The sequence below is a fragment of the Eupeodes corollae genome, chromosome 3 (assembly GCF_945859685.1).
Source record: "Eupeodes corollae chromosome 3, idEupCoro1.1, whole genome shotgun sequence".
Classification (NCBI taxonomy): Eukaryota; Metazoa; Arthropoda; class Insecta; order Diptera; family Syrphidae; genus Eupeodes; species Eupeodes corollae.
This window is the reverse complement of record NC_079149.1, coordinates 77,727,015-77,846,607: the sequence shown is the minus strand read 5'-3', so window position 1 is coordinate 77,846,607 and position 119,593 is coordinate 77,727,015. Positions and strand designations below refer to the sequence as shown.

The 119,593-nt window shown below is 33.9% G+C and overlaps 10 protein-coding genes across 14 annotated transcripts; 3 read left to right on the top strand and 7 right to left on the bottom strand.

The window, feature by feature from the left end:
• Nucleotides 1-3,582: 3,582 nt before the first annotated feature.
• LOC129949102 (Golgi-specific brefeldin A-resistance guanine nucleotide exchange factor 1) lies at nucleotides 3,583-14,537 on the bottom strand. Its single transcript, XM_056060349.1, has 9 exons — nucleotides 14,266-14,537; nucleotides 13,994-14,192; nucleotides 12,852-13,897; nucleotides 8,108-9,073; nucleotides 7,831-8,039; nucleotides 7,545-7,771; nucleotides 5,268-7,475; nucleotides 4,975-5,195; nucleotides 3,583-4,905 (listed from the first exon to the last, which is right to left on the bottom strand). Exons 1-9 carry the CDS (start codon nucleotides 14,365-14,367, stop codon nucleotides 4,072-4,074), a joined length of 6,012 nt encoding a protein of 2,003 aa, XP_055916324.1. The 5' UTR covers nucleotides 14,368-14,537; the 3' UTR covers nucleotides 3,583-4,071.
• Nucleotides 14,538-16,693: 2,156 nt separating this feature from the next.
• LOC129949976 (protein HID1) lies at nucleotides 16,694-20,977 on the top strand. Its single transcript, XM_056061728.1, has one exon. The coding sequence runs from the start codon at nucleotides 16,864-16,866 to the stop codon at nucleotides 19,318-19,320; it is 2,457 nt and encodes an 818-aa protein (XP_055917703.1). The 5' UTR covers nucleotides 16,694-16,863; the 3' UTR covers nucleotides 19,321-20,977.
• Nucleotides 20,978-35,514: 14,537 nt separating this feature from the next.
• On the top strand, nucleotides 35,515-36,619 carry LOC129951982 (protein crossbronx). Its single transcript, XM_056064385.1, has 4 exons — nucleotides 35,515-35,739; nucleotides 35,796-35,860; nucleotides 35,924-36,027; nucleotides 36,092-36,619. The coding sequence occupies exons 1-4, from the start codon at nucleotides 35,663-35,665 to the stop codon at nucleotides 36,545-36,547; spliced, it is 702 nt and encodes a 233-aa protein (XP_055920360.1). The 5' UTR covers nucleotides 35,515-35,662; the 3' UTR covers nucleotides 36,548-36,619.
• Nucleotides 36,534-37,572, bottom strand: LOC129951983 (UPF0598 protein CG30010). The gene is made up of 3 exons (XM_056064386.1): nucleotides 37,233-37,572; nucleotides 36,963-37,173; nucleotides 36,534-36,898 (listed from the first exon to the last, which is right to left on the bottom strand). The coding sequence occupies exons 1-3, from the start codon at nucleotides 37,383-37,385 to the stop codon at nucleotides 36,609-36,611; spliced, it is 654 nt and encodes a 217-aa protein (XP_055920361.1). The 5' UTR covers nucleotides 37,386-37,572; the 3' UTR covers nucleotides 36,534-36,608.
• Nucleotides 37,573-47,704: 10,132 nt separating this feature from the next.
• LOC129948824 (uncharacterized) lies at nucleotides 47,705-72,181 on the bottom strand. 3 transcript variants are annotated; one of them, XM_056059899.1, is made up of 8 exons: nucleotides 71,896-72,181; nucleotides 71,641-71,754; nucleotides 57,184-57,977; nucleotides 56,037-56,163; nucleotides 52,491-52,611; nucleotides 52,009-52,085; nucleotides 50,194-50,575; nucleotides 47,705-50,118 (listed from the first exon to the last, which is right to left on the bottom strand). In XM_056059899.1, exons 3-8 carry the CDS (start codon nucleotides 57,811-57,813, stop codon nucleotides 48,453-48,455), a joined length of 3,003 nt encoding a protein of 1,000 aa, XP_055915874.1. In that variant the 5' UTR covers nucleotides 57,814-57,977; nucleotides 71,641-71,754; nucleotides 71,896-72,181; the 3' UTR covers nucleotides 47,705-48,452. The 3 variants fall into 3 exon arrangements, with proteins under 3 accessions (XP_055915874.1, XP_055915873.1, XP_055915872.1); XM_056059898.1 differs by having other exon boundaries at nucleotides 71,944-72,181; XM_056059897.1 differs by having other exon boundaries at nucleotides 71,956-72,181.
• A 2,457-nt stretch (nucleotides 72,182-74,638) lies between these two features.
• LOC129950629 (uncharacterized) lies at nucleotides 74,639-75,724 on the bottom strand. Its single transcript, XM_056062557.1, has one exon. The coding sequence runs from the start codon at nucleotides 75,722-75,724 to the stop codon at nucleotides 74,639-74,641; it is 1,086 nt and encodes a 361-aa protein (XP_055918532.1).
• Nucleotides 75,725-75,814: 90 nt separating this feature from the next.
• LOC129950628 (uncharacterized) lies at nucleotides 75,815-77,899 on the bottom strand. Its single transcript, XM_056062556.1, has one exon. The coding sequence runs from the start codon at nucleotides 77,897-77,899 to the stop codon at nucleotides 75,815-75,817; it is 2,085 nt and encodes a 694-aa protein (XP_055918531.1).
• A 6,278-nt stretch (nucleotides 77,900-84,177) lies between these two features.
• On the top strand, nucleotides 84,178-85,660 carry LOC129951461 (NADH dehydrogenase [ubiquinone] 1 beta subcomplex subunit 3). Of its 3 annotated transcripts, none has more exons than XM_056063607.1 (3): nucleotides 84,178-84,335; nucleotides 84,544-84,694; nucleotides 85,395-85,660. In XM_056063607.1, exons 2-3 carry the CDS (start codon nucleotides 84,561-84,563, stop codon nucleotides 85,564-85,566), a joined length of 306 nt encoding a protein of 101 aa, XP_055919582.1. In that variant the 5' UTR covers nucleotides 84,178-84,335; nucleotides 84,544-84,560; the 3' UTR covers nucleotides 85,567-85,660. The 3 variants fall into 3 exon arrangements, with proteins under 3 accessions (XP_055919582.1, XP_055919583.1, XP_055919584.1); XM_056063608.1 differs by lacking the exon at nucleotides 84,178-84,335 and adding an exon at nucleotides 84,342-84,482; XM_056063609.1 differs by lacking the exon at nucleotides 84,178-84,335 and adding an exon at nucleotides 84,342-84,493.
• LOC129951460 (protein Rae1) lies at nucleotides 85,587-88,828 on the bottom strand. Its single transcript, XM_056063606.1, has 4 exons — nucleotides 88,433-88,828; nucleotides 88,106-88,372; nucleotides 87,828-88,053; nucleotides 85,587-86,063 (listed from the first exon to the last, which is right to left on the bottom strand). Exons 1-4 carry the CDS (start codon nucleotides 88,613-88,615, stop codon nucleotides 85,657-85,659), a joined length of 1,083 nt encoding a protein of 360 aa, XP_055919581.1. The 5' UTR covers nucleotides 88,616-88,828; the 3' UTR covers nucleotides 85,587-85,656.
• A 4,121-nt stretch (nucleotides 88,829-92,949) lies between these two features.
• Nucleotides 92,950-94,305, bottom strand: LOC129952272 (uncharacterized). Its single transcript, XM_056064781.1, has one exon. It carries the CDS (start codon nucleotides 94,002-94,004, stop codon nucleotides 93,336-93,338), a length of 669 nt encoding a protein of 222 aa, XP_055920756.1. The 5' UTR covers nucleotides 94,005-94,305; the 3' UTR covers nucleotides 92,950-93,335.
• Nucleotides 94,306-119,593: the final 25,288 nt, after the last annotated feature.

Below are 119,593 nucleotides of genomic sequence, written 5' to 3'. Positions count from 1 at the left end.
GAAGATTCGACGTTAGACGGCTACAATCGCAAGAGACTGCCATGTCCTTTTCCGATCGAGTCTCTAATAACCTCTATGCTTCCTACATTAAGCATTGAAAACCAGTGGCAACATTGCCTTGCAGCTATCAGAGATGCCCTCTCTGAAGTGCTAGGTTTCACACGGCCACCACAGTTAAACCCCTGGTTTGACGACGAATGCCGGCAAGCGCACTCAGCGAAACAAGAGGCATAAAAAACGGCGCTGCACAAAAGGACTAGAGCTGCTTCCGAGCTCTACGAGCAGAAGAGGAGAGAGGAACACCGGCTTCTTAGATGGAAAAAAAGAGCGCATGAGATGAACATGAGCGCGCGATCGAGGAGATAGAGGGACGTCACAACAGGAATGAGGTTCGTAAATTTTACTAAAAGGTTAAAAAAAATCTCCCAAGGGTACCAGCCACGAACCGAAGCCTGTAAAGACGATCAAGGGAACATCGTAGTAGAACCACAGTCGATGCAGAGAATATGGAAAGATCACTTCTCCAAATTCTATAACGGCGACGACGAACCAAATTCCACTGTAAGGGAGATAGAACCACTCAACCTCGGCGACGCAGATCAACAATTCCGCCTACCCGACCTTGACGAAGTGAAGATAGCTATATCTAAACTTAAGTCAAACAAAGCTGCTGGAGCTGACGGCATCACCGCCGAACTATTCAAAGCAGCAGGCGATGACTTGTTACGGAGCATGCACCAACTCATCTGCAAAATATGGTCGGAAGAAAGCATGCCCGATGAGTGGAATCTCAGCATAGTGTGCCCGATACATAAGAAAGGAGACCCTCTAAACTGCGCCAACTACAGAGGCATCAGTCTCCTTAACATTGCGTATAAGATCCTCTCTGCCGTGTTATGTGAACGTCTGAAGCCATTCGTCAACAACCTGATTGGTCCATATCAGTGTGGCTTCAGACCAGGAAAGTCCACTATCGACCAAATATTCACACTACGGCAGATCTTGGAAAAAACCCAGGAGCTTCAAATCGATACCCACCATCTCTTTATCGATTTTAAAGCCGCGTATGACAGCATCTATAGGGAAGAGCTTTACCGAGCAATGTCTAGTTTTGGCATCCCTGTCAAACTTATCCGTTTGTGCAGAATGACGATGGAGAATGCATGCTGCTCTATCAAGGTCGGAAAAGATCTTACCGATGCATTTGATGTCAAAAAAGGTTTTAGACAAGGCGATGCACTGTCATGCGACTTCTTCAACATCGTTCTGGAAAGAATTGTGCAAAACTCAACTGTCAACACTAGAGGCACAATCTTCCAAATATCCATCCAATTACTCGGATACGCAGATGATATTGACATAATTGAAAGATCAAAGCGTGATGTCAGTGGAGCGTTTTTGAGCATTGCGACGGAAGCGAAGAAGATGGGTTTAGTGGTCAATGAGGGCAAGACCAAGTATATGCTGTCATCAAAAAAGGACACTGAACGACGACGTATTGGACAAAACGTCACCATGGACAGCTATAACTTTGAGGTAGTTAAGGACTTTGTCTACCTAGGCACCGCTATTAATGCAGACAACGACACCAGCGCTGAAATCAAACGAAGAATAACTCTTGCAAATCGCTGGTTCTTTGGACTTAGAAGGCTTAGATGGCTAGGTCATGTAGAGCGGATGGACATAAACGCTCCAGCCCGGAAGGTCTTCGAATCCAATCCCGAGGGACGGCGCAGTAGAGGAAGACCGCGACTCAGGTGGCGCACCCAGGTGGGAGAGGACATCAACCAACTTGGCGTGCGAAACTGGAGACAGCTAGCTAGGGACCGAGCTGGCTGGAGACGCTTGTTGGTTGAGGCCTAGGTCCGCCCCGGACTGTAGCGCCACCTTAAGTAAGTAAGTAAGTATCTTGTGATACATGATCCTTTCTAACAGTAATTTATTCCGTGTTTAATATCAAGATTTTCGGTCAAAATGGCGAGGAACTTAATGCTTAACCTTGTGAAACGTATTGATGGATGCAAAACTACTTGTGTTTCTGCAATCTCGCAAGTTTAGATCTTTCAAAAAGTTTTTTGTGCGATTTGCCACTTTAATGTTCAATAAGGCTTACTTTAATTTGGATCTTCCCAAAGTCCAAGTTCCATATTCCTTTACTCCATGTTGATCGAAATAGGCTTTCGTATCTGATTTGAAAAAATACATATATGTTACCAGAAATGTATGTAACCCCTCTTTATATACAATTCCTAGTAAATGTTTACAATGTCAAAAATCGTCAAGTGTGAATTTATTTTTTCTATACACATTGCCAAGGAATTCTATGCATCTTATAAGCAGCAATAGGAATTGTATATATGTAAATGCTAGGTTTTATACTTCATTTTTGGTTGTAAAATTGATTTAGCTCTACAGTTACCAAATTATTTCTCGCGAAACATCGAAACCGAAAAAGATTAAGAGAAAATAATTGAACAACTTCAACAGAATGGTGAAGAAGATCCCAACTTAATGTAAATATGATAGAACCAATCCCAGTCTGTAATAATTTAGAATAGTTTAAGACCAGCACTGTAGCTTCAGCTAGTGCATATGATAAGGAATGCATTGTCTGATCAAAAGAAACGACCGAAGATCATACTTGTAGACAATGCGGATGTGTACTCCACGCAATTTGTTCTGCAGCAGAAGAGGCAAAAAATGTAGTAGTGCCTTTTTTGTCCATAGGAACTTCTGGAAGGGTTTCCGTAAAAGAAGTCGACCGCGGACGTGGTCCCGAAATATTATAAGTGTAATCTTCAATAAAACAGATAACGAGCTTTATTAGATTGGAGCAAAGAATGGAATCATAAAACAATTGTAACCTAGATCTGAATTTAGCGTGTGCCCAAATTAATATTAATTTAACGCATTTCCTAGCGTTGTTAAGCAGTTGAATACAATTCCTATGAAATATATACATCTCCTACGAAATATGTGTTTTAAATAATGTTTTGTAAATCTTTGTATACATTTCCTTAATAGACTCCACACTGTATACATTTCGTATGAATTTTATATACGAGTATCTCCTAGGTTTCATACATTTACGTATACAAAGGTTTGAGAGTCAACATATGCATTAGTTGCTAGGTTACTACAAAGAAAAGATGAGTTTTAATTCTTCACCTCGTAGAAATAAATTTTTGAATATACGATATATTTATAGCGCTCCTGAATTTCCCACCAAAGCTTTCACTCTTTTTACTTTACCTTAAGCATTTCTTCATCAACTATAAACTGAACATGAGAAATTGAAATCCCATCCTATACTTCCCAGAACGTCACCTGTCCTCAAATATTGTCGAATTAGAAACTTCCATGTGAGCCAGTTCTAGCCAAATCTACGTAAATTAAAATTTAGGAACGAATAAATTGTATTACTCCGTAAAAGTATTCACCGATTAAAATATGTATATTTTTATATTGGAAGAATTTATTTGTATAGTTTATTCATCGGTATTAAGCTCCTGGATCCTGAATAGTCATTTCAACAAAATTCACTACAGTGGAAATAATAATTAATTTCACTAATTCCTACAATTTACTTTTATATAATTGTTTTATTTTTTATATCGTTTTGTTTATATATATAACATCATTTATGCAATTAAATTGTATAATCGTTTTTAAATAAAATTGACCGAACATATTTATATGCTTCTCGTTTTGTTGTGATTTGTATAGATTTTTTACTTTTTCCAATTGAATACTATTTACAGGGATAATCGTCGTTAAAAAAAAGCGGTTCTGAGGACAAGAAATGTGAAACAGAAACTACAAATATGTGGAAAATAAATCAACAAAAAAGACAATCGAATTTAACATATAAAACTATTTAACAGCTAAACAATTTAAGTTAATCATAAAACAATAATATTAATAGATGTCAAATTTTTGTTTGGTGTTAGCTCACACTGATTGGAATGTTTCACTGCAGAATAAAGCAACACCAAATATTTAAGAATTGAAATTTGACTTAAACTAAATGGTCAGCAACAGGGACGACCAATAATCAGTTTTGTTTTACTCCTAGGGGTTGCCAAAGAGCATTTCGGATCCAGGTGGTATTGAATTGGGGTCTACATTTGCTCCGAAGTAGTTCACCGATTGGAACACATTTGTAACTGCCGGCAGTTCTCCGGAAGATATCTGGTCAGTCTGCTCTATATTAACGTCACTTGTCGCTAATTGTTGCTGTTGATGTTGCAAGGTAAGGTTATATGGATTCTTAACGTAATCCGTATATATGTCGGATCCTGAAACCGGTGGCTGCGATTTAACAAACACAGGTGAGAAACTTTGCACAATTGACGATGTGGGCAACTTGTTAAGGCTGGGATATTCATTCCCTCCTAGCACATGACTCATTGGCACATTTGGTACTGTTTCTGGAGGCGGGGAACTCGCATTAAATGTGTCATAATTTTGAAGTTCTTGTTGCCTTTGGAAGTGTTGATAGTACTCCGCATATTGTTCTTGCATAATCATCTGAGACGAATAAGCTTGACTATTAGCAATTGCCGATGGTGGCGGAGTTTCCGGCAATTCTATTGAGAATTCATATCCTTTGCTTTCACACGCTAAAGGTTGTTGCGGTGTAGCATCTGATTGAGCAACAGCCGATTCATGTTCATTTTGCTCCGTATTTGGAATTGAGTCAATAGACTGTACAGTATCCGATTTGTTCTCTACGGGCGACATTATTGAAATTGACCCTGAACTTATGGTGTTTGTTGGACTAACAAGAACTGTAGAAGCAGCAATTGGAATGGGCTGAACTATCGGTGGTGTTGGTTGCTGCAGAAGTGGGCTGCCTGTGGTCGTGGTAGACGGCCGTTGTGGAATTATTATTGGAGTGTTTACCTTACAAATGCAATGTAATTATATAATGTTTGAACGTTAATTATATTTTGAATGTATATTTTCAATTACCTGTGTCAATATGAAGGATTTATCTTGCACAACATTTGTTGGCGGCCGTAAAATAATACTCGATTTGGGTGATTCTAATGGCACTGTTGAAACTGCACCTGGTAATTTCATTTCTATATTATTGAAAGATTTGTCCGTGCCTATCTGTGGAAGTACAGCTACCTGCGGTATACTAGCGATATTTTGATCATTTATTTGTGACATCATCTGAGGACGATTTCCTTTAAAATTTAAATTAAATTCAATATACATATATTATACAATTTTTCAAGAAAAAATGTTTTCAAACTCACTTTCATCACTGAAAAGTTCTTCTAATAAATTGGGTAAGAACTCCCCAATTCGTTTCCAGGTCAATTCCCACAAGGGAACGTGAAGAGTACCATCATTACAATGGAATACCCTAACCGAATGCATTACTAGGAGCATATTTTTTAAAATCTCTAACATCTGTTCATACAACATGTCTGATCCAACTTTCATAAACTTTTCAATGTAATCCAAGATCTCCAGCCACAGATCATTGAAGCTTTCATGTTCAATTAATGGTGTTAAATGATGCAGAAACACTTTGGACATAATGGTGGCTGTTCTGATGCGAGATTCCTCTAATAAAACTTTATCAATTGTGTTTATAGAATTACTCTCTGGCAAAAGTTCATTTAGGAGCGGAAAAAGTACTTGTTTAAAGCAGCTTGCCCATTCCGCTCCACTCAGAGTCTGTAAATCATGAACGAGCAAAGCTCTCTGTTGTAAACACGAAATAGCATACGTTCTCACTTCCCTCCGACGATCCATAGCTAAACGTGCGATTCCCTGTAATAATGGACACCAACCTTGTGCCCAAAGCGCCGAACACTGTGGTACAGCGCATCCTTCTTCTGCCCACCAACGGAAGATTTGGGCAGTTCGTGTATAAAGAGTATACATTAGATCTAAAAGTTGAATGGATAAGGTCTCATAGCGATGACTTAGCTCGCCATCTTCGCTGTCACTACTTTGATCAGCTGATTTTTTTTCCTTCTTAGTTGACTTCTTTTTAAGGTGATCTGATCTAACGTTGAGTTTTTTTCGGGCTCTTAATCCACCATCTCTACATGCTTCTACAAAGGTACGAATACATCGCACACATGATTCGAAATTATAAGGAGTAATATGAGCAACATTACGAACAATAAAAGCTAAGCTATCCCAACACTTGAAAAGGGCAAATGGTGAATGTTCCATTAGCTTACACGGGTACACCAAAGTGTTTGCTGGTGGAGGTGATTGTGGTCTCGAACTCATTGTTAATTCTGTATCCTTGTTTACTAATATCCAATTTTCGGTTGAGGGACTTGGAAATGGAGAAGTAGTAGTAGAATTAACTTGCTGTATCTGGTGCTTTACTGAAGTTACTTCTGTGTCTGATATGTAACCACGGTCTGGGAGACCCGAATCTTCTTCACTACTAAGAGCTCCATCAGATTTTGTTCCAGACGTTGGTAGGGCATCTTCAAATTCTGGAGGAATAGCTCCAGCTCCAACGCACTCCAGAATTGTAAATATAATTTGCCAGTCCAACTCTGAATGTATATTCTGAGCGCTCGTTTTAAGCAACTCATAAATTCCAATTGAAATTTGCTTGGATATTTTAAATATCATAATTGGTTTGAGCATGAGAAGCATTTTCAAACTCTGTAGTACCACAGGGCACAGTTCCTCGTTACGCATCAAATAAATTGCCAACTTTAAGATGGCTACTATGCTTCTATTCAGAAGATACTCGTACCCATAAGATGATCCACCCATAAGAAGGAGATACATCTGATCTCTTATAGTTGACCAAAGTGTAATCATGCGATCCCTATTGTGAATAACTATTTTAACCATGAACTCCATCCAGAATACCACAATATCTTCAGAATATGGCAAACCAGCTGATTTGTGAGCATTTGGTGGTTTAATTAAGGCCAACACGCACTTGAGTAACTCTTGTAGCGATTCAAATTGTACGAATTTGGATTCTTGAATCATTTGATCAAGTTGACACTCTCTTATGCATTTTTTCCCAATTTTGATAAACTCTTGTTCCTCATATGTCGGTTCTCGTTGACCTTCCGAGCTGAGATATGAGTATAAGCTGCTAAATAAGCCTGATTCAGGTTTTTGACTCGGTTTTTCTAAAATTAAAGTGCACATGCCGTTCGGTTCGCAAAAGTCTTCCACCTCTACCAAAGATTTGGGAAGCAATTTCAAGCGAAAGAGTTGAATAAACACTTCGAGAATGTTTTTCCAGCTTTCTCGCAAACAATCGCCGTAATCATGAATCAAACTGAATACGGCTTTCATTGCCGCCTGGGCTTTGGGATTCAAACCAAAGTTCACAGCGAGAGCAATATCATTTGTTCCATCCATTTGTATATTGAGCAATGTGGTGAATTTACACAAAGTAAGGATAAGTGCATCGAAGTCTTGGTGCAGGTTGTAAAAGGCTGCTATTCCAGCACACTTTGTAAATCCTTTAACAATGTAAAAATGTCATTACTATAAACAATTTTAATAACAACAAAATAACACAAACAATTTACCCAATATAGTACGTTGATAGCCATTTTCGCTGCTTTTGTCGAACATAAAGCTCAGAGCACTAAGCGATGCACCCCAAATAATATGAAAAAGTTCCTTGTCGTAAGCGGAGTCTTGAACATGATTAAAAATACCATCTGAACCAACACCACGTCGTAAAAGCACTTTCCATTGATAATTTTCCTTAACGATGCCCGTTTGTTCAGCTGGCATAACAATTTCTTCATTTCTAAAAAAAAAACATAACAAACTTAAAGTAGGGGTTAAGTTTTTAATTGAAAGACTTACTTTATTGAACTAAAAACTTTGGCCAACATTTCCTGATCGAAATCCTTACCACCATCCAGGCCACGCAAATTCTTAAAAAAATCATCCGGTGTCATTGGAACATTAAGCCGCTTTGCATTTAAGTTATGTTGATCCATGTTCAACATTATGATAGCATAAGCTAAACTAAATGCGGCATCAGTGTTAGCAAATGGTTCGTTATTTTGTTTCTAAAAATTTATAGAGATATGGTTAGTCAAAAAAATTCGTTTATGCTTGCCTTTTATCATAATCTCACATGCCAATGATCTGCAAAATGTTCTAAGACCAAGAAAATTAATGGAGCTTCACCAGGCAAACGGAATGTTTCCAAATACAAACGTAACGCTTGATCAACTCGAAGCCCAGTAAAATCGAAACTTTCTACGAAGTTCTCTAAAATCTTGCTTTCTACATTTTTCTTTTTGCTGATGTATTCACCGATCATTTTCTTATCCAAGCCAGGGTTCTCGCGCAAAAATAGCACAACCTCCTTTGGATCGAGAACAATATTTAATATTCCGTTTTCTTGTAAAAACTGAATACCCTTCTCAGGACGTTGATTGAAAAGTTCAGTTCCTTGGGTAAGAACTCTCTTTTTATTCTTCACATCGGCAAGTTGTTCTCTGGATATTTGTTGAGCTCTTGAATGTGTTCTAATACGATTAGAATTGCTTATAAATTTAGAAATATTCTCCACTACCGTAGACGATTCAGCTGCATTAGATTCGTTTAAATCTGACTCAACTACTATTCCCTCCAGTCCAGAATTCTGACGCGAATGTCGATTGGAGGATACTTTAGGCGCGTTCGCATCTCCTCCACTTTTGGCAGCAACGCAATTCCTTTCTATTATCTCAATTACTGAAATAAGGGTATCCATTGAGAGCAAATGCGTGCTGTAAACAGCATTTGTAGCCGATAATGTATATTTTGAGAGCAAATTTGTAATATTTTCAAATACATCGCTGCAGTATAAATCGCAATCATAGTTAATATAAAGTTCAGCAACAAAACCAGGAATACGCCACAGTTGCAGAAGATTGTCAAGCGCAAGCTCACGCATCTCATAAGGTGTTTTCGGATTATCACTGACAATTATATCGGAGAGTTTTTTTAAGTAGCATTCTAGTTGAAACTTTAAATGATCACGAAGCGATTCAAAGAGTAAAAAACAAACTTGTAAATCGGAAGCAAAAATTGAAAGGCGCTCGGAATTCAGAAGCTGAAATAATCAAAAATGTTTGGAAAAATATATTTTTTTGTTTAAGCTTAATGCAAGCTAATAAAAAAGAACCTGAAACCAGACTTAAATCTATTTTGTATTTGTATTTCATGTGTTATTAGTTTGATACTGATAACTAAATACTTTAAAAAAAACCTAGATCGACTTATGGTAATTGTTTTTTAGCGAGGAAAGACTAATATTGAATAGTCAATTGTGGTATGTACGTTAGCTATGCGCAGTATTCTTGAGATAGGTTCAAAAAGGCCGCAATTTGTTTGGTGATGAGCAAAGAGAGGGAATATGTCTGAGGTTCCGAGGTTTAGTACAAATACATATATTTTGTTCAGAAGACATGGTCAATCTATGGTACCTGCTAAAAGGTGGTATAGACTAGCGACTTCGCAGCGTTTTTGGAGATTTTGTAAATTAATAAGTTGAGTGAATAATGAGTGGTGAATATAGATGAAACTTAGGGATGAGTTGGCATTGGTAATAGGCTCGAAAGTCCTTAGTCCCAAATAGAACAGACAAAATTTCTGTTAACTTCGTGCAGACTGTAACTTCGGTGGGGAATATGTGATGGCTTGCGGGTCAATGTTATCATAACAAAATTGAGTTCTAAGAAATGTTGCACCAAGTCAGAAATGAATCAAGATCATTCTGGAGTAAGGTTCAATCATATGAGGGTAGAAATAACCTTCATCAGCGTAAATATGTCCAGTTAAATTATCAACTTTGTTGATAGTTAAGACCAATGTGCCTCCCTTGAGAAAATCCTGAGTTTGCACCCTTTAGAGTTTTAGACACAAATTCAGTAAGATCCTGAGTTTGCACCCTTTAGAGTTTTAGACACAAATTCAGTAAGATTGGTTGTAGTACATCTGACTTTTAAGAAGCCATGTTGTTGTGAAGAGTCTATAATGAAAATAAAGAGAGTAGTAGACAATAGTTTTTTGGAAAGGTTGTGAATTCAAAATAGCTTGGCTATGGGCTTGTAGGCCATAAGACTAGTTCCAAAGTTTTAGGAAAATGGCTTAAGAAAAAGAAACACGAAACTTTGCTGAAAGAGGCTTATACAGAGAGATAGCACAATTTTTAGTTATATTGCAGGCAAATCACCCGGACCAGGAGAGAAATAATCTATAAGCAGACTAAATTGTTTGTCGACAAAGTCATCACTTATTTCAGGTTCTTGAAGATGACTACTGTACTATTGGCTGAAGAATAAGGCAATTTCTTTTACCTTAACGTCGACGAATTTCATATCGAGTAATTTTAATATTGAGTGGAGGCCATCAGATTTACGTTTAATGTTAAGAATTTGATAGAAACGTCTGGGATCTATAATTGGGGTATCTTACATTTTGACAATGTATTCCGGATGTAGAACTTGGTGGTAATGCTACTAACTTGAAATAATGAATTAATAAATCCTTTCATCAGACATAATTGGAATATCCTCTTTACCAATGGCTCAAAGTGTAAGGAAGGTACCTTTCGCAATTGTTGACTCAAACAACAATATAATTTCTTCAGAAAAGCTACCACCATTTTTCTCTGTATTCTCGGCCGGACCTTAGCGGTTTTAAAAGCCACGCAATACGCGTGCAAATCTAAGAAAAAAACAGTGATATGCACAATGCACGGACAGTCTTTCACCTTTAGCCGCTATCGAAAACGTATACAATCGATCGTCCTATATCGGAAAAATCAGAGACAACGTCATCAACTGCATCAAGGCTAAATTCGGCAACATTAGACTGATATGCGCAGACAACACCAAAAATATGTTCTTCGAGCTCCTAGACAAAACATATGAGCAGTGACCTAGCTACGATATTAAAATAGTCCTGGGTGATTTTAATGCCAAGCTAGGAAGGGAAGACATCTTTGGTGGAATAATCGGGAAGAACAGCCTGCACGACAACACTTTCGACAACGGATTCAGGCTCATGGTAGCCAGTACGCGTTTTCCACACCTCAACATCCACAAAAGGTACTAGGACTTCTCCAGAAAAAAAAAACAGTGGCAACATTGCCAAGATGCAATCAAAGAAGCCGGCTCTGATCTGCTGGGTTTGAAACAGCCACCAACAAGGAACCCCTGGTTTCATGAGGAATGTCGGCAGGCAAATGCAGCCAACCAAAAGGCACGCAAAGCAGCGCTGCATAAAAGGACGAGAGCTGCTCATGAGCTCTATGAGCAGAAGAAGCGAGAGGAACGCTGATTTCTCAGAAGAGAAAAGAGAGGGCATGAGAAGCGTACGGTCGAAGATGTTGAGAGGTTTAAAAGCAGGAATGAAGTTCGAAAGTTTTATGAACAGGTGAAACGAAATTCACAGGTACATAAACCTAGAACCGAAGGCTACAAAGACGAAAGTGAAAACATCATAGTGGAACCGCAGTCAATGCTGAGGATATGGAAGGACCACTTCTGCAGACTGTATAACGGCGACGACGAACTGGATTCCGCTGTCAGGCAGGATGACCCATTCAATATAGACGACGAAAGCCAACAATCCCGTCCTCCCGACTTAGACGAAGTAAAGATTGCTATATCTAAGTTGAAGTCTAAAAAAGCCGCTGAAGCGGATGGCTTGAATGCCGAGCTCTTTAAAGCAGCTGGAGATAATTTGGTTAGGAGCATGCACCAACTTATCTGTAAGATATGGTCGGAAGAAAGCATGCCCGATGAATGGAACTTCAGTATTGTTTGCCCGATCCTGAAAAAAAGGCGACCCTCTAAACTGCACCAACTATAGAGGAATCAGTCTACTTAACATCACCTATAAAATCTTATGTGCCGTAATATGTGAACGTCTAAAGCCCATCGTCAACAACCTCATAGGTCCTTATCAGTGTAGTTTTAGACCAGGAAAGTCTACAGTTGATCAAATATTCACATTACGGCAGATCCTGGAAAAAACTCAAGAACACCAAATCGACACCCACTATATTTTCATCGATTTCAAGACCGCATATGACAGCATCTACCATGACGAGCTGTAAAGAGCCATGTCTACTTTTGGCATCCCTGCCAAACTCGTCCGTTTGTGCAGGATGACAATGGAGAATTCACACTGCTCCATAAAGGTTGGAAACAACTTAACAGAACCTTTCGATGTCAAAAAAGGTTTTAGACAAGGTGATGCGCTGTAATGTGATTTTTTTAACATCGTGCCTGAAAGAATAGTGCAGAGCTCACACGTCAACACTAGAGGCAATATATTTCAAGTCTGTCCAATAACTAGCATTTGCTGATGACATTGACATAATCGGAAGAACACATCGTGATGTCAATCGGGCTTTTGTGAGTATTGAGGCAGAGGCGGCAAAAATGGGTTTAACGGCTAATGAGGGCAAAACAAAGTACATGCTGTCGTAAAGCTATACGATGCAGAAGCATGGACTATGACAAAAGCGTATGAAGGCACCTTGGGTCGTACGGGTTGTACAGCGACGTAGACTTAGCCAGAAGAGTAAAAGTCCAACGACTAAGATGGGTGGGTCACGTGAAAACTAATTCTCACAGAACTATAGCGCCACCTAAAGTAAGTAAGTTGTACGAATTCATTGGATAATTTTTTTAAAAACTTTTAAACTTAAAGCAAATCTGTTATGAAAAAAAGCATCAAATACTTATTTTGAAAATGTCGAATTTTTATACACACGCAAAATTATTTAAATAAAAAAAAAGATTTTTCTCAATTCGAGTTTTAAAAATTAATACGTAAAAAACAAAGAACAATAAAAAATAAAATATTTTACAACTTACCGCAAATAGATTTCTACACAAATCGTCTTTTACTAATTCCATGAGAGTTTCATATTTTCCGATATTATCGGCACCCACTTCAAATGCAACCGTCAAAAGACTCAAACCCATATGCACCATTATGTCTGTATTTTGCTTGTCCAAAGGATTGCAAAGCAAAATTAAAAACCTAAGCAACTCCTGTATGCATGGTAGACCGTAAGGCAGTAGAGGATTCACTCCATCATTTTCAATAGAATGTTGTTGAGTAAATCTCACTCCAACAGAGTTAACATATTCGCTATCTTCTGGTTTCCCCTTCTCGTCCACATCGACTAAGTGGTTAGTAGTTACTTCAGTGTTATTATCATCTCCACTGCTTTGTACGATAGTTTCACTTTCACGCTCTATATTATTCTCACTTGATGTTGTTGAATTATCCTCTTGGACACTCACCAGAATTGTGGTTGGAGTTTGTGTGAGTTTTCCTTGCATATCTAGAATATTTCCAATTGGCGAAGCAGGAGTCGTTGATAATGGAGGCACCTTGAGTGCTGCACTCAAAGTGGAAGGACTTTGAGGATCTTCTACATTTATTTGTGGCACTTCTTTTTGTTCTTCATTCTTGGGTGCATTTATACTAGGAATCTGAGTTGATTTTTGAACCTGAATCTGTTTGCTCTTAGTTTTCTTGTTATTTTCATCTATTGATGCAGCCATCATTTTGAACTTTTTCAGCAAACCAGCATCGCTACAATCTTCAGAAAACTGCGGCAGTCTCATAAACAGTAAAAGCACCATATCTTTGAGGGCTTGTTCTGCGAAGCGTCTTAGAAGTTCGTTCAAGCGCGGCTCGAAGCAGATCTTAAAACAACTTAACATCATTTCACATACACTTTCATTGGTCAGTGCACTTCCTTCTGGACTACGCATAAGAGTATGCAGAACTTCAATTACTCTAAAAAGGGCTACACCATCTGATGACTGATCAGTTCCAAGGAACCTTGCATGAGTTACAGCATCTGCTATGCTTTCTACAGTCACTGCCAGATTCGAGTGTGTTGGATCTGAAAAGAAAATGAAAGTGCATTAAATCAAGATCAATTTGTCAATAATTCGTTGTTAGACACAATAGATCTGATAGCTATAAGAGTTTTACTCACCAATTAATCCATACGACAAAAATTTGTTGATCGCCACAAGGGCCAAGCTGGTTACAGCCCCTGTTGTTTCTTCTGACCGAATAACTTCTAAAAAGGGTGTCAGAAAGATATTTGGATCGATTAGTCGTAAGTCTTCAATGCGATTTAACACTTGTTTCAGATCAACAAATAGTTTCATTAGACCATCTTTTTCTTCGTCCTATAGAAAAAAAATCGTATTCCTCAAGAGAATGAAAATATTGTTTCTATTGAAAAGTGTAATAAAATTATACCACGTATGATGTGGAGCTCCAGCGGGTTCCTCTTCGCATAGCCGTCATCAATGTGGACATTTCGCCACGCACAACGAATATTCCATTACCCGGAAGAGACATTTTTCTGTTCTTTATTTTATTTTATTCAATTCTTTATTCTGTTTTGGGATATAAACTTGAAAGTTTAAACAATATCTTTAAAAATTAATGCTCTCCATCTTATTATTTTTTTGATGAAATATTGTTCCCGTTTTTCTTTTTTGACAAATGAACTTGACGACGAGACTTTTTGCGTATGATGGGAGATACGGTATTACTTTTGCTTTGACATACGATCTTAAGGCGAAGCACATATTAAAGTCGTTTTTTTTACTCGGGGGCTACATGGGCGTTTAAATTAACAATTAATTTTCGATTCATATTTTGTGCCCAGTTTTTCCCAAATACCAATTTAAGTCGTTAAATCCATATTTACTATTTAAATGATAGTTAACAAATTATATCAGCTGCCAATTTTAATATGTACACAAGCTTACATATATCATCCCTTTTACAAATTTGAATTCAATCATTGTTGGATTTTCGTTTGAACTTATTTTTTAATAAATAATAAAATTTGGCAAAATAAACGCACAATAAGACGTAAAACATGTGTCGAAAGTTGTCCTATATTTCTGGTAAACCTACAAAATTTCGTTAATGAGCAGATGAAATCAATGAAAAGCTGTCCCTGAGTTAAAAGTGTTAAAAAAAGTACTATTAATTTCAATGTTTTAATGCAATTCAATTAAAATTTTATATTATAGCTTACACAGTTACATTCAATATCTCATTTGATAGCTTCAACGATAATTACGTGTGTAATATTTAAGTGTAATAAATAAGTAAATGTTAAATGATTAATTTGACAAACATTTATCCCTTTAAAATAGTAAGTATAACATTGCCTTCAGAAGCTAAACAAAAAAAAAGAAAATTAGTAAAAGATAGAAAGGTTAAAAAAGACAAGGAAGCTTAACTCCGAATACGGTTATACTACTCACTACCCAATGGCTAAAGAAAGGGAATTCCATAGACTCATCAGGTGGAAAATGAATCATCGGTCAGAAATCAAACAACTATATCATAATGCTATAAAATTGAGAGTTCTCTATGATTGGGTGAAACAGACCCTGTTATATAGGAACATTGATTTTAAAGTTTTTATGACGTAAGTTGTTTTAAATGACGTAAGTTGTTTAAAATTTTAAGACAACATCTTTCAGCCAAAATACAAATATGTATATATAAAAAAAATTAACAACGTTAATTGCTACCGGTTAATTTAAAGTTGTAACTAGTTTCTTTTACCATTTTTCACTGGGTTTAGGTGGGTAATCTTGGCTGTAAACAGGTCGGTATGCAAAAACTCTATATATATATATATTACTCATACTTTTTCCTCTGGCTTTGAGAGTCCGTTTTTCTGAAAAATTTTGTTATCTAGCTTCTTAGGTCCATCCACGTTTTCCACTATTATGTTAACACCCTAAGCTTATTACATTGTGCTTAATAGCGATTCTCTCATTGCAGCCAATGTATATATAATTAAATGATAATCAATTTTCTCTAATCAATATTTATAAAATCAATGGCGCGTATTCATAGAGAATTACTAAAGTTGAGATTTCTTAATCTATAGTTTAAGGCTTGTTGATTAAATAAACACACCTCTTGTTCATAGTCAATTCTCCTGATGTGTTTAGTAAAACCCCAGTTTAAGGTTGTATTCGACTACAATTATACTTCAAATGACAGGTCAAAGCAAAACAATACTGTTGTATTTTCAGACTTGTTATTTTGTGCTGTCACTTCTCGAATTGGAGGTTCAAAAAAGTAAGCAAAGTAAAACTTGTTTATATAAAATCAAACAAAAAAAAAACTCTCAACATTCAATAATGTTTTAGATGAACGACAAGGAAAATATAAAACGCGAACGGCAGAAAAACTTATTGCTGTCAGACAAAGGACTTTCTAGCGAAAATTGCCAAAAAGAAGACCTACATCAACAAGTTCACGTACAATTTATTTGATGTGATTTACCTTTTCAGCTTTTTAATTCACAAACAAAAATGAAATATGACATTTGGCTGTAATGATAACTACTTAAACATCAGATTTCCTATGTATATAGTTAAACCACTGGTTAAGTTCTAAACTTAGGTTTAAATTTATATTTATAAATAGCATAAACTCTAGATTTGCTTAATAACAACTTAGCAAACATCTATGAATATGCCCAATTTTTTTTCAAAAAATCATCTTCCAACATTCACTGCAAACATATGCCAGAAATTAAGCTCATGTCGCCCCTCAGTTATCTCAAATAAATCTGGCCAATGAAAACATTTAAATTTCAATATGCGTTGATCGCAATTGATGTCAAAAACGTCATATGCCAAAAATGCAAAAAACACAATCTGTCTGTCACTAAATTTTCATCGAGTAATTTTTGAAGTCGTATCAGAATCAGAACAGAAGTATAGAAAAGAAAAAATATAATTTGTGGAAAGTAAAAAATAAATCGATTGAGAGTGAGACCATATTACACAAATAAAATCTTACGACAAAGCAATTATGGGCAATACAGATTCGAAATTAAATTTCCGAAAAGCAATAGTTCAACTTACAACGAAAAATCAAACTATCGATTCCAATGATGATGTTTTCTGGGATCAGTTTTGGAATGGCCACACTACTAACTTGGAGGACGTATTTGCTTTGGTAACAGCTGCCGAAATACGAAATTTGCGCACTGAAAATCCTTCGAACTTGGCCACTCTATGCTACAAAGCTGTTGAGAAACTAGCAGCTGCGGTTGATAGCAGCTGCCGTACTCAAGCCGAGCAACAGTGCGTTCTTAATTGCGTTCGTTTGCTTATACGCATTTTGCCATACATATTTGAGGATGCAGAATGGAAACACTTTTTCTGGTCATCATTGCCGGGCCCCAATGATAACCAGAAAGAAAACACCTCGGAAACTCCACTCGCACAGAGTTTGCTCAATGCTATTTGTGATTTACTCTTCTGTCCGGATTTCACTGTTGTTGTAACAAGGAAGTCAGGTCCCGAAAAGGCCGATGAATTAGCAAACATTGATTCGTGCGAGTACATCTGGGAAGCAGGTGTAGGATTCGCTCATTCTCCACCGAAAAATGCACATTTGGAACGACGGCGATCAGAACTTCTTAAACTATTGTTGACTTGCTTTAGCGAACCAATTTACAGATTGCCAAATCAAACAGAAGAACCTAACAAATGGATAGCGTATTTTACGAGCGCCGATAATCGTCATGCGTTGCCTTTGTTTACATCGTTTTTAAATACAGTATGTGCGTATGACCCTGTGGGCTTTGGTGTTCCATACAATCATTTGCTTTTCTCAGACACCACAGAACCTCTGGTGGAAGCGTGTCTTCAAATTCTTATTGTTACCCTTGATCATGATATGATCATGCACTCGGGAGGAAACTTCGATGAAGGGTTCGGAGATAATTTGTTTATTAATTATTTATCTCGGGTACATCGCGATGAGGATTTCTTGTTTATTCTTAAAGGAATCACAAGACTTCTTAATAATCCACTTGTTCAAAATTATCTTCCAAACTCTACTAAGCGCCTACACTGTCATCAGGAGTTGCTGATTCTCTTTTGGAAGATTTGCGACTATAACAAAAAGTTCCTGTATTTTGTTTTGAAAAGCAGCGATGTACTTGATATCCTCATACCTATTCTCTACCATTTAAATTATTCCCGTGCCGACCAGTCTCGTGTGGGATTGATGCATATTGGAGTCTTCATTCTCCTGCTACTTTCTGGAGAGAGGAACTTTGGAGTCCGCTTAAATAAACCATATACCGCTACAGTACCGATGGATATTCCTGTTTTCACAGGAACTCATGCTGATCTTCTTATCACGGTGTTCCATAAGATTATCGCTACTGGCCATCAAAGACTACAACCTCTCTTCGACTGTCTACTAACTATTCTCGTGAACGTATCACCTTATTTGAAAACCTTATCAATGGTTGCCAGTGTAAAGCTGTTGCATCTTTTAGAAGCTTTTAGCACACCATGGTTTTTATTATCGGCGCCATCAAATCATCATTTGGTATTTTTCCTTCTCGAAATTTTCAATAACATTATTCAATATCAATTCGATGGAAATTCTAATTTAGTCTATACTATAATCAGGAAGAGACATGTTTTTCATGCTATGGCTAACCTTCCCTCAGACATGGCGGGAATTGCTAAATGCTTGAGTACAAGGAAGTTCGGTAAATTTAACCTGCCCCCAGTGCCCGAGGCAATGGTTAAGCAAATTGCATCCACAATACCAGTTCCACCAGAGGATCCGCTAACTGAAGAAGAATCTGAAGTTGAATCGATTGATAATAAAGATGAATCAACTATGGAAGGTTCCCGACCAGCTCTCCCAGCAGAACCGGGCACCCTTAAAACCTCTCTGCTCGATACCCCAGGCATAAATCAAATGACCGAACGTGAAACTGCCCATCCAAGCAGTCCACCTGAAGGAAGTATGTCAATTGAAGGGTCAGCAGCAGTTATTGCTGTGCAAGGGTCAGGCTCACCATCTGAGTCTAGGTCAAATACGCCACCTCCAAAAGAACTCACATCGAAACTTTCCATAAATACGCGTGGAAGCATTCGTATGGTGCCATCGAATCAAGATCGATGGACTCCTACACCTGAATGGATCGTGTCTTGGCGTTCCAAATTACCACTTCAGACAATTATGAGATTACTACAGGTCTTGGTACCACAAGTCGAAAAAATATGCATCGACAAAGGTCTCACTGATGAATCGGAAATTTTGAAGTTCCTTCAGCATGGAACACTGGTGGGTTTATTGCCAGTGCCGCATCCAATTTTAATCAGAAAATACCAAGCGAATAGCGGCACCACTGCATGGTTTAGAACATACATTTGGGGTGTCATATATTTAAGGAACGTCGAACCAGCGATATGGTATGATACAGAAGTTAAGCTATTTGAAATTCAAAGGGTATAGGAATAATTCTTAAATTATATTATATTAATGATGTGTGTTTGCATAAGACATAGACACGTATCTACACATAAGTATTTTATAATAAGCATTTATAAGCAGTTATTTTTATTTTGAAGATTTGTTTTACTATCGTATACATATATCATTTATCTGTATTTGCAAACAGGGCACAGATGTATAAATACCAAACTGAATGTTTAAAAAAAATTGTTATTGCTTGAGTAAATATTAGTCTTCGATAATGCAGAAACAGATTTATTTGTTTAAATGTTGTTATTGTTATTATTTATGTACGTATTTTGTGTTCCTTTATCTGACAAAATATTCCCTTTTAATTATTTTGTGCTTTAAATTTCTGTAAACGAGAGCTTACACATTTTGCCGACATATCTGATAATTTCCTTTTTTAATTTTAGGCGTGCGACTGAAAGCGCATTGGTTTCTTTTATAGAAGTTTTTTTTTTTTATTGAATATATACATCTTTAAAATGTTCGAACAATATTTTCAAACACAAGATATTGTGAGAAATATTACGATTTTTGAAATATTAATTTTCCTGTCTATCTTAAGTTAAAACACTTTAAATAATTTGTCAAGATAATAGTTATATTTTTTGTAGCAAAGAATAATTAACGAAATATATTTTAAAATTCCATTAATTCAGCATTTTTTAAGTTATTTATCAACCTTTCTTTACTACTCCATATACTCTAAACGTTCGATTCACGTGAATCTTTGATTTAACTTAAGATTACTTTCAAAATATTTTTTTATATTTTTGAAATTATGTTTGTTATGAAACCTTCACTTTTGGTATTTTAAGAAGATTTCAGATGCAGAAATTTAATGTTTATCTCTTCGCCTTCGAATTTTGAACCAATCCATTTTCGGCAAATAACAGAAGAGATTTACGTGAAAACTTATCCAATAATGGTTGATCCTTACGGTCAGATATCAGTTTTTATAGATATAGAAGCAGTGTGTATATGTGTAAGGAAATATCTGGTGTTGTGAACTCGACACGTCATTTAACTAAGAATTGACTTTTGTTTTAATTTGAATAAAATTATTATAATGAAATAAGAACTTCAATTAAATATTGCCACCATTAGTAAATGTCGAAAAAATTAATTTCAATATGTATATTTCCTCTTTCATAATAATAATGACTAATATTAGATTAAATTATAATATAGTCTAATTTTTGTGTTCTACTTCATATCCTTTAAAAGTTTATTTATATTTTTAAGTCTGATTCCGCATTGTCTAGTTTAAGATACACCGTTTTTCTATATTATTCCAAATTATTTATAAAGACTATTAGTTTAAAGTGTAAAAATCAAAAAAATCCTTTTTAAAAAAATGTCCTATTATTGCTTATCTCTTCTAAGTTTATATGAATATGCATATGTATGACAAAAATATAAATTTATTGGTGAAATATTCTTTTTATCCATCAATTATTTTTCATAGAGATATTCACAAAATTGATAACTATCATCTCACAAGTTATACAAAATACATATATTATTCGTGAACCTATTCTTAATCTTGTAAATTTATAATTATATGCTGTCAACATTTTATTGATAATCATAAAATCTGTATTCCAAAACATTAATAAAAAATATTAATACTTAAAAACTTAAAATATAAGCATGTTTCTTTTTTTTATTCAATTTTATAATAGTACAATTATGGGTCTTATACATAGTTCAGGCGCTTTTATCAGTTGATGGTGAGTTCTTTTAACTTCGAATACGATTTTGTTCTGCAAAAAAATGTCTGTAAAGTTTCGTTTATTTAATTCAATCAAAACATTGATCAGTTAGTAATTTATTAAAGCGTTATGGAATTTAAGACTATTTTTAATTTTTGTACTTCATAAAGGATACGCAAACAAAGAATGGGATACAGATTGATTAGGTGTTTGGATGCTAAACGTATAGTCCATTCAATATAATTAATAAAACCTAGTACTAAATGTCCCGATGTAGACATTAATTCAATATTAATTTAATCAAGAAACCATAATTAACTTTCCATTGGAAGTAATTGTAATTGGTCCGATTTGTCGAATTGTAAATTTTGACATTTATCGGCGTTTCAAGGTCCCTAGAGTCGAGATAAAAGAATTTTTAAGAGATGTCAGAGTGTACGTACGTTTGTACATACATACTAGGGTTGTTGCGGATGTATAAATGTTGACATCCGCGGAAGCGGATGCGGACTTTTTGAGACTCACATCCGCGGATGCGGATTTTAGAATTTAAGCATAAAAACAATTTTAAGTCCGTAAATAAAGGAAAATTGTATTGATTATCTTTGCGTTTAATAATTAAATTAAATAATGGATGAGTTACATTTAATAAAAAGCAAGATTGCAGCCTTCTCAGACTGTAATCTGTTTCTTAGTGGATCGTATAATTATCCAGCTCCGCTAAATAGTTGTTCGCTGAGAACACTGGCTTTTGGAAGTGATAAATACCTCAGTGCAACTTTGAAGAGCCTTTTAAAGACTGTTTGATGGCCTTTCGACCAATCAAGTGGATTATCATCCAATTCTAGTCTTTTTTTATTTCGGTAACATGCTAACTCCCTTCGGGGAAGTGCTTCGTGACTATCGTTATCGACATATTTTGGATTCGGACATTTTTATTTAAATTAAAATAGATCCAGATGCTGCTTGTTGTTGGTGACGGCATTTATGTTCTGTATTGGATCAATTTTTCTCTAATATATAAAAATAAACTGTGGCCTCTGGCCACTTAGCGACAGCTTTTATATCCTTAAATCTGAAAAAAGCGTTAAAAAACATCCGCATTCCCAACAAACTCCGCATCAGTTTATGCGGATGCTGATGTTGAAATTATTGCGAATAATCCGCAATTGCGGATGCGCACATTCGCAACATCCCTAATACATACGTCCGTACGCTCGGGAAGCTTTTCTCGTGGTCCATATATCAAGAACCAGTAGAGATACCGGCTTTAAATAAATGTTGGTATCTTTATAAAGATGAAGGAAGGACTTCCAAGCAAATTGAGTGTGTGTTTTTTTTACCATACCAATTTAAAGAAAAAGTAAAACTGTTGGTTAAAACGAATAAATACGCTAGCTACTTGAATTGATTTTTCTATTATACAGGTTGGAGTGATCTTATATAAAAAAAATAAGAATATGAAAAAAATTAATAACTTTAATTTTTGTTTTGAGTTTCCGCTAGGGGTCACGCATCGCAATTTGAATCGAGCAATAATTGGAAAAAAAATATTTGAAAAACATACCCCCAACAAAAAATTTGTTTCATCATTTTATGAACTAAAAAAAATATTTTTAGTTTTGAAAACAAACGCTAGGGGTCACGCATCGCAATTTAAAACTAAAAAAGGACATAAAGTCTAACAAAAACATATCTCGCGCAAGCTTTGCAAAAGTTTTGTTGGGTAGTTTTATTAGATGTTATTTTTAGTTTTATTATTTTTTTTGTTTTAAAAATGACCACAAGGGGTCGAGCAATCCCTTTAAAAATTCACGTACTACTGGGTACTTTTTTATTTGTTTTAATTTTTAAAAAAAGGTCGTTTTCATCTTATTATATAAAAAAATTATAGTATTTATATATATATATATATATATATATATTTTTTTTAACTTTTATTTTTTATAATTTTTGTTTGTTGCTATATATGGCAGGTCTTTTCGAGACATCAAAGTGTTTTTAATAAGTCCATCTCTATTTTTAAACCCACAAACAGTCTGGGAAGCCTCGTTCACCAACTTAACCGCTCTTTCAACTGCTTGGCTGTGGCATGGAGGTTTGCTGGAAGATCTTGAAGCTGAAGAACTCGTCAACTTTCTTGCAAGGAATTTTTGAAGCTTACTGGTTTCAATAACATCGACTGTGCCAATGGCCATTATTCTTCGAGTCCTTTGATCTTCAAGAAAGGAACGCTCTTTTACTGGAACTTTTTTTTCTTTTGAACAGGAGCAGCACTTCAATTCAATGCACTTACAAGCTGATATGTCAAAAAGTTTTTTACCATCGTTCTTAAAATCGCTTAACTGCAGCTCAAATGCACCTGACCTTCTGTTTTTTGGTGTTTTAAGAATTTTTTTTTTTTAACGCTGAACTTACCGACCGTTGGAATTGAAAACATAATGTAGACTTGCATGATTTTCGAAGCTGTGAGTGATATTCTCTTCATCAAGGAGATTTCTCCAGTCTCCTTCTTCGCGGAAGAAAATGTGGCAACAAACATCTTCGTTAGTTGGCAACAGACGCATCGATAACATTTTCACTAAAATATAATAAAATATTGTTTTCAAACTTCAAGGCAATCGTACGACGTACATCTCAAAAACTTACGTTTTTTAAACAATAATGTTTGTAGAAAATAATTAAAAGGAACACTTAAGTATTTGTAAATCAAATTTTCTTTTGTAATACACGAGTCACGAGTGAAAAACAGTTAGCTTTATTTTGAATTATTAAAATGACACCTAATGCCGGCAACTAAGTTTTTGATTTTAAATTTTATTTCAAGCAACGGTGCAAGGAAACAAGGATTATTTTTCAAATAAAATTTTGTAATACTGTAGAAGTTCAGATTCAGAAATAAAATATACCCATCAAAATCTATTATGAAATAAAATATAAGTGCCTAATAAATAGAAAATTGCTAAAAAGAAAACCGAATAACAAAGGTCTGTTTTATAAAAATAGGGCATTCTTAAACTCGTTCATACATTTAAAAGTTGTAGGAAACCCCATGCACTAAATAAAAAAAAGAGGCTGGGATGCGACCCACACTGATAAATTCCCATCCCGTCTGCCGATTTGTCTTGCTTAAAAGTTTGTCTATATGTACTCGTATCAATTTTTACCGAATTTGCGTACTATTTTTTGTAGATTTTATTTTTTATGAAAAAACGGACTGTTGGATTTTTATATAAAAATTACTGAATATCGAAAACAATATTTTCTGTGAAATAAAAAAAGTTTGAAGACAATATTTTTAATTTATGGAAAGCTATTTGAGTCGTAAGTAAATTTTTGTCAAGTTTTTTTTTAGAGTTTTATATTTTGTAAAAAAATGTCAACTCGAATTTTTTTAAAAAATTAACCAAATGTTGAAAACAATATTTCTTATAAGATAAAATTAGTTTGAAGCCAATATTTAAAATTTTTGAAGAGATATTTGAGTCGAAAATCAATTTTTAACAACTTTTATACATTTTTTTTAGGTTTTTATTTTTTGTAAAAAAAACTGTCAATTCGATTTTTCTCAAAATTTGTCCTAATGTTGAAATTAATATTCTTTATAAGAAAAAATTAGTTACAAGCTATTATCTCAAAAATTTTTTAAAGATATTTGAGTCGAAAATCAATTTTTACCAACGTTTGTTAATTTCTTTTTCGGTTTTTAAAAACTGTCAGTTCGATTTTTTCAAACTTTAGCTGAATGTTGACAACAAGATTTTTTGAAAGATAAAAGTAAATTAAAGCCAATATCTCAAAGTTTTGAAAAGATATTTCAGTCGAAAATCAATTTTTAACAACTTTTATACATTTTTTTTAGGTTTTTTATTTTTTGTAAGAAAACTGTCAATTCGATTTAATATTTCTTATAAGATAAAATAAGATTAAAGCCCAAATTTCAAGTTTTTGAAAAGATATTTGAATAGATATTCACTTTTTACGAACTTTAAGTAATGTTTTTTTTGATTTTTATTTAAAAAAAAAAAAACTGTCAAATTAGATTTTTCTCAAAATTTTATCAGATGTCAAAAACATTATTCTTCGTTGCACGAAATTGTTTTAGAGATGAAATCATATTTCAGTCGTAAAATTTTAGAGGTGACAAATTTTTTTTTCAGTTTTATTGATTTATAAAAAAAACGTTATATTGATTTTTTTCAAAATATATACCTGTTTGGTATCACGTTACAGTTTATTATATAAAATTTAATTCAAGTCTCTAGCGTTTTTGGTTCGTAAGATATTTGAGGTTAACCAAAATGTTCACCTTTTTTTCAAACTGCTATGGTAAAAAAAACCACCCACGCAATTTTGTTAAGAGCCCTTTCTGCATCTTTCTGCCTTATTATCTGTATAACAAAATTTATTTGAAGTCGATATCTCTTCTGGTTCTTGAGCTATGGAGGACGAAAAAAACGTCGCGAACGTACGGACGTACAAACGTACGTACACACGCACGCACAGACATCTTTCTAAAAATCTTTTATTTCGACTCTAAGGACCTTAAAACGTCGAGAAATGTCAAAATTTTCAATTTGACAAATCGGACCCATTACAATAACTTCCTATGGGAAGTTAATAAAACTGTTTTTATTTTAAATACATTTTTTTTCTTTGCTTTGTGCAACCAATAGTGGTGAAAATAAAAAAAAATAAAAATTCTTAAAATTGGTTTTATAACATTTGCGGGGATATTTTTTAGAATTTCAAAGAAAAAAATGTTCACTCCACCCTAAAACAGTGCGACATGGTATCAAACTAATTTTGAACAAAAAACTCAATTAACGTTTCTCTTTATAACTAATAAAACAGAAAAAAAAATAACTGCAAACTCGAATATTTTACGAACAAAAAATAATTGAAAATTTATTTATTCACAGAAAATATTGTTATGAATATTTGTTTAAGTTTTCAAGCAAGGCAAATCGACAGACGGGATGGGAAGTTATTTGTATGGGTCGCATATCAGCCTCCTGTTTGAACTGCTTGAACTTCAAATGCTAATCATGATCACTTCATATAAAGAAAATAGTTAGCTTTGTATACTCCCTTTTTATTTTAGCACCGTTGACATTAAAATTTTAGACTTATAGGTACATATAATTTTAGTTTCATCAATTTTAGAAAATTAACTCATTTTCCAATACATATTAAATATAAAAAAAAACAACAATACGATCTCGATATTATATCCCAATTCAATTAGAAATTTCGCTAAGGAAAATTTCCAATACTGATGAAAATTTCTACAGATCTGTGACGAGACGTGCAAAACAAAATTATTAAGAAACTATTGGAAGTTTTTCAAAATACCATGTTATTCATATTTTTTACATTTTAATTTATTGAACCCTAAAAAATTTATATACATTTGGCTTAATTCTAACATAAATAATATTTAACAATAACTCAAATTAAAACATTTGTTGGCACAAAGGGGGCCTAACTTTATAAATTGATGAATTACAAAAATTAACATGTGTTTAATATGAAGTCGATGGCTAAAAAAAGAGTGTTGTTGGAGAGGTTCATCTTGGGTTGTTCAGCCCCGGTTGTCCTGATGGAGGTTGGTCGGGTGTGGCGGCGTTCATCCGCTGTAGTATGCTGACTCCAGGCCAGCATAGAAGGAGACGTGCGTCATCGTCATTGTCAGTGGGGTTAGGTTAGGTTATAGTGGCTGTCCAAGATGGAAACGGACACACTTAGGCCAGTTTAATGGCCCATAGTGATGCCACATGAATCTTGAGGCTTCCTCCTAAGCTCAATGGAACCAGCTTGAGTCCCTTACGAAACGTGAGAGGCTGATTATACCGATATGATTTAGATCATTAAAGAAGAATTCTCTTAGGTAATTCTTGCGTTTTCGAGCTAGAGCAGGGCATGTGCAGAGAAGATGAAGAACCGTTTCTTCCTCTTCCTAGCCCATACAGCTTCTGCGAAAGTCATTTGAGAATACTCCTAGTCTCGTGGCGTGCTTTCCTATTAACAGTGTCCGGTTATGACACCTATTATCGAGCTTATATGCGATCTGCTTAGAGAGAGCAAGCACCTTGAACGTTTTATATCCAGTGTTGGCCAGATGTTTTTTGTGACTTGACACGTGGTGATGTTGTTCCACCTGGTGCCTGCCCTCCTCACAGCGTCTTGCATTAGCAGCAGTTTACAAGTAGCGATTGGTATGCCAGTATTTGCTAAACGTGGTAGGATGGGCTGTACTGCCTGCGAATTCATCTGCCTTACAGTTACCTTGAATGTCTCCGGCACCCAGCAAAGGTGTATATAAAACTGTTGCGCCATCTCCATTAGAGATGATCGACAGTTATGGACTGTTATAGAGCTTGTAGGAGTCCAGAGATTTGATAGCGGCCCGGCTATCAGACAAAATACGGATATCAGATGTTGATATCACGTTTTCTTTGAGCCAGGACAAGACTTCCGTCAGTGGGGAGTTTGTCCAAGATATCCATACCACAAAGGTATCTTGGGTCCGGGTGTCGTTCCTGATTGGTCATTTTTCTCATTAATTGGTTAGGGTGGCTGGCGACTTTTGTGATTATCTTTCTTGTTGCCTGTGCAAGGAACTGGTCAAGTGGCTTGATTTTAGCGTCTTCGTAGACTCTACGATTACTATAGTGCTTCTGTCGTTGACGGTCGAATTGTAGATCGGTGCATATCCTTAGTATCTTCCTCTCAAAGACTTCAAGTTTTTCCATCGCAGTTTTTGATATAACCATATCGGAAAACTGTAGGTGATAACCAGCAGTTGTTTGTATATCAACATTTCCGTTGGTTTACTCAATCCAGTTTTCTTCTTCAAGAGAGGATGAACTCGATGGAGTGTGATGTTGGCTTCTGTTATCACAGCCTTAGAGTGAGGGTTGAAGCGCAGCAGCTCATTGAAGTGTATTCCCAGCTATTTAGCGTTCTTCTTGGATTTAATCCTTGATAAATCCGGGAACGTCAGAACAAGGTTTCGGGCCACTGCCACCGATCTACAGCGGCTGTTTGTTAGTGACGGGTCTCCGAAAGCATACCAGTTCCGATTTGGAGGTATTTATCCTTATTCCCCACTTCTGGTAGCTCTAGTAAAGTCTGCTTATGTGTGCTTCTAATCTTAGGGCTGCGATCGTAGGAAACATGGAGGACTAATAGGTGAGTGAGTCATCCGCAAACAGCAGGTTCTCACAATCCGATCAGATGTTATCAGGCTGTAGAGGAATGGTCCAAGTTTCGATCCTTGGGCGACTCCAGCCCAATTTCTGAAAGAAAGAAAACAATTTTTTTATTATTAGCTGTGGGATATTAAAAATTCGGAGCTTATGGATGAGGGCTTCAATCCAAACGCTGCCGCAAGCTTTCTCGACATCCAGAAAGCATCCAACTGTGGCTCGATGGCTATTGAGTGCAGCGGTGACGTCGGACTGAAACTTTAGAAGTGGATGGATCGTTGAGTGAGCTTGTCGGAATCCAAACTGCATTTCAGGGATGATGCTATGCACGTTGCAGAATTTCTTCAGTCTCCTTAAAATGACTTCTTCCAGAATTTTGCTGATGTTGTTGAGGAGTGAGACAGGCCTGTAGTTGGAGATCATATTGGTACCGCCTTTCTTCGGAATTACCACTACTTTGGCTGTGTTCCACTTTTTTGGAAAGTAGCCGTTGTTGATGCAGTTATTTATGATAATAATCAAGATTATCATAAAAACTTGCGGAAGTCTTTTCAGGATATAGTTAGAAATCCCGTCCATTCCAGTTGACTTCTTCGGCTTCAAGTTGTTAATGATCTCAGCTATCTCCTCAGGATTGCAGAATTTATGTATGGGTATTAGCTGGTTCATCGGCTTTGCAGTTGTCGTCAAATTGAACTTCACTGTTTGGCTGTTGAATTAACTGCATGGAGGTTTCTACTTTGTTCAGGAAGGCTTGGTCCGTTGATGGTTTTGGAGTGAAACTCTGTTCAAAGTATTTGGCAAAAGCTTCCACTTTGTCATAGGTTGAAGTTAGCTCGATGTTGTTGCTCATCATGACTTCCAGCAGTGGTTTTCTCCTACCGATGAGGTGGTGCCGTTTTTGGGATCTACAAATCCATTTCCAAGAAAAAATAGGGTTTTTAACTTTCTTAGCTTAAAAAAAAATGAAAGAGAAAAAACTACAGTTGTTACCTGGAGATATCTTAGATTCAAATTACATTTTATGCACAATATCCAAAAAAAAAGATATTTCAACATTGGACTTTTTGAAAACCGCTTATACTTCAAAACGCTTTGTCGTAGAAATAAAAATGATTTATTTTGTAGGACATCGCATGATCTAGAAAGTCTAGCTTAATATTTGTGTTTCATTTTGAGCCAATTTATTGAACCCTCAAATTTGGGGTGTAAGATATTAGAACTCAGTTTAGCGATTGTTTTACTTATTCCAAAGATGTTTAGATTCAAATCAGTTTTTTTTTTTCACTGGTAGTGCCTCTAATAAGTAATAATTCTTGTCATGAAAAGCGCTTTCTTAAATTAGCATTTCTTTCGGCATAAAACTGTAGTTCCCCTCTATCCTTGACATGACTACCCAGGAATGGTTAAGAGTGGTAAGTCACTAAGCCCTAGGTTTAAACGGACTGTTGAGCCATCTTACTTATTATTTATTTATTATGGACGGTTTTCGAAACAGTCATAAAAAGGGCCTGTATATAATAACGCTGTATATACACGGAGCGTTCTATTTAACACAATATCACAAACAATACCATCTGGGATATGATAATTACGTAATACAAAATCTTAAATGTATACATAACGAGACTGTCCAAATTTTCAATTTGGATTTAACTCATGTTGATTGAAAAATTTGAAAAATATTGATCTATTCTTCTTCCACACCACCAAGAGGTAAATAAGCTTTAATTTTCTTACCAACAATTTAATTAAAAAAAGCGTTGTCTTTTTGTTGCCCTTTGTCTTTGAAACGGGCAAGAGTACGATAACTCAGGCGACAAGATTTTTTAAGGACAGTTAAAAACAAATATTTTTTATTATGTGGGGGAAGTCTACTCAAAATTTGAGTAAAAGTTAAAAAAAGGTTTGAAGTGTAATTTTTCAATACTTCAGGATTATCTTCTATTGTTTTATTTTAGAATGTATTGCTCTTATTTGTTTTGATCAAAAACTGAAAACTAGATGATTTTATGTCTTTTATGTTGTTTTTGAGAAAACTGAAAAACCACAACTACTATTTTAATTTAATTATTGTTTGCTCTGCAATGCGATGAGAAGTTTCCGATAATAAATATATATAGCTTAGGAAAAACTTTAGTGTCGAAGCTTATATTTTGAATGTGTCAAATTTTAAAAGAACAGAAAAATCATTTTTAATGCTCAACTACAAAGTAGAGGCTTTAACTTCTCACGAATTAAGTGCATTACGTAAAGAAGTTGAGGTTTATTTCCCATAAGTGAAAATACTATTGCTTTTAAACAATTTTCAATTCACAAGGATTTCTGTATTTTACGAAATATAAACCAAATTTTTTACTTTAACTGTCAGAAATCAGGGAATATGATTCGATTTATCAATCCCACAATTCAAACAGGAAGAAAATAAATACAAACTAATTTGACTGCTAGGTGAAAATGAATAGGGAGTTCTGTTTAAATAAGTTTAATTCTGCTGCTTCTTCAATCTGGTTAAGAATATTCTCAGAAATGTTGGAAATATAAACTGGCCAAATAACTTACAGTGAATTCGTGAAAAGATATAAAGTTGTGAAAGAGTTTGTTTTAAGATTAAAATACAATCCAACTTCTCCTCAGCAATCCAGTTTTTTTTTACTGGTCATATTATGTTTTACCATGAGCAACCCCAAATGTCACATTTGACACAACGGTTAATCTGTTGTTTACTTACTTACTTAACTTTAATTACACTACATACAACACAAATTTGATGACAGGATTTGGATCCGGTCGACAAATCCAAACTGCGATGACCGGAGCATGGACTGGATATTGGATTGTTGGTGTCTATTGGATTATCTGATGACAGACCGATAGTCCTGTCATCGGAAATGTTCAAGGTAGATCCCAACTTATATTTCGTGGCAAAGACACTCCATATTCCCCACTGCTAAAGTCAATAGATATTGATATAAGATAAGATATTGCATTTTTTGGGAAGAGTACGATAATTCAAGTGACAAAGTTTAATGACGGATTTGTGTAGCACAGTTAAAAACAAGCATTTTTTTCTATGGGAGGGGGTCTATTTCCCCCCTTTAGGCGCTGGGGGCAATTTAATAAAATATGTTGAGTAAGTGCGGCAAATGTGGCCTACATGGTTAATATGGAATATAACTGTCTTTAGCAAACCGGAAGCCGGACCCTGTTCCATATTTAACACCAGGTGGACCACATTGGCTGCAATTTTGTTTAATATGATTTACGAAGATCCTTTATGTTTTTGTTTTTAACTTTTCAATATGTTTCTTTTTTTAGTTAAAGCTTTTAAATGCTGAATTAAAAATGTTTTGTTAGACTATTTAAAAAAAAATGAATTAAAATTAAATGTATGGTTTTATTTAAAAAAAATGTTAAGGGTGGGCCATATTTGCCGCATTTACTCTACGTTAAATGGACACAAATAATGGTAATACTTACAACTAAGTTTTATATATTTTTTTAAAGCCAACACTTTTGTCTATTAGCTTGCTTTTAGATCAAGTCAAAACTATGCAATTTAAAATAGTCCGTTGAGATATTATATTTAAAAAAAAAAATGTATTAATCCGATCATTTCAGATGCCAACTTAAGATTAACCTCGAACAACATTTTGGCTGTAAACTGTCATCAAATATGGACTTTCTAGATTAACAATGAACTTAAGGTTTCTTATATATTACTTATTAGGAAAACAACATGCTCCTACGTGATTATATTGAAATGTTACATAATAATTTATATCATATTTTATGATCGAGACGATTGTGCTTATTGGTAAATATTTTTTAACCACTAATGGAACAGACGTACGTTAATTTGCATAGTTTTTGAAAAAAAATTGTTTTAAACTCAAAATTTAGGCAAAAAAGTTAAAAAAGGTTTAAAGTGTAGTTTTTAAAACTTAAGATTATCTACTACTTAATTATAAGAATAAGAATTCATTGCCACATAAACAAGGCATACCAGCCTACGCTTATGTCACCAACTCCCATCCCACCTCCCACGTTTATAATGGCGAAAAAGCTAGCAAAGGTCCTATCTCCTATACTCCTTCTCACTCTAGGCAACCTAGCTGAATTGCTGTTACCGAATCCCAATCTTTTCCTTACACGTCAGAATGATGAATTAACATCAACAGACTCCTCACCCTCTTTCTCTTCCTCCCCAACCACCTCTCATTATTATTGGGCTGGATCTAAGGTGTTTAACGACCCGTTCCGATGATCAGCCTGGCTGGGGGACCAATTCAAAAATAGCCCAGTCTCTAACGGAGTATCCGGATACCTGGTGACCTCCGGATTACCTAGCCTTATCTGTACATGCGAATCTCTGTGCAGATGGACCTTTTTTCTTCGTGTCTCTTGGGACCAAAAATGAACAAAACAAACAACAAAAACAAAAATAAAAACACATGTGAGACCGGTGTCTCTTCAGGTTGGTGTCAAAACCTGCTGTCGTATCCCTTGCGGCCAACACAGAGAAGGGAGTAATGGCTAACCATGGACCCTCCTCTGCTGTAGCAACGAGAATAAAAAGGTAGCGATACCTAATTTCAGTAGTGGCAGGGTTGTGAAAAATGGCCCTACCACTACTAATGAGAATACTTCCAGAAATGGAAAACTCTCAAAAGGCCTTTATAGACAAAGGCGACAAGCCGCGAAAATCTTGAAGGCCTCTGGTGCATCATTGAGGGCTGAAAAGACACCGCAGCAAACCGCTAGCGTCGAATGGGCCAAAAGCATACTTGCTACAGCAAGATCCAATAAGGACTGTACGTCCAAAAGAAAAGAAAGGTCTCTTGAAGGGGCCCCACCGACACCAAAACGGCCTCTGGTGCATAACACCAGCACCCCCTCAATCCCATCAGGAAACAATCCAGTTTCAGTGACGTCGCGAAGGGCAAAGTCGTGGTTGCGGTCATTCACAGGAGCGATGATGATGGCACAATATCGGCTGATCGTTGGCAGTTGGTCAAGGTTAAGCTCTCGGGTGGCTTTTTGAGCATTTTGAGAGAGCTTCCAGGACCACTTCCTTCCATAAGCGATGGAGGTTGTCATCAAGGCCATGTCAAACTCATGGTTTGTGGCGACCAGAGATCTTGTGACCTTTGCAAGCTTGCTGTCAGCTGGTTAGGTGAAGTTTGGTCAGGTGCGAAGCTCGAGGTTGTCGCTGTGGAAGACATTCCTAGCAGACCTAGAGCCCGCATCTGGATACCGATCGAACCTGCTGGAATCGAGGACATTCTCGAGATGGTCAAAGTGTGCAACCCGTCCCTTCCGACGCATAACTGGAAAAAAGCCAAGCTAGAGGAAGCGAAGGGTCTTTATAGGAACGCCATTGTGGTACTCAATAAAGAATCCTTGGCTCCTCTAGGCCTAAACGAGGGCTCCATAAACTATGGCTTTGAATCCATTAAAATTCGAATTTATAAAAAAAGATGAGGTTAACGCGGAAAGTGGGTCTCCAAAAACTACCGAAGGTGAAGCGGTTGGTGAACCTGAGACGTCGTCTTCTCTATTTACAGAGGGTGACGATGCATCCTTGTCCTCTCCAATCGCGACTGCACCCTCTTCAAAAGTCGTAGACAGTCGATTCTTAATGGAGACTGAGGACGACCTTAACATAATCCTTCTGAGCGAGGACGAACTGTTGAATTCATCCTCAAGCTCAGAGGATCAGAACAAAACCGTGGTGGAGGTTGATCTGCCTAATTGTAGCCAAAATGCTGCAGTTAGTACAGATAAATCTCCAACACTCCATAAAGGCCTCGGCCTCACTTCTTCTCCGTCTGGCGAGTAACGGGGAAGACATTGTCCTGATCCAAAAGCCATGGATTGTAGGATCCGTTGTTCGAGGACTCAGGACTCCTGGATACTACACACTTTGTGTGACAGATAAAGGTGAACCTAGGTTTTGCATACTAGTGAAACGTAGCATTAATGTATTTTTACTCCATCGTTTTAGTGACAGAGATACCACCGTAGCTAGGCTGGAAACAACCAAAGGAAGTTTCTGGCTAGTGTCGGCGTATCTTGGCCATGACAACCTTGGCCCTCTCCCTGGAGAAAGTCGTCGCTGAAGCGGAAAGGCAAAGGATCCGCCTAATTATTGGGAGCGATGCTAACGCTCATCATACTGTATGGGGCAGTACGAATATCAACGACAGAGGTGAGTCTCTTTTTGATTATATTCTTCTCTAACGCTAACGAACTTGACAACAAAGTCAATGACCTTACCTCAGCTATGAACAGATCGCTAGAAATTGCTTGTCCACTTATACCCATAAGAGGAAAGAAGAAACCACAATGGTGGGCCTCAGAGCTTGACTCGCTCAGGAAGGAATGCAGGAAACTTTTCAACCGGGCCAAATCTTCAAAACTAGCCTCTCATTGGGACTTCTACAAAGAATCCCTAAGAATCTACAAGAAGGCACTGAGGAAACCAAGCGATCTTCTTGGCGATCCTTCTGTGGCATGATAGAAGAAACTTTTGAAGCCTCTAGGTTACGGAAAATTCTTTCAACTAATCCAACTATGCCAGCCAAGCTGCTTGAAAAATACAGACGGCTCCTGGACAAATTCAAGTAATGAATCGCTGAACTTACTATTCTGGTAGTTCTCTTACCAAAACTTGCAACAGTTTTATACGTTCAAGTTCAAATACAATATATCCACAAGTTCTGATCACAAAGGATAAGCTACAATGGGCACTCAACACTGTTTTTTTTTATTTTAAATGAAATATAAAGAGTTATGATCTATTTAAAATTATACGTTCCAAAAATTATTTATATGAATGTTCTAATAATTTTTTTTTTTGAATTTAAAAACTATGACTATTTCATACAAATATTTTTTTAATTATAAAAAAGTGAAAAAGTTTTAACAATTTCACTATAATTTAAGTTTTTCAAAATAAAAAAAAACACATCAAGTGTCACATCCCCTTAATTGAGAAAATCTAAAAGCCTCACCACTCAACTTATTAAAAACAACAACAGAATCTGTCAAAATAAGTAAATACACCGCATCGAATTGTTGTTGGATTTTCTAATGTCAAATTACAAATTACCTAATGTCAAAATTACAAATACACCATTGTAAACAAATGTGTTTTGGAGGGTGAAACGTATGAAAGATTCCATTAGTCATATGGTGCCTTTATTTCCTGATTTTAAACATACCATCTCACTTTGCTACTGCATTGTACATATATACAATGTCAACAGCAAAAACACTCTACACACACCAGTCTTTACTCTATGCCTGTAGAATATTTTTGTTTTTAATTTCTATTAGACGGGTAGAGTGACAGTGACAATCCAATTTAGTATTTGGAATTTGAGTTTATATCAAAATAATAACAAAATGACTTTAGATTCAACAAAATCGGAAGAACAAATCTTTTCTACCATTACCCAAGAATATAAAACTCTTGCTGAATAGTAATAAAATGCAAACTTCATCTTTTTCAGTTTACTTAATAAAACATTTTTTTTAGCAAAATGGTAGCAGCAGAGAAAATATCTGGAGTTTATGTTATTCCATCTTTTGGAAACTCTCTTTGTACATTAGACGATGAGCAATAAATATATTTAAGAAGGTTAAAAAATAGTTCTATATTTTCAGCTTGGTTTGGAGTAATTTTTGTCCGTACTGGTTTCTATGCAGGAGCAGTATTCCGCTTCAACATTTTGCTTCCCGAAAAATTTCCTCAAGATTCTGCTGCACCAGTAAGTTATACTTAACATAACATCGTAAGCTGGATTTGTTAAGCATCGTAAGGATTTTTTTCAGACGATTATATTTGAGAATGAAGTGTTTCATCCTCTTGTCTGTCCATTTACTAGAGCTTTGGATCTTTCGGCAGACTTTCCAGTCTGGAAAGTGGGCGAGGACCATGTTTGGCATGTGCTGAAATTCATGCAGTTTGTATTTTTAGATCCGTATGAGTCAATGAGAGCAAGTCCTTCTGTATTAAACAAGGAAGCAGCTGATCTGTTTGGCCAAAACCGTGCTGAATTTATTGCACGTGCCAAAAAATGTGCGGAAGACAGTAAAAACCGCGTCTATGATGCCCCAACATCAGATGACCCACATTATATTGTTTTTGAAAAATTTAATGAAGAAACGCATGGTCCAGTCATTGAAAATATAAAATTCAAGAATTATGAAAGTGATTCATCTCCATCTGGATCTATGGGTCTTTCATGGGTAAAGGAAGGCGAATTCAAAGCACTTAGCATAGAGTAGTTTTAATATAGATAGATGAGATATTATTTATGTACAAAATATCACAGTAAAAGTAAAAGTATTATTGTGCAACCCTTTCTTTGATTATTGTGTCGTTAATCCACTCGTTGTCTAAATGTAGTCGTTGGCCATTCCACGTAAAGTGTGTTGGTGGATTATCTTCTCCTTTATCAAATTCAAAGTATTTACAAATTTCTATAGCCAATTTGGACCGAACAAGTCCAATGCCACCGACTTCTGGCCACGCTGGATGATAAACCCTGCCAGAATCGGGTTTCATAAATATTTTATCTGGGTGAAACTGAGTTATCAGCTCCTTACCTGCGTGGGCATACGCAAGCATATCGTTCCCTTTAAGATAAAAATAAATAAATAAATACAACTATTGTTTCAACAAATAAACTATGAAACAAACCATCTGGACACTTGATTACTTGAGTGAACACAATTGGCAGATCATCACAACGTATATAATTCCTCTCTCTACCACAATATGATATAAAAGGAAATTCCTGGTTATAGCGATCAGTCTTGTTAATTTTGATGCGTGTGAAAAAAAATTTTAAAAATTTTGTCTCCTTAAAACAAGATGTAAAGTTCTTCATTTTGGCATCGTCTAAAAAGAGCTTGTGGCATTTTTTCTTTAATGTATAAAATTGTGATTATTTATTAAGTAGATAGGTACCATTCCTTCGTGGTCAATGTAATAAAAATATTCACGAACTTTTGGTGTTGGTTCCTGTCCTTGGATGTAATGCAAATTTCGTACAAAGTATTTTGTTCGTAACTTGCTAATGTTGTTAGTTTTGTTGAAGAAACTTACAAAATTAGTACCCATTTTAGGTATACAACTCAAAATGAACTTTGTAAATATTTTTTTCAGAACTATTTAACCATAAAATAAACAAAACAGTCGTATTTTCCGTGAATTTCGACTTAGCTCGTACAATATTGTCTATTTCTATATAAAGTTACATAGCTGAATAGTCTGACCCACCGACGGTAGACATAAAACATAAGAAAAACAATTTCCGTAGGTAAGCTAATTGCTGTGATAAGATACAGGGGAGCCATTTTGCTTTTATGTGTCGTCATCAAGAACTCATTAGATGAAATACAGTAAAACCAGCAAAAGTGCCTCACCTTAAAATCCGAATTTTTATAGAATATTATGTGGGTTAGCCAAATCAACTGATGGAGGCACTGCAAACTAAACAAGCCGCCATCAGTAAATTTGAAAACAGTTTGAAAAAACCAAAGGACGAAATGGAGCCACTCCTCAGCCAACTTAAGCTTAAAGCGAGAAATATAAGATGGTCCTCCTGAAGGGCATAACTGCCTGCACGGAACCGGAGGCGCTCTTAGCTGAGCTCCGTCAAAAAGCCACTGAAGATCTCTATTTTATCGGGGTCAAGCCTTTCACTACGGTGAAGTCCAGACGAGGGGGCTATAGGCTGCCAATGTTCCTCGTAACATTATCGCCCCAAAGCAGTTTTGAGAGTGTAAAGAAAATTAAATCTCTCTACTATAATAATAATTACTTCAGGATCTTTAACTGGTCACTATGCTTCCTCGATAGTTACGTTGACGCCAGCACTGATATGATCGCAAGTTTGATTCTCCTGGGAATGAGAACTTTTATCTCGAATAGGGTTAAAAGCATCAGACCTAAGGAAAACGCATGGTTCGATGCGAGCTGTAAAGAGGTTATTAGGGTCAAGAAGGTTAGTTTCCGTTGTTTTAAAGCCAATCTAACTGAGGAAAACCGGAATAAGTTCAAGCACGCCAGGAAGACCTGCAACGCCCATATTCGACGGACCAAATTTTTCATGACCAAAAATTACGACAAAAAATACTGCGATGTCCCAAAGGCAGTAAAAATTGTTGGTCATTTGTAAAAAACATGAGGAATTCTTCCTCTTCCTCGGTTCCTACGCTCGTTGTGAATGACACTCCATTTGTTAGCTCCTTAGAGAAAGCAAATCTCTTTGCTAGGCAGTTCGCAGCAAATTCAACGCTGCCATTGAGTTATGACTCCGCGTGTACTTGATCGAGTTATTGATTCTATGGGCAAATCTTTTTTCGCACTCGTACTGTAGCGAGAGTCCTAAAAGATCTTAACATACATAAATCTGCTGGTCCGAATGGTATCCCCGCTATTGTTCTGAAGAGGTGTTCTTCATCGCTGGCAAAACCACTGCGTAAGCTTTTTCATCTGTCCTATTCCTCAGTTCTCGTTCTGAGCGGATGGAAAACCTCATTTGTCCAGCATATTCCCAAAAAAGGAGAATCTTCCTCACCGTCTAATTACCGACCGATTGCACTTACGTCCCTTCTTTCCAAGGTCATGGAAACGCTGATTAATTATCAGCTCAAGAAATATCTCGAAGATCGATAGCTTCTTAGCGACCGACAATACCGGCTTTCGTAGCAATAAGCCCACTGGTGATCTCATGGTTCATCTCACCGAACAGTGGAACAAATCTTTACATAGTTTTGGAGAAAGTAAGATTATTGCACTAGATATTTCAAAAGCATTTGATAGGGTTTGGCATCAGGCTCTCTTATCGAAAATCCTTGCTTTCGGTGTTCATGAATCCCTCCTTCATTGGTTTAGTAAATACCTTTCGAATCGTTCAATACAAGTTGTATTGGATGGATTCAAGTTTGAAAACCACAAAATAAATGCTGGTGTGTCCCAGGGCTCTGTTTTATCTCCAACACTCTTTCTCACTTTTATTAATGATCTATTGTCTGCAACATCTTATCCAATACGTTGTTTCGCTGTAGATAGTAGAAATAACCAGCTGTATTCCTCCCCTTAAACAGTTCAACCGTAATACTCGCGCTTCTAGGAATGCTCATCAATATACCCACGAGCCCAACTTCGGTCGTACTGTCAAGTACAGAGATTCGTTCTTTAGCCGTACTATGCGAATGTGGAATGCCTTGCCACACTCTGTCTATCCCAGCTATTGCAATATTCAGGAACTCAAAACCAATGTGCACCGACACCTTTTTTCAAACCCTCTCTCCCTTTCCTAGTGCTCATACTGTGTCTACATAATAAGGGTAATATACCCCTTTGAGTGTGTGCTTATTATATAAAAAAAAAATCATATCGGTATAATCAGCCTCTCATGTTTCGTAAGGGACTCAAGCTGGTTCCATTGAGCTTAGGAGGAAGCCTCAAGATTCATGTGGTATCACAATGGGCCATTAAACTGGCCTAAGTGTGTCCGTTTCCATCTTGGACAGCCACAATAACCTAACCTAACCTAATATTAGGCGATTTAAATGCTAGAATCGGTGAATTTCAAAATCCAGCTTCTCTGATGAACAACACGGCACACGCGTTTGAGAAGGTCTTCGGACGTAATTGTAAATAGTTGTGGCAGGCGTTTAATGTAGTTGGTGGAGGACTTCGGTTTAATGGTTGTAAATGGAATTTCTAAAAGAGATAGAAGAGATGAATTATCATTTATTTCTGTTCAGGGTTGTTCTTTGATAGATTACTGTTTGGCTAGAGGCGATTGACTTACTGTTATAGAGGATTTTGAGGTACAAACCGCTTTAAGAAACTTCTTAACGCGTCAACAAATTCACAACTATTTCAATATGCTTTACCCAATGATATGAATTGCAAGCAACTCTTAAAACATGAAAAACAACAAAACAGCCGGGCTAGATGGAATTCCAGCTGAATTTTTTAAAAAGTCATCCCTGTCTTTCCTAAATCTTCTTCTTGATTTTTTTAATAAGCTTCTTGAAAAAGAAGAAATACGTCAGTCATATTTAATGTCACAAATTTGTCCAGTTTTTAAAAAAGGAAATCCTAGCTCACCAGCAAACTATAGGGGCATTTCGATTCTTCCTTGTTAGAGAAAAATATTTACCCAAATTCTATACTGCAGGCTTATAGATGGGTGGGTAGAAGAAAACAAATTGCTAAGCACTTTCCAAGCTGGTTTTCGCTCTGTTCTTTCAAATGTGGATCAAATCTTCGCATTCTTCAATATAGCAAAACGTTTCATCGATAACAAACAAAAACTTTGTCTTTTTCATTCATTTTAGAGCAACATTTGATACTATCACCCGGAATTCACTAATTTATAAATTATCAAATTTAGGTATAAAGACAAAATTTTTAAGACTCTATAAACTTCTCCTCACCAAAACTTGCGCTACCCTTTTCATTGACGATGTCTCCCGTGATTTTCCTGGGGGTGTTAGGTTTGGAAATTTACTTATTAAGGTACTAATTTATGCGGACGACCTTGTCGTTTTGTTGGACAACCCCACAACATTACAGTTAGAAATTAATAGACTTAAAAACTTTTGTGATAAATGGGACCTGAATATAAACACCTCAAAATCAAAAATTATGATTTTGGAAAGCACCCGACGAAGGAGAAACCCGCTAGAAGCATGGTCTTTGCATCGTGAACCTATATATGTAGGTAGTTAACCAATTTAAGTATTTAATTGTTCTATTTTGTAGCAATCTAGATTTCCGGTCCATGTTAAGGAAAAATGGTTATCGGCAAAAACTGCAATAAAACTTATATGGAACAAAATCTTCTGCAATAAGTACATAGGCATCTCAGCTAAATTAAGAGCTTCTGAAGCACCTATAAACTCATGCTTATGCTATGCCAGTCAAGTTTTTGGTTACCAAGATCTCGATGAATTTGACATAGTGCAACGCTTCTTTTTTAAACGAATATTTAAAATTCGAAACTATATACCAACTTACGCTATACATGTGAAATCAGGGATCCCTCCAAATTCTCTAAAAAATCTTAAATTTAATGCCGATTACATAGTAAAAGTAATGCAAAGGTCAAATGAAAATCTTCATAAGCAAATGATGGATTTCGCATTCCGAAGGAATTTATCGCAGTTTAAAGAATGGTATGAAATAGCAAATGCGCACGGATTTAATCTAAACCTTAGTACAACTCCTCTTGCTGATTGGAAAGGTAGGTTTTATGAACGTATTGCATTGGTTGGTGATTCATTGTATCTCAAGTTCTTGAATAGGGCTTGAACCTCTTGAAGCAGATTGGTCTATAAGCAACTCAATCACACTTTGTTTGTAAAAAATTATTTTAATAGTAATCTTTCTGCAAATCAAATAGGTAATTTGTTTAAAGCAAGAACTGAGATGATAAATCTGAATTACAAACCTCACATAAATGATAATCCCATGTGTAAACTCTGCAATCGAAATGAAATCGAAGATGTCAACCATCTCCGAAGACTATCTTTCAAAAAGCTTTCTCAATCACCAGGAAGCGAAACAAATTTTAAACGGAGAGTGGGGTTGGAACGACCTTTACAATTTTATTGATCATGCCTTAGATTACCGAAACAGCTTTTTAGAGTAATTTTAAATTTGTATATTTATGTATAAATATATCAATGTATTATTATCTAAGATATAACGAGGAAATATATTATTATAAACTTGGATATTATGCTTATTTAAATTCAATCCATATTTATTTAATTGTCTACATAATGTATTTATAAATTTACTATAATCTTAAACTTTCTTTTTTTATTCTCGATAAATGTCAATTTTCAGGCAGACGGCAAATATATTTTTTGCCATGCTAATGTTCTTATATAATTTTTCAAATGTATTCGAGTTTTGGTCAAATAAAGAATTTGTAATAATAATAATAATACAGGTTATCAATTAACAAGTACTGGAACCGTAAGATCCGGTCAGTTAATTCCAATGATCCTAGTATGTAAAATTAACAAGATATTCAGGAAAAAGAAAGATAATGTCCTTCCGTTTTTGAAACTCAAAAGAACTGAAGAGAACAGGGACGTACTCAGGACAGGGCAAATAGATCCAAAAGAAGCCATCTTTGACGATGACTTTTATATAATTGAAGATCCGAAGGAAAAAGTGGAGGCGGTGGCAGCTGCTTTCCAGCAAAAGTACAAGGTGAAAGTTAGCATTCGCCCCAACCACGACCAGGAAAACAGAGCCCTACTTAATCACTTTTACCTTGAAAATGATATCACACAATGGTGATCTGAGAACCGCGGTTTCATGCGGTTCAATGACGATTTCTTGGCAAATGCCATAATCGCCAAACAAACGGGACCAAGTCCCTTGTTAGTCGATTGTTGTTAGGTTGAGCTTCAGCTCATCTTCAATTCAATAAAAATAAAAATTTAGCAGGTGTCGATGGTATATCCAACGTTGTACTAAGACATTTACCCATGCAAGCAATTGACATTTACACCACACTCTACAACAATGGACTGTATAATGCATATTATCCAGTGCGTTGGAAGACCGCTGTGGTTTATCCTCTCCCGAAAAAGGAAAAGGACAATTCCAACCCGTCAAATCTTTGGTCGATAAGTCTTCTTCCGAGCATGAGCAAAGTTTTCGAAAAGATCATCAATAGGGCTATGACTAATTGGGCTGCGGACAACAACATAATTCCGGATAAACAGTTAGGGTTCAAGGCGGGTCATGACACAATTCATGCTGCGTCTAAGCTCGTTTCTGATATCCAATGGAATAAATCAAAACAATGCACAGGTGCTGTTCTGGTTGATTTCGAAAAGGCCTTTGACACCGTATGGTTAGAGGGTCTTAAACTGAGCAGGCTTGGAATAAGCAAGCCATTGTTGTATATACTTTATGATATGCTTAACGGTAGAAAGTTTGTTGTCAAAAGTGGCAATGTAACTTCTACCACAACATTCACAATTAAAAATGGTCTTCAACAGGGAGCGGTGAATTCGCCGATTCTCTTCAGCATTTACACCAGCGATCTGATAGGTAGTCTTACAAAGGCAATTGCGTACGCCGACGATCTAATTGCGTACAGAACGGCCCGAAAGGTTGAGGTTATTATAATTCTCTTGCAGCGTGATTTCGACAAGATTCAGCGATAATGCGACGACTCTGACCAGGGCCAGAGGAGCCTTCGCTCTGACGAAACGGCTGTTTAACAGCAGTCGGCTTGACCCCAGAGTGAAGGTAATTTGCTACATGGCCCTCATACAGCCGATGATCGTTTATGGTTGTCCTATGTGGTTCAACGTTGTCCCTTCCCAGATGGAGAAGTTTTGGGCTTCCCCATCCATTATATCGAACAGCCGATTCTTACGTGCATTACTATTCCAACGAGGTCCTGTATAGCGGGGCTCGAGTCAACAGAATTGACAATTTCGTGATAAAACTAGTTCGAGGTCACATTGCAAGAGCTATGTCTTCGACCAACAATTTAATTTTCGGAGCGTTCTATCCCAACGACGAGTATTTAGAGAGTGCACGCTTGAACGGCTTCATACCACCAGAGGCATTCCTCTTTTTAGATAGATGCGGTCTGATACAGGATAGATTGGTAGCTCCGCTAATATACCACGTCAAACGACGAACCGTGGATAGGCGACTCCTGTACAATCGGGACGTCATGGCACAAGGCGGAGCAGAGCTCCTTCGATTCAGTAGGGCTGTGTCCGAACGGGACCGAACTGATAGGGTGAAGCACGAGAACCAGTTTTGGTGGCTTCAATCGGCACCTGATAGTGGGTAGTCGGGATGGGGTTTTAAGCCTTGGCCGGCTTACATACTTGTTTAATAGTATTAGGGTTTAGTTTTAAGTAGAATAGGCATGGTGGCACGAAAAAAAAAATACGAAAAAAAAACAAAAATAAAATAAAAAAAAAACATTTAAAAAAAAAAAGACAACAAAATATGAAAAACAAAAATTTTAGATAGTTAGATTTGCTGCTGTGGTTGTTCTAGTTTTAAGTAGTTTATAGGTAGAATAGGTAGTTTAAGTTACCTATTAAGGACCTAATTTTAAGTAGTTTGTAAGTAAAAATAAAAAAGGATATTGATATTAGTTTTTTTTCAAATTTTCTAATAAATAAAATTTAAATGAAGTAAAATAGATCTTAGGGCCGAAAGGCATTAGTTTTAATTGTTATAGTTTAACTTAGAGTGTCCGTATGGGACCATTAAGTTAGTTGTAAGCTATGGAAAGTTAGGCTAGTTTTATGAATTTTTGTCTAGCTTTAAGATAGGTTTAAGAATGAATTAATAAAAATGAATTATAAAAAAAAAAACGATTTAAAACCCGATCGGACTAGACATTGACCTGGTTCGAGTATGGAATACATTTTGCCCAAATGTAGATCTTTCCTAGTTTCTTGAGCAATTCGTTTTGCATTGAGTGGCAGTTGATGAATTTGATGTACTAAAAAATTGTCGAATCGGTCATATTCTGTTTCAGAATCAAAAACTTGTTGCGATTGGGAAATTTTATTGACATCTGTTTCTAAAGAAGCTCGTGAGATGTAATCATCATTCACGTTTTCTTTGGTTGTTTTGAATTCGACATCATAATTGAAGTTGGTCGGGAACTCAGCATTATTTGCCATTCTGCTGATACAGAGAACAGGTAAGGATTTTTCTGGGTGCAGAATTTGAGACAATGGCCTGTGGTCGGTGATGAGGGTCCAATGGCGAGCGTATAAATACATGAAAAACTTTTGCACAGCCCAGACAATAGCTAATGCCTCCCTATCGATCTGAGGGTATCCATTACTTGAGACATGTGAAAGATAGGCTCCAAGTCCAGTTTTACTCGCATCGGTGGCTAATAGAAGCGGAAGTGACGGGTCATAAGGCATAAGGACTTGTGGTGATATCAAAATACTTTTGATGTTTATATATGCTTCGTGTGCTTCTGGTGTCCACTTAAACGATTCAGACCGCAGCATGTTTCTCAATGGGCGATCTCTAGTCGAAAGATCTGGAATAAAAGAACTAAAATATGTTGCCTTACCTAAAAATAGTTCCAGTTCTTCGAAGGTGGAAGGTTTTGGTGCTTTTTTAACTGCTTCTGTGTGTTTGTCTGACTTTTGGATCCCATTAGCATCTATTTTATCACCCAGAAATTCTACGCACGATATCGCAAACACACATTTCTCTCGATTCAAATGAAGTCCATGTTCTCTTAATCTCTCCAAGACCAGATTCCAACATTTCATCAAAATTTTTGGCATGAATAAAGATGTCGTCGAAAAAGATTCTTACATTTCGAATGCCTTGGATTCGCCGCTGCCAAATTGCCGGAATGTTTGCAGCTGCGTATACCGCACGAGTTGTTACTGTTATGTTACTGAACACCTCTTCGTATTGGTTGAAAAGGGAGTTCATTTGATTTCGGTGTTCCTCTGACAGATTAGAAGATGTTGATGTGAGAGAGTTGACGTGACCTGTAGTTTCAAAGAACTTAGAAAAATGTATTTCACTAGCGAATTGAGCGATCCATTGCCTTCCAAAGAGAGTGTCAAAGTGGCCTTCTACCGCATAGAGATTTAACCTATGAACGGTTCTGCCAACCACTACAGTAACTGGAATACGTCCGATGCAATTAAGTCGGTGGCGGGTGTAACTTGCGAACTGCCTGTCTGACTTTATCAACGAAAACTGTGATTTAATAATGCGAAGAATTTGTGCACTAATGATGGCACATGTTGAACCAGTATCTAGTTCCATCACGAGGTCACGGCCACTAATTTTCACTTCAACCAGGTTAATATTTCCGAGACATTGTACTATTTCATGTGGATCACTCGGCTGTTCCTCGTTGACCTCGATAATTTGTGCGGTTTTTGATCGGCACATTCTTGCAATATGACCCTTTTTGCCACACGCATGGCACTCTGCTTCTCGAAATTTGCATTGATTCCTAAAGTGTCTTCCTCCACATCCATTACAAGTTTGATTTGGGTGTTGACCTTGTTTGAATGGTTGTAATGCTTCTTTTTGGCCGCGCTTGAACCGTCCGTGGGGGGCATATCCCAGTTTGTGTGTGGCTTCGCCTGCCGGTGTTTTTTCTGATTTCACCTCAACTGCTGTGTTGCGACTAGCTTCAATTAATTGTGCGGCTTCATATGCAAAAGCAAATGTGTCGGGCTGTTCGATTATTATAGCATTGCACATCTCACGACAAGAAAGTCCATGCAGAAATTGTTCTATCAACATCCTGTTCAAAAAATTACCATAATCACAATTCACAGCGCCTTGCAACTAACTCATCAGCTTGCTGAACAATATGTCTGAATTTGATGCTTTCAGCATATTTGTTCTTTTTCGTGTCAAAATGATTTATAAGCGTTGTTTTTATTTGTTCGTATGAAAGGAATTCTGGATTTGTTGGACTTGAAAGCGTTTTAAGGGCATTGTTCAGCTCCGTTCCCATGTGAACACATGCATAATGCGGGTAATAAGTTGCTGGGATCTTGCTGAGTTGGAGTGCCCATTCGAATCGCCTAAAATAATCTCCGACTGATTCAGATTCATGTGATTTATACTCACCAATAGAAAATGTTGGTAATTTTGAAGAAGGTTGGTGTGAGGTTGTGCCGTTTCTAGTGGCAGAAGATATCGCCGCCTGTGTGGCATCCACAACTGCTTTTTTGATTGCTTCCTAGAAGACAGATGCAAGCGATTACAGGGTTTCTTCTGACAATGAAAAATTTGTTTATCTCAATTCCACTTATGACACCACTGTTGTGTATGCAAATAATTTTCTTTATTTTATCTTGTTGAATTCATTATTAATTATAAAATAATGCTTTCACCTTAGACTGACATCAAAAGCATTGGTTAGATCCTGTCTAGTCTTGATAGAGTAAGCGTGAATTTACTATCGTTGTTCTTTTCAAATGGGCAAGTTAGACAGAGCTGCAAAAACTAGACACAGTTAAGCTCTACACTATAGATGCTGTCATACGCTGCCTTCTTAATAATGAAGAGATGGCGAGCATCCATTGCAAATTCCAAGATCAATGGTGGACTTTTCTAGCCTAGATACACACTGATATGGACCGATTAGGATATTGACGAACGTCTTCAGAGGTTCACGTTATACGTCAGAGAGGATCTTATTAGCGATATTCAGGATCCTGAGACTGTTTGAGATTCTTCTTCCTCATACGTGAATTAATATCTTGAAGAACGACAGTATCGTACCAATAAGCCCAGTCTCATGGTTCATTTCACCGAACAGTAAAAGAAATCTTTACTTGATATTTCAAAGGGAACCCTTTGAGTGCTGATCTGAAAACAAAATAAATTCAATGCAATTAAAAGAAAAGTCACCATTATTTCAATTTTTATTTTATTAAATCATTTATTTGTTACTTAGTTCTTTGTTCTATATTCTATTTGTATCATTTTAATTTTGTTGTTAAAATTAAATTCTTAACATATGTTTTGTTTTTTAAACATTTATAATAGGTTTTCAATTTTTTGTTTGTATATTTTATACTGAATTCTTTTTCAGTTATTCTTCCATCAACAGAGGCCGAGATTTTAAGCTAAATATTACATTTTTAAGAATCTCAGGGGCTATAGGTATATTGAAACAATAACAGTGTATTCGTTTTCTTTTTTTATATTACCATATACGTTCACGATTATTCGGATTATATTTTAAGTTTATTAGGTATCACTTACTAAATCTAAAAAAGAACGATGTATTCTTAAAAAGATTTAATTGTTAAAACTATTCAGGGAAAAATAATATAATTAAACACCTATGCAAACTCAATACTGTGTGTGAATTTCCCTCCAGGGGGATATTATATCCGATTTTTAATCATTTTTTATTAATTTTTTTTACAAAATATTACTTTCAGTGTCATTTTAAAAAAAAAATAATTTTCAAGCAACTTTCCTACATCATAAACAGAGAGAACACGTATTTATGTACTAAAATTTACCAAGGTCGTTTTAATTGCAATGTGTAGTGTATTTGTATATGCTTTTTTGATAGGAAATCAATTTAGTAGTGTATTTAATTAAGAACTTGTTGGAGATGTTGCTGCTTGTCGTGTAGCGTAATTTTGTTTACATGTTCTCGTCGGCAAGTATCTCGCTTAAGAGTTTGTTGAGGCTGTCGATTCCGGTAAGAAATCCCCCATCAGGACCATGGTGCACTGGCATTGATGGTGGAGATGGCAACAAACAACATCCATTTGTTGGCACAAAAGCGGTATGTGCAAAGTCAATCATACGGATGTCAACAAGGCAACGTGAATCGTCCGTGGCTGTGATGTTGCTGCTGGCATCCAATGACTTGGATGAGTGTTGCAATTGACTGTGGGCATATTGATGCTGGTGGTGGAAGTTTTGATTTTGTGTTTGTCGTGGTATCGATTGGCGTTGTGATGACGCGGAAGATAGTTTTCGCTGTGGCTGCGTAAAAGTATGAGTTGTAGGGGTGGTAGTTGCTGGTGTAGACTCTTCATGTGGATGTGAGTGACGCCGGGCAATGTCGCTTGGAATAAGAAAACCAACATTATTTCCATCTACGAGAACATCTTCTAGTTGAGCGGTATCCATTTGTATGGCCGAAGATTGTACCCTTGGCGGAGTCTGAATTTCAGAAATTGGTGGCGATGTCTCTACTGAATCTAAAATATGCAGAAGAGTGTCTCCTTTGGTAATAGCTGTTGTCGATTTCTTGGCAAGCGACGAAGAAGTTTCAGTTTTGTCCATTGAATTATCTTCCTCGTCATCCTTACAGCGAAGTCGTTTTACAGCTCCTTTTGGAGTTGATTTCGGCGATGACTCGTCACTTTTATACCGTTTCATGAGTGCTTCTGTTTGACCCATGAGACTGTTGTCATAGTCAGAGCTTCCTTCATCCGAACTGTTATTGCCAGTTTGACGGCCTGAAGTCACTGCTTTTATCTGTTCAGATAGACCTGAAAAGTCGTCACTGCTGTTGCTACTGTAATTCATCCAGGAATCACCAGAGTGAGGACTGGAAGTTGAGATACTTGGCAAAGGTGGTTCAGGGTCTAAGAATACTGTTTCTTCGGAAATCGGAATGAACGGTGAAGATTGTTGCTGTGTAGTTACGTGATGCTGTGATGGTGGAGGACTGCTACTGCTACTACTACTTTTTGCTCCACGGGCCACCGCCTCAGCGAAACCACGATGATGTGCTGCTGTGCTCACTTCGATGCTTTCGTGAGGATCCTCGTCGTCATCAACATCACCGTCAACGGAATCATCATGATTGTGATGACGATGATAACGATGATGATGCTGGACTTTATGATGGTGATTGTGATTACTATTGTGCTGGTGTTGACCCTGATGGCGTTGATTATGACGCTGGTGTCTATGATGTCGGCAAGAAGAACTAACAGGTGTTGATATTCGATGATTATGATCGCTGTCTTCATGGGATGAAGAGAGATTCAACTCGGTGGAGTCGTTAGATGCATCGGCATCGTAGCAACACTGGTTGGATGTCGGTGTTCGGCCGCAGCTGCTTAGATCGTTGTCTTCATCGTCAGCTTCGGCTTCATCATCCTCTTCTTCGACACTGTTATTTGCGTGGTCAATAGCTTTTGCCTCATGACAGTATTGTGAAGAAGCACAACATTCAGTAATCGATGGTGTTGCCACTGCGGGCGCTGTTGCTGTTGGTATTGCAAAGGAGGCATCTATGGGATGCACCCTAGGATTTTCCTCATAGCCTTCATAGACAATTAAAAGGGAGCTAAAATCAAAATTAATAATAATTAATGGAAATATTAAATTTAATTATAGAAATATTAGTTGCATAGTTACATACCAAGAATAAAATCTATAACTCGATTGCTTTTCAATAACTCTTCTCAATTGTTGCAATCTTTGCAATATTTTTTTAATAACTCGTGTTCTCAACCTGAAGCCATTGAAAAAGAAATCATGTAATGCCTGTTTAAAGCCCTCTTCGGTAAGCTCACGACCCCAATATTTATCACGTTTAGCATATTGATCCACATCAGCTTGAAACACTTGCATGCCACAAAGTCGTACTCCTAGGGAAGCAGATGTACTAGCAGCACACTTCGCCATTTGTTTGGTGCGTTTCTCTGCTGATGCATCATCACCATGTTGACGTGTACCCATTTTTAAATCCAATATGCAAGGATTTTTGAATTGAGATGTTATATTCTCCAGCATGAGAAAATCTGTAAATATAAAAATATTTTTTTTTTTAAATTAGACAGAATCGACTTGATGTCCAAAACAGAAATTGGTACATTCACTTCACAGCTTATAATACTAGACGGAGTAATACCGAAGACTCAACCCTAGAACTTTAAAACCTAGTTCTTTTCAGCTGTAAATTGCAATTTTATTTTACTTGTTCAGAATAAAAAACAATTTGGAATTTGAATTTAATAACAGACCATGCTGTCAACAAACTTTTAGCAATACAGGCACAATTAATTTCGATAAACAAACAGCTAATGTAAAATCGAAGTTATACATATAACTATGTAAATACCTTATCCACACCACAATAAGCCTAACCAAATCCTTAGGGCCAATTGCACAAACGTGATTCAATACTTGAAGGTTGGTTCAACAATTTCAACTCCGTTTTGGTTTATGTTTATAAATTGTATACAATGAAACCCCATAATGGATGAATTAAAATTGCTGAATCACAAATATTGAAGCATTATTCTGGAATATATGTTCATATCAAAGACAACTTGTTTTGATTTTATTTTAAAATAAAACCAGAAAAACCACAAGAATTCTGAAAAAAGTGAACAGTTTTTTTTTTTATTGAAGATTCAACTGATTCCACTGATTAACGACAGACTAATATCGTTTTTGTATTTTAATTTGCCATTGCGTTTGTACGAATAAATAACTCCTATTATTGTTCTTTTTTTTCATAAAAGTTTATGTCTACTGATGTATATTGACATTGACATATGTACATATTTTGAAATAATAACTCAGGAAATAAGTTTCTGTTTATTTTCTATTTAATACAAGAAAGAAAAAACAAAAACAAAAGGTAGAGCAAAAATTAAAAGGATATACATATGTATGTACGAAAATGTCTAGTCAAGATATCATTTTATTTTTAGAAACTATTAAATAAACTTATTAGTATTATGAAATGAAAAATGTATTGAATTACTGTTTATGGATATTTCCGGATAGAAATTATGGGATGAGATTTTAAGTTTAGCAAAATTTTGGTTCTTAGAGTTTTTTTGTAATTCATAATTATTATTTATATTGAGGCAGGAATAACATTTCTCGACAAATCTATTGCTTTCTTTAAAATTCATGTTTACAAGTTCTTCGCATTATTTTTTTCGAAATGCAGTCTATTTTGACTATTGACTTTATTGTGCCATTTTTACATTTCACGGTTATTGGAACAATTTTTTTTACCTTCTGGTTTAAGCATAGTGTTCCGTTTGGAATGGAATTTACGAAGAAAGTTTATTTGAAATAAAACCACCAAAAATAAAAATTATCAAAGCCCAATATTTTACATAAAACCAAACAATTAATTATTATTTGGCGTTTCCTTTTTCTAAAGTGTAATTTATTCGTGATATTTAGAGCTATCAATTGTTTTTCTGATACTAACATTGCTTGTTTGTGTTGTCTAATTGAGAAATACTCTTTATAACATCGGCGGCATTTCCATTTTTATGAACTTTCATCCTGTAAGAGAAAGAAAAAATCTTTAGTTAGTTCATCATGTTGCACAGGTCTACATTTATATGAATTATTATTTTATTATTATTGTAGCCTAAACTCAATTACAAGGAAAATAATATTTTCAATTTTAACGGAATTTGAAGAAGCACAATTTTTTTTGTTAAAATCGTTGCAAAAAAAGTCGATTTAGAGTCTGTGTTTTATTCGTAAGAAAACATTTTTGCTGTTGAAAATCATTTTGTTGCACAATTGTTTTTAAACGACATAATTATTTATAACTAATTTATTACTTTTATTTACCCATTACATGAATGTTAAAATTATTCAATTATGTCATATTATTTGTATACCATCTAAAAAATACATTTTCAAAAATTTATATTATTTTCATCGACGAGGAATACTAACCGTAAGACATCATCACGTTTCCTTTTTGAAGCACTGATTTTTCGAACGTGTTCTTCGCGGAAGCTTGGTGAATAGCGTTTTTCCAATTTGGTGCCGCCCATTGTTGTTGCTTGCATCACACCTAAAATTAGAATAGCACATAATTTTAGAATATTTTTGATAAATTAGGCTGTCTTTTCAGAGTTAAGACAATTTACTGTTTTTGTGTAAATTAAATAATGTTTTTTTAAATAAATATGAACACTGAAATCCTGGATTATGAATGCAAAGTATAAAAGTTGTGAGTTCGGATTGGCGTAATTGTGTTTTTCTAATGAAAATGCAGATTATTTTAGATCATGGTAATCAAAGTTCTGTGTAGACGCTGCACACTTAAACGTTTACACAAAAACAAACGAATATTAAGATAAACCTTTGCAGAGTTCTAACATAAAAGAAGGCGTTTTTTTAACGATGTTGGAGTATATAATTTTAAATTTAAAGAACCCTGATCGACTATTTTGTTTGCAGAGAGTTTTCAAGGTTGAGCTCATTCATACGTTTGAATAATTTTGCACCAGTGTTCATTTGCTTTCCTAACAATCTTTAAAGCATGTGTAGCTTATTATTTTCTAAACTTATTATCACAAATATATGATTAAGTTTTAAATTAATGACACAACGAAAAAGCTTATTGTATCTTGTAAAAAGAAGATTATAGAATAGCTTTTCTATCACTTAAGAAAGAAAATACATATAAAATAAAGGGAGCTTATTGTATTTGAGGGCATAAACCTTCAATTAATGAAATTTAAAATTTTAAATTTTATATCAGAAGTGACTTAACAAAATTTAACAATTTATTTACTATTCAGTTAATTAATTAATTTTCTTTTAGAACGTACATGAATACTTAAAAACATTAGAATAATTTACCGTATACTTAATTTGAGAATATTTGGTTTACAGAATTCAAACTAACGTTGTGTGTAAACGTCAAATGTGCAGAACGAATTAAATAAAAATTAGTTCTGTATGACTTGGTTTTTTGTATACATTTAAACCTATCACCAGGCGTACAAGAAGCAATATTGTAAAACTGAACTTCTTAGAAAATGTATACATACTTCCATTATTGTTTGATAAATTTAGTTTAAAGTTTCATTAAACATAAAGAATAATAATATTATTATGATATAAGACTATATAAATGTTAATATAAGTTATGTATATATGGAAATAATGCATACAAACCCTTGAAAAAGGATCAACGAATGAACTACGAATTTCTCCTTTATTAATTTTTTTTCGGTGGATGAAAGCTAAATCACACAAGCAGAGAACGTACACATGTAGGATGAGATATTATGACACACGGTTGTAAATCAAGTAATGATTTTGGGTGTGATTTTGTATTTTCGCTGAAATTATAATTCATACACACACCAACAGAGGGCGCTCACTTATATTTGTGTTAAACAGTAAAATAATATTTGAATCATAGTTTAAAAAAAATTAATGTAAACATTTGTTGATTGCTTTTTAAATATGCTTATTTGTTTAACGCATACTTCTCTTTGTTTTACCATCAGTTAATTTGTAATCATGCCACATGATATTAGAGTGGATATTCTTGATAAAAACAAGGAAAAATAGAGAGAAAAAAGAAACAAAATAAACGACAAGGTATAAAACTATACAATACCACAATTGTTAATGTAATTTTTGTAATCAACAATTATAATTATTTACCTTGAATTGTTTGTACTTATATGTTCAATAAAATGATTGTCACTCTTTACTTTTAATGATCAAATTAAAAACTATTGCATACTGAAGTCCATTTAATAAAAAACAAAAACAATTTTTTAATATAATTGTTCAATATTGAACGCACTCCTGTGTAAAAAATGTTCGCTTTTGGTTAAATGAATTTATACCTGCTTGAGTTGCAATTAACTCGTCAAATTAACTGAACAAAGCGGTGGAAGTCAAGATTTCTTTCGTTATACACCGAAAATTATAGGAATAACCGTTAAGTGTGTGGAAATACAATTTTATATTTAATTGGTCCCTACAGTTTTCTAAAATAAATTTTATAATTTTTCAACTCCCCCTTTTTTCGTTTGCAGCCAAAGTTTAGACAAATTGAAAGAATTAAAGGAAAAACAATTACAAAAATAGATGCAACCGTTTCACATGGATTCAAAATTGATATTAGTTATTAGTTGAAGAAACTTGGTCATAATTCCCTAAAAAATAGCCTGAGAAATGAATTATTATCAAATACAATTCTTGTCTAAAGACAGAAAATGAACTTGTTTAAAAAGTTTCAGTTAAAACAAAATGTTGATAACCACAGATTTCTTTCTATGCTAAATCATCAAACATTTACCATGACTAAGCAAATATTTAAATAGAGTACGAGCCTGTGGGAGACCAGGTATTATTGAAGTGCATTCTCAATTAATCGTCTAACGCGTTATTAGCCGACAATGAACTGTCGAATTCCAGCATATGAGATGAGAAGTATATATAGTTTATTTGTAACTTGCATGAGGCAGAACACCTTATTTTCGACCCCAGCCTCCGGCGTCATAATTTAACGTTCTTATTACCTGCGTCATTTCACTCTTAACTAAGTCATGATTTTTTTACTTTTCAAACTTTAGAGTGAAATAAACTTCTTGACAAATTTATATAATTTTCCTGCTTTCAATCTAACTAAAATTAAATTATAAACCGATAATCAGTCATTTACATACAAAAAAAATATTAAATACATATATACAATATACCAGAAATTTTCAGCAAACTTTAATTACATGGCTACGAGTATACCAATGCTGTAAAGTCTCTGCCGTTTCCAGTAATTGCACCAGAACTGTTAGACCAACTTGAGATGCTTGCTTGTGGGCTTTTTTTAAAGACCCTTTAGACACAAAATCTAAAAAAATAATTAAATAATAGTTCTAGTTTTACTTAAAATGAAAAAGGACTTACCCATTAGGCCCTTGACATAATTTAACAACAACAACTAAAACTTCACTTCATTAAATAAAAAATAGTTTTTCGTGGTAGAAATAATAGCGACGTTAACAACAAATGTTCGCGAGAAACTAGGTTTTAATAATGACAAACTATATTGTCTGGATAAGATTTTTTTCTGTTTATTTTTTGATTTATTTCTTCTAGGTATTACTTTTAAATAGTTTTGTTCGTTTTATTATTTTTAAATTACATTTAATAATTCTTATAAACTACAATTACAACATAAATGTTAATCAGGTACAGTTATGGTTTCTAAATAAATTGTAAAGAAATAATGTACAAATCTGACATTTTTTCATTTAATTATTCAACTAAATATCTGTTTATTTATTTTTATTTCTGTTGATGATATTAGATGGAAACGACAAAAGAATAAGCAAAACTTCATGAGCAAGTAAAATATATGCGACGCACGGATACAAAAAACGTAATATTATTCTTTTGAAAACAAAAATGTTTGTGTTTTTAAATAAGTAGGTACCTTTATTAGAAATAAATTGGTCTCTATAACCTTACCTTTATATTTTGGAACAAACTTCTGAATTTCTTGAGGAATGTTTTGATAAAATCCCAATTCACGAAGGTTTAATGGTTTTATGACAGTACTCTGATTAAGCAGGAGTAGACGGGTGTGTCCTCCAACCTAAAAAATTTAAATTTGTATTAGTTGATAAATTCCAAAATTAATTAGAGAGCTAAGTTTTAAAACTAGATAAATTATTATTATAATTATTTTAAAAAAACGCAAGGTGAGAGAAATTAAATGCTAACTTATTTCATTATAAACTTATTCCCAATACTTTGATACAAATGAAGATTTCGTCAATAAAGATACTATACTTAGTTCATCTTTTGAATTAGAAGATTTTAAAGTCAAAGTGAGGAGGTTGTATTACGTCTGACCAGCACTCCATTGAATGTTTTTTTTGACTAATTATTCAGTAGCAAAAAAGACATACTTTTGATCCTCGAAACTTGGATAATAAAATGCATCGTTCGACGACTTATGTTTTCTAAACATAGATCTAGCAAAGAGTACAAAGTTGCTTCAATATATGTTTACTCTCTGATTTTAGATATCACTAACGCAAGACTGGAAAGAACCAAAGTAACCTTTCGGTAGAAAAAAATGTTAAGGGTTGGTTCCCGCTTACAAACGACTATCTTTTGTAGCAAAATGAAAAGTTACTCCTTTCCAAATTCAGGCAATGCTACACTTTTTGCTGCTTTTACTAAGACTACTGGACCCAATCGTGTGAAATGTCTTCCTTGATGTCAAGATAGCTAAAGAATTATTAACAACACTGATCTCAACAGTTTTTTCATTAGTCACTAATTTAGCTTCTTTGCAATATGGACAACCAACAGCTTCGATTCATAAAACAACACTGATCTCAACAGTTTTTTCATTAGTCATTAATTTAACTTCTTTGCAATATGGACAACCAACAGCTTAGATTCATAAAATTCATGTCGAATTACAGAAATATTAAATCCAACTTTAGGAAACCAGAATAATCTGGGACGAATTTCAAGAATACTCATCCTACATTCTTATATTCTAACTTTGAGTTAAAGGTTTTAATGTAATAGCTTTGACAAATATTTGAATAAAATGGTATTACATACAATTATAAATTGTAGATAGTTGCAAAAAACTAACCTGATTGGAGAGTGGTTGCAATGCAACTTCATCTTCACTTTCAAGGAGATCCTTCGATATATTACTTTCAGCACCAACATTTCCAGCACATGATTCGGATCTTTGTCGACCTAAGTAATTATGTAATGCCAATTCACTTATACCCACCGTTGCGGTTGCACCTTGATTTGATGCAATCAATTTGTTGGTATTAGTATTTGTGGCTTTTGCTGCAGCATTTGTTGGGGTATTACTAACAGACAATTGTTGTAGGTTTGCCGTAACCAAATTTGAACTCAAATTGATTGGAGAAGACTGTTGTCTTAGTAGAAAACCAGTTTGTGCTGTTGTGTGTTCACTCAATTGTTGCTGTTGATTGTAAAGCTGTTGGCTACTAGCACTTGTTGTAGTAGTTCCAATCTGAATTGGCGAGTGTGTTAAAGACAGTGGAGCTGTTTGGCCAACATTTGTCCCTTCTGTTGTTGTTGTTGATGCTGCTGCTGATGAAAGCTGTATTTGCAACTCTTGACGTTGTTGTTGGCGATTGTGATGCAATTGTTGGGTAATGTGTGAATTTTGTATACTTGGAACATGTTGATATGACGCACAGTCAGAATCTCCCATGCCCCAATCCCCCAGGAAATATACCATTCCCTTCTGCTTACAAAATTTAAAAAATCCTCCTTCCGCTGTTAAATAATATGACTACTGTTTTTGATTAATTTGTTGTGTGAAGTTAAATATAATTCTACACAACATGCAATGATATTTTCAATTTGTATTATTTGGTAGTCCTTGTACGGTCTATAGTTTGTCTGAAATAAAAAAAAATGAATCATGTTTATTGTGTTAATTTGAGTATTTTTTTATATAAGAAAACAATTTGTAAATATTTTGTGTTAAGAATTGAGATAAATTAAATAATAAATTAAATACAAAATTCGCAGATAATATTTATGTGTTAGGGTCGGTCCTATTCTTTGAATTATTTAAAGTTATTGACAATTTGGAAAAAAACGACGAAGTCATTTTTCGTTTGATGAGAAGAATTTTTTTTATTTTAAACACAAATGTTTGGAAACATTTTTAACGCAATTTTCAAATTCTTTCAAATTCATAGAACTAATCTTTTGTTGTATCCAGGGCAGTCAAAATTAAGTTCAAAAATTATAATTTTCTTATAGGAAATATTTGAAGCAAAACTTAATAATACTATATTTATTTTGTATTGTTTAATGAAGGCTTATAACCAATGTTCAGAATAAAATTATTCTTTTAAACAAATATCTTATCAGCTACGTTCAAAGTGTTAATCGTTTATTCTGATTTTTTCTTGAATGTGCTTTCTTAGCTTATGCCTGTGTTGCGTATATACACTTTACTTTACTACATATGAACATATTCCATTCGTATGGTCTAATTATTTTACTTCTATTCAAGTTATGGGCTTCAATTGGTGACTATTTCTTAAGTTTTATATTTAAAAATATTGTATTTGAGTAAAGGAAAACAAAAATATGAAATACAGTGTGTGGTAAATCTAAAGCAACTTTTTTTAATACAAAAATCTTTTTGTAATTTAAATACATAAAGAAGCGTTTTTATTTAGCTAATAGTTTTCTTTTAATTAAAATTATAAAACAAAAAATACAAATTTCACATAATTAAAATATAAAAGTACGTACTACATCGTTGTTTCAAGAAAACTGTTCCTTTAATTTTGGTCAACATTGTACATACATATGTACATTATAATTATTTAAAACAAAGTAAACAACATAATTTCCGGCACACAATTTTTTTGTTTATTTTGCCGGCTTAGATCTCTTAGTCCACCTATTTCATTAGGGATGAGATAACACCTTGCTAAGCCATTGAAAAACATGAAATTCAGCTTGTTTTTCTATTCTTTATATAATTAAAATATATTAATAAAAAACGAACATATTACGGGGAACAAAGTCAAGTTAGACTTGTTTCTATTATTTCAAGTCTTCTAAAGGCATTTTGTCTTGCATTACATTAGAGTAAACTTAAGAAATCAGCTGTTCACCTTTCATAGACGCCACTCATTTAACTTGTATATTTTTTTAAAAATTAAATTTCAATTTGGTTAGCAAATGTTCGAATAATAACAAACACATAATAATAAAACGAGTAAAAAATGACAATATCTGCATAAGATACTACTATATAATGTATGTAGACAAAAACCAAAGGTAAAATTTAAATTTATAAACTTCAAAATTTAATGGTTTTTAATTTGTATGAAATGGGTGACGCAGTTATATTTTACCTCAAAATTGTTCACAAAAAATATTATTCTAAATATAAAAAAAAATATTAAACTATCTATTTATACATTTCCACGGAAAAATTGTAATTATAAGTTCGATTATCATGTATATACTTGATATAATTACTTATGTGTATATTTTTACAGAAGTCCATTAATTTATCTGTAGAGTAATGGAAATATCCGAGTATAGAAGGTGGAAGTCACCGTTAAACTGATTATGCTCAGTAAAAACGGAGCACCGAACACAAAAAAGCGTCAACTTATACATACGTGCTTTATTTTACTTATCTTTTATCAGAGTAAATTTGTGTATTTTAATACGAAAATTAAACATTTTGCAGTTTGGATCTAAAGTAAGATATAACTCAAATGATAACAGCATTTAGATGCAGTTTCAGGAATTCTTTTTTATTAGCAGTAAGGTCCATGGTATGACGTTCATTAATATTGAACATCTAAGGTGGTGGAACAACTTGTAGAAAATAAGGAAGTGACTTAAAATTCTCAAGCATTTCTGTGCAACGGTTAAGGTTAGAGCCTTCAGTTTTATCTTTGCAATACCCGTGGAGGTGGTACAGGCAGGGCTTAAATCCAGAACTCAGGTATGACAGACCTTCGAAATGCCCATCATACTACTGAGTTACAAATGATAAATATTATAACACAGTTTTTGTTTATATCGATATCGATATTTTCAATCTATTATAACCTATTATCAAACGACAAGTACTCATTTTATTCACTTAGTCATATTAATACGGATATCACTTAAGTTTGTTTACATAAAATAAAGTAAGTATGTTGCGTATATCTACACATACATGTATATATATTTTGGTTATCACTCCACTCCCAAAATTTGCTACCGGCTCTTAGACTATATGCAAGATGGAGCTTCATGCCACACAGCCCGGTCCATAAAAACTTATTTAAGGGAAGAAAACATTCTTCTGTAGGACTGGCCGGGAAACAGCCCTTCTATGAACCCAATTGAAAACCTGTGGGAGCTGATGAAGAGGGGAGTAGCTAAAGATGCGGTCACTTATGGAAAGAGTAATTCACGTGTGTAACCAATACCCACAAATGCAGGAAACAATCAAATCATGCATTGAGGCCCTTATTAAAGCAAAAGGAGGTTTAACAAAATATTGAACCAAAAATTACAAAAATAACAACAAAAGAAACTGAAAATATCAATTTAAAAAAAAATTCTTTAAATCTGTTGCTTTATTTCTAGGAAGTAGGTTATATTCTGCATACAAAATAATTTAAATACATTACAATATTCGAAAACCCGATTAAAATAGCTGGAAATTAAGATTTTGCATAAAATCTAAAGTGTGTCTAATAATATGGCCAGGGACTGTACTATCACTATCTTGTTTTACAATTGGTATTTTTAAATTGAAAACAAAATTTGTTCACATATTAACAATGCATTTTTTTGTTTGATCCAAAGTTCCACCAATACTTTGAGTGGAAAAGCAATAATAGTTTCTGCTAAAAATCAGGTATTTAAGCTCCCAGTATAATTTCTGGAAGAGACAATAAATAAACGCTCACGTTGAAAGTTATGACTTAATTGAAATTTAAACCTTCGTACTGATGACAAAAGTTCAATGTTGTAAGCTCAATAGATAAACCTAATTTGTTTGGAGCAAAGTTATTCTGTTCTTTCTGACAGTGGCACTCCTCCTGTACTTGAGAGCGTAAACGATTTTATGGCTGCATTGTTAGTAAAAACAGTACTAAAAGGTCTTGAAATTTGAAAATCAGTTCAACAGCACTGTTTCAGATCAGAATTTGAATCTAATTCACACATTGTCTAAAAATATATATACATACAAAAGTGTGTTCTATTTGTTTTCAATGCACAAATAGGGACGCTCTATTTTATACTGTCGATGAGTAAGATTATTTATTTGTCTACAACATCAACTAAAAAACAATACTGCGTGCCTATTAAAGATTTTTACCATTAATGATTACATACGTATTGTTATAGTTGGCAGACGAGTTTTTGTTTGTTTTGCGACCAATTTGTGACTCTAAAACTTTAAATCAAACATATACACTATACAGTCCGTAACATTTGAATAGCTTCACACATAATCTATCTTTAAATACATTTTTTATTTTTTTTATTTAAATTTTCAGTCTGGACAGGAATAATTTCTTTACAAACCATATTATTAAATAATATTTTTTATATCTTATACAATCGACAAACTAGTACTATTTGTTACCAAATTTTTACTATAACAGTTTGTTGAATTGTTCAGCTGGAAAACATTTGACACCGGTCTGAATATATCCTTGAACGGAGTTTGAATCATTTACAGTACCGTTTTGTCATGGAAAAGAAATACATTTAGTAATTTTTAGCTCTAATATTTCTGTGTGCGATTAATACCCAGAGTATCCACAATTTTAAGCCGATTAAGACTATAATTCGATTATAATAAGAGATTATTTGTTGAGGCTATTCTATTGTTACAAAAAAATGTATTTAAAAATTAATGATTACAAAATTAGCTTTTTTGATCTCAGAAACTCTCGCCCTTATCATGTCAGCCAATGCATTTTTTTTGTGTATACACCGAAGAGGAAACCATATGTGAGGCTATCCAATTGTTACGGACTGTATAACAAGATCAGCAAGCTGGCGCGTGAATTTAAACCAAAATTTAATGTATATATGTATAGGCATCAATACCATGAGTGACGAGCAATAAAACTAATTCAACAATTTATCGAAGATGTTTACGCTTCCATTTGTTTTTTTTATGAATTTTACAAGATTAGATATTGGATTTTTTGATAAGTAAACAGATAAATAAAAAAGGGATGTTTTTTTTGGTAAATATAAATAAAATGATCACTTAAGTAACTTGATAAAAATAATTGATGGTTTCGATTCATTATAATTGGAAACTAAATAGATCAGTAATCTATACAGAACACGATTGATCTATTAAAATATCAGATCATTGTCTTAACATAACATAAACTTAATTTTTTTTTAATCACAATAACTTATGCAGATATAATATTATTTCCCGCAATAAATTTAACTTCTATGGGGCAGGATCTTGGTCTTTATTGGGAAAATGTAAGATTTTAGTTTAATGAGCTATTATTACTTTTCGTAAATATTTAAATGTTGTTTAAATTTGCGTTAGTATTGTAGATGCAAAAAGCCATGAATGAATAATGAATTAATAACATTAGCGGGTTGATGCACTTCGTCCGAAACCTTATGGTTTTTTAGTTCCTTATGGGTTTTTAGTTCACAAAAAAAAAATTGACTTATCTTAGACAAGGTTCATTTGATCTTGTTTTTGATCACTTTTTATACTATACTCAGTAGGGTTCTGGGACCATAACTCCGTTTGCCAGCTAAATTTTTTTTTACGGGTACTGCATCTTGCAAGGAATTGACAAATTCTCCAAGATTAATTCTTGTCATGAAAAAGTGCTTTCTCAAAATATCCGTTCGGATTCGGCATATAAAGGGTAGGACCCCTTCATCCCTGCAAATACTATCACACAGGAATGGTTGAGAGTTGTAAGTCACTAGTCCCTGGTTCTCTACGGACTGTTTCGCCACCTAATTTATTTGTAAGTCAACATCTGTACTGTTGGTTCTTTGTTTGGTCGATCGCTTCAATAATGGTATTATTAGTACTTTTTCAAATAAGACTCAAACACTGCTTGAGTAAGGTGCCAAAATTTTCCTATTGTGTGGCTTGTTGTCTTGTTAAAAAACATAATACAGTCCAATTGATGATCCTAAATCAACGCGTTTAATTCCTGCGAACGTGATACATTCGGATCATATCGCTTCTTTTCACATTTCTTGCAAATTTTACCAACTGTTTTCTTAGTCAATTATGGCGACTATACTCATAGTGACTTAGTTTGTCCCTTGTTCCATTGTTAAGCGTTAAAAGAGTATTAGATCATTTTCAGCATGCTCTGAACATCCTTTTAACGCTTAGAATTACCAGGCTGACTAATGCACTCTTTCGCTACTTTTAATTGTTTAAGAATCGTTTTCAATTTCACTTGTCAAATGCTTGTATTCTGCATTTAAGACGGTGTGCTGATTTATTGTATTTTGAGCTCATGGACCGCGCTCTCAACAAACTCAAAACACGTTGAGAACGAAAAAAGAAACAAAAATCTAATTGAATATGATTGTTCGGAGGTTAAGACTCTGATATGAATTTGAAATAAGAAAACTCCTTATATGGCAATTTAAATAACATTAAGTAAGTAAAACAAAACAAATTGTTTTGAATTTATTTAATACATATTTTAAACTCAAGTATTCTTTATTTCGGAACGATAATTTCGGTATTTTAAATCCCGTCACACGAGTTTGCTCCTAAAAATATCCTTTATATAGATATATGAACATAATACCTTACTCACAGACCAAAATAAGAAACAAGAACATTTTATACTTTAGCAGGTTTCTTATTTTATATTACCAGTAAAGAGAAAGAATCAACCACATATGTTCGAAACCAAGCAATAAATCTCATGCCAAAACAGCTTACCTATAACCAGAAAGTTAATTCATCATTCACCAATCCTTAAAATGATAAACCTCATAATCGCAATTGATGATGTCTAATTGTTGCGCCAGCACTGTAAAACATGGTGAATGGCACTGCACCACATACACAATCAAAATACACCAGAAAGTTCGTTCGGAAAATAAAAAAAAAGTCATCTAAAGGAAAAATTTAAATCACAAAAAGCATAAAACAACTGACAAAAACTGAATAGCACTAATATATTTCAGCTGGTCATAACTAAACTCGCGCAATTTATCAATTTGGATCATTGCCACAATAAATACAAAATTTAAACTACTACATTTAAAGTCAGTTTCTGTTTTAACTATCATAATAATTCAAATCTTTATTGCAATACATTTCTATAAACGTCTGTCGATCGCAGTTGTATGTTGTTTAGTTTAATTTCTAGTGACTTGTTTTCCTTATTTCATTTTAACTATTTAGCTTTATTTTTCAACATATTCTCAAAGCACCAGTCCCTTTACAGATAGTTTAGTTTGTTAAACTATGCCATTTTGAGAAAGGTTAATTTTAATATTGAGGATGGTCAAGAATGTTTTGTTTTTATATTCATCTCTTTTTACACTTAGTAAATTGGATTTACATCAAGTTTCAATTCAATGTAAAAATTAAATAAAGGCATTCTATAAAAAGCTATGATTTTGAAAAGTAAATGAGTCAACAATTTAGTGTAACCGTGATGTGTTTAGGACTGTCATGCAACAAAATCTTGGGTTCAATGCATGCATGTGCCACCTAAGGTTTTTTTCCCGTCTATTGCCTTGCGAGGAATGCACAAATTCTTATTTTATTTTCCTTGTTTGTATAATTGTATGTATGTATGTTAATATTTTTAATTTTAGGATGCCTTGTCAAATTTTCGATTTGAGAAAACAAATGCTAAATATTTCTTTCATAAAGCTTAAGTGTATATTATTTCAATACTGTATGGTTTAATTTAAAAAAAAAAAACCCGAGTAGTGTGTCCAAAGTGCCGCCAATCGGATTTTTTCTAGAAGAGTGTGTTTAAACTGAAATATTTATTCAGTAATTAATTAATCGATTGGATTATTACCGGCTGGTAAAGAGCACATAATTCTTCATAAGAGGATTGAACTAACGCTGAGTTGACCAATAATGACAAAATTGTTTCTTATAATATCCCGATGAAAGTTCAAAGACGTTTCTTATTTTAAAACAAAAACGAAATCCATTTTTGTGAAGATATAATTGGCTGTTATTTATATCTACACGCAAGTTTTTTTTCTTCAAATTTTCCCTTCCTTAAAAGAACAACATTATTGTGTTCAAATAAAAACCCAACATCCACATTTATTAAAACTGATTTTCACAACTATGAATAATATTTTCTTATACAATGTACATACATACACATATGCATTCATATCGCCACAAATTTAAATTTGTTTAAAGCATAGCATACCAAAAAATTCTCTATTTTAAAAGCTTTCATACAAAAAAGTACACTCATTCTACTCTCTCTCTGCACTCTTTGCCATGCATACAAAAAAAATAGAAACAATTGGAAAAAGGCAACTATAAAATATAGTTGTTCAGCATACTACATTGATTTGATCAAATTTAAACATTACATTAATACGTCAGCAAGTAAATAAATGCTTGTTAGCAATAAACTAAATGGCACTAGCAATCAGTGAATTGATGTACTCTTTAAATACACATTTAATCTTGCAAGTTATGAACGCAATCAAAGGCGGATAGAGTGAATCAGTATCAAGGTCTGAACTTGAAATAAAATCGTTACGTTGACCGTTCATTTGCATCCTTGCCAACTTTCACATTAAGGCTATGTGATATTTAGATTTTTGTCTGCGTTTTGGGCATTTGAGCACCTGTTTTTTCAATAGCGACTACATTCTTTCCGGTAGATGACGAAATTTTGAATAAATAAATATCTACACAAATGTTTGCATAATACGGAAAGCATGGAAATAGTTTTCTTTTAATTGCCAACACATCTTGAATACTTTTGATTTTCGGGAAAATTGAAGAAAAGTTGATTTCTAATAATTTTTATAATGCAAGGTATTTGTAATACTAAATTTAATGTAATGACGTCACGTTACGAATGTTTACACCTTTCAAAACATATTCCCTTAAATTTAATCTCTATTTTCTGTGTATTGCATTGTTTGTATTTTTATTATAATTTTGGTTAAAAAAAAACAAAAAAAATCAAGAATCGAAAACATATTAAACATTTATAATGTTTTAAATGGTATAATGGTAAGTTTTATTTGAAAAGAGGGTCCATCAATGTGGATTTACATTCCATAAACTGGCATACAAATATGGTTTATATAGTTTCAAGTTCTCTGAAAGAGTAACAGTCGCAAGTTTCGAAAGTTATTGGTGAAGGAAATGTTAAGAAAGATATATTTACAATTACTTCAAGGAATTATAAAAAGCAACTTTATGAAAATGGTCTAACAAACCTTCGTCTTATTTACATCCAAAAACAGTAAACTTTCGCAAAAAAAAAAATTAAAGACGAAGCCATTTTTGAAAAGCGTCATTTAGTCTAGTAAGCTAAAATTTGTATTAAAAATACCGAAACTAGATAGCTAGTTTGGTGTAAGTAATCTGAAATAATCAGCCAAATGTGCATTCAAATAACCGTAAAACACGTAGGTGCGTTGGTGATCGTCTGGTGATGCTTTTCTTTCAATTGCTTTGGAATTTTCGCCTATTTTCGATGACAATTAAATTAACGTTATAATTTTACCATCTTTTTACGAAAACATCAACAATTTATGGCATGTATGGTATCTCTGAATTGCATCATCTACAGAGAAATCAGTCTCCTGAACATATCATAAGATCCTTTCTGCCGCATTTATTTATGAGAGCATCTAAATGAAACTTATCCGTTTGTGCGGAATGACAATGGATAATGCACGTTGCTCTATCAAGGTTGGAAAAGATCTCACCGATGAATTTAAAGTCAAAAAAGGTTTTGGACAAGGAAATCTTCCAATGGTTCATCCAATTACTCGGATACGCCGATGAAATTGACATAATTGGAAGATCAAAACGTGATGTTAATGGAGCGTTTTGCAGCACTATGATGGAAGCGGAGAAAATTGGTTTAGTTGTCAATGATGGTAATACCAGGTATATGCTGTCATCAACACAGGGCATTGAACAACATCTTGGAGTAAACGCGACACAAACTCTTGAAAATCGCTGATTCTAGAAAAGTCCTCTCTCGAGCATCGAAGTCCCGGTTCTCATTGACAGCACTGGAGCCTGAACCCTGTCAAAGAAAGATGAGGGCGTCTTAAGATGCATCTAGAGAAAAATTCTTCGGGCTATTTTTGTCCCAATCAACGACGAACTTTGCGGGCTGTACAGCGACACTGACCTGGTTGAATTAACGCTCCAGTTTGGAAGCTCCAATTCCGAGGAACGGCGCAGTAAAGGAAGACCGCAACTCAGGTGGGGCAGGTGCGAGAGAACCTCAAGCAACTTGGCGAGCGAAACTGGATGCGAATGTTGGTTGAGGCCCCGGTCCGAATTCAAAAGAAAGCTTTAAAAAACTATAGGTCGCCGTTGTTTAACTTAAACTTTTGTATCTCTCGCACACGGTTGTAAGGTTTCTTGCCTATCATTATTTTATCGCTAATTTCACAAACAATGCTCTAGTGCCATCTGCAGACATTCAAAATCAATGTGCATTGGTACCTCCTTTATAATCCTATCCTGCCTTCTTAATTACTCGCATTTTGTTAGATCATTATAAGGGTATTCATATCCACTTGAGTACACGCTCAATATAAAAAATAGCACGAAGTTTCCTTTTCTGCTTACAAATTCAATGTTGTACCGATTTTGCAACCGCTTGTAAGACTAGCATTCCTTTCTTCCTTTTGATAGTGAGGCATTGTTATGATAAACTAACACTTAATTTAATTTTTCATTTATTCCTCATCCCAACAAATTATAGATCGATCCATCTCTCTTTTCATTAATATTATTATCAGAAGGATTTATGATAACTTGGACGCCGCACCTATTTGCTTTGTTTATGTGTTGCTTCTCTTTTGACTTCACATATATAACAGCAGAAGTCCCTCCTTCTGTAAACTACTTTTTTCCTTTCTTTGGTATTCAACTCTTTTCAATGCTTTAATTGTTTATGTTATCTTTGTTTAATTTACATTAATGAAATCCTTCTTTAATGTTTCTTTACCTAATCTTTGGCTAAAGACTAATATAGAATCTAATCTTAACGTTAAGATTGGTATTCTTGGTCCTGGTCGAAATGAACATACCTATACAAAACAAAAAACTGTTTAGAGTTTAGTTTAGACCAACCATAAAATGTAATAATTATCAAAGAACACAACATTAAGTGTATCTAAATTCATTTACATATTACATATTACTGCATACTACATTCAAATTATAATTTTAAAATGTACTGCAATCAAGAAACGCAATCACACATAAGTTTTAAATCAACATCACTTTAGATGTCATCGTATGTTTATTTGTGCACTGGCGTTCCTTTGCAGTATGCCCAATAAAACCATTTGGCAAAATCCAACACTATCCTTACAAAAATTTTTCCTTTATGAAGTGCAAATATAGAAATAAACGTTGAAATCTTTCCACTGCTCTTTTAAACTATGTCAACTTAGTACAAACAAATTCTCCAATTTCCAGATTAAATTTCGATTTATTAAGGAAAAGAAATTCAGGCGGCAAAGATGGTCTTAGGGTAAAACAAAGTACAAGCTTTAATGAGGAAAGGGTTTACAAAACCGACGACGTCTCGAGCGAAACGTCACAGACGTAACTTATAGGTAGTTAAGGGCTTTGGTTACTTAGGCTATGACAAAAGCGGATGAAAGTTCTTTGCGTGCCCTACGGTCCCATATGCATAGGAGGTGAGTGGAGTAGAAGATGAACGACGAGCCGTACGGGCTGTACAGACACATAGACTTGGCTAGAAGGACAAAAGTCCAGACTGAGATGACTGGGTCACGTAGAGCGCTTGGAAACCAAAGAAGTTTGTTAAGTACTATTCACATGAGCACGACCAACGACCAACGAATGAACGAATATTCGTCGATTTTGACGTTTCTTTCACATGACAGTTTTTAATTCGTCGCGAATGAAGCCACAGCCGAACATCATTCACCACCGAAACCAAAACAAAAATGATTTTTTAGGTTAAGTACGCGCGATTATTTTATTCGTTGCGAGTGTGGATAATGTGGAACGCGAATAAAGTTTGACAGTTCGTATCAACTATAATTTTTTTCGCGACGAATAAATTTGTTTTCTTAAATTTATTAATATATTATAATGAAAAGTAAAAGTATGCATTATAAATCAAATAGAAACTATATTGCTATCGTTTTGTTAAAAATTTGTGTGGAAATGTCTTCAAACGTATATAAACTAACATTTTGTAATTCATTCGTCGTTCGTTGGTCGCGCTCATGTGAATACTACTTTAGGTTACCCTAGTTTACTCAGGACTGTAGCGCAACCGTAACTAAGAAAGTAGTAAGTAGACATTCCGTGAACGTCTTCCAAACTTTTGATTACTTTAAATGTTTTTAATTTTGTATCAACTGCACAAAAATACCACATTTACAAATCACAACATAATTTAGTTTGTATCCAGAATATCCGCCCTAAAACGGTGCAATTTTTCACTGGGTGGCATGAGAGCCCATATGTTAGGTTTAATTTTGCTTGTGTTTGTTTAAATCATATACCTACAATTTTACATTTTAGTGCCCCTTCTGCCCTCTCTTGAGTGCATATTTTCATTATAGTCATCAATTGTTAACAGCTATTTTTAAATGGCAAAAATGTAGTTACGATGTATAACAATTTTGTTTTTCTAACTGTTATTAACAATCGTTAACTATTGTCGTTCCTAAATATCAAGATTGTTACGATTTGTTACAAAATAACGTCACCACATCGTTCCTATAGATTGTTTTAGTGACAATGAATAGTGATTTGTAAAAGTACCCAACTCAGCCTGGGAGCGAAGTTGAAAGTGTTAAACTCGCAAAATGAAAGAATTGTTTTAAAATTTGTTTTGAATTTAAAATCTTAACAAATGACAAATTTCCATTATACAATAAACTAATGTTGTTCATTCTTGTCTTTGCTGATCATCGTTGCATTAAAACAACAAAACACCCATACATATTATTCAGCAAATGATTTTGTATTTATGCCTCATCAATTTTTATTTCAATTTGTTTTTCGTTATTTAATTTGCGATTTAAAGGTTTTAAAAATTTGTTTTTCAATTTTGAAATTGGGTTCGATCCCTGTCTGTGCCACCTAAAGTTTTATTCACTGGTACTGCCTTTTGCGAGGAATTGACAAATGCTTCAAGAGTAATTCTCGTCATGAAAAAGTGCTTTGCCATATTAGCCGTTGGGATTCGGCACATAAACACTAGGTCCCCTCCATCCCTGACAACAGTACTCACACACAGGAATGGTTGCGAGTTGTAAGTCACTAGGCCCTGGTTCTTTACGAACTGTTGAGCCACCTAATCTATTTATTTACTTAGATTAACAGATTGACAATTTTTAACAATTGTCGTTCCTGTATGATTCTAACAAATCATAACAATTCGTAATAATGACACTTACAAAATTTGTTCTCATATAACAATAGTAATAGTAAGAGTTTTTATTATTTGTATACAAATAAAACAAATGTGTTTCGTTTTTTTTCATCCTGTTATTAAAAAATATACATACATTTTGCGCATCATCAATTTCTATTATATTTCCAAACAATCTAAAAACAGCGACAGTTTTCCGTCATTCTAAATTTTAAGAACATACCTACCTACCTGCATATATTTAATTGTGGTATGTAATTACTTATAGTTTGACAAATAAACAATTTATAACAATAATTCTAAATAATTCCTATAATTCGTTGCAATACAATTTGATAGGAAAATTTTACATTTCACTGAAAAAAAAGAAAATGAACTCGACCATATGACGACATCTTAATTCCCAAAATAAAATACCTGTACGAAGGCAATATTAGAATATATTCAAATCTTTAAAAAAACAAGCTTAGGGCCCTGGGTTTTGAATGATCAATTAAGGAATAATTTATAACAAAAATTAAAACCATATGATATTTCTCATAATCTAAACAAACCAAATAAGAGAACAACAACTTCCAGAACCATGAAAACTTCATTCTCGTTTAGGAAATCTACTCCCTAACCCAATATTTGCTATTGATGTTGTCGATAACTTTTGATTCATTTTGTTTGGACTAGAAACATCTGTAATGTTGCTGCAACTTATATTTTCGAGTACAAAATAAAAGAAACAAAACAGGTTGTCCCAATCCCCATTCCTGCTACCAGCTGATGAAAATAATATCCTTCTCTTTCTAAGAGAGAGATCGCTATGTCATCTAGTTCATTAACTACTAATTAGCAAATAGCAATGGACTTAACATAAGATATTTCCGCCATCTTGGATTATGTCTAAATTTAACTTTTTTTTAAGGTAGAAATCTACGAAATTTTTAACTTACCTCACATTTAAAATGAACTAATTCTGTATCCTTTCCTCGTTCTAGCTATCAGAATTAACAAAAACGTATGTTGAAGCTGCATAAACTTTTTTCCTTCGATTTTTTTTGTATTACCTATAGATTTATCACACCACGAACGAACAATGAACACATGAAAATAAAAGATATATGAAATTTAATCAATTCACCGAGCAAAAACAATAAATTATTTTGAATAACATTTTTTAAAAAAATGTATCAAGGAATCTTTCCTACATCGAAATTCTTTAATGGCTGACTTTTAAAGAGCACAAATGCACTTACAACACAACTCACATCAAATTTTCTCTTTTCAGTGTTAATATTAAACTAATTTGGTTTAGATAGAATTAACGTATCTGTAGTAGCACTTGACGTTTTTAATTTAATCGAAATATTTCTGAAGAAACAAATTTATTTCAGTCTGGTATTTTGGAAAAATAAAAAAATTAGGATGCGAGTGAAGACCTTTGTCACAATTTCGCATCCGTCGCAATAGAATATTCATACAAGACTAAGAAAAGAAGAGACGAGAGAGAGACTGGCACTGGACTGATAGTGAAATTGAAACAGAGGGAAACTAAATGAAATGAAAGAGGGAGACTGAAACATTGCATTATATCCGGATTTGAATGACTGAAACCAATAACCATCGTACTTGGATTTTATACAATGCAAAATGAAATAACCAAATGAAAAGTGGGAAAAAGTATTGATTTGGTTGGCGATGTTTCATTGTTTCACTTTTGAGTGAGCCATCATCCCGTTTCACTTTAATTTGTGTTCAAAATAAAATATTCAATAACTAGAGAAGACTGAAGAGAAGACTAACCGAGATGAACATACGTTTACGATTATGTCGCATATACCGTGAGACAGACAGTACTGCCAGGACAACAAATATTTGATTCAAACGTAAAATAATAGCACTCAAGTAAATTGGTTCATGAGACACAATAGGCAGATCTTTTATTCTAATATTCTTGTAAAAATTCCCATTTCGAATGATATGAACTCTCCACGAAATTAAATATTAAATAAAATATCTAAATTATCATATATCAATATTACAAGGTACATTTTTTATTAACAGCTGATTATGATAAAAGATTTTAGTTCTGTTTGGTAACTGATTTCACTGTTTTATTGAGAATCCAAACGCAAAACAAAAATAGAGACGTAGGATATAAAATTTTAATTTCAATGTGGTTTTCTAAAACAAAAATAATATTCGTCTGTATTATATGTAACAATGATGGTTTCAGTTTCAATATAAACGTTTATCTAATGATTATGATGATTTTGATGCCAAAGTGGATGATGTAGATTTTTTTAATAATATAATTTTTGTATCAAGTTGAGAAAAAGAAATTAAAAATTCCAAAAATAAGCTTTGGTTACTGTTGGCGTTGACATGATTCGACTCCTAGAAATTGTAAGTAGACAAAACTAAGACGCTCAGTAGGATTCAAAATGTATACAAATTAGTCACTTCAAAAGAGCCCAAAGACTACTACTGCCAGGAATTATTTTAAGACAATCCCTATATATGTATACGGAGGATCGAAAGATTGAATTCAAATGAAATCGAAATGAAAGCTTTGCTCACAAAACCTTTTGACAAATCGCCGGCTGAATGCTTAAATGCCCCATATACAAAAAAATTATTCCTCAGAAAACGAATTTTAAGGTTTGAAACACAATTTCGTAATTTTGCATTTGAAAATTTCAACCTTTGAATTTTTGTATACATGAATGTAATATTTATTTTTTTAAATTTGAAGTTCTAGGGTTAAAAACATTTATGGTTATTTAAAAAAAAAAATAAAGTTTAGAAAAAGTCAAAAATGGATATAGAACCCTTTCCATACGAATGTTAAATCTATGAAAACCAAACTGCAAAATTCCTATGGATATAGAACCTTTATGCTTTTAACATTGGGAATTCAAAGATAGCAAAAATAATAATAAAATATAACATTTTTCTAGCACTTTTATTTTTTTTAAATCTATTTGTAGTGATTAAAATATAAAACAAAAAGGAATATTAATATAATAGCTTAGCCCTTCCCTATATTACATTTGCTTAATTTTAAGTCGATACAAAAAGTATGAAAAATGACAAAGTATTTTTACATTTTTCAATTAAAAATACCCAACTTGAACTTTGGCTCTTAAAATTTCCTAGAAAAATACATTCAATTTTATTCAAAATGTGTTTAAAAAATACTTCAGCATTCATAGGATTAAGTTTTAGTATTTTTTCACAATTTTTCAAATTAATTATTTTTGGTTTTTACCTTTTTTGTTTTTATCCATTTTAGTCAAAACAAAAAAAAATGCTTGAATATTATCGATAAAAACTTCGTTTTTATTTTTAAAAAATATTAAAACAAAAAAAGAATATTATGGCCTTTTTTGAGAAATTACCCTTATAAACACAGCAGATGTTACTTAATCAGCCCTGAAAACTATCAAAACAAGCATTGAAGCGTCAATAAATATTTAATTAATCATAGACAGCATTTTTTGGGTTTTTAATTAATGTTTGTATTTAAATTTTATTTTAAAAATGATTGTTTCTTCGCCGATTGGATTTCCAAACAATAAATATCGGGCCAAGATTAAATCTTCCAAATTCAAAACGGGAAACAAGAAATATTCTTGGAATTGTCCAATTTTATTTTCTAAACAGAATAAATACTTAAATTAATAAAAGTAAAATACGTACATAAATAAAACTTACAAATTGGTATTTTATAAAGGGCGAAACAAACAGGAATTGAAATATTGTTTGATTGTTGAAAACAGTTGATGAACAAATGAAAATATTGTATCAAAAAATTTAGAAAAAACAATGAAATTTAAGCAAGGAAAAATTATTGAAAAAATTAAGCAAAGTGTTTTTGAAATGCAGTAAAAAAGTAAGTTGATGTTAAAAAAGCGTTGGCTTGATGACATTCCAGGGGCCGTCTGAAATCTACGTTGAAGACTTTAAGTCCAAAACAGCAAGCCTTCCTACGGATCTCTTTGATTTAATTGAACCATTCGATAATTTGACATCTACAACTCGTACAATAGTATCTGGACCTGGGTAAACTTTCATTACACGACCTAGTTTCCAAAGTGATCGAGATTCATCTGGTTCAACCAAAATGACTAGGTCATCTACTTCCACATCTTTGGTATTTTTGTACCACTTCTTTCTTCTTATATTGTCAGGTATATATTCTTTGTACCAACGCTTGACAAGTGATGACGTCAAATGCTGAGCTCTTCTGCTATAAAGTCTGCTACAAGCATCATTTTCAGTGAAAACACCAGGGGCGGTCACATCTTTATCTTCTTCACCGAAAAGCATCATATTTGGGGTTAATGGTTTCGGATCTTCAGGGTCTACAGGCAAATGAGTTAAGGGGCGTCGATTTATCTGGGATTGGGCTTCCATAAGTGCATTTCTTAAAACATCTTCACGTGGTATTGTAGATTTTAAAATATAATTGACACTCTTCTTAATTGACTGAATTAGCCGCTCCCATGAACCTCCCATCCACGGAGAATAAGCTGGGATAAAACGCCAAAGAACGTTTTCATAGTTCGCAGAATATTCGCCTAGTTTATACTGCATCTCTTTGACATCCTTGGCCATCATGTTTTTAGCCCCAACGAAATTAAGACCATTGTCACTGTACAAAAATCGAGTTACCACTCGGTTGATGACAAAACGACGGACAGCCATTATACATTGGTCTAAACTGAGATCGTTAAGAAGCTCAATTTGCACAGCTCTGTAAGTAAGACACGTAAAAATCATACCGTATCTTTTCACTGTGCCACGTCCGAACTTAACCAATAAGGGGCCAAAACAATCGACTCCAACGTGAGTAAAAGGTCTTGAGTCAAACGCCAAACGAGCTTCTGGTAGTTGTCCCATAAGTGGCATGACAGGTTTGGCTTTGAGCCGCTTGCATTCAAAGCACTTAGATCTCACCCTATCGATTGCCTTTCGAATGAATATAATCCATGCACGATCTCGGATGTCTGATATAATTGTTGCTGTTCCCATGTGAAAATTAAGGTCGTGATGATGTTGTATGAGAACATCTACCAATGGATGATTATTCGGAAGAATGGCTGGATTTCTTGAAGCATACGATCAATTGGCTTTTTGAGCTCGCGAACGCATTCGAATTGTTCCTTCTTCGTCTAAAAACGGTGACAAACTAAGGATGGAGCTTCTTGAAAATACCCTTCCATTCTTTTGAAGAGATAATAAGTCTTCGGGAAAGGCTTCACACTGTATTTTTCGAAAAAGCCAATTTTCAGCACGGGTGTATTCAGTTGGCGTTATGAAGACTTGTTTTTCGAACGGAATTTTCTTAATGACATCTTTGAATCTGAGCAAAAAAGCGATAACTCGAACAGAGGAAGACCATTTTGCTTTAAATCTTGCACTCAGACTGTTGTAGACATCAAACGAAGGCAATTCAGGTCTAATGTGCACCGAAACAATTTCTGCTGATTCTTGTTCTTGTTGAGTGTAAGGTTTAATAGGCCATTCCGAAAATTCTTTCTTAAGAAAATCTGGACCAACAAACCACCTTGTAAGTTGATCTCCCATGCATTCATCAAACCATTTTGTTCCATCATCAGCAACATTGTCATTTGAACGGACATGATACCACTGTCGTGGAGATGAAGAATGAAGGATCTCTCCTACACGAGATGCAACAAAGGTAGGAAATTTGAATGTTGTTGAATGTATCCAAGAGAGAACTGTAGTAGAATCTGATAAAAACAACTCTTCATCAATTTTTATTGTATGCGATTGCTTTATAGTAGATACCAAACGGACTCCAAGGACAGCAGCTTGTAACTCTAACCTTGGAATAGTCAATTGCTTTACAGGTGCAACTTTAGCCTTAGCCATTACTTGCGATACTTCTACCATTTCATTACATTCAAAGCGAAAATAGGCTACAGCAGCAAAAGCCTTTTCTGATGCATCGACAAAAGTAATAAGGCTTACCTTGCAATCGTCAGGATTCAAAGAGATGTATCGACGTGGAATTCGGAGTCTTTCAATTTTCTTCAGCTCATTGATGAAAGTTAACCATTTGGTTTGCAATTCTGATGAGATTGGCTCGTCCCAGTCAAAACCCTCTCGCCAAACCTCTTGAAGAATGATTCTACCTCTAATGATGTAGATTGAAATTAGGCCCAACGGATCGAACACTCGCATAATCTCACGAAGAATACGCCTTTTTGTGATGGCATTGGATGATAAGACCATCTCCTTTAAATCGTCATCTTCGGCAAGTCTGTAAAGAAAACAATCGGAAGAAGGTTGCCAAAATATTCCTAAGACCTTTGCGATATAACCCTCGCATTCGTTTGGATCGATGCTGACTAATTTAGTTTTGACTTGAGTTTCTGGCATCTGAGAGAGAAGTTCAAAGCTATTAGATTGTATAGAAACTAGATCAAAATGCATGGATTTGTAAATTCGTATGGCATCTCTGGTGACTGAGATTGCTTCTTCAACTGTGTTGTGGCTGTCAAAATAATCATCAACATTTGTTCTTTTTGTCAAACCATCCACAGCTTCCGGACATTCTTCTTTAAAAAGGTTAGCATGATGGTTTTTGACGAACTGTGCACATGTGGGTGAACATCGAGGGCCGAACATCATAACTTGCATTATGTAAACCAATAGCTTTCTTGAAATGTCATCATCTCTCCAAAGTATTCTTTGACATTGCTGGTCTTCCTTTTTAATCTTAATTTGGTGGAACATTTCTTTGACATCAGCATTAACAGCAATTTTACTTTCACGGAATTTAAATAGACCAGCATGGAGAGGCACAAGGTTGTCAGGTCCTTTTAGGAGAAAAGTGTTGAGTGAAACCCCATCAACCTTAGCAGCCACGTCACACACACATCTTGGTTTTATTGGGAGTTTATTGGGATTTTCTACAATAAAAGTGGGTGTGTACCAAACTCGAGGCCACTTTATTGATAACTCTTGCTCCGAAGCGATTCTGGCGTAACCCTTTTCTAACAATGTTCGCATGTGATTGTTTTGCCATTCTAGTAAGTGTGGTTTCTTTTTCAAGGACTTTTCGAAACTGACAAGTCTTCTGAAAGCCATCGGATAACTATCTGGTAATCTTACATTGTCAGAGTTCCATAAGAGGCCGATTTCATACTGACCATCCACTAGCTTGATGGAAGACTCCATTATGTCTACAGCTCTTTTTTCTTCACGACTCACAAAATCTCCCTTTGGTGGCTTCACTCCGAACTCTTGAAAAATGCTGTTTCACTAGATCGTGTAAGCTCTCTTCAGGTTTGATTGCATCGTGAAAATAGAATTTCATTTTTGGTCGAGGAACATTGTGAACACAAGAAACGTGTGGATGCGAGACATAACCACTGCCAAAAACGATCCACCCGAGCCGCGTTTTCAGCGCACAGGGTTCTTGGTCGTTTCAAAAGAAACTTTGCTTGATCGAGGCCAATCAAAATCTTAGGCTTGGCATCAACTAAATCCCCCAAAGGAAGTCCACGTAGATGAGGATACTTGCTTTTAAGATAATTAACATCTATCGATTGGCATGGCAAGTCCAAATCTTTGACAGTGAACACATTCTTCAAAATATGGCGTTTCAGATTTTTGACATCAGATACTTCTAAGCTTGTTCTCAAAGATTTTTCCTTACGTGTTACACCTTTCGTCCATTGGAAAGTCAAGTCTTCTAAAACACCGTCAAGATGCAAGTCAATAAAGAGATCCTTTTCAAGTATCGTTAAGGATGAACCATCATCGAGAAAAGCGAAGGTGTCCACAAAACGGTTGTCTCTACCATGAAGTCGAATTGGTGCAATCTTAAACAGTACTGAAGTATTCGAGCGAGCATGAGATGAATGAATGTGTGGCTGTGGACAAAACGGCGCAGCAGATGTATTAAGATCTGAATTGATTTCTTTGGATTGATGCAATAAAGAGTGATGACGACCAGAGCAACCATTTAAACCACAAGTTCTCTTCTTGGCGCAAACCCTCCAATTGTGCTTTGTAGAATCCAAACAAGTAAAACAAATAAAATTCCCTTTAACAAAGGCGAGTCTCTCCGATTCTGATGAGTCCTTAAAACTGACACATTCGTGGAGTGGATGTTGTTTCTTTGTACATTTCTTACACAAGATTTGAACGGCAGAAACTGAAGATTGTGCTTGATGAGTTAAAACTTGTTTTGAAGATTTCGCTGAACCTTGGTTTTTCTTAGTTTCAAAATTTGCACTAGTTGTTGGCTTCATTAAATCAGGTGGCAGATCGATAACCTTTTAAAATTTAAAAATTCGGCAAATTGAACGAAATTTGCATTGAAGAAACCAGCTTTCTTCTTTTGCCACTCTTGGTATAAACCTGCGCCAAGCTTACAGGCTAAATTGGTCATCACGTACCCATTGGTGAGGTCTTCTTCTCTATTCATGGACCTGACATCCGCGACGTAACCATTCACCTTCACTGCCCACAGACGAATTTTCGGATCACTCTTCGAAGCTAACTTGGGAAGATTCAATAAATCCGTGGTTAGATCGTGAACCAGGACATCACATCGTCCAAAAATGGCACGAATGGAGTTCATAATTGCGTCGGCGTCCGATGAATACTTTAAACGATCACATACCAATTGGTACGCTTCTCCTTTTAAGGCCTTTCGTAGTCGAGAAACGTTTTCTTTGTCGCTGAATTTTCCTTCAATAGTCGTAGACTTGAACACCTCTTCAAAATAAGGCCATTCACGCCTATTTTCGCCAGAAAATGTCGGAAGCTCTTGAACATTATTCCGATTCAGGATAGTGAGCAGCGTAGCCATTTCCTGACCTTGAATGGAAGTTGAAGGAAAAGAGAAATTCCCTATGACCGGATTAGGAGGAGAAAATAGCGGTCTGGATTGTGGAACCTTGCAAATAGGAACGTTATTAACATCGTTTAACAAGGCCTGATGATTTTGCTGAATCTTTTTTAAGATTTCCAACCTATCATTGTCCTTCTGAACATTAGCTGGAGATACACATGGTGGTGGTACACATGCAGAAAGTTTCAACTTCATTTCTTCAAGTTCTGTACGCAAAGCTTCAATTTCTTTGTCTTTTCGAGAAGCTGCAGATTGAGCAACAATGGCAGCTTCCATAAACATGTCCAACTGTTTCAAAGAATCTAACATATGAGGGCTTTGTTCTTCTTCTTGATCGGGATTTCCTGATGTGGCTTTTTTAGCAACACAATCACTTTCCCCACAGTACCAAGGGGTATTAGTGTCATAGTGATCAGGATCAAAACCATGGCAAGAATAGTGCCACCATCGAAAACATTTATCACAACTTACCATAAAATCATCATCTAATTTTTGACAAGTTAGAGAACTGCAACATTGCTTCGATTTCGGCATTGTTGCAATTTGTTTTCAATTTAAAATAAAATGATGTTTCTTCGCCGATTGGACAATTCCAAGAATATTTCTTGTTTCCCGTTTTGAATTTGGAAGATTTAATCTTGGCCCGATATTTATTGTTTGGAAATCCAATCGGCGAAGAAACAATGATTTAGAAAAAAAATAAATAATAAATAAGTGATCTCGAAACTGTTACTTCTATTTATGCTTTTCCAGCTGATTGCACTTTTGTCCATGGATATAGGGCACATAAGCAGGAAAAATGTCACTTGGTTTCAATAGATTGTGAGAGGTTACATGCTCTATATGCCATCTCATGAGGATATGAGGAATTTAAGCATTAAGCGTCTGTTTTTAAAACTTTAATAGAAAAACTGCCCCACTGTGTTTTAAGGACTTAGGTCGTGGTTTAATAAAACAAAGTTCGAATAATAAACTTCTTTTATAACGCCTGGTAGGATTTGTTGACATATATTTCTGACTAATGTCAATAGAGTAATAAAATTGAATATCTGTCAGTTTTAATTTAGCGGTAAATAATTATGTCATTGATTTTAGTTTATTATAAATTAATTGTAGATTTATTTTTCTGATTTTGTTTGTGTTTTTAATATAATTTTGTTCTGTTTGTTTTAAAAATATGTTGCCTTTTTGGTTCAAATACATTTTCGAAGTGCTCGCTATGACTTATGACGTATTATCTGCTATTAAAATGTCAATGGACCTTATGGCTGCAAACGCGCTTCAGCTTCGGCTTCACCAGACTAAAATCTAAGTCAAAGTTCTAACGCTCGAGAGTTCAAGAAATGAGTTCGAACTCAAACACGTTCCAAATTTTCAATAAACCGAGTGTTAGAGACTAAAACTTTGTTAAGGTATTGGTAAATTGCGTTTGTTTCTAAATCAGGGGTGGAATCGGCCGAGATGATTGTTGATAAATGACAATAAAAATGATCGAATTTGATCTACTGTCACAAAAAAATGTGATAGTCGTTTTCAAACAAATATGTTTATTCTGAATAGAGCTACCAGACACTTACACCAACGACTGAAAAATTTTCTTAGGTCACTTTGTTTCTTAAAAAAAAAACATTCCTGTGACCGACAAAGCTTACTACATTCGGAAAAAAGCAAGAAAAGTAAGAATTTTATCCAAAATCAGCCAATTTGAACCTTTTATTTAGATATTTTATAAGAAACAATTTAAAATTTCACCGAAGCAACAAAGAATTTTGACAATTTGAATCTGAAATTGTTCAATCGAATTGAATTGAGTTGAATCATCTTACACAGACGGAATAAAAATGATAATCAATTTTGACGATTCCACCCCAGGTGAAAAATATATCAACACCCTAAATTCTCAGTTTCAATCTATCTCTCACCTCAATAAAAAAAAGTGAAAAGTTAAAACGGCATTCATTTTCACTTTTTCAAAATCACCAATACATGTTAGCAACAAGTTGATAGGTGTTCTTTTTTGACACAACATTTATTTTTGTGAAACTTTTACATCGTGTATTTTAAAAGTCTAGTAAATAATCTGATAATTATATTGAAGAGGATTATATTATCTGTACATTTCTTAGTTAGTTAGATCTCATTTCTGTAATTAAACAAAACCCAGTTCTTTGGGACACAAAAAGGGCTGTTTCACAAAAATCTAGACGTTTGATGGCAAAGTTTGATTATTTGGGGGAAACTATTAAATGCAGGAAAACTTCCTACTCAATCCCCCAACCAGGTAACTTTAATTTGAACGAAAGATAAACAAAGCATTATAAACTATTTGTACCTATATAGATTACAGCCAAAACCAACAGCTTATCAGGAAGCTACTTTTTTGTCACCGAAAACTCATTTACTGTGGAAGCATTGGACGATAATTTTATGATGACAATACCCTTCTACTTACAACATCAACAGCATTCAAAACCACCAACTACACTAGCATTTACATGATTGTGATGTAAAGACCAACATTTCTTATTTTCCTCCAACGTATCCACTCGAAAAGCACTCTTTTAAGAGAGCTCTAAAGAACTGAAAGTAATAAGTGAAGTTGTTAATTCTGATGATAACACACAAGCAGAAGAACTTGGAAACCATCTTAAAATATACGACTGTATGACAATTCGACATAGTTGAATAGGATATCTTGGATATGTGGATTTTTAAATACTTTAAATTTTCCATCCATAAACAAATGGCTTTAATTTTGTAATTTATTTTATAAAAACCCTTTTTTATGTTGATTAATATCCCCAATTAACATGCTCGAAATGAAGAATATAAAAATAATCAATCCGTCAGTGGCCGTGGCTCGGTCGAGTATGCCTGGCAAATTTGGATCGTGTCCAACTGTCCAACTTTATAGAACGAATTCGATGAATAAATTGAGATAGCTCGCAAAATATAAAAAACAACTTTCAGCAGTTCACACAAAGCGGACAAACATTTAGATTTCAAGGAACTAAATTATTGTAAAATAACAATTCCAATGAAAAATTCTCCCGATTTTTACCGAAAACATACACAATTGAATTTAACTGTCGGGTTCCTTCAGAAATTATAGATTCCTTTTTTGTATAAGAAGGAAGAAATGGGATGGAAAAAATGCCAAGTTTCGTCTTTTTCCTCATTTTCAGATATGTGTATTGTTTCTTTCCGAAAACGTTCTCCTTTTGTCAGACATTTTCATTTTTATTTGCTCGCGAAGTTCGTCCATTCTTAAATAACGACGATAACTATCTTTGTCATTCAGATGAAGTTCATCTTACAAAAACCCAAATGAGCTATTTTCAATCCTTTTCAGTCTCCATGTCTTGACCCATTCTCTTTTTTTAGAATTCGATGTTTCTTTCTTTTCTTTTGCAGCCGCATAAAATGACAAAGCACCTGCAACCCCAAGAAATCTTCCTCTATTTTGTATGTTTTACTTGAAATTATCACCACACCAAATCCAAATAAGCTCTAGCAAACAAAAACAGTAAATAATAACTTATAATAATTCATCCGTTAAGAAAGTACCTGAAGAAAGTGGCTGAGTATCCAACGAAGTTTTTTGTGTTTTAATCTCTGACTGTTCCTCTATTGTCAAATTTTCTTGCATGCCCACTTAATTTTTTATTGTGTATATCCACAAAAGTTGCGGTCGTGTATTCATCCACTAAATAATGCTAAACAACACCTAAGAGAAGAATGAAAATATTTCGATCCGATCAAGCTTTTTGTTGTTGCATGGAGTTGAATCCTCGCTCAATTCTGGGGGAATCGAGTTATTGGTGTGTGAGGTTTTGCTTGTGTACGTAGGATAAGTTTTTTTCCCTTTTGTTTGTTCTTAGCTGAATTTGTGTGTTGAGAGTATTGTTATAAAATTTTAAATTTATTTGAAAGTTATGGCTGAATCACAAACACTCTTCAGCTTCGGCTTTGTCTGCGTTACGGTGGCCTTGCTTCGAGGTTGCTTTGAATGACATTTTTATTATTTCATCCCTCCAAAGAGCAAATATTTTGTTTGTTGACATTTGTTACAGCTGTTGAGCTGTCAGACAGAGCAAATGTTGAGATAATTAATGGCTGAATCACAAACACGCTTCAGCTTCGTTTACGAGTTCAGCCATAGGAATTCAATGCATGCTATCACAATGGAGCTTCGACCTCACGTTTCGTTTGACAATCGTAAGGAAAAGAACGTAATGTAACGTAATGCGACTCCAAACGTAGGCTCTAGTTCAATTATCTGAACATTTGCTTTATCTGAAAGCTCAACAGCTGTAAAAAAATGTCAACGAACAAAATATTTGCGCTTTGGAGGGATGAAATAATAGAAATGTCATTCAAAGCAACCTCGAAGCAGGCCTAACGTAACGCAGACGAAGCCGAAGCTGAAGCGTGTTTGTGTTTCAACCATTATTCACGTAGCAGTACGAACACAAATAAAACCCAAATGTCATTTCGATTCCATTTGAATTCGATTCCTCGATCCAGTTTCCATATACGTGGATTGAAATCTCAATTCGATTCGATTTCTCTATCTCCTCTTGTAACCACCGTAGTCAGTATCAGATTCAGTTCTTATTTGCTTTCCACGTTTGACTCCATCTGATAATTCAGTTGAAGTCGAAAGTATCAACTGTCATTGTCATTATTATTTTGTCTGAAAAATAATTCCTAATTTCATTCGCAGGTTTTGCAATTCGCATACGTTCTTGGGTTAGTTAGTGTTGTTTCTTGTAGCTTCCAAATAAGAATAGAATTTAATTTTAAGATTATAAAGCATTTGGTGTTTATTAAGAACATTAGTAAAATTATTGATTCTTAACTAAAAATACATTTACTTAATTAAACAAAAATACTTACGTAATTAAGAGGTTATCGTTGTCGCAAAATGACAACAAAACTATAAAATTTCTTATTTCAGTCGAAAAATCTTCCGTAATGGGTGGACATGGTCATGGTCATGGTGATGCATACAAAGTGCCAGATGCATCAATTTACAAAGTCGAAGCTCCACAATTGGTAGAAGTACAAGAATCTTTGGCAAGATTGGGTTTAAAGGATCCTTGGGCAAGGTATATATTACATTATATTTTTTATTTGACTTTTCTAATCATATCTTTCCTGAAGTTTGTGCATAAAAAAGTTTCCTTATTTAAACTTGATCAGATTCCGATTGAATATGAAGTGTTTCAGAATAATAGCAATACAAAATTACTACTCTAGTTTCAAAACATTAGGAAGAAAGTTCGTTTTTAATAACATTGATTTTAAAAAGCTCAATGTTTGATTAAAGTCAAGCACATACGGACACAGTATAGCTATTTTTATCTAGCTGGATTAAGTCCAACCCAATATATAATTAATATCATACAAATCAATTAAATTTTCATAATTTTGGAATCCTAATACCTCTAATTGACCACAAAGTCCATTCACAACCATTTATTTGGTTCGTTCGTATTTTAACAGCTTACTATTAGCATCCAGAAATAATTCTTAAAAAATAGTGATTGCAAGAGGTCAAAACAAACCCCTGTTTAAAAAGTGTACATTGATTTTCGAAGATTATGTTAGTTCTTCTATGTGCACATTTTTATTAACTATTAGATATTTTAAACATGAAACTTGGGGAAGACTTGAAGCATGTATTTCACATGCAATGAGCCTCTGAATAAATCATATTCAAATTAAGGAAAACATGCATAAGTTCGAGTTTTTGATAAAGTTTTCATTTGAGGCGATAAATAAGCCCATTTATTTTTATTTTTTTAGGAATGAAGCCTGGCGCTACCTTCCTAAACATGGAACACATGCTTCTCGTGCCAGAATATTCTTCACACGTGGTTTCGTATGGGGTCTTGCTGCGGCTTTAATTACTGTTGGAATAGAAAAGGGTCTTTCCAGCGGCGATGAACATGGTCATGGTCATGGCGAACACCATTAGTCATGAATAAAAGAAGATAATTAGAGTTGGAACATACAAATGTTTAATTTAATAAAAGAAATAAAGGAAGCAAATGCTTTTGTGAATTTTTCAATTGATACGAGGTTTTAGTTCATCATAGCACGGTCGTAGGAATATAGATGGCTTCTTAGCAGGGTTAAAATATTCGTGACCCTTTGACCAATCATAGCCTACTGCATAGGCAAAAATCTGTCCGTTTGAGTTGAATCCGCACTTTGTTATGGACTGGTCCATCATTTCAGACGACTTTAGTTTGGTGCGGGCATCCTTATCCCAAAAGCTAAACGTTCCATCAGAACCTACTGTTACAAGAGTGCCATGCACCGGATGGAATGCAATATCGTTAACAGCATATATATCCTGATAGCTAGCGGTTCCGGTCATTCGATGACATTTAAAGGTGAAGTTGTCTTTTGGATTTACTGGATTAACGTATTGAATAGCAACACGTCCTTCAATGCTTCCGAGTGCGTAGCCTGTAAAGAGGAAATCGAGTTTTTATTTTGAAATTCATGAATTGCAATTTTTATCAGTAATCAATATATTTTTAATTCAAAATGTAACTTTTATATTTCTTTTAAAATTATCAAGAATACTTCGGAATTTTCAATCCACTGATTATTTTAAATGAGATTTTCAAAAAAAATTATTATAACGGGTTATCCATTTTGCGGTTTCAAAAGTATAGGGCTGGAATAAGTTGTTAAACCAAATTGTGATTTGAAAGGATACTGTGGTTAACATAATCGTCCAACTACATAAGCAGTTGGCAAAACAGTGAAGAAGTTTGAAGTGACCGGATTGTTTACAGATTTTGTAAGGCCTTTGCATCATCATTTTGCTCACACCACTGAAAATATCGCTGCTGTAAGTGAAAGTGTCGCGGAAGACTTTCTCAGGAATAACGACTGTCTTACGGCACATTATGGCGTATTTTGCATTTGGATCTACAGCTACATACATATAAAGCTCACACAACAACTGAATCCAGCAGACCATTCACAAAACGTCGCGATCTTAGATACGACAAATGGGTGCTTGAACAACAGTCGGTTAACGGCGATTTTTCGAACAAAATTTTCTTCAGCGACGAAGCACATTTTTTACTCGGTGGGTAAAAACTCGGTTAATAAACAAAATGTTGGTATTTGGGGTTCCGAGAATACTTCAGCAATTGAAGAGAGGCCATTACATCAACAAAAAGTCTTTAAAACGACGATGGATCAACTGTCGCCGTCAATTCGAACCGGTGTGGTTAAATGATAACCTACTTTTTTTGCCTGCTATTGAAGAATACGACTTGGAGAATATGTGCTTTCAACAAGATGGTGCCACATGCGAATATGGCTTTATTGCAAGAGACATTTCGTGGCCACATAATTTTTCGTCGTTGCGATATCGACTGGCCACCAAGATTATGCGATTTGACACCGATGGACCGATGGGCTTTTTTATGTGGAGCTACGCAAAAGACCATGTTTTTACAGATAAACCTTTAACTATTGAGCATTTAAGAGCCAGCATTCGTCAAGCTAAACCAAAAGACCCCGACTTCCTAAGTTTGAATATGTACACTACAGACGCTCAACTTCAAATTTGGTTTCTTTATTAGTGGTTAACGTTATCACAGTTTCCAGTAAAATTACTTGTTTCTTAAGTAGGTATATTTATTTAATAAAATTAAGTAATTTCTTGTTTAGGACTTTGTTTCGATTTCAATTGTTAGGAGTTATTTCATTTAAATAGAATTTTAAAAGTGTGGATTTACTTCGCTCTTTATGCCATTTTAATTTATTTCATTTTAAAAATTGGGAGATTCATTTTTTCTTAGGAATTTATTCATTAGAAATTATTACGTTTGCGGTCACTCTTAAATGTCATGTGAAATTGCTTCAAAATTGAATTATTCCCAGATTTAAGATTCAGTATTATGGAAGAATTTAACTAAGAGTAAATCATTAGAAAAAAAAATAGAAGAAACTGATAGCATGTTATTATATGAATGGATTGATAAGTTTTATTCAGTTTAAGAAATGCACAGCATTTCACAAATCATAAGGTCATGAATTAACCAAAATAGAGAATATCTAAATTCATTTTTAAAAATCAAATTTAATAAAACCAATTTTGTTTCCGAACGAAATGTGAGCAGGTACTTTCGTTTTTGGAATGAAAAATCATGTTAAGTAAAAAGAATTTTCGTAGAATTTGTTAATTAAAAGAAAAAACATGATACATACCAGTTGGAGCCTTCTTTTTGTCTTTGAAGATTGAGATTGTACGATGTTGATACTTGAGTGGACTTTCTTGTCGTTTGAATTCACTTGGTTTCTGGTCGAGAGAGTAGACTATCAGTGTGCGTCCAGCTGTACCAACTACTGCCATTGGATAATCAACGTCAGCACAGTAACAGCGCTCTGGAAGATTTATAACCATCATCGGATTTGGAGACCGAGTGTCCCAAAACTGAAAAATATATATGAGTACAATGAATGTATTTCCCAATAATTATGGTTACCTTCAAGGTTTTATCCCAGGATCCAGTCATGAGGCATGTATAGCTCGATCCTTTCACCCAATGGCAAGTCTGAACTGGAGCATCGTGTGCCGCAACTTGAAGAACCTGATCAGAAGCAAGATCCCAACATTTGACTTGCTTGTCGCATGATGCCATAAAAACTTTTGTACCATCGTCAGACCAGCACACATCCAATGCAGGGCCACCAAGTGTCTTCATTGATTTAGGTACTGTTTTGCCTGTATGCTCCACTTCCCAACATCGTACCTATAATAAATTGTCTGCTTACACATGGCACATCCTTTCCAAATAAAACAAGAACCTTACACTACTATCCCAGCTTCCGGCAATAAGAAAATTCTGTTGCAAAGTCGAAGGACTGAACTCCAGGGCCGAAACTGTATCCTCAGGAGGCGAAACAACTTCAAAGTCTTTCATGGGGTTTGGAGTAGTCGTTGATGCTGTTGTGCCAAAGGTACTTCCACCACCAATACTGGGTGTTCCGAACATTTTCTGTCACACTTTATTCAAGCCGCTTGCTTCAAGTACTGGTATACCAAATTTGAGAAAATGTATTTTAAACAATCGAAGTTCTTTTTAGATCTGTGTTAGAGGATTATTGCTTAAATTTATTAATTAGCTAAACTATTTTGCCAAAATCAAAAAAATTTGCAACCTGCGTTGCTTTTTGTTGGCTAATTTACAGTTGACACTTTGACATATACAATTTACCGTCCACAATCCACATAAATTTTGTGTTGCCTTGAAGAGACATCTATATGTGAAAGAGAACTACAGCTAACTTTAGATACTAAGGCTGACATAACACTTAGATTTTCCGTATTGAATTGTGATTACTTGGCGTTAATTTTATTCAGGGTTAGAGGATCTCAGATTCGATTTTTTGATATTGAAGATGTTACATTTTGTTTAAGTATTAAAAGATGAACTTCGGTTAATGATTTATTAAGCCCCTGCTCTGAAAACAAATTTGAGACATAAATTTATTTAAAAAAAAAAATTAAAAGCAGTTTAACAGATTTGTACTACTCCGATTTAAAAACATGTTGGTATTTTATCAATATTTCTTTTTTTGAACAAAATCTTTTAATTTCGATTAAACTTTACCAATATTCAATAAAAGGTTTTCTTTATTTCATTTAATTTTGGGTATTAAAAAACATAAGCTCTGCCCCTCAAATTGTTTTGATATTGAATTGTATCAGAAGTTTTTATTGTTAAAATATAAAAGTGTTGACTTTTTGAATTTAATTAAATCAAACATTACATACCTTTTAAAAAATAATTTAATTTAAGAATTGATTGTAAATACTAAATTATAAGTTTTTAAAACTAATAAAGAAATTACAATAACAATTATAAAGCCACCATCGAAATATTAAAAATTGTAATGTAATAATCAGCAAAAATAAAATATAAATCATTACAATTTTTGAACTAGATTTAAATAGATCTAAGACCTACACATAAGTCTATTATCATTCCTTTTCAAAAACTTAGAAAGATTGGTTGATATCCAAAGCAAGTAAGGGCAAGTGCTTGAAATACAAAATTTCAACTGTTAACTCTAAGTATCTGGGCCTTATTTTGGACACAGAACTAAATTTGAAACGTAACATACAAGAAAGAGTCAAAAAGCTACTGCAACTCTGTTTTCCTGCAAAAAAGCTATTGGTAATACATGTTGCTTACAACCTCGAATTACGGATTGGTTATACACATCATATTCGGGTTTCGATTTATAGCATCTTGGCACATGAGCTACGAACTGCGTGGCATATTTTGAATTTTCATTCACATGATCTTCATTTCTATTCGCAGACAGCGAAGAATTGTCAATTTATAATTATCCTTTTCAACAAACAAAAGAAAAGTGTTGGAATATTTTTGAGGTTAAGTTGAAGCTGAGCGCGAACAACTTACTTGTTGCAGTGTGGGTGGTATGTGAAACACGAATAGAGTTTGACAGTTCGTAGCAACCACTCTGCAATTAGTTACTACCAAATTGTTTTTTCAAAATTGTCTTGTTCTAGAGAACAAAATGCAAATTTTATTATCCTAACATAAGTGTTAGAGACCCTCTAAACTGCACCAACTATAGAGGAATCAGTCTACTTCACATCGCCTAAAATATCTTCTCTGCCATAATATGTGAACGTCTAGAGCCCATCGTCAACAACTTGATAGGTCCTTATTAGTGTGGTTTTAGACCAGCGGGAAAGTCCACAGTCGATCAAATATTCACATTACGGCAGATCCTGGAAAACCCCAAGAACACCAAATCGACACCGATCATCTTTTCATCGATTTCAAGGCCGCATATGACAGCATCTACAGGGACGAGCTGTATAGAGCTATGTCTAGTTTTGGCATCCCTGACAAACTTTTCCGTTTGTGCAAGATGACCATGGAGAATTCACATTGCTTCATAAAGGTTGGAAGCAATTTAACAGAACCTTTCGATTCCAAAAAAGGTTTTAGACAATGTGATGCGTGTCATGTGATTTTTTTAACATTGTGCTTGAAATAATAGTGCAGACCTCACACGTCAACACTAGAGTCACTACCTGTCAAAAGTCTGTCCAATTACTAGCACATGCTGATGACATTGACATAATCGGAAGAACTTAGCGTGATGTCAATGGAGCTTTTATGAGTATTGAGGCAGAGGCGGCAAAAATGCCGTCAAGAAAGGACATACAACACCGACGTCTAGGTCGTCTTGGAGGTAGTCAAGGACTTCGTCTACCTATGCTCCGCTGTAAACGCAGAAAACAACACCAGCGCCGAGACCAAACGCAGAATAACTCTTGCTAACCGCTGTTTCTTTGGGCTAAGAAAGCAATTAAGTGGTAAAGTCATCTCTCGAGGGGACCAGAGTTTAGCTATATAATACCCTGTCCTGCTATACAGAAGCATGTACTATGACAAAAGCGAATGAAAGCACCTTGGGTTGGTTCGAGAGAAAAGTTCTTCTTGATCTACGGTCCCGTATGTTATCGAAGGGGAGTGGAGGAGAAGATGGAACGACGAGCTGTACGGGATGTACAGCCACGTAGACTTAGCCAGAAGGGTAAAAGTCCAACGACTATGATGGCTGAGTCACGTAGAGCGCATGGAAACCAATGCTCCGGCCCGGAAAGTCTTCGAATCCACACCCACAGGACAGCGCAGTATGTAGCTATGAGCTATGTAGGAGCGCGAAACTGGAGACATCTTGATAGGGACCGAGTTAGATGGAGAAGTTTGTTGGGTGAGGCCCTAGTTCACACAGGACTGTAGCGCCACCTTAAGTAAGTGAGTAAGTAACATAATTGTTCAATTGGTTTCTTGTAATTTAAATGTGTTTTTGTTTAAAATTGGCTTTTTGAAATGTGTAAATTCACGTTTGTTCGTCCATTCGTTGTTCTCTCTAAAGTGAAAGGCCCTTAAGGTCTCGTTAACAAAAACAGATTTTGAAATTAAACTCTTTTATCTTATCCGAAAAAGTGCTTATATTTTTTAGTTATTTTTTTTTTTTAGAAAAATTCAACCGGCAACTTTTTTAACAAAACAAGAAAACTTACATAAACAACAAAAAACTGATAAGAAATGGTTTTCGACTCAATTATTAGGAGAACAAATAAAGATATTGACTTCAAATTATTTATTTCACATAAAATATTTTTATGAATATTTAGACAAAGTTTTAAGCAAGACAAATAGACCGACGAGATAGGAAGTTATCATTGTGGCTCGCACCCCAGTCCCTTTTTTGGAATCAATTAAAAAACACACAAACTACGCCATCCCCCAACTGCAATTTGACAGAAATGTCCAGATATCTATACCTTTCAGATCTTTCTGGGTGGGTAGGGCATTCCCGGAAGATGAGTCAAATCACTTGTAAACATATGGATCAAAAACATATAAAGGGTTTGGTGGATGCCGAGGCATAGAGACATTCCAGGAAATTGCAAGGCAGATGAATTGGCCAGAATTGGTACAGTGCAAGCCATTGTACCACATTTGGCTATGGCTGGCAAACCAATCGCTACATGTAAATTGTTGCTAATGCAAGACGTTATAAAGAAAGCAATCATCAGGTGGATAAACATCACCACGTGTCTGGTCGCGAAAAACATGTGGCTTACATTACATTTAAAGCGATAAAGGTGCTTGCTATCTCTAAGCAGAACCTAAGCATAACCTGGCACTTTTTAATAGGAAAACACGCCACGAGACAAGGGGTATTCTCAAATGACTTTTGCAGAAGCTGTATGGTTGAGGAAGAGGAGGAAACAGTTCTTCACCTGCCCTTATATGCCCTGCTCTAGCTCAAAAATGCAAGACTGAATTTCCCTAATATTAACATAACCAGTCTTTTCCGTTTTGTAAGGGACTCAAACTGGTTTCATTGAGCTTAGAAGAAAGCCTCAAGATTCATGTGGTATTACAATGGTACAATAACCTTACCTAACCTAAATATGTGTCTTTAGTGAGGCCTTTACAAATGGGGCTATTGTAGGGCATTCAATTTCCTGCAAAAATATGTGTTTTGACTCAAAATAAAAAAAAAGTGGTTGAGCACTTAAATTTGGACTATAACTATTTTTCGCCATTCTGAACAATTTTTTTTTTCATATCTTTCAAAAATACCATCTTTTTGACCCAAAGTATTGTAAATACAAAACTAGTTTTGATGACACATTTTACAAATATTTTTTTATCAATAAAAAAGTCACCGATCGAAAGAAAAAAAGACCCCTCGTCGATGAACAGGCATAATAATAATTTAGGTCATCGGTCGTCATCTTTGTAAAGTAAAAACAAAAATGATAATATAGATTGAAATATAAATATATTTTTTTAACTTTTTCCTAAATAGCCACATTAAACTACATGATTGTGTAGTTTTAACATTCACAGAATGAAACACATTATACATACATGAGTAGTAAATTAAGGATTCACATTAATAATAAGGGTGGATACAATTTTGTTTTATGCGCAATATAAAATACTAAAAACTATTTAAACAAATAAGTTAATTATATAAAACATATAGATAATCATACAGTATAGGTATAAATAATATATTAAAGTTGTGTAATAGGAACAATAGGTTTTATATTTACATATATAAAAAGGCAAGAGTTTAATATTTAATACAGTCTTAAAACCAATAGTACAATATTTAAAAAAAATTTTTGAATTGACATTCAGAAGCTTAAATAGACACACTTATAGCATTCTTTATCACTATATTACCAGTACTGCATGACAAGTTAAAACAATTTGTTATCCTGGCGGATTTAGGGTGACAATTAGGATGCACTGCATTTGGCAAGGAAATATTACTTCTTACGCTGAAGCGGTTAAATAATGGCAGTGGGCTAGAATTCCTCTCACTTTCGGTATCACTTTTTGGCGAAGAAAGATTATACCTGGTTGCTGGCGAGGGCGACAGTGATTTACGTTTTTCTTGGCGATCTGTTTCCCCATCACTATTACTTCTTATATCTGCAGCATTAAGTACTTTAAGTATTCCATTACATCCTATGTAATCAATAGCTTGTTCTGGTGATTCACTTCCTAAGTATATGCGACCACTGTTGCCAGTGTACTTAATAGCTCCACTATTATTCAATATCTTAACACGAGTGCCATTGCCAACGATATCCAAATTACCGGAATTCCGATTAATTCGAATCTTATTTCCGTTGCCGATGATACGAAGATTATTTCGATTACAGTCAATGCGAAATTCCTTGCCGCTGCCAATAAAATCCTTTGGGGGTTTTGGTTTGGAAGTCTTGGGCTCTAGTTCTTTTCTAGATTCTGCTTTGCATTTATTCATTGGTATTACATTATCACCATCAAATATTGGTACACCCATATTGTTTCTTGTCTTTAGAATGCGGAACTGAATTAAAAATTAATTTATAATTTTTCTTTTTTTTTTAACAATCACTAAAGTAATGCTAATGACCAAGGGGATTCACACTTTTGTTTTTTATTTATATTCACGTAGGTATGTAGATAGGAACACTGCGAAAAGCTTTTGTGGTTCACCGTTCCCATATGTTTCAGTTTTTTTTATTATTGAGAAACTTATTGTTTTGATTTATTAAACTTTTACTCTTGAACTTGCACCACCTCCATGGAGGGCTTCTTTTTGAATGAATGAACTAACTGAGGACTGAGTTTGTTTTATAGACATTTTTATACATGTATAAACATCAAGAGGTATCGTCATGAAAGCTTCTTTTTGATGATCGGGGGTTTTGGCAGTAGATTCAATCTTAGTCTATTGTGTTTTGGTTTCGTTGATAGGTATTGTTAGATAAAATGTAGACCTACAAAATTGTGTTAGAAAGGCATTTATAATAATTGAAGACCGAATATTTTGTATGATCATTACCTACATAGGTATTTGCATTTATGACTTGTTTACCATATCATTTATTTCTATAATACTTGTCCCTTTGAAGTTTAGGGCGTGTGAAATTGTGGAGATTTAAAAAAATCACAGTTATAAAGAAATCTCCGTTTTGTTATGAATAAAAATGCAGCTAACACGAAACAAATTAAATATTTACTTCAAGGCATGCGTTTACTTTTGTAGTAATTTCGTATTTTCCTATGTACAAAAAAAATTTAATATTTTTTTTTAAAGAAGTACTGTAGCTTAATTTTTCAAGTTTGAACTAGTGAGAAGTTGCGGAGTGTGCCAAGATGGCGATTTTATACCGCTTTTGGTACCACGTTGTAACACCACCTCGCGTCACCTGATGTCGTCACACCGTTCTAAGTGTCACAATCATAAGCAACTTCAAGTAATCACACAAAGCAGGATTGTCTCGCTTATTTAATTCTCAAAAATAATTAATTATATTTTTTTAAATCTTGAAAAACTTCAGACTATGGAAAATGAACTTATACATCCAAAAAATATTAATTAATAACAATTCCTTTTTTTTAAGTTAATTTTGAAATTTTTTCATTGATGAGAACAATATTTATTGTTGTAAATTGCCTTCTGTTTTGTAAAACAAAAAAATTAAAATTCCTTTTCATAAAAACGGTTACAACGACAGCACTTAAACCAAATGTCGGTTATTGCGAATTAAACTTTAAGTCTAATCTGATATCGCTTTTCACGATATGGCTTATAACGAATTAAGAAAAATAAAGGCATTTAATTTAATTAAATGTAGTAGATTTAAATGATAATTTCAATTTTGAAGTATATTCTATGTATTACTCAACTTTGCATCCTTTTTATATTCAGTAGGGTGGGCTGAAAAAACAATCGTTTTTTATTTGATTCGCAATACCTCACAAAAGTTTTTAATTACCTATCTGAGTAAATGTCTGAAAAAGATTTCTAAATAAAGAATTATGTTCGGGTCGCGCATTTCATTCAAAATTTTGAAAAGTTGCGAAAATTTGCGCGCCTTTGACTTTTTTTTTTAATAACTTAATTCACTACTATCAAAACGCAATAGATCCTAATTTGCACTTAGCGCATGAGAAACCTAAACAAAAATTGAAATCAGTAGTTTTTCAACATTAACTGACCGCGCAAATCGTGTAAAACATGATATTCATACAACTTTTTGATTAATTTTGAATAAAACTTGAAATGGTAAGTACCGCTTATTTCAATCTCCCACCGAAGCTGCGGTTTGAACTGTTTACATGGTCGTATTCTAAACTAATCTTCGAATGTAAAAACTCCTGATCCTGGCCGCCTTTCACATTCAAGGTGGTTGACTGCGTCTAATCGAGTACTCCGACTTTATGTAAGCATGGAAATACCCTCTGAAGAGGTTAAGCAATTAATACATTTTATTTTAAAATGATATATGCCTGTGTGGTTCAAAATTAAATCCAGGAAAAAGTTTCCAGATGGTCCTAAAATTGTTTTTGAAACCATCAGAACATCACGGTATCTCACTTAAAACTTGCTGCAAGTCATTAACCTTGTCATTGATTTCATTGAAAGTAGATACATCAGAGAACTAGGGTTGCCCCGAATTTGGAAAGCCAATTCGAAATTTCAACACTCCGAGGATATAATTCGTTGCTACAGACCACACCGACATGATTTGTTAATACACATGTAAACTTTCTCCTCCTGCCATTTTAAAGAGGATCACAGACGAACAAATTAAACAACTGATACACTCTGGCACACCTCTGGCCCCTGATTTTGATGATTTTTCTTGTCACACACAAGCAGTAGAACGGTGTGTACGAGTACGTTTCTGAAGTTTCAAAAAAAAGTGTGTGGAGTAGACGCAAGAGATGGCTTGATAAGAACCACCCTCCTGTCACGGTCATTATGCCTGAATTTTTCACAAAATCGGACTTTAAAGTGCAAACTATTTAATAAAATTGTTTGTTTTTCGTTTAATTATTTTATTTTGTTCTTATTATAGTTATTTGAGTAACCAAATGTGATGTAACAAAAACTGGAAAATCGGTGATTTTTGTGAAAAATTGTAATATTGATGTCCTTTTCGCGAACGTTCAACAATAAAAATTTATTAAATTCGTTGTTTTTTTTGTTTTCCTCCTGCTTTAAACTCATAATCTGGAACTATTGCGTTTGCATAATAGTACGATTTGTATTTTTATTTTAAATTAAAAAAACAGCAAATTTGCACAACTTTTTAAAAGTTTGAATGCAATGCGCGAACGAAAAACATTATTTTATTTGCAATTTTTTTTCAGAGTTTTACTCAGACAGCTGTATGGACGAGGAAGAGGAAGAAACAGTTCTTCATCTTCTCTGCACATGCCCTGCTTTGGCTCGAAAACGCAATAATTACCTAGGGGAATTCTTTAACGGTCTAAATGATCTAAATCATATCGGTATAATCAGCCTCTCACGTTTCGTAAGGGACTCAAGGTGGTTCCATTGAGCTTAGGAGGAAGCCTCAAGATTCATGTGGTATCACAATGGGCCATTAAACTGGTCTAAGTTTGTCCGTTTCCATCTTGGACAGCCACTATAACCTAACATTTACTCAGACAGGTAATTAACAACTTTTGTGAGGTATTGCGAATAAAAAAAAATGTTTTTTCAGCCGACCCTAATATTCAGTCATCAGTGTGTTAAGAGTGTGCTTAAAAACGAGTGCAAAAATAATGTAGTATTTATTGTAGAAAAAGCTTGAATTATTTCAAAGCTCGGATTGGAGGCACAGATTACGTTTCATCATTCATTAATGAATTAACATTTTGCAAAAATAAATAATATTGTATCTTATATCACTGAATATAACGAACGAATTCTCTAGTTGGATATAACGGATTTTGACTGTATCAGGAGATTTTTTAAGAAGTTTACAAGGTAAATAGGAGCATAAATGAAAACATGTTCCCATAGAATTTAGACACAAATAAATCTCTAGAAAAAAGTATGGGTTAATCTTTATTTGTATGATCTGCAAATTTGGTTTGGATGCATAAATGCATTTCGAGCTATGTATGTATGCACCTTATCACAATGGGCCATTAAACTGGCCTAAGTGTGTCCGTTCCATCTTGGACAGCCACTATAACCTAACCTAACCATGTATGCACCTAGGCTCATAATATTAAAAGTAATTATAATTTATACATTAGGTACACTCTTCTTCTTCGATTCAGAATTATATTACATAAATTCATCATTATTGTTATCGCTATTAATATGCTTCCGCTGTATTTAAGCCCGCTTAACATGACTCAAAATAAATTAGTTTCAAAGGTCTTGAGTCATGTCACGACCAGACGGAAATGTGTGATTTTTTTTCTTACGTGAGACAGAAACCTACACAAAACAACCTTAAAAGCTTTGTTTTACAACTAACAGAAAATTTTCAAAGCTCAAAAAATGCATTCATCAAATTAAAAAAAATAACTTTTTACGCTCGTGAAATATGCCCAATTTTCAGTCGTCGCCGATGCTCGTCAGGTAAAGTTTTGATTTAAACTGTGAAAATCGTTTCAATGCTTTTTCACATCTTAAGTTATGCTCTGTGGCCTTGTCAAAAAAAACCATCCCTTTCAAGGCATATTTATTCGTTTGATTTATAATGAACAAAATTTCACCATCCGGTGGATTCCCTCTTTGGTGTTAAGAAAAAAAGTTGCATTTTTTCCCAAGTTCATTAACGCTATAAATTTAACCTGAGACTCGAATATCGACATTCTGTATTTTAATAAATATAAGCTAAGCACACATACTTTCTATATACTAGTTTTTTTTCTTTCAAATATAATTAACTTATATAAAATCGTATGCATACCTGTTCATTATAATTGAACAACCTCTTACATAAGGTCAAGGGCGGATCCAGAATTTGCATCACACTTAAAATAAAGATGAGCTTTTGATCACCGCTTAAAAACATTCTTTAATGTTTTCTTAAGGAGGCTGACAAAACTTAAATAAAATAACCTAACATTTACATATTTCATGAGGTAAAATGACAACTTACAACTTAAGTTATTAGATTATTTTGGAACAGGATATGGTCTAACTATTTAATTTGGACGACTCAATACGTATGAAAGTATTCCAAGATTCTAACAGGATTCTAAATATACCATATTTAAGTGTGAAAATACAATAGTTTGGGACATTTTACGCAGAAATGCTAGAATTTGTGTTGAAAAAAATGTTCTTTTTGCATTTCTATTAATGCGAAGAACGCTACAAAAATATACATGCACAAACTCAGAATATGAGAAAGTTTGACAGAAAAACGGAATCGGTTATGAAGATTTCTCTAAGTGAATTTAAGTAAAAAATGTATTTAAAAATTAAATAAAAACAAGATAAGGATTATAAACAAGTTGAAGAAACTTTACTGTGGCACTCACAAATTACACGTTGCAGAATCTCTTTTCTCTTCAATTCTCAAGAGGTTCAAAGCTTTTATATTAAATAAATAGATTTAAAACAAAACATTCATTATGTTTTTCAAATAGGCATTAGTTTAACAAAAGTGTCACTTTTTCCGTTTGTGCGACATTCACAATTCAAATTTTAAATCTCAGTTATAGAGCACCCAAAGCAAATTCACTTCAAAAAGTAATTTTTTAAAAATCTTCAAGAACTTGAAAGCTTTTGGATATAGCAAAAAATTAGTTTTAAAAGAAGAAACACTTTAAGAAAGCCTTGCTATTGAAGTTTAAGGAATTTGTAAGCAGATCAATATCAAGTTGGCGATATTTCAAGGTTTTTTCTTAAAAACCTGAATATTTGACTTTTCTGTCTGAAAAGATCATATGGAAATAACTTAAAGCATTACTAACGTTTTTACAAATTCAAAATTGTTTAAAAATAAAGATTTTAGTTGTTTTTAACAGCAAACCGCTTTTTGGTGAATATCGTTAAATTACTAACAAATCTTTAGATGAAATCATTACTTATACGAGTACAACTGGACTTTTTAAGCTTAATGGTTCATATGCCCGTTCTCTAGATCGTTAATTGGTGAAAAGTTGATGAATTTGCTCTGAGCGATTGAAATAGGACTTTATTTCCGATTCATATTTTGTTCTTGGTCCAGTCCTCAATTTATCAGTTTAAAGTATTTGTATAGCATAGTATTTTTAGCAACAAAGTTTAAAGCAGTAAAATACAAAATTTATTTGTATACATACCCATCCCGACTGTCTATTTGTCTTGCTTAAAAGTTTGTGTTAGGTTAAAAAGGTTGTTAGTTGAATTATTCTTACAAATTTTGAAATTACCAACTATATTTTTTATATAGTTAGAAATAGTTAAGTTTGAAAATATAGTTTTGTTAACGACATTTTTAGTCAAACAAATTGTTTTACCAATTTTTGTAGCATTTCTTAAATTTTTACAAATTTGATGAATGAAATTAATTTGAGAGATATCAAGAACCGAACATCAAATTTTACCAAATTTGCGTACTATTTTTTGCAGATTTTATTTTTCTTATGAAAAAACGGACTGTTGGATTTTTATAAAAAAAACTACTAAATATCGAATACAATATTTTCTGTGAAATAAAAAGAGTTAAAAGCCAATATTTTTAATTTTGAAAAGCTATTTGAGTCGAAAGTACATTTTTACCAAGTTTTAGTATTTTTTTTTAGGTTTTTATTTAAAAAAAAACTATCAATTCCATTTTCTCAAAATTTTACTGAGTGTTGACAACAATATTTTTTTAAAAAATAAAAGTAGTTTTAAGCCAATATCCCAAAGTTTTGAATAGATATTTGTGTCGAAAATCACTTTTTACCAACTTTTATTAATTTTTTGTTTAGGTTTTTATTTTTTGTAATAAAACTGTCAATTCGATTTTCTCAAAATTTTTCCAAATGTTGACAATAATATTTCTTGTTAGTTAAAGTTAGCTGGAAGTTAATATCTCAAAGTTTTGAAAAGATATTTAAGTCGAAAATCAATTTTTACCAAATTTTGTTAAATTTTCTCTTATGTTTTTATTTTTGTAAACAAACTGTCAATTCGATTTTTCTCAAAATTTTACTGAATGTTGAAAACAACAGTTTTTAAAAGATAAAATTAATTTAAAGCCAATATCTCAAATTTTTGCAAAGATATTTGAGTCGAAATTCAATTTTTACCAAATTTGAGCAATGTTTTTTTTTAGGTTTTTATTTTTTATAAAAAATACTGTCAATTCGATTTTTCTCAAAATTTTACCAGATGTTAAAAACTTTATTTTTCGTTGCACAAAATTGTTTTGGAGGTAAATTATTTTATATTCATAAAATTTTCGAGGTGACACATTTTTTTTCTTCAGTTTTTTTTTGATTTATACAAAAAACCGTTAATTGGATTTTGTTCAAAAAATATAGTTATGTAAAATTTAATTTAAGTTTTCAAAACTTGAAGCAAGCATCACTTAAAAGATTGTTTAAGCCTCGATCAGAAAAATACATGGCAATTTCTTGCGATTGTAGCCCTCCAACGTCGAATCTTCTCATACTGATCTTTTATTTCTTATCTATTTGTTTCTTTAGTTCATCAAACGAAAACACATAAACTCCTTACGATTACTAGATAAATACTTAATTACCACACAGGTTAATTATTTTGTTGGTATATTTTTTATTTATTTATATATTCGTCTACCGAGTATTAAGACTTACAGACTACTAACTTTATTTACAAAATTAATTTGTTAGGACTTAACACTTAACATATAAAGGATTTTAGATTTATAATCCATTCTATGAATTGATTAATTAAATTCATTTGAATAAATATTAAATAAATATACCTATACACCTAGTGAAAGGTTCATTGCAACCACCGCGAATACAGGTAATATTTCAAAACAAACTCTTTGGATACATGAACAAGTTCGTGCGACCCAGTCGTGAGTTTTATTTTATTCAGCTAATACTCGTATTTCAAACATCTTGAAATATCCAATACCGATTTTGAAAATATATAATGATTTTTCACTTGACATTCATCGTATAATTGAGAACTCTAGGGCAAAGCCTCTCTTTTACTTTTATCTTAGAAGGGTGAACAATATCCCACATAGACGACAAACATTTAGCTATGCATAATAATATAAGGTCTACAATCAATTAAACTATTTTGAAGAGTTTAGAAAAAAAATTACTGTATAAAAAGTATCTAAACAAGTATGTCAACCAGTTCTAGACATTGACCTTAGTATCTACCAGATAGGAACCGTGTTATCTAAATATTTTACAGATAAACATTTATTCGATCGATATAATGTTGGGGGTTCCCTTCTAGTTTATCGAAAAAAATAAATAAAATCAATTATAATCGTAACCGTAAAAATGTTAAAAACAATGCAAATGAAGACAAGAGGAGGTGTCTACTTTATGTTATATTAACAAAAGCAAAAAAATCCCCTAATTCTATATTGTGTCTATAAAAGTGAACATATTTCAAGCGGGAAATATTTATTTACTAAAAATTAAGCATGAAAAATGTATGCCTACACACATAACTACAAACTTCAACTTTTAAAAGCAAAACAAATGTTTCATTAGTGATTATCTCCAAAGAAGTAGTTATTGCATGAGACTAATGATAAACATTTGTTTTAAGAACTTTAATGACATAAACTTACTTGCATAACCTGTTTTGAGAAAATTGTATTTTTTGTTTTCTTGGTTTAATTCATACTATTTGAATTACCTTTTAATATCTTTGAGAGAAAGAATTTTATTTGCATTGATTCAACATTTATTAGAATGATATCAATTTTTAATAATACAAATGCAAATGTGTTTGCTTGCTCAGAAGAAAGAAAAAAGCCCATGAGCAGCGTGAAGTCGAGGAGATCCAGGGATGTTTTAGCAGGAAACAGTTGCGGAGCTTTTATAGAAGAGTCAAAAAGAAAACAACGAGATTCACTAGCCGCCCTGGAGGCTGCAAATATAAGGAGGGAAATACCGTATTTAAGACTAAAAATCTGAAGAGATCATTTCACCCAAGTGCTTAATAGTGATGAAGTCAACTATTCCGCCAACGAGCAGCCACATCAAATCATTTGGTTGATGATCTTGACTCTAGAGTTTTACCCACCCTACCAGAGTGATATCAAACTAGCCTTCACCAGACTGAAGTCGAACAAAGCGGCCGGTGATGACGGGCTGCAGGCAGAGCTTTTCAAATACGCTGGAGCAGATGTGGTTAGGAGCATGCACCAGCTAGTTACTAAAATTTGGTTGGAAGAAAGCATGCCGACGAGTGAAACTCAAGCACCATCTGCCAGATTCATAAAAAAGGTGACCACCTTCTCTGCGCCAACTACAGAGGCATTAGCATTTTAAACATCGCATACAAGATCTTATCCAGCGTATTATGTGAACGAATCTACGCCAAATCCTGGAATAGACCCAAGAACATTACATCGAAACACACCATCTTTTCATCGATTCTAAAGCAGCTTATGACAGTGTAGACAGGAACGAACTATACCGTGCCATGTTAAGTTTTGGTATCCCTACCCTACCCTACTGATACGTCTTATCAGGATGACGCTGGAAAATGATCGTTGCTGCGTCAAAATTGTACCAAGTACCAAGGAGACACTTTAATCATCCCAGTCTTGCTGTATGGTGCAGAAGAATAGACCCTCTCCCAAGCGGATGAAGGATCTCTTGGTATCTATGGTCCGGTTTGTGTCGACATGCAAAGTAACATCTGGAGGAAAAGATTTAATCAGGAGTTTACACTTGCCACTGGTCAAAAGACTGTGTGTTTAACGATTAAGATGGCTAAGGCATGTCTACCGAATGAACATCGTAGCTCCAGCCCGTAAGGTATTCAACGCCAAGCATGAGGGAACAAGAAGCAGAGGCAGGCCTCATCTCCAGTGGAGTGATCAAGTTGAGGCCGACGAACGTGAACTTGGTATTCGAAACTGGAGACTGCAAGCTAGCGATCGAGTAAGCTTGCGAAAGTTATTACTTGAGGCCCAGGAGCACAATGCGCTGTAGCCCCAACACAAGTAAAGTAAGTAAGTATTATTAATACAAAATTTAATTAAAGTCGCTAGCGGTATTGGTCCGTGATATATTTTGGGTTACCAACATTTTTATTTTTTTTTTTAAATTGCTATGGTAAAAAACAACCCACTTTTTTTGAGAGACCTTTCTTCATTTTTCTGTGTTAATATCTGTATAACAAAATTAATTTGAAGTCGATATCTCTACTCGTTCTTAAAGGACTACGAAAAAAACCTTCCTGAAGGTACAAAAGTACACTCGCACTCACAAACATCACTCAAAAAAACTTTAATATAGATTCTAGAGGCCTGGAAACGTCAAGAAATGTAAAAAATTTCAATCGGACCCATTAAAGTAAAGTTCCTATTGTTAAAAATTAATTTAAAAAAAACGACTCTAGCAATTTTTAAATCAAAATTTTGAAAAATTAAGTTTTATTTTTAAAAAACAAAAGGTGTTAAAATTTTAAAAACATACTTTTTTTGGCGGTACATTGTTAGACCTTAAATTGCGGGAAATATTTGTAAACAGACTCTTTAGATACACGAGTAAGTTCGTGCATTTTAGTTTTTAATGCGTATGAACCTACGGACGTACGACCACACAAAATTAGGAACGTGACGTCCTGGTACGTATGCTTACATCCAATAAAAACCTTGCAACGTCGAGAAATATCAAAATATCCAGTTTAAAAAATCGAACCAAATACCATAACTTCCCATAGGAAGTTAAGAACAAAAAACAACTTGATTAAAGACTATCGGTTGCTATGAGTTTGATAATAAAATGCGGCAGCTAAAACAGTAAACCAAATCTATCGGTTACTAATAATCAAAATTAGAACAAATTAAAGGATTAAAATCTGTAAAATCTCCCAAGAATGAGACACGTGCAAAATATTACTTCTTAAGTTTTTGGACTCAGGAATCCATGGGTAGGTTATATGATCAGTGGTTGAGGGCCTGGGTTATGTTGCAGCTATATTCCAATGGAAGTCCCACGAAATAATTTGTTTACATTTCAAAAGATATTCCGGATTAATAAGTTTTTCTGTAAACGAATTGAAAGGAAAAAAATGTATGGAACATAAACTGAAATTAATTGTCTAAGGTCAGAGTTTAGAAAATATTGTTATCACAGAAAAGTTGTCACCACCGAGTGATGAATTTCAAGCAAATTTTAATTGTATCAGCTTAAAAGTTCAATAGACATTTTTAAATCTTGAGGTAACATAATAGCAGTGGTAATATATTTATACATAGTTCATGTTTTTAATTTATAATGTAATTAGGACAGTTTTTAAACACAGTTAAGAAGAGTTAAAGCCTGAAGAACGAAAGGAGAAGTTGAAGATTTCAATTTCAATTTTTTCTTTCTAGAACTGAATTGTGTGTGCCTAAGTGTGGTTTTAAGCTGTTTTTTTAAGTTGCATATACAACTTTTCAAATCTTGATATTTAATTCCATACGAATAGAAAAAGGAAATCTTTTCAACGTCCAGTTCAAACTAAATACCGTACAAACAAAAACAGAAATCAGCAAACCGTCCATCTAGCTGTGTCCTCAAGCCACCAGCAGAGCTGTAAAAGAATGCAATCATTTGGTATTTTATATCGAAAAGTCCCATTCATTTAACTGAATTTTGGGAATGCATTAACATTGATTAATGCAATACTTTAACTTCGAAAACAAATTCCCAGTTAATTTTGAAGTCTTTTGTAAGAAAATCATTTAGAGCAGTTAAAAGACTTAAAGTCAAAAGAATGCATTACTTTTTACTGCTTGCATTCTTGTAAGTCTTTTAAAAGTCTTTTACATTCTTTGCATTCATTAAGTCTTTTGATTGCATTCAATGTAGTGCAGTCATTTGAATGCTTTGAAGTCTTTTTACTGCTTGAAGTCTTTCTACTGCTTGAAGTCTAAAGACTACTTTTTATGAATGTATTTTGCAGAAGGTGTGATCATAGGCTAAAACATATAAGGTGGCTTCTAAAAAAGACGTTTGTGTAGGTGTTCTTAGTTCGGGCAGGAGAAACACTTTTTTTTTATTTATTTTGTGAAAAGATGTTAAATGATTTGCTTAGTTTGTGTTTATTAATGTAATTTTTTGTATTTTTTTTTAATATAATTTATTTAATAAAAATAAATTTCGTAAATATATATGTATAAATGGATTTTTTTAAATTTTGATAGACTTTGTATTTGGCTAACTACGAGTACAATATGAGTTTAATAATCAAAAGACCAAAGTAAATGCTAGTTGTAAGGAACCTGATGATAAACTATATAGATAGACTTAAAGCACTCAAAAGACTTCAAGCAATAAAAAGATTTCAAGCAATAAAAAGACTTCAAAGCATTCAAATGACTGCATTACATTGAATGCAATTAAAAGACTTAATGAATGCAAAGAATGTAAAAGACTTTTAAAAGACTTACAAGAATGCGAGCAGTAAAAAGTAATGCATTCTTTTGACTTTAAGTCTTTTAACTGCTCTCAATGATTTTTTTACAAAAGACTTCAAAATTAACTGTGATTTTTTTTTCGAAGTTAAGTCTTGACATGAAGTCAAATTATTCAAAATGTAAGTCTTTTCAATCATTTAACTGCAATACAAAAATGATTGCATTTTTTACAGCTCTGGCCACCAGGCGGTGGTCACACCAATATTTTCTGAGACGTCGATACCCAAATCAATGCAAGTCCCAAATACAACCAATAGAATTCTTGCAACATGCCGTCTACCAACGACAATCAATAATCGAAGGAAAAAATTCCACCAGGTGGCTTCTCATCAGGCGGATTCTGGTAAAGGGCTTTTGTGACGCATTTGCTTTATATTTCAAATGCATTTAAAAGCGTTCTATAAGTAATTTTTCAATTGTATCTCGGAAATCTCCCTTATTATAATTCTGTCTGTATTTGAGCTGATTTTGATGACATTAGCCACTTCTTCTCTCTTAATCTCTGCTTTTATATATATTATAATAACGATAATATATTTTATGTTACGTATTTGCAAAGAAGAACAAAATTCGGTTGTTATCTTCCCTGATGAATGTCCAAATCAATTTAAATACTTAATATCATGACATTTTCCAAAAACACATCATCTAACAAATAGACAAACTCATCTTGCACAGATTTATACAACATTTTGATAAAATAACAAAAGTCATGTACGTTTTAAGAAAATCTAATATAATAAGAAAATCGTTTTGAATTACTTAGATGAGACTCAAAATGTTGACTCACCCTCTAAAACGTTTTTATTTTTATTTTTTGGGAACAACCCATTCAAATTGTTTATTATTTGTTTTGTCCAAGCTCTTTTGCGAATATTAAAAAAGAAAAATAGCTTAACTAAAAAACAACATGTAGGAGAGTTTTTAAACAAAATGTGAGAAATTCTGCTCTTATTTGTTTTTTTATTTATCTTGGCTTTGTTTAAAACTAAGCGATATCACTTAGATGTAATTAAGCGTACAGATACTGTGGGTTGTAGAAGGATCTGAAAGTTTTTTTTTTTAAGAAACCAATATACTAGCATTGGCATATAAGTTGTATAAGCTATTGATTGATTAATTGATACTGGAGTATACATATCATATCTTTAAGTTTATTGGCTTCCTAAGTTCTTGTCATATATATACATTTATTTTTGTGTTTGTCCTAACCTCAGATAAATACATGTGTTATCTACTGGTACATATACAATTAGTTAAGGATAAAAGTATTTGTCAAACAAACTAATGTCAATGTTATTTCAAATTACATAACCGAATCTACAAGGATTCGTTTCCAAAAAAAGAACAACCAACTTTTTTCAAATTAGAACTTAATTGCTCTAAGTTATTTACCTGTATTCTACAAGCACACTTACATACATACGATTGCCTCTAACCATTTTTAAATATTTTCAAAAGTTCTTCTAACCCTTCAACAAATTTATCATTTTAAGTTTCGAAATAACAATTTGCAATTAATTATCACTCCATAATGAATCTCATTTATTGTGTGATTAAATTCAAATTTACAGATATTATAAACTCAAATTAAAATTGTTCTGCCAGAAGCAACAATTTCTATTTCATTTTCAGAGAAAAGGAAATCTATTTTTGATATCAGAATAAAGTTTTCAAGTTCAGATAACAATTAATTTAAACAACTTTATCCAACCATAATAATTGATACCGATTGCAAGGGCTCTGCCTTCGTTGCTTTACTGTTTGACTATATTTAAAATTAATCTGTTATATTTTTTTAAAGAAATCCTCACTTATGATTTTGTATTCTTCAATAAATGATATGTTTTAAAAGAGATATTTTTAAGCTATTAATGAAATGTTATGGTGGTACCCGTGGCATGATGGTTAGTGCGTTGGACTGTCATGCTAGATGTCTTGGGTTCGATCCCTGCCTATGCCATCTAAAGTCTTTTCACGGGTACTGCCTCTTGCGAGGAATTGACAAATTCTACAAGAGTAACTATTGTCATGAAAAAGTGCTTTCTCAAAATTAGCCGTTCGGAGTCGGCATATAAACTGTAGGTCCCCTCCATTTCTGACAACATTACTCGCACACAGGAATGGTTGAGAGTTGTAAGTCACTAGGCCTTGGTTCTCAACGGACTGTCGCGCCACCCAATTTATTTTTTTTTTAATGAAATGTTATGATTAGAATCAGCTTATTGGTAAACCCTTAGTAGGGTGACCCAAAAACTCCCATTTTGGTATTTTTGTCTGCATGCGTTTAAAGAGGATGCAAGTCGAATTGAAATATTTACTTTGGTACAGTAAAGCTTATGACCACGGTTGCCACTTGGAATAAATTTGCATGACCAAAGCTGAAAATAAAAATGACCAAGATAATTTGTGTCCTCAACGATTTTTTACTTCCAATACTATAGAGTCTAAATAAAAGACTTTTAGTGAAATGTCTGTGCTCAGGAAATTGTTTTCGTAGTCCATAGATCAAAAACCAGTAGAGATGTCGACTTCAATTTCAATTTTGTTATATGTACAATTAATAATGCAGAAAGATACAGAAAGGACTTTCAAAAAAATTGAGTGGGTGTTTTCTAAACGTAGCAATTGAAAAAAAAATTGTTAATCCAAAATAACATACTTAATTTAATTTTATATTATAAAATATATTGTAACGTGATAATAAACAAGTATTTTTTTTGAAAAATCTAATTTACGTTTTTTTTTTTTATTAATAATAAAACAACTGAAATTATTGGCATTGAATATTAAACGAACAAAAAATAGTTGTATCTCTGAAATAATAGTATGCAACGAAGAATAACGTTTTTGACATCAAATTTTAAGAAAATTCGAGTTTATATTTTTTTATAAAATGTTAAAAGCAAAAAAAAAACATTACTAACAGTCGGCAAAAATTTACTTTTGACTTCAAACTCATTTCATTTAAAAATATTGTTTTCGACATTCTGTTATTAACTTCCCATAGGAAGTTATTGTAATGGGTACGATTTGTCAAATTGAAAATTTTAACATTTCTCGACGTTTCAAAGTCCCTTGAGTCAAAATAAAATACTGTAAGAAAGATGTCTTTGAGTGCCTGTGTACGTATGTACGTGCGTACGTTCGTACGTTTGTATGTTCGTACGTTTGTACGTTTGTACGTTCGTACGTCCGTACGTCCGTACGTCTGTACGTAAGCCTCGTTTTTTTCGATTTTAAATAAATTATCATATACAGATAATGAGGCAAAAAGACGCAGAAAGGGCTCTCAAGAAAATTGCGTGGGTGTTTTTTTTTACCATAGCAGTTTAAAAAAAGGTATAAATGCTAATTGATTTGTCAAAAAAACGAAATAAGTTTATCTTCATAGATATAAATGCCAATTGATTTGTCAAAAAAACGAACGATTCATCCCAAGACACAACTCATCCTAGGACAACTCATCCCGAAAATGAAATATGATCAAATCTAAAAAAAAAATCTAGTACGTTTATAGTTTTTTTTTTGATTTTGAGCTTTATTTTAGTTTAATATTAGAAGAACCAGGATGGAAAATAAATTATCTGAAGATAAGAAATAGGAAGAACATGTATGTTTAAATTATAAAGCGATCGCCCATTGGTTGTGTAGTTAGGTAGGTGTCTAAAACGAATAAAGAATAGCTCATTGGCGTGCCTAGCTTTATGCAGAAAAGACTTGTTTATGATGATAATGAAGGAATGTTATTGGTGGTAGAAGGTGCTTACTACAATCCAATCACATTCTTTCTTTCCTATAAGTTTTCAGTGCAAACATGGAGTTATAACGTTCAGTTTATTTTTTTCGTTTAAGTTTAAAAGAAACAAGCATACGAATAGAACAGGTATAAAAATTGCTATTCAAGTGTTGTTTACAGTCAGGTGACACGTAAGCATACAGGTATAATAATGACATACGTTGAAAAAGTGATTCTAATAGAAAATACGTATACTCTTTCTGGCCCGTTACTTTAACTAAGAACGTAAGTAAAATATGTGTGAAACAACCTTATTCTTAAAGAATGATATTTTAAAATTATATATAGATACAAGGGTACCAAGATAATATTTCTTGATAGAAACTTTTAAATAGATTGTTGATTAAATATATTATATTCGTTAATCCGATGCAGTGGCGCTACACGGCCATCGTTGGTATAGTTTTTAAAATACGTAAATATGTACCTAATGCATTAATTTGGATAAAAGATAGGAATGTTATTATAATTTTGTCAAAATAATGTGCTCTTTCAGGCTCATGACGATTAAAATAATTTAAAAAAAAAAAAACTATTTTAAGAAAATTTTACCTGAAAAATAAGTTTGTCTTCAAAATTTTAAATGCCATTTTATAAAGTAAAAAACCCTTGATTTTTCAATTTTTCAATTTTGTTCTAAACATATTTTTGGTACGCAGTTATTTAGTCATTGTAGATATACGCTCTATATTTGAATTTCGTAAAAAAATGTTGACCCGTTTTTTGAGTATTGTATAGACAAGATAACAGAAATATATAAAGATCCCAAGTTTTTTTCCTAATTTTCTTGGTTTTAGTTATTATTTAGCATCCGCATAGAGCCAGTAAGATATTTTTGAAGTTTTTGAAATGTACGCTAGTTTTTTAAGAATTTTTGTCTAGCTGATAGTTTTAAGATTTTGATGTAAAAAAAAATAACAGAAATATATGTATCAAAAACAATTCCGGGTGCTATATTTATAGATAGAATTTGTTAGAATTTGTTTTATTAAACTGGGATCTATATACATAAATACTTAAAACTTGAAAGTAAGTTAACATTGAGTTCTAACGAAATATTTGAACGTCAACAAATGTTCGAGCTGTAAATATTTTATAAGAAACACAGTAAGTTGATTTTCTTTTTAAATTGTATATAAAATAAAATTTAATTGAAGTCGATATAATTATTGGTTAGTGAGATAATTTGGGCTGACTTTTTTTTATTTAAAAAACAGAACTCTTTTCAGCAATTTTGGATGGATGTTGAGGTATGGAGAAGAAAAATAAGAATTCTGATCGTACAAACGCACTCATTGAAATTAGCTGAACCTAAGCTCCAGCTCAAATCTAAAGTCATTCAAAATTTAATATTTATTCTTTCTAAAATCTTTCGTGGAAGAGTTACTGTTATTGGAGATGGTATTGAAGCACAATAATAACATTATTGAAAATAAAAAGAATAATTCATTGAAACGGAAGGCGAAAGTTGTAGCTTTGGTGTCAATTAAAAAGAAATATAATTTAAAAATAAAAGAAAATATGTTTTCTATTTTGGAACGATTAACTCTAATACAGTGTACGTCAAATGTTGTTTTCAAACGAATTCGAAATCTTAAAATAATTTGTTCTCCAGTGTTAAATTACTTACTTATTTACTTAAGGTGGCGCTACAATCCGGGCGGAACTGGGCCTCAACCAACATGCGTCTCCAGCCAGCTCCCTAGTTGATTGAGGTCTTCACTTCACCCCCTGAGTGTGTCAACTGAGGAGCATTGATGTCCATTCGTTTTACGTGACCTAGCCATCTAAGCAGTTGGACTTTAATTCTGCTAACTAGGCCAGTATCGCTGTACAGTGTACAACCCGTACAGTTCGTTGTTATATCTTCTTCTCCATTCTCCATCTATGCATACGGGACCAAAAATCTCCCGAATAATTTTTCTCTCGAAGCATCCTAAGACGCTCTCATCTTTCTTTGACAGGGTCTAGGCCTTAGCGCCATAAATGAGAACGGGGATGATGAGTGTTTTATATATGATGATTTTAGATGCTCGAGAGAGGATTTATTTCTCAATTGCCTTCTAAGTCCAAAAAAGCAGCGATTTGCTTTCAGCGCTGGTGTCGTTGTCTGTGTTAATAGCGGTGAATAGATAGACAAAGTCTCTAACTACCTAAAAGTTATGGCTGTCCATGGTGACGTTTTGTCCAAGACAGCGTTGTTCATTGTCCTTTTTTGATGACAGCATTTACTTGGTCTTTCCCTCATGGACCACTAAACCCATCTTCTTCGCTTCCGTCGCAATGCTCAAAAACGCTCCACTGACATCACAAACGGATAAGTTTGACATTGATGCCAAAACTAGACATTACAGCTCTTCCCTATAGATGCTGTCATACGCGGCTTTAAAATCGATAAAGCGATGGTGGGTATCGATTTGAAGCTCCTGAGTTTTTTCCAAGATCTGCCGTAGTGTGAATATTTGGTCGATAGTGGACTTTCCTGGTCTGAAACCACACTGATAAAGGACCTATCAGGTTGTTGACGAACGGCTTCAGACGTTCACATAATACGGCAGTAAGGATCTCCAGTGGTTGCACAATATTATAACCAATCTCACAAGAACAGATGCATTTCCTTTGTCACTTAAATTTATCTCTTGCGATTGGCAATTTCTTGTGTTCGTGGAAAATTTCGTTTTTGTATCCGATTTTCAAATCAGGATCTAAACACGAAATAACAAATTACAGACCAATTTGTAAGATCTCTGCAATACCTAAATTATTTGAAAAAATAGTTTATAACAGAATTTCACTTGTAACCCAAGCTAAAATATCGGTCTTTCAGCATGGTTTTGTTGCAGGTAAAGCAACATCGACATTATATCTAATATGGAAAAAGGCTATCAAACTGACATCCTCTTTACCGATTTTGCAAAGGCTTTTGATAGAGTTAATCACAAAATTCTGATTCACAAGCTTTTCTGTTTTGGTATTAATGTGGATTGAATCTTATCTGACTGGTAGGGTTCAAGTTGTTCAAATTAAAAATTATAGATCCAATGATCCCATCGGGTGTCCCCGAAGGGAGTCATTTGGGACCGCTCTTATCTCCTGTTTGTCAATGATATTCCCATTTTCTTTAAAAACTCATCCTGTTTTCTTTTCGCAGATGATCTTAAACTTTACAGAAGGATTTCCTGCAATTCTGACTGTTATGTTTTGATATCCGACATGCATAGTTTGGCAACTTGGGGTCAAGCAAACTACCTGTATCTTAATGTTGCTAAATGTCAACTTTCGTCTTTTTACAGGAACTTTAATAAAATAATGTTTGATTATAGCATTAACAACATAAACCTAGAAAGAATAATGCAAAAAAAATATCTAGGGGTTATTCTTGATGTCAACTTGTCATTCCACGCAGATTTTGATTATATGATCAACAAAACAAATCAGATGCTGGGTTTAATGATTCATATACTCTTATATCGTTATATAACTCATTGGTTAAATCTGCGCTGGAATACTGCTGTACAGTTTGGAATCCATATTATTCAAATTCATCAAAAAGGATAGAAAATGTTCAAAGAAATTTTACAAGATATGCCTTCCTACGAAACCAGATGCTTATTATTTTTAATGAAATCTCTAGAAATTCGGGGCAAATATTTGTCGATAATGTTTGTCAGGGATATAATAACTAGGCATATAAATGTCCTCCGCTTATAGATTTGTTCAAGAGTTACGCGCGATAGATTTTTGATTTATGAACAATTCCATCAGTAAAACTATGGGCGCAATTAGCCTATCACCCGTTGCATCAGAGAAGCTAATGCATTATGCGAAAGAATTGATTTCATGTTAAATTGTACAAGAGATGCTTTTAAATCTATTAGATAGATAGTTTATTGATTTTATTTAAATTTTACATTGGTTTGTTACCGCACATTTTACAATATAGTGATTTGATACAATGTATCTTTCAGCTAAAATAGTATGTATATAAGTTTTATAAATTATCAATAAGGTTTATATAATTTTGACCGGAGGAAAAAACAATATAAACCTCCATTTAATGAAAGAATATAATAAAATCATAAAGCTAATGACTAGTAAGGGTCTTTTAAATCTATTATTCTTAGCCAAATTTAAATTTGATTAAAGATGTTTTCGAAATATGTTTTTATGCTGTTATGTTCTATTATTAACTTATTATTTATCTTGTAATACCTATGCGTGGTTTCACTGTTAAGTTATTTATTTATTGCATAATACATAAGAATGTTTAATCTATTTATTGTATATATTATATACCCACCTACAAACATGTAAATATTATATTTGTATTTAATAAGTCTGTAAGAGATGAAATTTCTCTAATTGATGAAATAAAGTAAAACTAAAACTAAATCTTCAAAATCACTTTTCTAAACTCAAACTGCAAATATTTGCGAAATATTTTTTTTTTTTCAATCTCAGTTTTTAAGATAAACATTATTATAAAACGGTTCCACTTTAGTTATTCAAGACTGGTTGAATTCATAAGTTTATACATGTTGAATTGAAGTTTGAATTCTATTGACTAAGACAACAAATTGAACCCAGTTCAACGTTTTAACTTATTTGTAAAACCTATACAAAATAAAAACTGGACTCATTTTTGAAATTTTTAAGAAACACAATTTCATTAGAAATGTTGGCGAATATAACACTGTCTCACAAATTTAAATTATATATGTACATATGTAAATCAAAAACATTAATCAGTGTCAACAAGTTCTCAATCAACGTCTTTTCTTACTTAAAAATAAATTTGCTTTGAATTGTCTACAATATTAGAATAACAATTTTGAATAGAATACCTCAAGTAAAATAGCAAACACCCAGGGTTAACGTCAAAGTATGTAGGTAGGTTATATGCTATTCATATATGACACTCAAGCTTATTCTTTAATTTTATCCATTCATGCAATTTAATCTGACACAATATCATTACGAAACGAAAGCTGAATTACTGGTTGGATGACCACCCAGAAATAGAACCACCCATCATCGTCATCGTCGTAAAAATTGCAAATCACAAACCCAATTTATCTTCATAAATCAATCAAAGTAAACCAAAGATTCCAAAAAAGAAATACGGAACACCAAATGAACTATTGATTTCATCAAAATATTCCTTTTTATTAAACTCTCTATATACCTACATAGAGCTAAAAAAATACTAATTTATATTGAATGTCATGTGTGCAAATGAAATTAGGAAGGTAGGCACTATATTTGATTTACACAAATCGAACAGAGCATTTTTTTTACATATTTCATCCGAAAATTGTATCAGAATTATATTCAAGCCTTTTTTGTAACAATATTAAACCAAATATTTGCATTGAAGATGCCTGAAGCGTTTGAAAATTTCTAACACATAATAAAGGTTCTATGGATTCATCAAAGGGACCAAGAGCTGGGAGCTGTTTATATTAAAGTTACAGGTAGTCTAAGTAAAGCTGATAACAAAAACATTAGACACTAGAGAATTATTATATAAAACAAAATGCACGTCTCTGTCGCACGAACTTGATCAAATATCCAAAGAGTCTGTTTAAAAAATGTTCCGTTTTTTAAGATGCAAAAATGTACTCGCAAAAAAGTTCGTTTTCAAACATTTAAACGCCATTTGATTTCTCAAAAAGCTTTTATTTTGAAATGTTTATATATTGTTCATGTTCTATATTTAAATTTGAGTTTAAAATAATTTTTGGTATACAGGTACTCAGACCTTATTAATATACGAATATATTTTCACTCCATGTAGTACTCGTGGCATGATGGTTAGTGCGTTGTACTGTCTTGCCAGAGGTCTTGGGTTCGATCTCTGCCTATGCCATCTAAAGTCTTTTCACGGGTACTGCCTCTTGCGAGGAATTGACAAATTCTCCAAGAGTAACTCTTGTTTCGGCATATAAATTGTAGGTCCTCTCCATTCCTGACAACATTACTAGCACACAGGAATGGTTGAGAGTTGTAAGTCACTAGGCCCTAATTCTCAACGGACTATTGCGCCACCTAATCGTTTTGTTTTATATTTTCACTCTAATGAATATTTCACAACCGTTCCAGAACCAACATAAGAAACTGTATGCTTTTTACGTCGATTTTAAAGCAACTTTTGATTCTATCGATGGAAGGTCACTATTTTACCAATTGTCATTGATGGGAATGTCCACAAAGATGCTAAATATTCTAAAACTTGCGGACACACAATCAGCAGTTTGGAATGGAAAGATACTGTCAGAATGGTTTCCAACAAACATGGGAGTAGAACATGGGTGTGTTCTAAATACTCTTTTGTTCATTCTATTTCTTGACGACCTAAATGATTTGCTTTGCGGTGGAATTTTGTGGGCTGCAAGGAGAATTAAAGTGCTCATGTATGCTGATGATATTGTTCTCTTATAGGACATGACTCAAGGACTAAGTCGCATGATTTTGGACCTTGAAGAATACTGCGCAAAATAGAATCCCACGGTGAATTTGAGTAAGTCCAGAATAATGATTATTCGAAAGGCCGGTGGACGTTATGTCAAAAATGACAAGTGGAAATTTGCTGGGGAAGATATTGAAATTGTCAAGGAGTACGAATATCTTGTCATGAAAATATCATATAATTTATCTTTCCAACAAGCTTCAGTTAGCTAAAAAAGAACTGAACTCTAAATAGAAATCCTGCATTATATCGAGTACACTCAGTTTAAGTGCAAAGTATAAACTTTTTGATGCGACTTCTAAATCAGTCATGTTTTACGCTGCTCAGGTTTTGGAATACGAACAAAGTGAAGAATTTAAAAAATTATTTCTTCTCAAGAGATTGTTCAAACTCCCTTCGAACTGCCCAAACTATATGCAAATTTGAGAATAAAGTTTAAAATTTAAATTCTCGTGAACTTTTTTAATTAAATTCCCCTTAAACTGTAAAATTAAAAAAAAAAAAAAAATAATAATAATGACAAGTGCAGCTGATAAAAAAGCAGATCAAGTGACGGGGAACAGTGCCCAAACATCTTTTATTGGCCATATAGAGCCTTTTTTGCTTGAAGATGATTTTGAGCAATATATTGAACGCCTAGAACACCTTTTTATTTTAAATAATATCGAGGATTCAAATAAAAAAGTGTCCCTTTTCATAAGTTTCGCGGGTGGTGACCTTTATAAAATATTAAAGTCATTGATTGCCCCTAAATTGGTCAAAGAATATACCTTTGAAACCCTTACAAAAACTTTAATCACGTATTTTAACCCAAAAAGAAATATACGAGCAGAGAGACACAAGTTTATGTCTCGATCTTTAAGAAATGATGAATCATTGAGTGACTTTATGGTGGAACTTAAAATTTTGGCAGAAAGTTGTGATTTTGGTCAATATCTGGACCAAGCACTTTGTGACAAATTTATTTGGTCGCAAAAAGACGAGGTTATTCAGCGTAGTCTTTTGAATTTGCCTATAGAAAAGTCATTCTCAGAAGTATGTAAGACTGCATTGACAATGGAGCGAACGTCGAAAGAGGTTAAGGCCATACAGGGGACAAATAATGGTGGGGGCAGCGGTGTTGGTGGTACAGCCGAAGATAATTTGGTTGGGGAAATAACGGAGATTACAATGGAAACAGGCGAGGAAGATCAGTTAGTCGAAATAGAAATTCGAGAAATAGATCCAGTTATAGAAACAAAAGCAAGCAAGCCACGAGGTTTAAAGACATCCAGTGTTACAGGTGCCAGAAATGGGGCCACTATGCTAGTTATTGCGATGAAAGAGATTCTAAAAACAAGAGAGGAAAAAGTTCAACATTTAAGAGAAACAACAATTTAAATAATGTAGATATTAGCAATAGTATTAGTGATAATCTGTCTCATCTTACATAAGGTAATGTACATTTTAATAACGGAAAACATATAAGCGATTCTTTGTTGATAAAACATAAAATAAATGGACTCATTGTAGACATGGAGATAGACTCAGGTGCATGCTTTTCTATTATCTCTCATTTTACTTTCATTTTCGAAGAATCTAAATGTGGTAACAGTTTCTGTTTTAGGATTTTTTAATGCATGCGTTTTATATGGTAATAGTGAATATTATCTTGATTTATTTGTTATTCGATCAAAAACTGAATTTGTTACGTTGTGTGGCAGAAACTGGTTAAATGTAATTTTTTCTAACTGGATAGATTATTTTAGTTTAAAGAGTGTTTGCATGACTAGTGTTGAAAATGAGCTTATTGAACAGTTTCCAACGGTTTTCGATAATAATTTCGATTCAGTTATAAAGAATCACGTGGCAGAGATTATCGTTGAGGAGAAAGCAACTCCAATCTTTCATAAGGCTTATACTGTCCCTTATGGACTTCGTGATAAGGTAAACAGCGAATTAGATAGACTCATTGAAAAAAAGATTTTAGTCCCGGTGAAGTTCAGTGAATGGGCTTCCCCAATTGTCCCGGTTGAAAAAAAAGATGGATCGATAAGGATCTGTATTGACTGTAAAGCAACAGTCAATAAATATGTCAAAACAGATCATTATTCATTCTCAAGAATGGATGAAATTCTGTCAAGTTTTTATGATTGAGAATGTTTTTGCATTTTGGATTTAGCAGGTGCTTTCCAACAATTAGCTTTGTCTAAGAATTCACAAAAATGTATGACGGTTATTACAGATAGGGGACTTCTTCGTTACACGCGGCGATTACCTTATGGTGTCAAATCAGCACCAGCCACTTTTCAAGCTACAGCAGATAGCATACTCCACGGTTTGAAGAATGTGAAATGTTACATTGATGACATTATTATAGGTGGGAATAGTAAAGAAAATTGTAGAGCGAAACTTTTCATGGTTTTAGAGAGATTCGAGACCTATAATGTGAAGGTTAAACTTGAAAAATGCAAGTTTTTTCAGTCGTCGGTGGAGTATCTTGGTCACAAAATAAATTCTCAAGGTATAAGTCCAAAGCAGAAAAAGATGGATGCTATTTTAAATGCACCTGCGCCTAAAGACTTAACGTCTCTAAGGGCTTACATCGGTCTCTTAAATTTCTATAATAAGTTTATTCCAAATTTATCTGCGCGTTTGTCACCCCTTTATAATCTCCTGAGAAAGGAAACAAGTTTTTAATGGGACGATAAATGTGAAAAAACTTTTCAAGAAAGTAAACAGTGGCTTCTAGGAAGTAGTTTACTCACGCACTACAATCCGGATAAGGAATTAGGTTTAGTTTGTGATGCGAGTTCGTATGGAGTTGGGGCAGTTTTGTTCCATATTGAAGATGACGGTGAAGAGCGTCCGATTATGTTTATATCTAGCTCGCTTACGAAGGCTGAGAAAGGATACGCGCAAATTGAGCGAGAAGCTCTGGCGGTTATATTTGCAGTTAAACGCTTAAATAAATATTTGTACGGAAGGCAATTTAAAATTTTTAGTGACCATAAGCCTCTTGAGGTCATTTTCGGTACTAAAAGTACTAATGCGATTACAGCAGCAAGGTTGCAACGCTGGGCGTTGACCCTATCGCAATATGATTATAAAATATCATACAGGAAAGGTTCAAAAATGGGTAATGCCGATGCTCTTTCAAGGCTGCCATTACAAACATTTCCAGTAATCTTATTAATTTCTTCAACATCGCGGGAGAACTTCCCATTAAAAGAGAAGATGTTGCTCGAGAAACGTTAAAAGACAAATATTTATCC

Bases quoted from the DNA above. Each gene is read 5' to 3' on its own strand.
- LOC129949102 (XM_056060349.1), bottom strand. From the start codon at position 14,367: ATGTCTCTTCCGGGTAATGGAATATTCGTTGTGCGTGGCGAAATGTCC. The intron at 14,193-14,265 runs GTATAATTTTAT...TTTTTTCTATAG, and splicing joins GGAGCTCCACATCATACGTG to GACGAAGAAAAAGATGGTCT. The intron at 13,898-13,993 runs GTGAGTAAAACT...TTTTCTTTTCAG, and splicing joins TTTGTCGTATGGATTAATTG to ATCCAACACACTCGAATCTG.
- LOC129949976 (XM_056061728.1), top strand. From the start codon at position 16,864: ATGGGCAATACAGATTCGAAATTAAATTTCCGAAAAGCAATAGTTCAA.
- LOC129951982 (XM_056064385.1), top strand. From the start codon at position 35,663: ATGACTTTAGATTCAACAAAATCGGAAGAACAAATCTTTTCTACCATT. The intron at 35,740-35,795 runs GTAATAAAATGC...CATTTTTTTTAG, and splicing joins TATAAAACTCTTGCTGAATA to CAAAATGGTAGCAGCAGAGA. The intron at 36,028-36,091 runs GTAAGTTATACT...GATTTTTTTCAG, and splicing joins CTCAAGATTCTGCTGCACCA to ACGATTATATTTGAGAATGA.
- LOC129951983 (XM_056064386.1), bottom strand. From the start codon at position 37,385: ATGGGTACTAATTTTGTAAGTTTCTTCAACAAAACTAACAACATTAGC. The intron at 37,174-37,232 runs GTACCTATCTAC...AAATGCCACAAG, and splicing joins ACATTGACCACGAAGGAATG to CTCTTTTTAGACGATGCCAA. The intron at 36,899-36,962 runs GTTTGTTTCATA...TTTATCTTAAAG, and splicing joins AGTAATCAAGTGTCCAGATG to GGAACGATATGCTTGCGTAT.
- LOC129948824 (XM_056059899.1), bottom strand. From the start codon at position 57,813: ATGGTATATTTCCTGGGGGATTGGGGCATGGGAGATTCTGACTGTGCG. The intron at 52,612-56,036 runs GTAAGGTTATAG...TTCTAATTTTAG, and splicing joins GTTTGTTCCAAAATATAAAG to GTGTGATGCAAGCAACAACA. The intron at 50,576-52,008 runs GTTAGTATCAGA...TTATATTTACAG, and splicing joins AGACAACACAAACAAGCAAT to ATTTTCTCATGCTGGAGAAT.
- LOC129950629 (XM_056062557.1), bottom strand. From the start codon at position 75,724: ATGGGAACAGCAACAATTATATCAGACATCCGAGATCGTGCATGGATT.
- LOC129950628 (XM_056062556.1), bottom strand. From the start codon at position 77,899: ATGGAGTCTTCCATCAAGCTAGTGGATGGTCAGTATGAAATCGGCCTC.
- LOC129951461 (XM_056063607.1), top strand. From the start codon at position 84,561: ATGGGTGGACATGGTCATGGTCATGGTGATGCATACAAAGTGCCAGAT. The intron at 84,695-85,394 runs GTATATATTACA...TTATTTTTTTAG, and splicing joins TTAAAGGATCCTTGGGCAAG to GAATGAAGCCTGGCGCTACC.
- LOC129951460 (XM_056063606.1), bottom strand. From the start codon at position 88,615: ATGTTCGGAACACCCAGTATTGGTGGTGGAAGTACCTTTGGCACAACA. The intron at 88,373-88,432 runs GTAAGGTTCTTG...AATTTATTATAG, and splicing joins CCGGAAGCTGGGATAGTAGT to GTACGATGTTGGGAAGTGGA. The intron at 88,054-88,105 runs GTAACCATAATT...TATATTTTTCAG, and splicing joins CCTGGGATAAAACCTTGAAG to TTTTGGGACACTCGGTCTCC.
- LOC129952272 (XM_056064781.1), bottom strand. From the start codon at position 94,004: ATGGGTGTACCAATATTTGATGGTGATAATGTAATACCAATGAATAAA.